This window comes from Silurus meridionalis, chromosome 6, assembly GCF_014805685.1.
Source record: "Silurus meridionalis isolate SWU-2019-XX chromosome 6, ASM1480568v1, whole genome shotgun sequence".
Lineage (NCBI taxonomy): Eukaryota > Metazoa > Chordata > Actinopteri > Siluriformes > Siluridae > Silurus > Silurus meridionalis.
The window spans coordinates 16,260,898-16,405,076 of record NC_060889.1 but is presented as its reverse complement, the minus strand read 5'-3'; the positions used below and the strand labels follow the sequence as shown (position 1 = coordinate 16,405,076).

Below are 144,179 nucleotides of genomic sequence, written 5' to 3'. Positions count from 1 at the left end.
TGATTGTGTCAGCATCATGCTGTGGGGGTGTTTTTTTTCAGCAGGGACATGACAACTGGTCAGGGATTAGGGAAAGCTGAATGGAGCAAAGGAGCAAAGTAGAGAGGCCTCAGACTGGACAAAAAGGTTCACCTTCTTACATGACAACAATTGTAAGCACAGAGTTAGGTACAACTCTGTGATTGTCCAAGAGTGGCCCAGCCAAAGCCCTGACTTGAACCCTAATGAACTTCTCTGGAGAGACCTGAAATTGGTTGTCCACCGTAGGTTCCCATCCAACCCTACCCACCGTAGGATGATTTGCCATAAAGAATGGCAAAAAAAATCCAATCCAGGTGTGGAAAACACCAAAGGACTCAAGGCTGTAACTGTTGCCAAAGGTTCTTCAACTAAGTACTAAATATAGGGCCTGAATTACTTATGAACAGGTTATATTTTAGTTTTTAGTATTGTAAAATATTTACACACATTTCTAGAATTCTGTATTCACAATATGTCAATATGGGGTACTGAGTGTAGATTAATGAGAAATAAATAAATAAATTTGAACAATTGTAGTATCAGGCTGCAACAGAACATAACTGAATAAAGTGTCTGGAAACTTTCCGAATGCACTGACAAACCATCCAGACCAAAGAAATTCTATGATAAAATGCAGTGCAGGGTCTAGCATTTCTAGTTTTGCAGAAGTAAGATGGATAGAAAAAGAGAAAAGCTCTCAGCAGTTCACACAGGAGAAGGCCAAACTATCTACAACGTCTCATCATCTATGCCTCGCTATCATTAAAGCTGCATGTTCGTTATAGCAGTGGGGTAATATTTATTTTACAATAATTCTTACACAAGAGCGAACACAGCTCTTTGGGTCATAAATAATCAAATCCACACAGCTGAAATCACCTAAAATATTTAAACTGCTACCACTTTGTTGATGCCACAAATGAATCACTGTTGCATGGTAGTTTCAGAGAGGAAAAAGAAGTGAGGTTTTGTGATGTGCTGTTTTACATCCTAACATCGAAGTTTAGATAAAATGTCCTGCTGATTTGTGCACACAGCCCATGATGATCTAAAGGCAGTGTGGTGTATTAGTGCTATAATATAATGCACTGGTGCATTAGAAGGAAGGATTTTGCTGCTTGTGATGGCTGCAGCTGTATAAGCACTGTGAGTTATGCATCTAAGTTTTCTGAAAACATGGACCACACGTGACAGTGTTAGAAAATTAAAACATCATAGCGTTGCTCAATCTCCTCCAAAAGATGTTCTGTTATTTATAATGCCTAGATTTGTGGAAACCATACAGTGAATTCAGAACATAAGACCCCTATATATATATATATATATATATATATATATATATATATATATATATATATATATATATATATATATATATATTTATTTATTTTTTACACAAGCCTTATGCAAAAAAAAAAAGGTTTTAATAATTTACATTTTTACAACAATCTGCACTTCATAATTATAAAGAAACAACCAGATTTGTGATTATTTAATAAAAATAAGTATTCAGACCGCTTGCTATGTGCAAGTACATCTAATTTTTTTGGATAATCAATGAGAGTTTTGCACTCTAGACTCAAGCCTGTGCAAATTCAGTTGATTGGACATGAGTTGAAAAAGTCTATATCTATATCTATACAAATCTGTCTATATAGTGTCTAAAAAATCTGAAAATGAATATGAATGTGAAAGAAAACAAGTCATGGGGTGGCTGTAAAATCGAGAGGCAGGGTTGTGTATAGGTATGGATCTGGGGAAGTCTACAGTAAAAAGCTCTGCTGCACGAAAGGTCTTCCAAAACACAGTAGCCTCCAGGGCTCTTTTCAGAGGTAAGGAACAACCAGGGCTCTTTCCAGAGCTGAGGAAATTGAGCAATCTAGGGAGAAAGGACATGATGAGAGAACTGATCAAGAAAGCTGATGAAGAACAGTCTCCAGAGGTCATTTATAGAGATGGAAAAAACATGTAGAAGATCACTGCAAGACACATAAAACCCTGCTTGAAATAAAAAAAAAAAATATTATATATATATATATATATATATATATATATATATATATATATAAACTTCAGAACACTCCACAGATCTCCATTATATATATATATATATATATATATATATATATATATATATATATATATATATATATATATATATAATGGAGATCTGTGGAGTGTTCTGAAGCTCCCACATATGACCTCTGGAGCTCAACTACTGGTAAGTATCAGATTCTTAGGCTTTTTCTAAATGTACTCTATAGTTCACATATATATATATATATATATATATATATATATATATATATATATATATATATATATATATATATATATACAGGAGTGCAGAATTATTAGGCAAGTTGTATTTTTGAGGATTAATTTTATTTGAGGATTAATTTGAACAACAACCATGTTCTCAATGAACACAAAAACTCATTAATATCAAAGCTGAATATTTTTGGAAGTAGTTTTAGTTTTAGCTATTTTAGGGGATATCTGTGTGTGCAGGTGACTATTACTGTGCATAATTATTAGGCAACTTAACAAAAACAAATTCATACCCATTTCAATTATTTATTTTACCAGTGAAACCAATATAACATCTCAACATTCACAAATATACATTTCTGACATTCAAAACCAAACAAAACAAATCAGTGACCAATATAGCCACCTTTCTTTGCAAGGACACTCAAAAGCCTGCCATCCATGGATTCTGTCAGTGTTTTGATCTGTTCACCATCAACATTGCATGCAGCAGCAACCACAGCCTCCCAGACACTGTTCAGAGAGGTGTACTGTTTTCCTCCTTGTAAATCGCACATTTGATGATGGACCACAGGTTCTCAATGGGGTTCAGATCAGGTGAACAAGGAGGCCATATCATTAGATTTTCTTCTTTATACCCTTTCTTGCCAGCCACGCTGTGGAGTACTTGGACGTGTGTGATGGAGCATTGTCCTGCATGAAAATCATGTTTTTCTTGAAGGATGCAGACTTCTTCCTGTACCACTGCTTGAAGAAGGTGTCTTCCAGAAACTGGCAGTAGGACTGGGAGTTCAGCTTGACTCCATCCTCAACCCGAAAAGGCCCCACAAGCTCATCTTTGATGATACCAGCCCAAACCAGTACTCCACCTCCACCTTGCTGGCGCCTGAGTCGGACTGGAGCTCTCTGCCCTTTACCAATCCAGCCACGGGCCCATCCATCTGGCCCATCAAGACTCACTCTCATTTCATCAGTCCATAAAACCTTAGAAAATCAGTCTTGAGATATTTCTTGGCCCAGTCTTGACGTTTCAGCTTGTGTGTCTTGTTCAGTGGTGGTCGACTTTCTGCCTTTCTTACCTTGGCCATGTCTCTGAGTATTGCACACCTTGTGCTTTTGGGCACCCAGTGATGTTGCAGCTCTGAAATATGGCCAAACTGGTGGCAAGTGGCATCTTGGCAGCTGCACGCTTGACTTTTCTCAGTTCACGGGCAGTTATTTTGCGCCTTGGTTTTTCCACACGCTTCTTGTGACCCTGTCGACTATTTTGAATGAAACGCTTGATTGTTCGATGATCACGCTTCAGAAGCTTGGCTATTTTAAGACTGCTGCATCCTCTGCAATATATCTCACTATTTTTGACTTTTCTGAGCCTGTCAAGTCCTTCTTTGACCCATTTTGCCAAAGGAAAGGAAGTTGCCTAATAATTATGCACACCTGATATAGGGTGTTGATGTCATTAGACCACACCCTTCTCATTACAGAGATGCACATCACCTAATATGCTTAATTGGTAGTAGGCTTTCCAGCCTATACAGCTTGGAGTAAGACAACATGCATAACGAGGATGATGTGGTCAAAATACTCATTTGCCTAATAATTCTGCACTCCTGTATATATATATATATATATATATATATATATATATATATATATATATATATATATATATATAAGGACCTCTGGACCTTATAAAAAAAAAAAAATAAAATAAAATAAATAAATATATATATATATATATATATATATATATATATATATATATATATATATATATATATATATATATATATATATATATATATTTTTTTTATAAGGTCAGCCAGGGATAATGTTATAATTTTACACACTGCATGCTTTACTCACTCTAATATTCTTATTTATGGCTGCAGAATTTGAATGCATTAATGAAAGTGTTTTGAGCATCTAGAAATGTGTTTCATTTTAGCCTTGTCGAGGATTTAACATGCATGAAATTTTGTGTAATACAGGCCTGTGAAGTTTTCATGCAAATTTTAAATCATCTTTATATATTTTGAAAAGTCATATTTACCGAAAAGTCGGATTTATAAACCCTATTATTTTCTTGAAATATGCCGACATGCATTTTTGTTTGATTGTCTAGTTTTATTTCATATATCTAAAGCAAAGCTGTTTGTATTTTACTGATGGTTTTATATGAGATATTAAAAATGACTATATAAAAGTAAAACGGAAGGCGTTAAAAGGAGGTATTGTTTACCTTCATGTTTATTACTGCATTATCAAGATGCAAATAAGGCTTAATGTAAAGCAGAAATTAAAGAAAAATAAACAGAAAAAACATTGGCAGAAGAATACTTTTAGAAATTGGTTTATGAATGTATTAGTTTCAGGGTCATGTGTCATTAAAAAGTACTAACATATATATATATATATATATATATATATATATATATATATATATATATATATATATATATATATATATATATAGCCACATGTGGTTCTTCCTCAAGCTGTTGGATACAGTGGCATTAGATTCTCCGCTCACATGAACTAGGAACCAAACCATGCTCCAGTGTGACAATGCCCCTATGCACAAAGCAAGCTCCATCAAGGTTTACATGCTTTGAAGTGAAAGATTTTTAGTTGCCTACTATAGAGCTCTGACCACCAACCCTAATAAACACATTTGGACGTTACTCACATCCTTCTGGCTGAATGAGCACAAATTTCAACACAAGTACACTACAAAATCTAGTGGAACATCTTCCCAGATGAGTGGAGGTATAGTGGTATAGCATTTAAATGAAAGTTTTTGTTGTTTGTTTTTGTTGTCTTTGTTGTTTTTCTGTGTGACTGAAATGTTTTTTTTGTACACGCTGTTCTGCAAAACTCAGTATAGCTGCGCTAGCAAGCACATTCTCTCAATAGAATGGAATTATTTTAATGTATTAATCCAAATCAATATATATTGTAGTCTGCTGGAATGCTTAGGTTTTCTTTTCATAGTGCAGATGTTACTTTAAGTTCTTGAGCTTCTTGTAGAACCTTTTTTCTAATCATAAATGTAGAAGTGTTTTAGTTAAACAACTCAGCACAGTAACAATTTTTAAAAAGAGACTCAGTCTTACACAGTAGCACTTAATGAACAGTCCACGCACATATGGCACCATAATTTTGTAGCAAAACAGACTCTAAATCTGCTTCCTATTAGCCGCGGATGGTAGATGTTAGCATATGTGAATGTTGAAGTGTTTTAAGGACTTTAAAAGGGATTAAGGAAAAGATTTTGAGGCAGCTTGTCTGCCTGTATGGCTTAATGGGAACATCAATATCTCATAAATTAATCATCATAAAGCTTAGCAGATGCTTGGTGGTGATTCAGAATTTTGGCTTCTTTTAGTAGATGCTACTAATATGTCTGCAAAAACTCTTATTATGATATAGGAAATTCAGCCCAACATTCAAGAATGTTACCATTTCATTTAAATATGTGTTTTATGTCATTAAGCATAGATTGTGGGTACACATGAACCTGCTGCCAAATGACAAGACTTTTGATAAACAGAACAGTAACTAAATAGTTTGACTCTTTTTGGATTCTAAACTATCAAGCACTTTAGTGAATTTTCCATTGTGATTTGTGGCACAGATTTCGTTGACAAATTCAAATTAATATACGTCTAAATGGCAAATCATTTCTAAATTCTTAAGCAATATGCAAGACGTGTTTTATTTTCACGGCACGGCCGAAATCATAGATTTCCCCCAAATCAAACTTGCTGTTCTTGAGTTATGTTGTAAAAGAAGCTATGTGATGATATGACCCTGTGCTGGGATCAAATCTAGGTGAGAAATGCCTTAAGCCCCCACTAAGCTTTAATGTGCCTCTATCAACTGTGTGAGTGTGTGTGAATGTGTGTGTCTGTGTGCGTGTGTGTGTGTGTGAGAGAAAGAGCGAGAGAGAGAACGAGATGGAGTGCTGTGGGCCACAGGCCCTCTCTGCACCTAGCAGCAGCAGATAAGCGAGGTGGAGCGATGTGCAGCCCCCCAGGCACTCATGTTTTAGAGGCGCCTTTCTGAAATGCCACGGGCCACACACATGCACATTCACATATATACACACATATACACACATTTAGTTGCTTATCAGGGCCTCATGCACTCACACACAAAAACTTTTTAACCTACAACTCGGTCGCCTGATGTCTCACATGCACCACACACACACACACACACACACACACACACACACACACACACACACACACACACCTTGTTGTGGACCCTCACATAAGCACCCAGTTTTGTGGATGTTGAGAAAAGTGAATTCCCCCTCCCCTGTGGCTTTTAGCTAATCCTTTCCCAGGTTAATAGAGCACTGACCTCCTGCAGGCCCTCCTGCTTTGATTTTATCTTTGCTTTCTTACAGGCTACTGTGCACTTCAGTAGATTTCAAAGTCTCAGGCAATAATAAAGCCCAGCGATGACCCAGCGCACAGCAAGGTCAATCTGATAACTGAATCGAAGGCCATTTGGCTTGTCTTCTGAACCTCCGTCTGAGCCAATCAGGAAACTGTTTTTGTTTTGTGCGTGTGTGGGATACATTTATCAATTGGATAAAACAGAGACGGTTTCACACAGTGTGGCAAGTTCATAATGCTGCAGAAAGCACAACTGAGAATTTTAAACTAAAGAATATCAGAGAAAATAAATGAATGAATAAACGGCAACAAAGTTATGACAGGTGAAATATCGTAATTATAAATGAGATCCATTTACATTTTACATTTACATTTGTGGCAACTAGCAGATGCCCTTGTCCAGGGCAACGTACAAAAGTGCTTTGAGTCTCTATCTACACTGGTATGCTACATTTCAAACTTTTTAAACAGTTTGAGCCCACAGCTCTGTTGAGGGTTATTTTTTTATTTATTTATTTATTTATTTTTTTAATAAAGCGAACTTGGAAAGTATTAGTTAAAGTATAATTAATCAAAAATTGATCTAATGCATTTTTATAAGATATTTTAAAACAAAATATGAGCTTGTCTGATTTTTTTCTGTGTAGAAATATTATTGCTTTATCATAACTTTATACGAGATATTTGATCAATTTTAGACCTCTATAATCCAGATATTTGCACTTGCGAAGATTTCGCTTCTGAAGTGTATTAAGTATTAAATGCAGTCTTGCTGCATGTGTTTTGCATAATGATTCAAAAAAGAATGCATAAACATATGTCACCATTATGTCATACCCTCCTGAGAGATCTGTTATTATTCATATCTAATATTGACCCCCAGGCAGACAGCAGGCAGGAAGGCACGTGGAGCTGAAGGTGCTGCGGATGACTGCAGAGCTGCCTCGAGTGCTACAGTATGTGTGTGGTGCTATTTCCCAGACAAAGCGTATTATGATGAGTACCACAGGCTAACCGGTGTGGGTCTGTTGGGCTCATGTGCTCCGCCTGTGCCACTCATCTCTTCAGTCTGCATTCCAGTCCATGTGGCAGTGACATCGCTGTTGACATGTGCGCTGGTGCCATTTCTTGTTAAGTAGCCACTCCTTTAGCATAAGACAAGGCCAGAGGTCTGAGTGCAAATGGCTAATGAGTGCTCCGGCACAGCTTTAGACATTGTCCCAATTCCCAACCGCTACAAGGTTTTTTTTTTAAGTCTGTCCATGCCATTTGCAATGTCTCTAATCACAGAAACACTTCTAACCTTTTCAGACCCTCTGAATCTGCCTATAGTGGCAGTATGACAGCGATGTATTATATAAGCTGAATTTCTACCCAGCTCAGATCAAATACTATTACATAATATGTATGACCTACAGTATACCTACCTACAGTGTATTTACTGTAATCTATGGTACTGAGCTGCATGTTGATAACCACGGATGAGTTATGGATGAAACTTTTTTCTCCATCCTATAGGCTAACCTTGACCAATGGCAGGCTGTTGTCCAAACATATTTGTGATTGCTCTTTGTACAAGTGCTTGGAAGTTCGCCATTTTTAGTGTCAAAGTGGACACTGCCATGGCAGCTGCAGTGGCTGTAAAACTTGCTGTAGCATTGGCCTTGCTCGAGTGTGGGGTCATTGGATGATTTTAGCTGAGACACTTTAGCTCTAAGTTATGGCCTTTTGTTTACTTGTCTAAGCTGAAATAAAGAGTAGATATTTGGGATCGTTTGATCTAACACTAAAATGTTAATCTTGTCTAATCGTTTCTGTCTCACATACAAGTCTTGGAAGAAATGACAATTATGCACTTCTGAATGCCATGACATTTGAAATTGAACCCCCAGTATCATCGATAGTCATAACTATGTTCTTGACGCTTTCTTTTTTCAACCCTGTTTGATGTACCCTAACCTCCACACATGTGCACAGCTGTCGAAATGAAGCTCAGAATGTGTGTGTGTGTGGGGAGAGGGGTGTTTGGAAGAAAAGTGTGTTAAAGGGTACATGTGCCATGTTGCCATGTTGGTGTGAACATTGCTAATTGCTTCATGCATTATAGATCATAAAGGTATAATGGGGACAGGCTACTTTACACATTGACAAGTTTTTTCACATATATATATAAAAAAGTGTTACAAGAGGGATGAAATCCCTGGGGGTCAAGAGGCTACTCACTTCTTTTGCTCACTTTATTTGCACTCACTTCCTTCATTTCTCTGTAGACTTTTCTTCATTTGGTCTGGACCCTGGCCTGCACTGAAGTGGACACACTTTTCTGTATTCATACACTGAGTCTTTCAATGCTCAGTGATCATTTGTCTATGTTTGATGCTAGTATTGATAGTGTATGTGGTAGAAAATTCTGTGTATGAACCTTTTGAACAGAATGCCAATTTTTTGCATTTGTGGCCATGCATTTCACTTACTCTAGGGACAGAATGTTCAATAAAGGGAACAAAAGAGAATTTTTTTTTCTTTCAGCATTAAAGTATTTTTTTTTTTAAACTTTTTACTTAAGTTTAAAAGATAAAAAACAGTTGACATTCTGATGATAATGATGATGATGATGATGATGATGATGATGATGATGATCAAGATTATTATTATTACATACTGAAGTGGTTAGGCGTAGGATGAATTTGTTATGGTGTGTAACTATCTCACAACTTGATCCAAAGTGTGACATTTACTGTGTGAGGAAATCACACTTAGCTAGTGAGGATTTAAACATCTTTATGTGAACTGACTATTTTTAACACTATTTGTTAAACTGGATTCTTCCTCAACGAGATCTTTGCATAAAAATGAAAAACATTTTAACATTGTTTTGGTGTAATAGATGATAGATAGCTGATCGGTTTAAAATGAAGATGCCAAATGAATGTTATAGGTAGAATTGACATCTGACACATTTCCCCAAACCATTACACTAAGTAGAGGGTTAGGTGTAACATACTATTATCTACCTAAGGTAATACACATAAATAACAAATCTACTCAAAATGTACCTCACCTATAACTCAGAAATAGGGAATTGAGTAGCTTGACCGATAGGAAAGTTCAGAACACTGACATGCGCAATTATGCCACCATTATGCTATTTACACTTAGCTTAAACAAATGCCCCCACTTAGCATCTATTATTGTCCATCCAATATTGACCTTACTGCAGCAGCTTTAATTTTTAGCCAGAAGGTGCTACAGTTCATGTGTGAACCTAATTTTTCCCTACTGTACAAAATCTGATACAGAAATGTTTGGCCTTGTTTTGCACCTGCATGTACTCTAATTATAAAAGGTGGTTATGACCACCCGTTAGCAACCCTGAATAACAGTCTTTCTTGAATCTTGTTAATGCTTACCTTGACCAATGGCCTACTGTTGTACATCTATGTTTTTTGATGATTGCTGTTTGTAAAAATAGTTGACTATTCTCTGTGTCAAGGTAGACACACTATTAGCAGCTGCAGAGGCAGTAAAACTTCTTGCTACACACTATGGTGTAGCGTTGGCCTTGCTTGTGTTTAGAGTCCTTGGACAAATTTAGCTATGAGTTTGGCTATGAGTTATGGCCTGCTTGGTTATCAACACTTTTGTTCATTGAATTTCCAAAAGTTTAATTTTTTATTTTTAATTCTTAGTAGGAACAAGAAATGGAACTGTGACTAACACAAGCCTATTCTGCCTTCTGTATATATCTTTAATATTGAATCTTGATATGGATTAGCATGTGTGTGCTGGTAACTCAGTGTATATATGTAATTAACATGGGTTGGAGTGAAAGAGCTTGTGTGGCCTGCTATATGAGTTCTAAACCTCAACCCTACTGAACACCTTGGGGATGAATTGGAATGCTGACTGAACCCCAGGTCTCCTCACCATACATCAGTACCTGACTTTACTAACACCCTTGTATGAGCACAAATCTCCATTCTGTACATTGTATTTATTTGTATTATACTCAAGCACACATATTTTACACATTGTGCTTTACACATGCTGCTTTGATCTAGCCATGTTTGTGCTATTACCAAAAAGCCAGGAAGTCTTTGGCTGTCATTTCAGATATGAGTTTTGTGTTCCGCCCTCTAATTAATCTCTACACATTCTTCTTTTTCACTCTTGATTTGTTTAATCACAGAATATGCTGTACCATTGTTTTAAAACTTGTTCTTAATACTGAAAAGGTCATTTGTGCATGAATTCTAGTCTAGCTATCTAGTAGCAAACCACAATGAAGTAAGTTGATTGATGTGTATTGCGTTTTTTTGAACAGTCTTTTTCACTAGGCAACTGCAAATTAAAAAAAAACAACAACACATTTAGATGACAGTTGCTTATGCTTCTGCTCCTGACTTCATAATTGTCACATTATTCATTTAGTGGTCACTATAAGCTTTTTGGGTGGGTTCTTACATTTATTATGAACAACCGTGGCTCCAAAGCTTGCTTATACACTGAATGTGTCTCTTTGCAATCTTTTGCTAGCAGAAAGCTTGCCAGCTAAGTGCTCACAGTGACATCCATTTTCTTCCTCAAAACAGCAAACTGAAATCAATGTTATAGATTGAACAATTTAACAATTTTATAGATTAAACTCATTTAAAGGTAAGAAGTGTGACTGTGTTTTCTTAAGATGCCATGTGAGTTCCAGAGTAGGAATTCAAGTAAGTGTGTGTGTGTGTGTGTGTGTGTGTGTGTGTGTGTGTGTGTGTTTTTATGGCTTTACTGGGTCGATGGTTAGGGATTACCAGTTACAACCTAAATGTATTCATCCCAAGAGACACACAAATCCTTATGCAACTATTATTTAAGTATTGTTCTTTCTTTTCTTTTGCTGTTTACAGCGCAGACACACATGAGGAATTGCATTAGCACTCTGGAGAGAGAGACATGAAAGGGAGTGTTGCAATAAAAATATGTAATAATGGACATCTGGAAGTGCAAATTGAGGCAAAGGTATTTTTCAAATGTGCATGATCAGTTCAGTGTATCGTTAACCACAATCCCATGTAAATATGCAACAGAGGAACTGTAATTGGTTTCTTTTCCCTGCATAAAATAAGCTGGTATTTTTAAACCAAAATTTTCTTTGGTATGTGTGTGACCGATTCTGAACAATTTCTGTGTGCATATGTGTGTGTATATGTGTGTGTTTGTGTATGTGTGTGTGAGAGAGAGAGAGAGAGAGAGAGAGAGAGAGAAAGAGATACATATTTGTAGTTGACATTCAATCATTCAATATGCAGCTTATTAACAGCAACAGTTTCAATTCAATAAACCCAACTGCAAAGTGAACAGACCTGGCACACTGATAAAGTACTGTGTGTGTGAAAAACAAAACATCTCTTTTTCTATCTGTCACCCCCTCACCCCTACACACACACACACACACACACACACACACACACACACACACACACACACACAAGCACACACAAGCACACACTGCACATCTGATGTGTTGCAGTAATCAAAGACTGGGGAGCTTCTGCTAGTGTTGGATTAAGTGTTAGCGGCACAGACATCCATCAGGTGGATCAGACATCAGGCACAATACACACTGGGTGTGTGAATGTTTGTGTATGAGTGTGTGTGTCTGTGTGTGTTGCCAGCTGGTCACTCTGTCTCCGGGGCAGATTATTGCTGCTGCCACAGTCTGCTGGAGAAATGGACTGAGCAAGACCCAGTGTTTGAGAAATGTTCACCCCAGGTGGTGTAGGAAAAGATGTATATTTGAAAACACCTGTAGCATATTTGCCGCCATGTGCATGTGTGTGTATGTTTGCATGTGTATTGTGGGTATGCTTGTTTGTTTGATTTGTCACTTACGTTAAAAACTAATTCCTCTGTGAGAGCGGTTGCTTCTGTAACTATTGGTCTTTACTCTTGAGGCTGATAAGTTACCTAAAGTGTGACAAACATTGTGCTTTCACCTGGTCATCTCTATGGTTTGCCTCAAAGCTGCTCTTGGGTGACAAAGTGTATTCTGTCATGCTTTTCTACACATCATCAATTATTTTTGCTTTTGATTTCCGTGATTTTTGTTTACTTGCTAAAGGTTTGTTTATGCTAAAACATACTGTCACTGTTAACTCGTGCTCTTTTGCTTTGCTGTTTCTATCTTATACATACATACACATACACATATACACATACACTTCCTTTGGCTGAATCATGTTCTTTCAGCCTTTGCAGATTGCGTTGTGTCCCAGAGCACGTTCTTCCTCGCTTTTTACAATTTCCCTCTCTTCTTTCATTCTCCGTTTCTATATTCAAACCGAAAAAGCGCTCGCCGTAACCAAACTCATCTCAATACAACAGCGACTCGTATGTCCTTATCTCTTCCTGCTTTCGGTCACTTCAGAACAGCAGCGTGTAGGACGAGGACAGGAGAGGAAGATAGAAAAGCCTGTGTTAAAGGCCAAGCACGACATTGGCATGTGAACATCGCTTTACGCTTCATGCATTATGGATTGTATAGGTATAGCTGGAGACAGGCAGTTCTACACACTGCCTTGTTTCTCTCGTAATGAAAAAAAAACACACAGAGGAATAGAGAGGAACATAGAGAAGAAGCCCCCAGAGGTCAAGAGGCTGTTCACTTCTTTTACTTTCACTCACTACATTTATACACTTCATGCATTTACTCTCTTCTCTTCAGGTGCCGGTGCAGCAGACCTTGGCACACATTCAAGAGAGCACACATCTCTGTATTCATATGAAGATTTAATCATCATGAGTTTGTATTTATTGTGTAATCAGGGTTGTGTAGAGAGGGTGTAGGAGACATTTCTATTTATGTGTATCTTCTATCAGGATTTATGTTTATTTCTGACAAAATAATGCCAGACAATATGAAATATATATGCAGCTCAAACCAGAATAACCTAGTATGTTGAACACACAGTTCAGAGGTGTCAAATTTGAGTAAATTAAATAGAAGTACAGATATTTGTGTTTTAAAAGACTCTGGTAAAGGTTAGAAGAGGTACAGACTACACGTACTGACTAGACTTTTTTACTCAAAAAACAAACAAAACAAAAAAAACGCCCAACAATCTGACATGTATTTAAGTAAAAAGTATGCATAACTACTACCTGTTGGTAACTACTACTACCACGCTGGTAACTGGACCTCACATCATATAAATATTAGGGCTGTCAATCAATTAATCGCAACTTAATCGCACATTTTTCTTTTACTTTCTAAATGTACTTTCAATTAATAATTTTTAAGTTTTTAATACTCAAATCAACATGGACAAATATTGATGATTAATGCAAATGTATGTTTATTATTGGTAAAACCAAACTCAATATAGAGCATGTTTTAAAGTAATTATGGTGTTTTATATTACGTAAATCATCAGGACACCAAACGGAACCTTTACTATGTTTCCACACGGACGGTTAATGAGGTGTTACCAGAGACGTTTTTACAAAAGCACAGTGTTTTGTTGTTACAAGTGTATACAAATAAAATTTGACCCTTTACAGATTTGAATTATGTATTGTTCTTATCTGTATGATTAGAAAAGACAAGAGTCATTTCAGTTCGTTTTGCCGTTATGAGGGAAAAAAGGGGAAAATGCCACAATACGCGCTGGTGCGTTTGTCGACCCCAGAGGGTTTATTGTCAGATGTTGTTTATTGCGCATCATGGTGGATTTTGGTGCTGATTTGAGACTTGTCGCATGATTAAAATTATCTTTCGGTGGAGTTTTAGATATTTAGGAAAAAAAATCATATTGAGGATGTCATCAAATAGATTAAAACTAAAGTAACGAGCCAGTTTTGAAAATGTATGAAGTAGAAAGTACAGACATTTCTGCCAAAAATTTTATGAGTAAAAGTAAAAAGTTATCTGAAAAAATTGTGAAGTAATCTAGAAATCTACTTAAGTAATGAAGAAATCTACATAAGTACAGTTATGAAGTATTTGTACTTCGTTACTTCTCACCTCTGACACAACAAAAGTATTGCACTGTTCATACAAGCGCAGCAGAACCGATGTGAACTTGATGACTTCTTCTCCAAACCCTTGCGGAACAACTGAAATCAGAGAAAATGTATTCAGATAGAGAACTCAGAAGTGGTTTCATTTGTACCAACATGGTTAGAAAAAAAAAAACATTTAGATACACATTGTGCACTGATACTATTGACATGTTCAGTGCCTTATATGCAAGTATTCACCACAAATTTTTACACAGTTTTTGAGTGCCATGAGTTATAAATGAAATATAATTCATTTGGATAATGTTTCATAATTTTAAACAAAATAAACCAGAATACTGAATTATTTACAATAAATCTATCAGTGTGCAATGCCAATTTTACATATTCTCAGTATAGAGACCCCTTTTTCTGGAAGCCCAATGTTTCTTAAAGAACATGCTTTAAAGAATAATCAAAATAAGTCCAAGACGAAATTATAGAAAAATGATTATTTCAAGTTTGGTTAAGTATTTTTCAACCATCATAGATAGCACTAATAAAATGGCAGGAGTATGAGAATAAATGAAAATATAGCACCATTACAACACTATTACTGTAAAGGAGCTAAAGAGCTCCCCAGCTCAGGTGTCAGAAAATACTCAGAGGACAACCATAGTATGTACACTGCAAAAGCTGAGTGGCAAGAAAAAAAATTACTTTTGACACAAAGTGCTACATTTGGCATAAACCCCAAACAGTTCATCATTCTGGGTACATCATTCACATGGTAAAGCATGATGGTGGTAGCATAAACAAACATCTGTTTAAGCTTTCAGAGTTTAAGCAGTATTGCCAAAAAGAATGACTGAATGAATGAGTTGCAGGTTATATCACAATAATACAAAATACAACATGGAGAAGGAGGAATACTTATGCAAGGCAGCGTATGCCTTTATATAGATACACTTGCCTATCCATGTATAAATGAATAGCTGAATGCATTACCAGAGAGTCTGATCAGAGCACTAATCTAGCTATAAATCATCATTGGGGCACGTCTTAAAAGCTCATCATGTGAAAGAATTGAAGCTTGCACATAAACACAGCCTGCATTTATTTAAAAAAAAAGCTGTACCATAGATGAGCTGTATCATAACCTCTTATGCTTTGTGCCATTAAATATACATTTTCTGTTCCGTCTGTAAGGGCTCGTACATTCCTAGAATTTAGATCAGGCATCTCATTTAGTCTGGGAGGATTAAATACGTATAAAATATCCCAGATAAAAAAAAAAATGCAAAATGAAGAAACACTTCTCAGAAGAGGTTAAAAGCCTCTTTCAATGAGCCGGGTTCTATGAATAGATAAAAAAATGCTTGGACCAAACATGCATGTGTTTTATCTATTCATAGAAATGGTCAATGGAATACAGCGTTATTAATTTTTTATATATGAGTGTCTTGGTCTTGCCGGTTCATTTTATTGAGCATCTTGTAAACCGTCGACTGAATATCTTATCATGCTGGAATAGAGCCATACCTAAGATGTAAATAGTGCTCCATATTGTTTTTTTTTTTTTTTCTTTTCAAAAATGCATTTATTTAACCTAAACAAACAAAAACAAAAAGAGTTTCAGCTAAATAGTTTATATATATATATATATATATATATATATATATATATATATATATATATATATATATATATATATAGAACTATTGGTAGACGATTTAAACATCCAGCTACTTTGGTAAAGTGTATTTTTTTGCAATTGCCTTTAGGCACACCCAGGGACTGAAATGTATCTCAAGCATCTAAATAGAAAAAGTTGAAACTACAGGGTTTTTTTTTGGAAGATTGCAGGCAAAAGTGACAATACTTTGAAGAGTCGATCTAAGGGATACTCTGGGATCTACCAACTCAAACAAATACAAAAAACTGCACATAGCATATTCAGTACGCATATTCAAATGAGCAGTTGTTATTTAGTGATATTGTGTGGTTTTATGATGATATTGCTTCACGTTATCTAATTTGTTAATGCACAAACATGAATTTGAACCATATAATGGGAAATCAAAGCCAGAGCCTTGACCTGCTCCATCTCTGTCCAACACAGGCATTCAGAGATCAAGGGCAGCCAGGCCACCTCATTGCGCTATTGGTGGAAGTCAACCCAGGCTCTTTAGTGTGGAATGAGCTCTCCATGGTTCATCTCTTTGAAATGCCCAGCAGCTCTGTATGTGAGAATCCATAGAAGGAAGTTCCAGCTACACTCTAACCAGGCCAGCATGCATTCCACTACAGCTCACAGGGGGACTTGAATAATCCGATAGGACAAGTTTAGTTTCCAGAACTGAATATGCGCACGTAGTAAACTTGTGTGTACATGTGTGAGTGTGCAGGATTACATGCCTAGCAGAAAACTGTATTGTTATGGCTAGTTGATATTGTATTAGGAGCTACATTACTTTGGATGGTCAATATCTGAAGGTGTATTTTGTGTTTAAAACTGTTTTATAATCTCTTTTAGGCAATTTTTTCTAGTACACCCTTACAATATTTTCTAACAAATTCATTTGGTTTTATTTCCTAAATTCTAAACAGTCTAGAAGACTACACCAGAGCAACTCTGACCAGGCGGTTACTAATATTAAATAAATGAGCAATAAATGATTCACATTTATATTAATAAATGCTTCTTAGTCTTACTGTGTCCTTATTCTATGAGATTTATATCTGACTGACCTCCTTTATAAAAGTATAAACCATTTCCCACTCTCCTGTTTGATATTAAAAAAAAAATACTCCTACTTTGTATCTGTACATTATAAGTAAATCCCTGAATAAGTACATATCTTTACAGATATGCCTCTTTGTGTGTGTCTAGTAGTGTGTACTAAACAATGCATATTTGAATACATCCTGTTTCAATGTTTGTTGGATGTATCAGTCACTGTTCCAAACATGTGCAGCCTTTTATTTATAGTGCACTGTCTCTGTCTCACTCTACTCACTGTCAGGTGTAAGTGTGTATGTGATTGCATGTGTGATGTGTGGAATTCTGGGAATGAGAAAGAAAGAAATGCTGAAGTGGTAATAATAGCTATGCTGTATGCCAATCTACTGGAGTTTGCTGTGTACCTTGAAAAAGCTTATAGCAATGATATGAATAGGTACTATTATTCTCTATTCTTTGTTGTAAATTATCAGTAATGATAGGTGTCTATTTTAGTGTAAAGTGTAAAACTTTAATGCTAAAAATATAAGGCTAATTTTTATTAACATAACTTCAACATCAGCAAATATTACTCATTTATATTATCCCATTAGGACCATGAGATGATTATTGTATTGTATTGTATTGTATTGTATTGTATTCATCTCACTAGTTCTGTGTTTTTGCATCAAAGAAGGTATACACATCTTCAATCTTTTTAAACTGGATGAAATATTTCAGTATTTGGAATCATTAAGTAAGCGAGCAATTAACACCAGACACGTAATACATGCAGCAGATAACCATCCATTTTGAACCGATTTCATTCCAAAAGCACTCCATGAGGCACTTGGAGTGTCACATGAACTCATGCACCCTGTTGCTTTTGGTAATGATGCTACTTGTAATATACAACAGCATATACTGTCCACATTCTTAGTTCACAGGCACTCTTATGTATGCTAGTTTCATCCAAAATAATAATAATAATAATAATAATAATAATAATAATAATAATAATAATAATAATAATAACAATAATAATAATAATAATAATAATAATGCCTTGATCTTCTCAACCCAACTCATTCACTATTTCAATTTTATTATTTCTTAAACTGTTTCACTGTACTACTTCTGTTCTACCTTGCCCCTAAACCTGAGCTACAGTACTTCAGCAGTTTATTTCTAAGGCCGTTTTCCTGGTTGGCTCATGCTTGCAAAGTTCCCCAGCATTACTACTTCAAGTTAGACAAAGTTCAGCTGAAGGGCAAAAACTGTGCTTCTCCTTGGAGTCATGTGTTTAGCCTGCGTCCTTGCACAGCTCCACACTGGGCTTCTTTATCTGATTCTACTACACAGAAGCTGCTGTTGACAGCACAGTGTTGAAGAACAGCACTCTCTTTCTTTCAGAGACAGAGACAGAGAGAGAGAGACTTAACACCACCTGTTCCATTCACCATTTAGTGTCTATTTAACCCGATCCATGTCTATTGATTTTACTGTAAATGAAAAATTAAATCTTCTAGTACAATACTATGTTGCTAATTTAGTTTGGCATGGTCAGAATAGTCAGATGGTCAGAAACACCAAGTAACAATGATAATGCATTTTTTTTATATTCCTCTCTTTATCAGGTTACTGTTTGTGTTGCTTGCTTATCAATAAAATAAAATAAAAAATTCATTGTTCCATCAAATATCTTTCACTTACACTGGAATTCATTTTATTTTCTGGACTCACATATTTGAGTGTTTGATCAAGGGCAAGTGGTACACTTGTTTGGTGAAGTTGTCACTGTAATACTACAATAAACTCACATGACCACTTTCTTCTGTTGATTTTCTAAATTTTAATAATTTAATATGTTGCCATTTCTATAGTTTTTAACAAACGTTTTAGCACAGAAGGTTCAAACACTTTTAATTGGCACCATATCCTTAACAATTGTGTCCTATCTAACATATCTCATAATGTTAAGTAGACATGCATATCATAAAGTATCATTTGATTTGTTTTTTAACACTTCTGTTTTACTCACAGGTCAAAATGTAAGTAAACAAAGAAATCTCTGTAATATAATTATGATAAACTGAAAAAGTTTGAAGACAGAAAGATAGCAGCTAATATGTGGAATGCTGTGTCTCTTAGCTTTCTATACAAATGGAAAGCAGTCTTTCCAAGCATCTTTCTGCAGATAAGTGTGTGTCAGTGAGGGACCATCACGCTACACTCAACAGAGAGTCAGAGAGATGAAAGGGTTTCAGTTAAATACATTCTCCATTTTCAACACATATTAACACTTACACACTTAGAAACAAACCTTACTAAATGCTGTCATATTGTCTTCTCTTTTTCAACCATTTAAACATTTATACACTTAATATCAAAACTGAACATCCTTAATCACATGGCACATCTATGGTAATAATGCCGTTTGAAACTAGTGACATTAAAAGAAATTGCAAGTCTTGCTGATGTCATCGTAGCAAGCAGGTTGTGTATTGAATATTTTGCATTGTTAATCTGGCAACCCACATATGCAAGCGGAGAGGGAAGGTCTTTGTTCGAGCTTCACCATGGAGCTTATGTTCCCTTGATGGGGAGTCTGTAGTCTCCGGCTGTGCACTCTGACTCATCAGCACCATGGCCCTGGCCAATAACTCTGCCCGTAGCCTTCGATGCCCCTACAGCACATTACAGAGTGACACACTCCCTCCGTGCCCCTGTAGAGTCCTTTTGGAAAAATTTATGTGGGACAGGAATTTATGTAACAGCACCCGTGTAGCCAGAGGAAAGGTGAACCAGGCAATCTATGATGACTTGAGATATAATATACTTCTCGATATAGCAGTGAGGCTGTATTATGTAATTTTGCATTTAGAAAAATGACCATCATTATCTTCTGTGTATGTTTAGGTTCTTCTTGGATTTTGGTTTATTTTAGACAGTCACAGAGATTTCACAGAACATGAACATGGCAGTGTCACAAGAAAAGATCATTATTATCCAGACAGTAACTATTATTCACAAAAGATGCTTCCACACATGTTAAGCCCCATCTAAATATCTGAATGGAAGAAACTTGTATTTGCTTTTGAAATGTAATGCAACTGTCAGGGAACCACTGGCCACGCCCCCTCGGCACTCAGCACACTCGCAGCACCTCGCCTGCATACTAATCACCTTCACCTGCAAGAACGGCAAGGTGGATGCCCTGTCCCGGATCCTAAAGCCCTTCACACCCCCTACTACCGAGCACCCTGGAGTCACCCTAGAGCCTCCTCCGCCGGAAATGCTGGACCAGCCATCATTGTACTCCATCTCCCCAGGCGCCGAGCTAGAGCGTCGAGAGCTGCCCCTGAAGGAGAGGAGCACTTAACACATTTGAAGTGCCCCGCCTGCAAACTAATCACCTTCACCTGTCTGCAATCTACACCCTCCCTTTGTAAGGCCCTGTTTGCACTCACTCACCACCCGATCAACGGTTCATTCTGGCGATCATCCCTGGACTACCTGTGTTTCAAAATATACCCGTTTTCTGGTACACGCTGCTTCCTAGCTTCTGTTTGTTTCTCAAGGCTAATAAACGTCCTATTCTTATTCTGGTTTCCGACTCTTGATCAAAGCATGACAGCAACATTTTGTGTACTAATTAGTTATTAAAAACTCCAAAAAAACAAACAAAAAAACATTCCATCCACTACTGCATATTTAGAGGGGTATATTTACACTTCAATATCAATCTGATCAGTGTATTATACTGTAAAGTGTAATGATTGACCCTCCTCCTCCAGCAGGCTTCATCCTGCCTCTACAGTTCATTCACCCTGATTATGTGGTGTCACCAATGTCACACTGATTAAATCTCTAGCCCAAGCACTTTTTGGCACTCTTTATGAGGGTGGGATCACTTTGTACATAATACATAAAAATAAGTTTCAAAGACTTTCACTAGATGCAGCATTGGTGATGAACTATAACATTTTTAGATATTTAGATATAAAATGACTTAAAATATAAAATATATATTAATAAATTAAAAATATAAATTACCATAGATGGTTTAAAATTTGTTTGGATATCTCTTGCTTGCAATAACTATAGCTGATGACCCAGTGGCATTACTAAACTGGGGGATTCTTCCTTTAGTCTACTCTTCAGAAGTTTAAATGATTGGGCTAAGATCTGGTAACTGACATGACCAATCTAAAACCTTCTCCATTCCCATTATTATGTCCATACGTCTATTCTAACTAGATTGGATACACTTCTCTGTAAATTGCCGAAATATCCTGTATATTAGGCAATTATATATTAATTGTATATAATACAATTAATAATATATATATATATATATATATATATATATATATATATATATATATATATATATATATATATATATACATAATATATATTATAATATCAATAAATATTAGTAAACCCGTTAAAAAAGCAGCCATGCAAGTCCAACCCATGACTGTATGATCTCATGTGCTTTGCATCATGAGCAGATCCTTTCATTCCTTACATGTTTACCTTTCCATCACTTTGAGGTTAATCTTTTTTTCTAGAACTGTTGTGGCTCATCTCTGTATTTGTAAATTCCAATCTCGTCTCCTGATTCTTACTGCTGATGAGTGGTTTTCCTTTGTCAACCTGTTAGATGTTTTATTTTTAGTACACCAGTGTTTTATTTCTTTTTTAGGACATTTCAAGTTGTATGGGTAAATCCCAATTCTTGTGAAATTTCTCTGATTGTTCTTTCTTCTTTTCTCAGTTTCAAAATGGCTTGCTTTTATCCCATATGACTGGTCATTACTTTGGTTTTTACTTTTTAGCAACAAATGCATTTTTCACAAGTGCATACACTAAGATGAACTTTCATATGAGCATATTATAGGTACTACCATAAAGGGATGTACCTAGTATTTATTGCCATCATGTACTATATAATTATAGTTCCCTGGTGGTCTAGTTAGGATGCGGCGCTCTCATCGCTGCGGCCCGGGTTCGATACCCGGTCAGGAAACGAACCCCAGCCATTAGGGTTGTACAAGCCTTAGTGCCGGTCCCAAGCCCGGATAAATGGGGAGGGTTGTGTTAGGAAGGGCATCCAGCGTAAAAACATGTGCCAAATCAAACATGCGGATGGTCTGCTGTGGCGACCCCTAACGGGAGAAGCCAAAAGAAAGTTTATGTACTTTATATATTAAAAAAGCTGTATCAGACTATCATACTTTCTTTTTACATTTATGTGTATTCATCTATTACACATTGGATGCTTAAAATGTTGAACAATCATGTAGAAAAAAAACAATATTACAAAATTAGGAAATATAAGCAATACAACTACATTGGGTTACTTTACATTGTACAAGTGTTACGATCATGTGATGAGTTTAATGGTATGATGATAGACAAAAAAATATATATAAATCTGTATTATAGCAACACCCCGAAAAAATAATCTGCTATTGATATTTTTGCACACTCATAATTCACTAATTTAATAGTCAAAGTATCAGATACATTTACCTAAACGTCCTTGTAATCCAATGGGAATCACATTGTTTGGTGCTGGGTAATGGGGTTATTTGCATGAGGTCCTATTAGCCTTCTCTAGTGATTGACTCGTGCCACTCACATCATGGTGTGCAGCTGCATGATCATGCAAATACCTCCAGCACTTATTTGAATAAATAAAGAGAGAGAGAGAGAGAGAGAGAGAGAGAGAGAGAGAGAGAGAGAGAGAGAGCAATAGCTTCTTCACTGGGCAAGGAAATAGGTAGGGAGGTTCTCATAAATCACCTTACATTCAGATACACACAATACTGTGATGAGATCCAAACAGTCAAACAGCTGCTCCAATAAACATTATTGATTTTCCCCTCTCTCATGTCTTTCTTTGATATACAGCTTTATAGCTTATAGAGACCTTTCATGAGATGATCCATACTGCAATTTACACTACTCATCCTTGTGTCCCTGGTAATAGCAGGTTCATATCGCTACCTGATCGGTATATGTCAGGTCAGCTCTGTGTGAACAATACACTTTCAAACATGAATTTTGGCTTTAAATTAAACCACGCGTTCCTTGTGTTTTCTTTTCTTTCTCTTTTTCTTTTGCTCAATTGTATGGTTTGTGCATCATTTAGCCAGCAATCCAGGTGAAAAGCTTCCATCTGCTCTTTGAGACAGGTTTATCCTGAATTACATGGGACTATTCAATGTGAGTCCACATTGGGCCTTTATACAGTTCTTTATGCCTCTACACACACATTCATACTGTTGTATATTCTGTTTGTAATCCATGATATCAGAATAAAAGCTCTTGTTCCTGACCTCTGTATATAAATTAATGAATCTGTTCGGCTTGTGGAGGTTTAAGAGGCTTCACATTCACAGATCGTTATACAGAAAAAAGTATAATACTTGAAAGATGAGTATCACACAGTACGGAAACAATACTGCATAATATTCATGAAATCTGATATATATTCTGTTTTTCTGTGTTTTGTTTTCTTTTGCAAAAACCAAAAAAACCCACAACATCTCAAGTTTATGCCTTTCTATTTTGGATGTTTAGCAAGATAAAAAAAGAAAAAGAGTGGTTATATTAATGACTAATGTCTCGTCCACAGACTCTCCCGTCTTTATTAGATCTTCAATAAGACCGCAGTTTAGGCAACATTTTTCTAAAATTGCTAAAGTTAACAAAAAATAAATAAATAAAATAAACTTCCTGAGCCAGACGCTATTGACTTTTACAGCATAATGGCAACACTTTAGACAATACAGGCCACAGTAATGGCTCAATGTCTTGTTATCCAGTTAAACACACAGCAGGATCAGAGAAAATTGCATCAGAGTGCTTTAGTAAGGTTTTTTGATATGTATGTTTAATAACTTAAAAATAAATCCAAAGTTCAGTTTGTAAGTTTGGAGTTTTGGCTCATACCGTATCTCCCATGTGTTAATAATTTTTTTTATGTTGGAAGTGCAGTTAGTTAGTTAGTTTTCCAGTTTGGGCCTCCCAAAATGGTCTTAGATTGATCACATCTCAGTGCTCAATCGTAGCTTATCTCCTCAGCCTATAAAGAGCTTTGTCACTTCTAGATGTCTAATTCTGATCAAGAACTCCCTCTCCTTTTATTCCCCCCCCCAAACAATCAATAGTCCGCAGTTTAGCCCTTTATAGGAAAGATTACAGAGAAATAGCTATTAAGGCTTTAGTGCTATCAATTCTGATATCGTAAAAAGCCACTTAAAGGCTTGAGCAGATCTGGTTAGGATTCTGGATCCAACTCGCTGCAGTGCTGAGAGACAGAGAGTGACATAAAATATAAAAAAGATTGGCTCCGCATTGCCCTACTGAAATCGGTCCTCTGATTCTCAGTATTGAACCACTTACTTGGAAAAACATGTAAAAAAAAAAAAAACCACACAGTGGGGAAATGAACATAAATTCCCATTTTGTTCAGAAAGCCACAAAATTGAGCGAGCTTTAGCATGGCCCTTCCCATTGTTAGTGTTGATAGCACTATCGCTATATCGAGGAAATTATTAGGAAATGAAAGAGCTGCACATCAGGAAGTCCAAAATTTCTATAAAAATAAAAATAGCTCTAGAATTCAAAAAGCATGTAACACAAATGAGCTTCACTGTGGCTCGCTTCCCTTTTTTCCACTCTCCAATGAGTGCTGGGCAGCGTGCGGACATATGACCCAGAGTGTTACCTCACTAATGCTAGCGCAATGGAATCAGTTGTGGCACAGAGTATGCAGACTAATGCCCAGCTATGTTTCAGTCAGCCATGTGACCGGCTTTCATCTCTCAGCAAGTGTCTCCGAATTATGACCTATTGAGGTACTTCATATGACACAGCAAAGAGAAGGGTAATGGACTGAAATGGAAAGCAAGGCACCTGATCGTGATGATGCAAAGGCTCGCACCATGCTTTACAGTAGCTTTGCACAATATAAAGATATTTATAAGAACATGTCAAGAACATTTACTCTGCGTTTGCATGGTAACAAGAGCCAGTGGTAAACAGCTGTCATTGGCCAGTGGCCCATGAAGATAAGTGTGAAGTACTCTTCTAAATTAAGAGCTGTTACAATCAGGTATGATGGTCTGGAACAGTGTCACTTTATATGTGGAAGGCATTCACTGGCAGTGGATATTGACACTTACACTGTTGTGGCTGCTTTTTTTTTATCAGTCACTGTGTGTTCTTTGAGCTTAATCATTCTTAGTAGGTTTTGGGTCTGAGGTTTCACTGTATGCTAATCAGAGAAGGCCTGAATGCCTGAAGGCCTGAATAAGCTAATAAAAATATGCACTACAGCACACGCTTAAGCCCAGTTTTCTCAGCATCGCCGACCAACCTAACCCTCAGCTCTCTGATTCGGTCTACTTTGGCGTCTGCTTTTGCTTACTACCTCTTGTATAGCAACGCACCTGCATATTTTTACCTAACTATGTAAAAACACTGTACTAAGCCAGACAATAAAAAATGGCCCCAGTCAGTGGAAAATCACACTAGTCAATGGAAAACTGCATGTTACTGGCACTGATTCAACTGCATTATTTTTCTATGGAAAGTATGAGCAACGTGAGTAATGTGAGAATGTATATACACACGAGTAAGACTGACTGTCTTGTGTACATTTACATGTTTTATACACAATATATACATATAAACCAGTTTTTATGTCATTTGGCAGTGTAACATGAGGATTCTCTGGCATCCCAGCTTGCCATAAAGCACTGTGAAAGAAAATATTCGGTGCGTTTGTGTACATTGTGTACATTATGCACCACTGTCATGTTATTTCTGCACAAAACAAGATACTAGGCATCCAAATCATCCCTGTAATAACCCACAGATTTGCCGCTGTTTTGATATGTGGCACCTTCAAACCCGCTTTCACTGAGAGGGTCTGAGTGTTTCGGGCAAGCCTCCAGCTGGCCTCCGACAGCAGGCCTTAGGAACTTGGGGATGTGATAAGGACAGCTGGACCCACAGCTTTTTTGGACTTGAGAGGGTGTGAAAGCATGGATACCTTTCAAAGCATATTAGATTTACTTCTGGGGATGGAGACACCAGACAAACAGATGAGGACATTTTTTATGAGGGGCAAATCCAACACTTGTAGGTGATGTCCAACACTGTAGATGACATTTATTTCATGTATTAATATTATGTTCGTTTTATTTTGAAAGTTACAAAGATTGGCACCAAGCAAAATAAAAGCAGACCTTGTAGATGATGAAATACAGTATACTGCTTATTGGAAACTTTTTACACATATCAAATTGAATTTTTCCACCAAAGACATACATATAACTTGGACTTGGTCTGTCAAACTAACCACCATACTCTCTCGGCTATGTGCAATGTCTCCAGTATGCCAAGATACGATAAACTCCAAATATTTGCACACGTTAATTACAGGGCTTGTCCACTAGAGTCATCTTCTTGTCAATAGATTAGCATAATTAAATTGCAAAAGGATGGAAGTGACACAAATCCCTGGATCAGAGCGATAAGCATTAGCAGTATCGTCGAAGGTGTTATCAGGGCACCAGTGAAGCCGTTATCCTTTTCAATTTAGATGATGGTTTAAATCCCCCTGGATGATCTGTTCATCAACAAGAAGTGCCACTTTATGTTAAAACTTTGTGCAAAACTGTCAAACAGCTTTGTTCTAATGAATCTCAAAAGCCTTTGTGTGTTTTATTCCGTTTTTTTTCCACGCCCATCAAAGCATAACCATGGAGTCTGTTCTGTTTAGTTAGATCACCTCAGAAAGCAGCACTGAACAGTGAGCTCAGCAAAATGACAAACAAAATTAGAAATTAGCCAAAATTACAGAAATGGTGCTGCACTGAGTCTGAAGACAGACGCTACACTAACTGAAAGTTCTGAGCTGATGGAAGTTTCTATTTTGGCATTTTCAGCTCTAATCAGCCAAATCTAAATGACGCGCTAATGCTAGCACCCAGTGTGTCGTAAAAAGTGACAGTTTGCCTGTCTGTAGTATGAGACTTCTTTTGATTAGCCAGCTAAAGCCAGTGCTGCTCTTGAGCATTGATGAGAGCATGTGCTCTTTTAAACACAGCCCTCTTTTTAGTGGGCGTTTCTGTCAGCACACACTCACTACAAACCCAGATCACTGTTTATTGAATAATTTTGCAAATGAGAAATGATAATTGCCAGGACTTGGGAGTGCAAGAACTGCTGCTTCATGGCTTTTCAGAAAAATACAGGCACCCTTATTAAAGCCGACCACTTCCCTTTTAATCTAATTCCAGCATTTCCGAAGTTTCAGCAATCCAGGGATTAGGAAGAGTATTTTTATTTTTTTTTTGCCTCTATGCCTTGCAGATTTAGCCTCTGACTGATGCTCTCCTTGCTCCCCGATGGAGCTGGCCTGTTTGCATCTGCAGTTTTTTCAGTCATGCTGTTGTTTGTTGTTTGCATGCATTTTAGGTGTGTTTGGGATTAGGAGGCTCTGCTTGTAAACAGTAAAATATACAGTAATCCCTAGAGTATATAAAAGCAATTAAAAGATTTAGGGCTTCATGGACTAAGAAACACTTTTCTGTGACAGTTCCCTACAGATACTAAACAGAACTATACGTCAATCCTAAAGCAAGTTTTAATCTCTATCTCAAATGGTAGGCTGTGTTTTTTTCTCAAAATTTTCCTTATAGTGTTCCTTGTTTACGTCTGTGTTTTCATGATAAACTATGCCTGTACATATCCCGTCCAGTCGTGTGTGAGTGTTGTTCTTTTTGGATAATGTCGTCTCTGAGCACATGTATGAGTCTTCGAGTGTCACTGTAGCACGTTTTTCATCCATGCTCATGCTCCAGGCACCTGTTTGGGCCTTGGGTCACCTGTCCTCTTACTCCCACACCCTTTTCTCATGATCTTCCTATTTCCTTATAAAAGCCTCATCCTGTCCGATTCAAATCCTTCCCTTTGTGAGTGGAGCTCTGGCAAAACCACATGCTAATAATATCTAGTAGGGATGGGCTCGCTCTATTGATGGGCACAAAATGACATGGTTTAAAACGGAAACAATATTAGGATCGACCCAAAGCTTTTTAGAGCTTTCAACATGGCCACATTTGCTGTAAATATACCTGTGCTAGCTTTGCTAATCAATTCTTAAATATAGTAATTAATAATCGCTATTTCAGGCTTCAGTGGTGGCTGAGGATCTGATGTACTGGTGAAAATGTATCCTACATTGTGCTTTGTCAAACTGCCGCAGAAATCAAACAATATTGTGTACACAGGAACTGTTTTTATATTTTTTTTATCTGAAGGCTAAACACATAAGGGCCAGACAAGGGGGCTTTTAATGTGTTAAAGGGCAACAGCTCCTGACAGTGTGTGTGTGTGTGTGTGTGTGTGTGTGTGTGTGTGTGTGTGTGTGTGTGTGTGTCAGCCTTTGTACTGTCTCTGATTAGTAACCCTGTTCTAATTCCCAACACACACACACACACACACACACACACACACACACACACACAATTCCTATTTATTTATTTAGCACAACATTAAAAATGTATTTATTTAAAATATAATTTAAAATATTTTTGATATATATATATATAGATAGATATATATATAGATAGATAGATAGATAGATAGATAGATAGATAGATAGATAGATAGATAGATAGATAGATAGATAGCAAAATATTTTAAATTATATTTTAAATAAACATTTATATATATATATATATATATATATATATATATATATATATATATATATATATATATATATATATATATATATCAGTGGCGCCCATGCATTTGGTACCTGGGCCTTCAGTGGGGACTTGCCTGACTTAATCCTTAGACTTAAACCTCTTAATACCCCCATCACGTCCCAATTAGATAAACCATCAAAACTATACAAAAACTCAGTATAGCAAAACATGGCATTACAGAGAGAGAGGCATTTCACATATGGAGGGTGAATACCATTTTACTAAAGCAAGCTCCAAACCTCTACACTACAACCGCAACTGTGCACCTACATCATCTGGAGCAGTTCAGAATCAATATTTGTCTAAATCAATATTAATAACATGTCAAAAGCATACAAATTTCAATAAAATACAACCTACTCACCAGAGATGCATACTCATAAAATGCACCACTACTCAGTGGCTGTAAGCCAGTGGTACCGCTCGTATTTACTGGTCTGGAAGTGGCGAACAAACCCTTTCCTCTCCCCACGATGTCTAGCTTTTCTTGAAAATAGATTTTTAAATATGTCCAAGACCAAATCTATTTCTCTTTTTCTGTAGGCATAAAAAAGTCTAACTCTTATGTATTAATCAGAGCGCTACAGACGTGTTTTGCCAGTTGAACTTGTATGTAACAGTTTACCTCTGACCAACCAATCAGAGGACGGGAAAATGCTGACACTATTCTGGGTGAGCTAGCTGGCCTTGTGAGGCGAATATGAAATCTGATTGGTTAAAGAAACAAATTTATTTTTTATAGAGACTAAGATATATCTTATCTTAATCTTATCTTATATATATATATATATATATATATATATATATATATATATATATATATATATATATATATATTTATAGATATATCTTATCTTATAAGGCCAGTAGTACTGACTTTAAAGGCCCTGGGCAGATTAGATTGGCATGGCAGCACATAGGGGCTGAAATCTGATTGGACAAAAAATCTTATATCCGCATACATGTACTGGAAGCAGTGCAGCCAAGAGAAACACTACGGAATGAAGAGAATAAACTGTTGGGACTAAATTAATACAATTTAATAGAACAAATATTAGAATTTATTTTGTAAATGTAGGTCAGTGCTTCTGATAGAGTTTAGGCCAGCAGAGAAGGCTTTAGCAACCATTTTATGATATCAACACTATAGAAATGAAACTTGGATATTTTTGCAGTTTGTATAGCAGTACAGATTTACTGTCCTCTAAAAAATAACAACATACAGCCATTATAGTCTAAATAGCAGGAAACAAAAGTAAGTACACCAGTACTTGTGAACATTTAAAAACTGTGTCCAAAGTATAAAAAATGTATGGGAGCACCATTGTTATCCAGCACTGCCTTAATCCTCCTGTGCATGGTGTTCACCAGAGCTGCACAGGTTGTTGCAGGATCATCTTCCACATTTCATACATTATGACATCACAAACACATGTCACTTCTCTACCTTCCGCTTGAGGATGCCCCACATGTACTTAATAGGGTTCAGGTCTGGAGACATACTTGGCCATCACCTTTAACTTCAGCTTTTTCAGCAAAAACTTGGAAAACTTTTGTTCTGCCCTGTTTCTGAAAAGAGGGCATCATGTTTAAGAACAGTACATGTTGGAATCCATGTTTCCCTCTATGAACCGCAGTTCCCCAGTACCAGCAGCACTCATGCAGCCCTAGACCATGATGTTACCACCACCATGCATAACTGTAGGCAAAACACAATTTTCTTGGTACTCCTCACCAGGGTGTCTCCAAACATGCTGGACACCATCTGAGCCGAACAAGTTTATCTAATCAGACCACAGGACATTGTTCCAATAATTCATGCTTTTGGACAGGTTGTCTTCAGCAAACCATTTGCGACCAGATGAGGTTTTGTTTTGGGATGATGGCCATGCAAACAAAATGTTGCAGTGTGCAGCATATGGTCTGAGTGGACCTTCCACTTCTGCTTCTAAACCTCTAAAGCAATGCTGGCAGCACTCATGGGTCTGATTTATTAAGTCAGCCTCTGCACCTGATGCACGGCTCAGCTTCTTTGATTGACCCTTGTGAGGCCTGTTCAGACTGGAACCCATCTTGGGACACCTCTGTATGACCCTAGTCACTGTACTGTAACTCAGTTTTAGGGTGTTACCGATCTTCATATAAGCCTAGACCATCTTTGTGGAGAGCAACAATTGTAATTCTTAAATCCACAAAGTCTTCACTGCCATTATGTGCTATGTTGCATATCCAGTGGTCAGTATGAAAGAATTGTACTCAAAGCACCACTTTTTAACTGCTCTGATACAAGATACACAAATTTGTATGGTCCAGTCAAGCAGACAAAAACATGAACATGATGACTAGAACATGTGGCATGGTTACATGACTTACATGACAGCCGTAATCACTTAGGGTTTACTCACTTTTGTTGCCATTTATTCTGACAACAATGGCTGTATGGTGAGTTATTTTCAGAGGACAGTAAATCTGTACTGCTATACAAACTGCACAGTGACTACAGTAAAATGTGAGGGGTGTACTTACTTTTGTGAGATATTGTGTATTTGTATACTGTATGTATATTAAAATCATATCAAATCAAATAGATAGATAGATAGATAGATAGATGTTCACAAAAAATTTAATGATTATATTTTTTTATGTGTGTACATAAATATATTTTTAATGTTGTGCTAAATAAATAAATAAATAAATAAATAAATAAATAAATAGGATGTGTGTGTGTGTGTGTGTGTGTGTGTGTGTGTGTGTGTGTGTGTGTGTGTGTGTGTGTGTGTGTGTGTGTGTGTGTGTGTGTCTTCAGGCAAATGTCTAGATTCTTCTTCATTTCTGTGAGGTTTCACACTCCTGTCAGCAAGGACAGGGTATTCAAAATGTTATTTAAACCCATCCCTGAAGATATCCTCATCCTCAGTCGCTCAGCCTTTTGGTCACATTGCTTGACCCTGGTTTGTCATGTGTTTGGCCCTGCTGTGTTGTAAAAGCTTCCAAAGCTGAAGACTTCTGAACTGTCAGTGTAGCAATGGAATAGGATTTTCTTCTACTGGTGGCTAAGCCAGACAGGTGGTGAGCTGCTAATTCAGCTGCTTATTCATGCTACTTAAAGCTCCAAAGACAACTGAAATCTCTGACACATGTCTTATATATGCTTGCATGTAGCTCCAAGGCTAGTAAGCAAGGGGTTAAATTGACTTAACGTACAATATTGTTACACAAATGCCCTACAAATTAGCATGAAGTTTAACAACAATGCTCATTAGCATTCAATACTAATAGCCAAAAGCATCAGTGTTGTAGAATTATAATGAACATTTCCCATTTCATGATACAGTTGGAGAGAATAAATGTCCCAGATTTGTCTTTGTTCATCCCAATCTCCCTACTCCACACTAAGCTGGGAAAAAAAAGGCAGCTTAAACCGAAGCAGAAAGGCTTTTAGTGATCGTCGATGAGAATTAAAGTAAGATTTGGACAATGTGCTGTGATTAAAAGAGGAGACCCAGCATTATGTAGCAAATCCCCTACAAACATTTTGCCAATATTTGCTTGCATTTGTAAGCTATGAAATTAAACTCTGGTTAAAAGCTTCTGGCAAATAATTGGAGTAACTTTATGCATGAACCACCAATTTTACTCAGCTTATATGAATCATAAGCAATACAAATATATACGTATGATGGAATTTTTTTTTTTTGTGGGGGTTTCATAACAATAAATTTCTGATATCTCATGATAAAAAATAAATAAGTAAGAATATATATATATATATATATATATATATATATATATATATATATATATATATATTGTATGGTGGGCATGACTGCATTACCTCAAAGGTCCTTGTTTGATCCAGAGCTCAGGTTACTGTCAGTGTGGTGTTTCATATATTCTATCTATGTCTGCCAGGGTTTCCACAGGGTCCTCAAGCCTCCCTTTACCTCTCGATACAATGCAGATGGGACAATAAGTGGATTTGTGTTCTTTGTGACAAACTAGCCTCCTGTGTCTAAAGATGAACAACTAATGAAAGAACGAATGAATAAAACACTCACACAAAATGTGCAGTCGTGCAATGGTTTTAATATTACGTCCATGAGTTATTGAGTCTGCAGGTCTTTCTGGGTGAACTATAATTTGTAACTTTAATCGTGTGTCCATTTAAAGAGTCTCTTGCCCACCTTGACTGCCTTTTCTCAGTAAAAGCCTTTGTATGTATTGACATTGGTCTCTTTTTTCTCTCGCTGCACATTGTGTTTCCTTATTGCTACTTTATCATTGAGGAGATGCTCCATTCACATGCCAATCACAACAAGCTACATTTGATTACTAAGCAGAGCACTGACCTTCCACCCACCTCACACACACACACACACACACACACACACACACACACACACACACACACACACACACACACACACACACACACTGCTTTCTCTCTCTCTCTCTCTCTCTCTCTCTCTCTCTTTCTTATACAGATGGTTCTTGAGGGTTGCCTTGTGGCAGATTTGGCTAATTAACCGCCCTTGTGTTAAGTGGTGATAGCCGGTCACGAGTACTCTTCAGCCACTATGTTGCGTGTCTTTCCTTTGTTTCTTGCATTCAAGACTATAAACATTCAGAGGTCAGTCACATGCACATGTTACAAAGAAAAAAAGCACTCATCCATATTGTTCTGTGGAATTCACAAGACTTGCATGCAGGACATTAAAAAAGGACCTTTCGTAGAAAGTGGAGAGTCGTCTGCTTCTATAATGAGCCAGGTTACATTTTTGGTAGTTAGCTAAAAAGGGTCAATGAGCTGGACTAATAAATATGTTATTGAGAAGGTAATGTTTGACTTGTGCTAAAAGCTAGTTCATGCAAATCCAGATGATCGAGTCCAAGTGAAAAATGCAACTAGGACTCGACAATTATACTAAATTACAGCTTGTAGGTGAAATTTCACTCCGTGGAGATTCCAAAGCACGATACAGTTTAATTGGTAATCATATCCCTCATATGAGAGTGTAATGAAGCTATAAATGGCTTTAGGGGTTAAGTGCAAAGTGATTTTAGACCTGGAGATAATCAGAGTTGCTTTCAACTGAGAATCAGCATGTGTTAAAAGTTCAAGCACGTGTGTTAACTTTCACCAAAAGCACTTAGAAGCAAGTGAATAATGTTTAACTTTGCTGAATGAATTATAAGTGGACTGAAGTTTCTGATCTTTCTGTACGTGTTGGAGTCAGCACTTGACAGGGTTTCAGTAATGCATGCAAGTTTGTGTGTGTGTGTGTGTGTGTGTGTGTGTGTGTGTGTGTGTGTGTGTGTGTGTGTGTGTGTGTGCGTTTGCTACTGGGGGTTGTCCTCAGGAGAAGGATGTCACACCCAAGGCGTCGGTTCTGAATACAGCATACAGCAGCTGAAGTCATCTTTGTAAGGGGTGGTCTGCGACAGATGGGGCTTTCAACCTCTTTTTAACTCTTATGTTCTTTTCCTGTTCTCCCCATCTCAGTCTCAAGTGTAAGATCCTCACGGGACAGCTAAATGAGAAATGTCACATATGTCTGACCTGTACTGAACAATAGCTTTACACTGCTTCTTGTAGGGCTTTAATGTAAAGAAGCTTAAAATAGTTGCATGTTAGCTGCTAATATTATGTGACACACATATATGTTCTGTATGATACGTCTGTGCTGATGCTAAAAAAAAGAAAAACAAAAAAATCAAAGCCTTTTGCCATCCAGCTGGCTTTAACTCAAGAGTATCACAATACCAAGTGTGATATACAATGTTATATTTGGTTACCACATATATTCGGTATGTTTGCAGGTCTTTGTTCTTCCTTGAAATGGAATAATTGGAATGCATTACAACAGCAGCTGCATATTAAGTAACAAAAGACGTATAATGTGCACAGAATCTTTACAGTGATACAGTAATATTTTATGTAGAATAAAACATTTGTTTTTAACATAATAATACACTAATGTGTCATTTTATGGTTTACTAACATATTAAATGCTTAATAGCCCCCAGCCCTCAGTCCGCACTGCATTAAAAACAGGCATAATTTTGTAATGGAAATTACGGAATAGTGTCAGACACCCCTTGTATGTGAACAGGGCAAAGTAGAAACTTGTTCTTTTTGGAAATATTCTTACTGGAAACCATGGACTAAAGAGGAGAGGGACCAGGGTTGTTATCAGTGCTCATTTCAAATGCCTTAATTTGGGATTGTATGAGGTGCATTAATGCATATGGAATGGGCAGCTTGCACATATAGCTGATAGCTATATACAGGCAAAAGAGCAACATATGCTTTAATTCAGATGGCTTTTTCACAGAAGGCATGCAAATTTCGGCAGGACAATACTAAAATATATACATATTGCATCCATTACAAAAGCATGGCTTCATAGTAGAAAAGTCCTGAACTCTCCACCTTCAGTTCAGACCATTCACCAATGAAAACATTTGGCGCATCATGAAATGCATATTACAACAAAGACAACCCTTGACTGTCAGAATCTTGTATCAAAAGCAAATGGTACAGCATTCCTCTCCTGAAACTCCAGCAACTTGTCTCCTCAGTTCCCAGACATGTACAGCATTTGGCAGACACCCTTATCCAGAACAACTTATTACAATTACATCATTCATACAACTGAGCAATTTTAGGGGCATGGGTCTTGCTCAAGGGCCCAGCAGTGGTGGTGGGATTTTAACTCATGACATTCTGATCAAAAGTCCAACATCTTAACCACATAGCTACCTGCTCCCTTAGACGTATGCAAACTGTTGTTAAAAGTAAAGGAGATGTTACACAGTGGTAAACATGGCCCTGTCACAAGTTCTTTTTTAGTGTAACTACTTATTCATGGTCTCTTTTATCTTCTTTTGTATTTATACATTGTGTTGTGTATATACTGTATTATGTTTTTTTTTTCACATATTTGCATTTTACATATTTATTTTTCTTTGCTGCTGTGGGGCAAATAAAGGTATATCTTATCTTAGCTTAGCTTATATTTTGTATGATTTATGAGATTTGCAAATCAATATTATGCATGCATGTTCTTTTTGTTTATATGTTACAAACTAGGTCATTTAAAGGAATGACGATATATATTGAGCAAAACAAATATATAAATGTACAGATGTTAAACTTGATTTTCACTGAAAAATCCTTCCTTAGCATGAATAACAGCTTTAAACAGTCTTGGCATCTGGACAGTAGGTTTCTCCAAACATTCAACTGAAATACTTTGTCATTGCTCTTGTCAAACTTGCCAGTGGTGTTTTTGTATAGTTTGTTATTTCTTTCTGACCTTGTAATCCAGTCTATTCCAGTCTAGTTTAATAGGTCTGGTGACTGAGCAGGCCATTTCATGATAGATAACACCTACAGAGCTTAGATGTATACTCAATGTCTTATTGTATGATGAATTAATTTGGTTTCAATTAGTCACGGCCAGAAAGGTTTGGATAGTGCTGAATTATGGAATGGTAGCCATGTTGGTTCAGTCCTTTAACCCAGAATAATTCTCCAACCTTCCCTGCTTTAAAACAAACCTAAACTATTAAGCTTTCACCTCCATGTTTGACTGTGTGAGACAGACTGCTAACATCTCACCTGTTCTTTGTCTTAAATAAGTTCTTCTGTCAAAGCCAAACCTTTCAAATGTGTCCAAAGATCGTTCTTCTAGTCATTCACTGTCCAATTCTTGTGTTTTTGCCTATTATCTAGTTTGTTGTATATATCTGTATGTACTAGGTGTGTCCATTCATTTAACATGAATATTTCCATTGTGCATCATTTGGATTTACCTACAGTATTGCTACTCAAAACAGGAACTCCTTTCTGAATTATAATCAATTGATTTTGACTGATTTTACTCCTGAGATGTTTTCTCATAAAAGTTGACTTTGTTTTCTCCAAGCAATTACAAGATTTCTAATTATGGTCAAATGGCCATTATGGACATATAACATTCAGATGTTAATATGGATATATTTTTTGGACACAACATCCTTTGCAGTGGTTATCTGTTGTAAATGCTGTTGGTGTAAAGGTGCACATGTGGCTGTGAGCTTTATTAATGTGAAGCTTGCCGGTCATATTTGTGGAAAATATTGTATGATTTTTTGACATGATCTTATGTACTAAATGGTGTGAAATGTGTGCTATCCAGTAAGTGAAGTGGAAGCACAGCAGACATAAACCATGCTTGACACAGGTTGATCATGTGGAAGCTGAGAGTGAAAGAGCACATGCTGGCACCTCCTGCCTTTTTTTTTTTAACCGTATTTACACATGGCTCAAAAAGGCCAATTAGATGCTCCCAAGGTGAAGTGGCAGGGGTTAGTGGTGGTGATAAAGTGTGTTGGGGGTTGCTTGGTTGACTATTCACCAAAAACCTGCCCCCTGGCTATAATTCCTCTAAGGAATTCGAGGAAAGTCATGCATTGAAACTACTCCATAATGTTGGAGTTTGGCTCTGTTCAATGAGGAGTGGTGCCCTTCTGGAGCTCGAAATGTCAGCGACTCACTTTACCTTCTGCGAAGAAGAACATGAAGACAGAACGAAAACAGTCTTTTGATACAAACAAGCTTGTTAGAACATTGTACTCAATTTACTTGAAAAAAAAAGGAACAGGTTTATTGTGAGTTACAGTGTTTGGGGATGGCATGGTAATTTGCATGTCAGAACAGTGCACTTAATAAGGAGCGTAAATGAGGTTACAGGATATTGGACAAGTCTGCAAATCTGGTTTCCTAGCAATCTCACATGAAAAAGCATGCACTACTTAAAATAGCAAGCAGAGAGCCAATCATAATACTTTATTTTGAGAATGTAATTTTCTCAAGCCTCGCCAGTAATTAACCTCGCTACAAAAAAGGTATTGGAAGCACAGCAGTTCCAGCTATACTGTGCTAAAAGACTGGATACTGAGTATGATAGGCTAAGACGAGGATGGATCAGGAGGGAGGGGTTGGTGGTGGGGAGACTGGATTCAACTTTATCTGTGAGCGAAAGGAAGGCTTTTTCTTTCCTAATTCTCTCTTACTGCCATTTCTATACAAAACCACTGCTTTTTTTTTTTTTTTTTTTTTACTTTTGATGAATTGGGGTTTTATTCAGAATTCATTTAACACCGGCTCATCAGAAGCCTTTTATAAGCCAGCAGTATCGCTTACAATGATGGCTGTCAAACACCTTGGTTGATAATTGACTGCAAGTGGTTTAACTAGTTTTGTGCATAACAATAGAGACAATGAAAAGAGAAGCTGCACAAAAGAGAAACCCGAATCTCAGACCTCATCATATAGAAGCATAGAGAGTCCATCTGGGCTAACGTGCTTTAGCTCATTTACTGCCAACCAGCAGAAATATAGAAATATTTCATATCATCTTCATCTTTTTACACAATGAATCAAAAAGGAACAGCAAAGATCTGGAACACATTACCATTTAACAATCAGTTAAAACATTTGAACTTCTATTGTTTTCCTTATTATTTATTTTATTTTTTATTCAATATTATTTATTCCTATTTTTTTTTTAGATTATTTCACTATTTATTTTAGGGTAAATATATTTTTTACTTATTTATAAACTACAGTTTAAATGATTGCCTATAAGTATTAAAACAAGTTAACAACAACAACTATAATACTTGTATTTACTACTAATACTTAAATCATATTTAAATATATAAAATGTTATAATAATTGTATGCTGATGGCTTTTATTATTATCATTCTTATTATTATTGTTAATTATTGCAAGAAGAGTGCTAAGAGTAATAATAATCATAATAGCCCTTTTCTATGCGGAAAAAAAAAAATCACCTACGAAAAGGGAGAATTTTTGTTAGAATATTATTTACTCAAGCACGATTCTCTGAATCAATCAGCAGACATTAGCAAAATATTACGCTAGTTATCTGTGAGAAAGGAATTTGATTTAACAATTGTAGAGGATGTTTTTGGAAAGACGTTGACTAGACACAGCAACAGACATAACATATTAGCTGTATGGCAGGTTAATGAGTCATTAAGGAACATTGTCAAGTTAATAACAACACCCTGCCAAGAAGATTCCTCTTAAATTAGATGCCAGAAAAAAAGCCTCTGTGCTCTTTTCATGCAGTCCTTTAAATAATAAGCTGCACAGTTTGAAGCTGAGCATTGCAGCATTTCGCTGTGGGTCTTTTCATCTGTGTGATAAGTTGAAATTGACAAGTTCAGATGTAGTGCATGTGGATGCTCAGATGAAGAGCCTGATCTGTGAGTAGAAAAGGGAAGAGGAGGAGGGGTGTGTGTGTATGTGTGTGTGTGTGTGTGTGTGTGTGTGTGTGTGTGTGTGTGTGTGTGTGTGTGTGTTTTGAGTCGGTGTGTGGCAGGGGGTGTTGGGGGGAGGTTGCTGAGGTTGATGTTAAGTAATGCAGGCAAAATGTCACGATGGAAGAACTGAGAGCGGCTAGCCTTCGGCCCAGCTGGCACCCTCACCCAGTGCTTATTATATACAGAAAGTTATTTATAAAGGCTAACATGTGTCACTAGCTCCTGATGTGCTACCACGCTCTCCATTTTAGCTCACTGTTTCTTACAGCTCTACCCTGTTTACTTGCCAGTCTAAATTGAGGGCAATCTGAGGGCAAGTGTGAAGGTACAGGGTGAATGGCATGTACCACATGCTGCTAAGCACACACATCTGCCCTGACAGACATATTGTGTACACACACTGTGCATGCTAAGCTGTGGCATACATACACATTTGTCTCTTTCTGTTTCACTGTACCTTGCTCTCTCACACACACACACACACACACACACACACACACACACACACACACACACACACACACACACACACACACTGGTCAAAATATTGAATTGGAAGGCTAAAAATGTTCTACAAGCTATGAGTACATCAGAGTTACTATTATGAAACCATTATGGTTGAGCCTTAATGGCTCTTTCTCACACAGACAAACAACCATTTAGTTGACTACTTTTTACTTCTAGACATCTTATCTGAACACAGTGTTTAATGCCCCATTTTAATTCCCTCAACCTGTTCCATCAAACTGCCTTGTGGTAATCATTATTTTTTTCATACTGATGTCCATTCGGACTGCTCAATGGTGCACGGTTGCAGTTTATCGTGGACATACTAAAGAAATGCTTGCCAGTGCAGCTCGTACATACCACTGCCCCCTTCTCATTACTGGCATCCATACAACTATACCACATGCACCTGACACCAGGAGACTTTTGATTCACGATGAGTGTAAAAGTGTGACAGGAGTCTGATAGATGTTTGGAACCATCCTGATAACTCCAGGTTATGGTTCCAACAGGTGGCTTACTCAGGATTTGTGACTGATTTCTTTTGCATTTCAATATGACGAATCCGAGGAGTTTAATAAACAGGTTAATATACACATGGACGTTTTGAAGAATACATGTCCCACTGCTTTTCTCAATCTGCTTTACTTAAAAATAGCTGCTGGATGTCATTGGTTATAAAAAAAAAGGTTGATTTGATGTATGGGTTATACAACACCTTTGTCGATTGTATTTGCATGCTAATAACGAAGGTATTTGCATACTAATATTTTTCTAATTCTCTACTATCATTGCAGTAATATGTAATGTTATATTTCACTGTTGGTTGATTTTGGAAGACATATGACCTAACTTCCTAAACACAATTAAAGTAATTTAGTAACATAATATTACATATTTCCCCCCTTCTCATTCACGTCCCTAACACTTTTTCCAAACTATATAATGTATATATATATATATATATATATATATATATATATATATATATATATATATATATATATACAGTGGAACCCGGTTATGTCGATGTCCTAGGGGGTCGCCAAAAAGCATCGAGATAACCGATGATCGAGATAAACGAAAATCAATATGGCGGCAATATATTAACGTGCTTGAAATTTCTTTATGTACATGATGTGCGTTAATAAATGAGAATGTGCATGCACGTGTTTTTAAAGGGTTTTTTTACACAACAGCGTTGCCGCGATTTGTTTGATGAAGGCATGCTACAAAAATACATACAGTACATGTTTATCTGTCAGGAATCCACCTGCCACGCCCCCTTCGGTGCTTTCTCAGCCGCTTTCTCTGAAGCTCCAGGCTTCAATCGCGTACATATGTTGCTCGTTTATCATCATCACCAGCTCCTATTTAAACTTCCACACTCTCACCGTCCGTTATTGTTGGTATATGTTGGTTCACGGCGGTCGTTGTTATCGCTCATGCGTATTCCGGTACGTGCCTTCCCACCGGCACTCTCTCAACGGCTGCGCTTTTCTTCCCAAAACGCATCGCGGATTCCCCCGATCCTGCCGGTGTTCATTCTATGCTTTTGCTGCTCATCCCACGTTCTCCCGTGTCGTGTTCAGCGCCGCGCTTCTACTTTCGCCTCCCGTTCATCGCATAACATTTAACAACAAAAGGCATATGTGCACTAACTAACAGCAGAGATTCACCAGTATACAATACAACACCTGTAGCAGCTGTAATCCTTGATTTTTCCGCCACTTTCGCAAGTTCTTCTGCGGCTGCACCGAGATAACCGACGTTAAATGGCAAATTCCCCTTGTGCTTGAGATATTAGGGTTCGGCGACATAAAAAAGTCGACATAACCGATAAAAAATGCTTAGACAAAGCGAGAATTTGGCAGTTCCACTTCAAAAACGTCGACTTAATAGGGTTGTCGAGTTAACCGAGGGCGAGATAAGTGGGTTCCACTGTATATATATATATATATATATATATATATATATATATATATATATATATATATATATATATATACATGATATAACATTTTATCCACCATGAGAGCCCAAAGGCCTGGTATAATTGCATCCGTTTATAGACTGTATGCTAGGCCAAGGTCAGCAATACAGGCACTCAACACTATAACATATTTTTAATGGGGTTCAAAGCTGGCAGGCAACATTTATATAGGATGAGACACGGGCATCGAATGAGATGCCAGCTGGCTGCCATATGAGGACAAGCAACTGCAGTACTAGCGAAAGGATGTTTGCTGCTATACAGTCACATGTGTTATATATGTGAGTGTCAGCATTCTAGAGATGAGTTGAACTGAACATGAATATGTTTTACATGCACTTTTAACAAATACAAATATAAATAGGGACATTTTGTGCACTGTTCTTTTTTTTTTACTTAAAATGTGTCAGAAATGTTCAAAGGTTATAAAGGTGTGGCTAGAAATAGAAGGCAACAAATACAAGGTTGCATGTGTGGAAGGCCATGTTGTGCAACATATTAACAGCATTTATTAATGAGATTATGATAGAGCTAGCATTTTTACCATTTCTTTCCCAAGTGTTTCCAGAGGGAAATAACCCAGGCCAAAATTCAACCCGGTTAAGGGCATGCCCACTTCAGGTTTAATATGAATAATTCGAGCACTAAACTGAAACAGATACAAGGAGTGGCAGTACGTTATACTTTTACGACAGAGAAAGGCTACAGTGCAGCACTGGCTGTTTATTCCTGTGCAAATTAGTCAACATTCACATGTGCAAACAGTGCGATAGCTCAGCAAGGTTTAAAGCAGAGTTTTTGCCTTTTTCTGTCTTATCACCATCCGCCGCTTTAGGACTGTCCTCTGTAACGATTCTGCTGATCTACTGTTTTCTTTTTATATCGAAATGACTTTGTATAAAAGATCATGTTAGAAAGCTATTCTGTTTTGACTATGGTCCTGACTTTTAAATATAGATATGGTAATCCTGCAAAAGATAACAATCTGCAAAATAAGAATCAGTTTTAGTATTTTTTAACAGGCATTTGCATTCTAAATTATTTGAAAAACTGTCAGTGTTCTGTCATGGTAAGCCATTCCATAAAAAAACTCAAAAGTACATCTATTGCTAGCAAATTGCTGCGTACTTGCAGAGAGTAATAAAAATGCTATTAGGTAAAATACCTGTCATTAACCTAACTGGGTTAATATAGAAATCAGCAGGGTTTTATAAACAAAAGCAGTGGTTCCTGCTACATGCAGGGCTAATTTAAAATGTGCCGTTGTTAATTACATAAACTGCCTTTACTAAAATAGGGTTCTTATAGAAAAAAATTTAAATAATACTTTTATGTCTCTGCAGGAATATAACAGTGTTTGAAGACGTGTCAGAAATCTTCACTTTTGTGAATGATTGAGTTGGTGTGTATATTTTTGAGCCTGCTTAAATACACATCCCTTATCATTTAGTTAAACAAAGAATCTGCAAGACCTGAATTATATGACTATTGGCTGTAACTCCCAAGGCAGTGATATTTGTACTTTTGTTCTATGGTCCATAAGTGCAGGCTATAACTCAGCTGAGGCTGCTTTAAAAGGGCCAGAGACACTCATAAATCAGCAACAAATCTCCACAAACCAATCAACGGTTTTATTTGTAAAAATCTGTTTTCCTAGAAATGCATTTTGATTACTGTCTACAGAATGTGTGTCAAGCAATAGTCAAAAGCATAAAAATCACAAAAGTTACACATTAACAGCCCCCATAACCATGCATAAATTGGCCTCGTCCGATTTTCAAAGTGGCAGTGGGCTTAAATAGACTGGGTTTAAATGATGATCTCATGTCAGGGATGTTAGGTAAGGAAAAATTTAGGCTCTGAGAATCTTCCAGTCATATGAGACTTACATTCCACTATGCTAGCACAGCCTGGCATTTCAGATACTGTGCAAGATAATAATGCCTGGCCATTTATAGATAACCAGGATTCAAGGGAAAATGTCCCTCATGGATGGTATTTGTTTTTCCATGCTGTTAAGGAAGGATGGCACCTTTTCCATATACGAAAAAAAAAAAAAGAAACAACTTCCCAGAATATTTAAAATATATTTAAAATATATGCCTGATAGTAGTAAAACCTATGACCTAGTTAGGTCTTTTTCATATATGCTAACATGAACAAACAAAAAACCATTAAAACCCTATTATGATTCTAGTCTTAATGAAGTGATAAAACCTCTATTCTATTCTATTCATCCCTGTCAGCTGTCAATAATTGTAATACACATCATTGTTGCCGCTGCTCAGCTCTCCCATTCTCTGTTTCTCTGCCTCTGTTTGTTGTGGCTCGTGGGCGGAGGGCCATTGACGGGAGCATGAAACTGATGTGATGAAAAACAACTGGGCTATCTCTCTGAGCCATTGGCTGGTCTATTAAAATTCCCTGTCCTGTATCACAGTGTGTCCTCCTGCAGAATGCTGCGATTGGGGGTGCAAGGCAAATTACTCAGCTACTATCATGAGTTATCAGTCTATATTGGAAATATATTCTGTAATTACAAGAACCCCGTACAATTACTCAGATTTTCTTTTACATTCTGGTTCCTGAGCTATTTAAATCAACTGCCAGTATAGCATAATATAAGTAGAGCTCAGGCAGAATGGTGCATTGTGCTTTGTGAACATTTGTGAAGAAAACCAACAGCCACGCAACATCCGTTACTTTTTTGAAGCAATAAACACGTGAGTGAGTAACGTCAATCTGACATTAGCAGCACCTCTGGATCCAAAAAAATAAAAAAGAGGGAAACTTCAGTGATCTATTGTAAGAATGTATTTCTTAAAATGTTGTGCTGTGCTGTTGGGTGTCAGGTAAAAAAAAAAAAAAGGATTCATGAACACATTTATTTTTACCACATACCAGCGGATTTGACACCTTGGCAAGCCAAGAGACTGTTAAGGTTACAGGTAATTAGGAGGGATAATTGGTCTGAGAAGATCCATCTTTGCTGTCTTCATAGGTAAGTGGGTAATTATCACATCAGTAAAGTTGGCATGCCAAGTAAGAATTTACCAGGTTTAGCTTGCAAGTTTGCTGCTACCATGTCTAATTTAATGTTGTTGAAAAAACTCACATAGCCTGCCTAAAATGAAGCTATTTAATGCTGGGTGTCTAGGTTTTTACTAAGTTGTTTATGATGGAAATGGTATGGCTAGCTAACTATACAGCAAACAGTTACATTTATAGCAACCCAAGGCACCCTAGCGTCCATGTTCTAGAGTTACACCATTTGAATGTGTTAGTTTTGGGCAATATCTAGCAAATCCATCCCTGTTTTTAAAGGCATTCCCTAATAACAACTGGATAATATTTTACCTAATGTCAGTTCAATGAATAAATACTATTCTTGATTCATGTCTCACAAGGAGTTTATTAGAACAAAATAAACATCTCACACTATACTAAAAATTAAACATTTACATTTATGTTATATGGCAGATGAGCGGCTTATATTTATCTAATTTTATACAACTTAACAGTTGAGGTTTAAAAATCTTGCTTAAGAGCCCAGCAGTGGCAGCTTGGTTGTGTTCGGATTTGAACTTTCAGACCAAAATCCAACATCCCAACCACTAAACTATCACTTCCCCATACAAAGATAAACATGACTTAAATATAAAAAGAAATCCAGCTCAAATATTTGCTTTAACATTGTCATCATCTCCAGCAGTGCCATGTTTACATATTCTGAAAACCTAATAGGCTTACTGTCATATGCATATTCACAAACTCACCCGCTGCCCTCAAATCTGAGCCATCTGGGACCCTAGCTAATGTAATATTATAGTTTGACTTGCCTAGAAATGAGGAAAAATAAGTAAGCCAGGAATTAAGAATGCCCAATGAGTTACCACAAGCTACAGTGTCATTTAGTATGTAAATGAGTGCATAAGTAAGTGACCAGGAGCATAAATGAATTAGAATGGAAATAGATGAAGAGGTAAATGAATAAGAATGTTACATAAGTGAGTTTGTATGTAAATTGGTGCATAAGAGAGTGAGGGAGGCAAGTCAATAAATGGCTTAGTATGTAAATAAATGAATAAATACATGACTTAAAACAACTGGGTATAATCTTTGAGAAGCAAAGGCAAAATGAGAGGCTATGTAACACTGCTTTATACTTCCTGAGGCAGCATGCATTTTAGTTTCCCCTCAGTCCCCTCCAAAAGTTACATCAAGACTAATTCTTCTTTAAAGCTTGCTTTACCAAGTAGAAATTTGGGTTTGAAATGAAAAGATGAGTATGAGATGATAGAGAAGCAAAATTTTGCCTTTAATTTATTGCTATTTGCATTTATGTGTTAAACAACCCATATTTCAAATGATCAAATATATTGGACAATGTGACTTGATATATGTTTCTTGTTGCCCATGTGTAATATTGACTGTTTAATCTCTTAATAGCTCCTAATGTTTACTCTGAAATGGGTTCAATAATCTATTGACAATGTAACATGATGAAGCAGAAATATTTTGTCTGCCAATACATATAATAATGAATCTAAACTAATTTGTAATCAGGGGGAAAAGTTGAGGTTTATCACCAGACCTTAACACAATTGGGCAGCATTTCATCTCCTGCAGACAAAACTGAGGGGAAGACTCCCTAGAAGAATTCAGAAGAATTCAACCATTTGCTTATGTTAGTATGTCGCCAGCTTGATGCAGTTACTGCTAGCAAGGGATATGCATCCTAATATTAAGTGCTATTTTTGCTCACTTACCAATTGTCAAATTCAAAGTTGTTTAACAGTTCTAGATGTAATCGTTAGTAAATGAAATCTGTCATCTCATATTCATCTTTGGATAAAAGGCTTAGCAAAATTTATCATTTAAAAAAATGCTTAAAAAAGTATTTTATCCACAGGCAAATCACTAATTCGGTTTGCAGTTTAGCTCACGTTTTATTTTGCTTTGAGCAAGCATTCTCTGCGTCTGCATATCTCTGCCTTACGTGGATCATCTTCTATCATGTCTAGATAATGTGGCAATTACTCCTTAATTACATGTGTCATTTGGATGAGAGGGGCTGACTGCAGCCTGATAAATCCTGTTCACCGCACTGGCAAGTCTCCTGGTGGGGAACTGAGACTGTGACAGAGTAATAGACCTAAGTGTGGAGAAGAGAAGGTGATAGTAATGATGGCTTACGAAATATACTCCTTATGATTGCAAGGACTAGTTCTTGTTTATATTCATTCATTCATCTTCAGTTACAGATTGGCCATAGTAATGCTTGATCCGGAGGCTCATATCCTGACCACTGGTTGGAGACATACCATGAATGGAATTGTACACGCAGGCTCATACATATCTAGGGGCAATTTATTATAGCCAATCCACCTCCATGCATATTTTTGGATTGTGGAAGGAAACCAGAGATCCGGGATGAAAACCCAAGTGAATACTGAGGAAATATTCAGAAATATTCACCTTTTTTTCTCCTCAATCTGGTTAGCTACAAATTTCCACCTACCAGTCAGCTCTCCACTATCGATAGGTGAAGACTAATACATGCTTCCTCTCATGCATGAAAAGCCAGCCAACTGCATCTGACGCTCTCGGAGCATCACAGGGCATCTTAACATAATCTGAGGAAAGTGCTATTTACCCTTTTTCAAATACATAAGCTCTCAGATGCACATGATTAGCTAATATCACTTTGAATGAGAGGGGAAAGAGAGCATGTCAACCTATTTCATCCAGAGAGCAAGGCCAAACATATACAATCTTAAATGGTGTCACTTCATGGAACAGCTTTATTGTCCTCATGGACCATTAATAGAATAATACAAACAATATTATGCTATGTTGTATTGTTACTGAAATGAACTGTAGTGCATTAAAACAGTCTAAATTATTCTCACATGCTAAAAACTTCCTAAAACTACTTCCAATAGAACCACCCAAACTTCCCAGCTCAATTATACCAGCACTGACACTTTAATGCATGTGAGCTGCAAACCCATTTAGGCTTCAATAGCTAACTCTATAGAGCATAAATGGAGGGAGACACTGACTATAGGTTTTCCTGAGACAGGATTGTAAAAGCTAAAAAAAAGCTTGATAATTGTTTAGAAAGGGCTATCAACACAAAGCCAGCATGCAAATCATTTTTGTGGTCAACAACTCATGAGAACAATCAACCAGCACTAGGAACAAATACTAAATGACTGCACATACTCCATAACTGTTTATATTGAGTTATTTTGTTTCTTTTTTTTTCTCTAAGCTAAAACGTGAAGGAAATGATAGCATTTACATATAGCATTACTTTTTTTACCTGAAAATTGCTAATAAAAATATTCTGATAATCCAAATCATCTGGTCAATATTCAAGTTAGCATATGGTTTGCTTGTAACTTGAAATGTGTGTTGTGTGTGTGTGTGTGTGTGTGTGTGTGTGTGTGTGTGTGTGTGTGTGTGTGTGTGTGTATAAAAAGCTTTTGGTAAAAATGGAAAAGGTATGTTGGCCTTCCTTTTTTCTTGCTTCATGGTACAGCCTTACAGAATTCAGTACAATGGGGTGGGAGGAGGAGAAAGTACTTCTGTAAGGGGAAAAAAAAGATGATGATACACTGATTTTTATGATGCCGTAAGGATTTTCAGCCTCACCATTCCACCCTGTATGCAGGCTAGTCAGAATTGCATCTCACGTGTATTTTTTCCTCAAAGCTCCTTGCATTTTTCTGAAAATAATTAGGCTGGTCATGGCCAGTGCACACCCTTTTTTTAATAATGTTTCTTGAATGTTCCACCTTTTGTTGCTGTCCTCTTCTTCCCTCACTACCTCATGAGGTGATTTTAACATAGAATTGCAGCTAGCTCAAAATTCAGACAGTGACCTAATTCATTACTGTCATGCACACACTGCTATAGGGGTACAGAAAAAGAAGTGATGTCTAATCATTGCAGTTTCTTAGAAGAGCAGTTGCTAATGTGCTGTTCACTTTTGTTGGTTAAGCATAGCTAACACGACACGCCGCTTTGATCTTATCACTGTGTAATTCCTTTCACTCTGATAGATTAGTGTAAAAAAAAAGTGAAACTTTTATGCACTTTTGCCATTCCATTGCAAAACATTGTGGCAGATTTACTCTGAGCAGGTTGAGGAGTCTTTACGTGACTGTGATATTTTCATAGAGAGTTTTAGCATTGCAAATCCTAACTAGAAAATAACCTAGGACTTCCCCACCAAGCCCATACTTCTCTCTTGAATGGTCTCCCGTTGTTGACATGTGGCTGTTTCGCACCATTGTTATTTCCAATTTCATAGTTGAGCCCTGGCTAGCACACCCCACGCTACGGCATTCAGTGCAGCAATACACGCCGGACTCTCTAAGGCGGCAATCAGCCACACTCCTAACCCTCTTGTGAAATGGCCGACTTTGTCAATAGAAATCCTATTGTTCTGCTAGAGTGGGGCTGAATGCTTTCCTTTCATTCTTCTCTGGAGATGACTTCCTTTCAGAAGTGTGGGCTTTCATTTGCTGTAATTATCCTTAGCGTTATTTGTAGACTTAAGATTGTATCCTGTGTACCGAGGTGGAAATGCATTTTATTTGAAAGTATATTTGGGGGTCCCACTCATTATATTTTAAAAGTACCTTTCATCTATTTTTTTCTTTTGGATTTTTGGTTGCAGGGCACATTTAATGATCAGATATGTCTTTCTGAACATCCAAAGCTGCTTGATGTTGGATTTCAGTTTGATCATATTACATATGTACATCATTCTATGCTGGCTTAATAATAATAGAGATTTGAATTAAACAGGAAATCAAACAGGTTCAATTTTCATATACATCATTTTCTGCCTGTCAGATTTTTCAGCAGATAGGCAGTAGACCCATACTGAAGGACATATGTCCTGTACAATATGTTAGCCATATATTTCACTTGGCTTGCTATGCCACAGCTACAGCATGATCCATGCATGATGCCAGTACTCACTATGATAGAATCTGCTATAATCCTATCTTGGTCACTCTGTAATATGCAAGATTTGCCAAAGGTATAAAACATAGCTGCTTGTTTTCTCTTGTCAGATGTATACATTCGAAGATTCTCTGCACAACCTTTGCCTGTTTCTTAGTGCTATGGTTTTCCCGCCACAAATAATGAAATATAGCCTAGAAAAGAAAAGAGTCAGCTTAAGCAAACATGAGCACAGATGCTTTCAAACTGCAAGGTAAGCTCCTTGGGCTTTGCCCCAAATCTGCTTCCAAGCCCACATTAATAAATGTTTTAGTGGAGCTGCATGTCCAAGTCTTCAGTAGTCAGAGCAATTCTTTGGGCAAGCAACCTTAAATATACTGTAAATATACAGACTAACGAATATTCAATGCATGTTTGTCAAGCAAATGCCTCAACTACATGACTTGAGTGAATACAGTACTGCGAAAAGAGTGGATGATACTCTGATGGCTTGGGCAGGAGATTAGTGCTTCTGCTTTGTGTTAGATAATCAGGCAACCCACTTAAGAATTTTACAAAGAAGGTGGTGAGTTGAAATAGAAAAATAAATTCATTTTCTATATTTTTTTCTATATACTATATATTATTCATATTTATTTCACTTCATTTAAATAACAATCCATTTGTCACGGTGATGTACAATATTTTTCTTATATACATACGGAGTACCACTGTGCATCACATGCCGGTGGAACGGTTTTCTTTAGAACATACTATCTGCTTTCTTTGAAGACTACATCTTTTCTTCATCTTGTCAGTACAACACAGTAAACCAAATTAAAAGGCATTTGAAAGAAAATTACAACAGAGACAAGTCTATTTATAGCCTACGATTTCTTAATTGGCATGGTGAGTACAATCAGATAAGGTTTTGTGTGTGTGTGTGTGTGTGTGTGTGTGTGTGTGTGTGTGTGCACCACATGCCTCTGCTATGCAATATGCAGCCATCCATTTCGATTCCTTATGCTCCTTCCGGGAATCACTGCATTGTTGGGTTGCAGATTAATTTCTTTTTCATTGATATTCTATATAATATCTTTAAGTGGTATGTGTTCATGTCAGTGGTGAATGTGTTTGTGGGACCCACAATTTGGATATAGCTTTCATTTGCTTTTGCTCACTAGGAAATCGGCTTAATGTGTATGTGTATGGTTAATCATCAGTGCATTAGCGTTGTAGAGTTGAAGAAATGATTTTGTGAAAAGATTTTCCACTGGCTATAAAAGGAGTTGATCAGCCAAGACATGTTTGCTGGATTTCCTTCATTATTTCGTTTTGTAATGTACTATAGCTATGAACCTGACAAATATTGGAAGCATATGGCCACTAATTATCATCATGCAAAATGCATGTCAGGACAATCATATCCATTATGCAAACTGTTACAATTAATATGGAATATACCTGCATTTGAGATTTCTGACACTGTATGCTATACTCATGTTTATAAAACATACCATTTACATGTCATGAGCATTGCATAGATAATGAGCAAGTCTGGATCTTATTTTGATGTGCAGTCAAATTTTCCATAGCAGTGATTCCATGCACCAGGTATTACTTATCCTGCAATGTTTGCATTCTTTAAAAAATGTTAGTAGTTGATTCATATGAAAGGTAGTTTAGGGCTAAGGAAAGAGTTGGTATTTGTACCATTTCTTCCATTCACACAGCTTCATATGCTGTTTGGAATAATAATAAAAAAGCATTAATGTTTTGATTTAATTAATATTGTTATATTTCTTTATTATGTAAACTATTATTAATTTATAATAAATGCCTGACTCTATGGTAAAAAAACAACAAAACATGCATATGATAATTAGTTTTTTCTGATATATGTAGATATGCAGAATATACATGGCAGACATCTTCAGTAGGAATAGGTGGAATATTTTTTACATTTATATTGCCTCAAGACATGAAGATAATTCCTTGTTGGCTATGTTAGACGTCTAGCATAAATGGACCGAGAGGAAACTATTTGGAAATGAGTCATGTAGGAAAGTAGGAAATGTTGCCCAACTATTCATTCTAAGCTTTCATGCACTTGCTGTACTGTCATTATAATATAGAATATTATGAACTGCTCCCTGTGAATAGTCCACAAGCTGGCACATGTCATTGTGTCAGTTTTTACATGCCATGCAAAGTCACCTAGTAGTGAAGATACATTATATGGCCCAAAGTATGTGGACACCCAACCATGACATCCATATGCTGCTGCCAAAAAAGTTATATACAACGTATGTTGTATGGTGTAGCATTATGATTTTTTCTTTCATGGCACATAAGGTCCCCAAACCTGTTCCAGTCCCTCTGTGCACAAAATGAGCGCCATAGAGACAAGGTTGTTGTGAGAGAGCTTGTGTGCAAGACATTGCCTTGCCATCAACCCCACTGAACACCTTTGGAATGAATTGGGACGTGAACTGCACAGGAGCTGAATAGGCAAATTCTCACAACCATATTAAAAGCTTTCCATGTCTATACATTTGACATATCGTTTTTTTAGGAGAGCAAAGGGACAAGCTCTGGAATGGGGTGTTTAACACGTGAACATCTATATGTATGGCAGTGAGGTGTCTACATTTGTATGTACCACATGTTTAAAAGTATGTTGTATATCCTCCTATTAAAGATGAACATCTTTATTTGTCTTATCGCAAGGCAGAGGCAGCCGTTAGGCGGTGCTTTTTGTCTTACGCTTTGTTTGGACTGTCTACAGACCTTTTGTTTTTGTTTTCCGCGACAGTGTTTCATATACACGAAATGTTGACAGTGTACACCGTGTCACCTGCTGCTGCTGGACGTTGGGAAGAGGAAAAACCCCGTCATGAGCACGAGCATGTGATGATTTTCCATTGAGACCGAGTCTGAGACTGGAGAGACAGAGAGACAGACACACACAGAGAGAGAGAGAGAGAGAGAGAGAGAGAGAGAGAGAGCGCGCTCTGACAAGCTGCATCGCGGCTCCTGCGCCCTAAAACCGGCATTACAGCCAACTCCAGCACTACATCAACACCTGGCCAGCTGTGCCTAGAAATGACCCATAACGCATCTCGAATCGGAACAAAACGCCACCGATGAAACCTTGCGGCGCGCCTCTCAGAGCACATGAGACCGAAATATCCGACAAAACCTGTTTACTTTTTTTTTGCAGAGCGTGTCTGGAGATTTGTGATAAAGATTTGCTTAATACAGCGGTTCGGTATCTGTTTACTTTGCTGCGCGGAACCTAATTAAGGATTAAGCGGATTTTTTTTTCTCTCTTCCGTTTGCAGCACCGAAATAGCAATTAATGCATCAAAAAGCAAGCTGAGAAAAAGAAAAAGAAAGAAACCGTGCGCAACCTTAATTTTTTTCTGTAATAGACTAGTGACCTGATTATTCATTTTTTTTATTTTTGCATTGCAATTCCGAGCGATAATCTAAGTTGAAGCCGTGCACCGGTGGTGAGTCGTGCCGGCGGCCGGGAGCTGCGCTGGCAGGCGAGTAGAGCTTTGTGCCTATAAGCGGAAGTAGGAGCCCGCCTGCTGGAGCGGCGCGTCATCGGCGGAGCGGCGGTCGCGCGCCAGTCACTCCTCCCTGCCTACTTTTAATAGCTGCGTCATGTGACGGAGAGCAGTTGTAAGGCAGGTGCCCCTCGGTTCATTCTCAGTGAGGGGGCACTTCCCTGCACGACAACACAATCTGGAACGCGTGGATTTTCACGTTTCTTATTGATTTTTTTTTTTGTATTGATTTTTTTAAAATTATTATTTATATTTATATTATTATTAGATTTTTTTTTTCTCGTACCGTCATTCAGTGGCTGGATGGCGTGGGACAGGTGCAACCAGGAGTCGGTGTGGACGGAACTAGAGGTGAGAATTAAACCCGAAACTTCATTTCCCCGGCGTCGGAAAGTGAACCGTTTCGGTGCGTAACGCTCCGCTCCGCGCGCGCGCTCTGTGTGTGTATGTGTGTGTATGATTGTAAAGCCGTTATCCGGTAACCTGAGCGGAGGACATGGAGCGCCGGAACGCACGGGAATGTGTCCGAGCACTAGAGAGATATCCTGGCTGTATGGGTTGTGTATGTTCTGTGCGCCAGGCTGGGAGTGTGTGTGGCTCTGACAGTCCGAATCCAGCCTCCGGGCTGCTGCTCTCTCACCAGGTATCGTGCATGGAAACTTTCTTTTCTCTCTCTTTCTCAGAGATTGACATTCGAAATCCAAGAAGATCCTGCGTGGTTATTTATTTATTTTTTTTAATGTGTGCTGTCACTTCATGTGCGCGGACGCGCGCGCGCGCGCGTGTGTGTGTGATTGCAGTAAGAGCGTCTTAACACATCCCACAATGGTATAAAGTCGGTTAGGAGAGAGGATTTTTTGCTTCGGGATGAGGACGGCAGGATAAAAATGGATCACTTTGGCCATGGATTTTTTCAGAGTGTGGATTTCAGCTGTTTAGACGCCTTTCTTTCCTTCATGGTAAAATTAGACTGCGAATGCGTGATTGCGCCTCTTTCGTATGGAGAGCACTGATACAGTGCTGGAGAGTCTGCATGATGCTCTCACGACTCGTGTGAGATGTTCCGAGTGCCTGAGGTGGTTTGTGGTTTGAGCGTCACCTATGGCTCCAAAGAGAATCCAGAACGTTTACTGAACTGATCATGATCCTGCGCTGTTTGTCCATCCCTCTGTCCGTCTGTCTGTCTGTCTGTTTATCTCTCTGTGTGTCTAACCTCTGCCGGCTTGATTTCCTCACTGCTCTAGTAAAATGTACACCACGGAAACAGTCTGTAACACCTCAATAATTCATGTTAGAGAATTCAAGTCTGAGGATGGATATCGACTTTTATCCTGCTCATGTATGTCCTCTTCATCGTGCACGACTCTGTCTAGTGCATAATTTAAATATTTATTTATTTAGTTGAGTTTTTTTTTTTTTTTTTTTTTGGTGTTTCATTAAAGGTTCCTGGAGAACAGCCTGGTCAAAGGAGCAGCCATATAAAATCCTAACTAAAATCCAAGACTAGGGTCACTAGAAACATCACCTGAAAACCCCCTTCTTCACACAAGCTATCTTCACTGCTCAGAAATCCAGACCTCTATAGTAGTAGCGCAGGAGGTGTGCTGCCTGTCTTTTTCCTCTGTCTTGCTACACTACATGGATACTGAAGGATAATTTAGCTTGTAGGGCTCATGTTTCAATCTGGCTCCTCGTCTTATTAAAATATGATTCCTGTTTAATATGAAACAATGTGTGTGTGTGTGTGTGTGTGTGTGTGTGTGTGTGTGTGTGTGATGAATCTGCACACTCCTGCAGACAGAGTGAAAGGATTTGCATGATAAATTAAAAACTGTCATGTTATGCACGGAGCTGTAGTGATTATCAAATGCGGCACATTCTTCAGGAGTAAAACTCTGTCCTGGTGGATATGTATCTAGGCAATATTCCGGATCAAACCTGTGCATCGTGCTCTCACACTCTAGCTCTTCTGGGGAGAGAAACTTATCTCTGGGAACAAGGTGCTCTAACAGAGTGACTGCATGGCAGCCAGACCTCTATTTCAACTCTCTCTGTTCTCCTGTTCTCTCTCTCTCTTACTCTGTTTCTCTCTCTGTCTCTCGTTCTCTCTCTCACACACACTCACTTATTCACATATGCACAATATGGGTGTGTGTGTGTGTATGTATATGTATATATATATATATATATATATATATATATATATATATATATATATATATATATATATATGCATCTTTTTATTTTTTTACATACATTTTTTTATCAGACAGCCTTCCTCAGTGTTTTCCTCAGCACATGATGCTGTGACACTTTATACCTAGCCTAATATAAACATGGATGCTGAAATAATGCTGGAGAAAACAAACTACAACAAAAACCCATTATTCATTTGCTTACAGAGACATCACGAGGCATTCCAAGGCCTGTATTGTTCCAAAGCTTTGACTAAAATTGAAGGTTGGCAGTTTTAAAGTCTGTTGATCTCGGTGTTAGCAGTTCAGTGAAGCCTATAATTTGCGTGTGAGGAGCCACCAAGCAGCTGTCGTTGTGCTGCTGTTGTGAGGCATGCATCGAAAAGATGAAAATATTAATCTGAATTTCTGCACAAGCCAAATGAGGAAATGTGTTCCAGCAGGAAAAATTTAGTAAAGTCCTGTTTGTACAAGAGCTTCCTAAACAGTAGATTAATTTAGGGTATGGATGCAGTTCAGGTCTTGATAGTGCATGAAGAACTGCACTGAGGATTAGAACATAAAGAAATAGTCACTATATAAAGAGAAGGGATGATGCAGCATGATGCTATGGTGCAATGATGCTAATTATTTGCTGTCCTTTTGCAGTGTGCTGCCTTGGTTGGGGAAGACCAACCCCTTTGCCCTGACTTACCTGAACTGGATCTCTCCGAGCTGGACGTCAGTGATCTGGATGCAGATAGCTTTCTGGGTGGGCTCAAGTGGTACAGCGACCAATCAGAAATCATTTCCAGTCAATATGGCAACGAGTCATCAAATCTGTTTGAGGTAAGCAAGGCCTTGTTTTGTTAGTTGATGCGCATTACATTTTTGAAGCTGGTGATATTGGCAAGTGTGTATTGGATGTATCTGTCCCATTAGTGCACCAGACATAGGCTCTGGGTTGAGACAGTGGAAACTTGATCTAAAAGGGCACAGGAGTGTATGGTGCTAGACTACCAGTTAATACTGCATGCTGCAACTTTTGTAAAGCTATGGTCATTGGTTAAAATCAGTCAACAACAGCTGTGCAGATTGTCAAGTAGTCGCAATGTACAAAGTGAAAGCGATGAGAAATCAAAGAGGTATTGCGATAAGTCATTAACCTTTATCTTGGTTTTGCAAATGGTTGTTCCAGTTGTTCTGTAGGGTTGTTGCTTTGAAGTGAGAACACGTAGATCTCTAGGGGATCTAAGATTTATTTATTTTTTGTTACAGTGGTGGTCATTACAAGCGACCATACAAATAAATCCTAAATGTATCATTCATAGGTTAAACACAATGTGTATTGGGAAAATGTATTCAGGGCATTTTTTGTTTTTGTCCCCGATTGTGTATTAAGTAATTGATAATAATATCATCTACACCCCGAGTGACCCACACATTAAATGGCACCCTGAAGCCGTACAGATCCTTAAACGCCGATCTCATGCTCAGTTTTTTCCACATGGTTTGAAATCACATTTCCAGCAGCCCCAGCTGGTAAATCACACATGACAGCGTCTAAACCAGGCTGGCCCATTTCAACGCTGTCATGTCATTTCAGAGGAGGAGGTGGTTAAAGCTTTACGCGTGCTATTCTACAGCCTTTCCATCACTCACACAGAAAGCAAAGTCCAGAGGCAAAGAAACGTGGCAGTTAAAACAAAGCGGCCGAGGCACAGGCCAACGGGCTAGTTCATAACGTTCTTATCTGTGGAGATAGACAGAAAAAAACGATAATGCTGCCATGCTCTTCGTTATTGTGCTCAGACTCATTGATGATTAGGTGTGAGAATCTCTGGGGTCTAGGGGAAAAGTGTACTTCAGAAAGGAGAAAGTGTTTGTTCTGGTGATTCGCAAGTTCCAAGAGAAAAGCAGAACGATCCGGAGTGTGGGAGGGGGAGAGGGTGGTGTATAATCTCTCTCTCTCTCTCTCTCTCTCTCTCTCGCGCACTCTCTCGCTCTCTCTGTGTGTGTGCTGTGTAGAGATATGCAGTATCAGTTTAGGGGTCATGGAGGGACTAAAAATGTGTGTAAGCACTGCTGACCGCACTATCACAGGTCAGAAAGAATAATAGTATCACTGCAACAAGATTAGATGTCATTGAAATTGTGACCATTTGCAACTCGCCGCTTGCTTTTGATATCCGGTGGGACTCTAAGACTTTTAATAATGTTGTCGGGTTGCCCAACTCAGGCCTCTTATTGAGAAACAGCGATGAACAGGCCCTGTGGAAGGATTTTAGGGCATTACCGCCAGCCCTGATGCATGTGCACTGCCGATATTGGCCTGCGTGGGTCACTACAGCACTCGATAGGAACATCAAGACAGGTTAATAAATGGCCAGCTCTTGTGTAAAGCGACTTGGCAGAACTTTTTCATCCTTCCCCCTGCTCCCATTCAAACCCCAGGCAATGTTTTCTTAACCCGCGTGACTGCAGTGTAGTTAATGGGTGGCCTGGCTAGTCTTCTGAACTCACACAATCTCTCTCTCTCTCCTTCGCTCTCTCTCTCTCTCTCGCTCTCACTCACTCATTTTCTCACTCTCTCAGAATCACACCACACGCACTCGTTCCCAAATTCCTCCGTGTGCCTTATGCACAAAGCGGATTTAGAGAAATCATTTATTTCATGTCTTGATCTCTGCTGACATTTTTACATCGTGCCTCGTTATTGCTGGCCTTTGTGCAGGCAGATGAGGGAGAGAGATAGCAGGCCACAGCTGGCTAGTGAATGTGGGAGCGATGTGTGGACCACTTGCCTTCAGTGATGGTTATGGCCCCCATTTATCAGGGGCATATCTGCAACTAAAATGCCCCTAAAATGTGTCAGTCAGAAGCCTTTATACCTTGGGCAAGGGTGCAAAGCAAATCTTTGTCAGTGAAGGTGTTTTTCCAGCAGCCCCTTCCCTATGATGGGATTTTTTCCCCTTTTTGGTTAGGTTTTGCATTATTGTATTTTTACGCATGTATTGCTCAAATGCATTTGATGTTTTTTGCATTATCTCAATCATTTTATATCTTTGTTAATTTTATATGTTTATGCAAGTTTTTTTTTCCCCAGACGGTGGACTTGTCTATTCAGATTTTTCTTTTCTATATTTGTTCAAACATATTTAGTAGCTAATGTATAAAGGAATGGTAACTAAGTACCACATTTTCACCAAAATGAAAGAATGTGCAGTTGAGCACACTTGCAGCTTGATGGTTAACTGAGGTTTGGTTGTTTATGTTCGAGTCGTTTTTTTTGACGTGTGTGCTGAACATCTGTGTTGCTATCACTCACTGGCACAAAGGATGAAACTGCAATCTGACCACGCAAAACACGATGGCATATAAACCATGTCTTCAACACTGCCATAAACCAAACACTGTCACTTTCTTCTTTTTTTTAACTACTTCACTCTATTCGTATTTGTTTGTCAGTTTGTTCTCGTTATCATTTTTAAGACATATTTTTTGTACACACCAAAAATCAATCACTTCTCAAACGTAGCTGAGCTACGTGACGAAAAAAATCTTTGTATAGTCCATAACAGCACTGAGCTTGCAGAGATCTGTCCTGTGGAAGTGACTACAAACAGTAGTATGTCCTGCATGCAGGTATGATGGCTAGTTATAGTAAACAGCTCTGTTTAGGGCGATTAAACGGCACTAAAAGCCGTCAAAGTTGCCTCTGTTTTAGAATCATGTGACAATCCAGACAGTGGGCAGCGCTTCTGTGTGGACACAAATTTTAAACAAATCATAATGCATTTATATTAAAATTCATTTACACAGTAGCCAAGTCAAGGCTCAGCTCCATACGTGCGTACAGTTAGCAAAGCATTCTATCTGACATTTAAGTCAAGGCTGAGAAGTTGAAACCGAGTAGTTCTGTATGTTGTTCTAGAGCAGATGAATTATTGTCCCAGCTGTGTGCCCTGATGTACTTTTATGACTGATGTGTTGGCTCTTGGGTGGCCCCTGCTACTGTAGCCAAGCCAAAGCCCGTTCATTGTGGACAGAAAGAAACACTGCTGGGCTCAGTGATATTGCAGCAGCCTTTTTTTATATTAAGGGCACTTGACACCCTATCAAAATAACTACCTGGCAACTGCCCTACTGTATTAGGTCATCCAATCAGCACTTATTGCCTAGATTTACACTGCCTGTCCAGTTTGGGAACACCTTTGTTAAAAAGAAAATACAGTGATGTCTTTAACAGAACAGATCACACGCTGACCTTAAACCCAATCAAGCGTTTTAAAAAAGCAGTTTGATCGAAAGGTTCAGAAAACTTTTAAGACATTGAACTCCCTTATTAGAGCAGACAAATACCCAAAGTAAAACTAGGTGCCTCCGACCTTCTCTCAGGTGGCGTATAAACAGAAACGAACGTGCTGCCAGCGAATGTGCGGCATCGTGACTCGATCGCAATGAAAAGGCGCCGCATTTTGACTCGTTACTCAGCTGTTCATAGGACGTTGCTGTCAAGGAGAATGTGCGTGCATGTTTGTGTGCCCAGGCACCGCTCCAGATTAGTCATTAAAGTGGTAGAGCCGGAGGAATATCAGATCTCACACACAGACACACACTTGCACACACACACACACACGTACCAAGAAACCAAATCAGCCAGACGGTGGCAAATTTACTTCCTGCTTGTCTTGTCTTTTGTTGATCCATCATATCGACTCTTGTGCTCAATCATACATCAAATAATGGAAGAGAGGATGATTGATTAGAGCATATTTCTGCTGTATACACATACACACACATACACAAACACACACGCACATGCACACTTTAACAGTGACTGCTGATGGCTTTGCATGTTTAATTTGCAAATTTATGCTGACATTTGAAGGCACAACACAACTTGAGCTGTAGCAGTTCAGCCGGGCAGAGCACATTATCATATTGTGCTGTATAATATGATTTCCTCAAGTGAACACTTATGACACACACACACACACACACACACACACACACACGTCAGGGTCCCTGCTTTCCTTCTCGAAGCAAATGCATTTGTAAGTGTCTCAGTGTCATGCGACTCAAACATTTTTAACAACAGTAAAATGTCTGGCTATGTTGTTGCTCTTTAGCAATGTCTGTAGTAACCATCATGTTGTTGCTGTTGTTTGTTTTATTTCTAACATCCCACAACCAAGCAACCATTGCCAGGAGGTCTACTTTGATCATTCGTGTTGTAATGAATTTGTAATGAATGTGCAATCTAAAGCACACTATTTGTGGCATAATTGTTTTTCTCTTTGAAAACATTTTATGCCAGATGCCCTGGCACATTCACTAAGATTATTATTATTTTCTTTACCTCATTTTCTCTGCAGTTTAGTCCCTGCCAATTTCCAGCCTTCAGCTCGCTCTCACAACGTTAGCTCGTTGTAATATTAGACAGCAAAAATCTAAGATCCATCAAAAACCTGACAACAGATCTGTTACTTTTCAGTAATGCAGTAATGCTGCCATAAACGCTCACATTTAGGAGGTAAATAGGTGCTATATTTGTAACTTCTATTTATATATTTTTTTGTTTTGAAGCTATAATTTTGTATCGGGTTCATGCTGAGTTTCCTCAGATTAATAATTAATTAATTGTAAACCTTTCCTTCAAAGAGAAAAAAACGACCTGTAATTGGTCCTTTTGTGTAATTTGTACTTCGGACAGTGAGTGTTGTCATTTTAGAGGAAAAGAAAACATGAAAGACTAAAAAACACTTTGTGTGCATTACACAATTGTATTTTTGCTTACGTTTAACCAGTCACCTATATGATGACGTTACTGTTGCATCAGTTTAGAGGGGTGAAAAACATATCAGTGCAAATAGAGAGCAAAAAAAAAAGCTAGAATTAATGCTGGGACTCACGCTGTCTCACGATCTGGACTAGAAAGAAATCAGCCTCAGCCTCACTTTTTCATTGTGCATTTTGTATATGGTACTTTGTTTTACAAAAATTGATAAAAAAGATACAAATATCTAATACCAAACAAAATACAAATATAAAATGTTTTAATTATTACATTTAATTGCACCTTAACACAACAGGTACTGACTACAGAGGCTAAAGTCACAGACTTCCTCTAAAACACATGGAGGCATTTGAGGCATCTCTTAAAACAGCTGCAACCAGACAGAGAGCAAACTGCCCTCCTGTATACCTGAGCAAACAGAAGACCAAATTGTGACAAGGGAGAGAACAGCCTTCTTCCCACCCATACAGGAGAGGGCTAATTATGTTCTTCCTGAATATTCAATTATTTTCTCGGAATTGTAGGAACAAAGTGTTAAGCCCTAGACAGAGTTCTACAATTTGTACTAATGGACATTAAAGCTCATGCATTTTAAATTATCCCAAATTAGTCTGCTTTCAGTGTGTTAGTCCACATTTTTATAAGAGTGTATCAGTGTCTTGTTGTCTCTACCGGAGCCTCTGAGGCTAGGTAACAGCTGGGGTAGACACACTGGAGGCACACCAAATGTACACACCCATAGCCACTTCAGCATGGAGGAGATGGGTGAAAAGTATGTGGAGGGGAGGAGTGGATAGAGAGAGAGAGAGAGAGAGAGAGAGAGATATGGAGATGCATCACTTGTAGTTGGAAAATTGTCCCTGTAGGGCACGTTTGGATAAGAGCAAGTTAACATCTTGTGGTAGTTGGCTCTCTGTACTCTTCACCCACCCCTCCCCCATCTCTCCCCCTCCTTCTTCCGTCTTTTCCACATTTCTTGTATTCCTCAATCTTGTTCTTGCCTTTACTGCCTCAGTTCCATTTTGCACCTCGGAGCCATGAAGTGTAAAATGCAGAGCTGGTGATTGGGAAACGAAAAACTGAATCCTGATTTCACTTTAGGCTCCGGAGCCCCAGCTGAGCCCCGTGCCCGGGTCCCCGATGCTCTCTTAGAGCTTGTTTTACACTGCTGCAGAGGATGGGAGCAGTAGGAGGGATAACAGGGGTGTGTATATGTATGTGTGTGTCTGTGTGCAAGGAATAAGGAGAGACTTTAATAAAAAATAAATTTGATATCCACAATGAGGTATTTGGTGGTGAGAATGTTTTCCGAGTAGGAACTGTTTTTGTCAGGTTAGGGTGTTAAAGTTTACGTATGAAATCCTTCACTATCATACCCGTGATGCAGCACATGCCTTGCCATGGCATATCTGCTTATAAAAAGCTTTGGCTGCTGTCACCCAAGGACAAACTGTACCGTGTTTGCTGAATGGTGAAAGTATCAGCTGACTGGTGTACTATTTGAGGTCAGGACCGAAAGCAAGGTAGAGTCACATACATGACCCTGTGTCCCTGGCACTTCCATTCAAGTACAGAGCTTTACGTGACATGGAGATCAACCTATTCAATCATTTTATGGGGTAACTTAAGGTGCTCAACAGCTGCCCTATGACACAGATTTCACATGCCCCTTTTTTATTCACCTCTACTCACAGCTGTACTGAGTGAACTACTAAAGCTTGAAAACATCACTGAATGCATAAATAAAACCTTCAAACTGGAATCCAAAAAATGCTAAATATACCTGCAAATGCTTATTAACACATTCCTTTATCATTTTATGTTTGTGAATTATGCATTTGCTTTATATGTTATGTTAGCGCATGAGCTGCATTGAAAGTAGTACGGGCAATCCAGCTGGGCTATTATTAGACAGCGTGGGTAATCTCTTCTAAGAGCCCTTCGGGCCCTGCTTCTCTCAAACATGGCCGGAAATGCTAAGCCAATAAGCTTCGGGCGTCTGGCTTGCCTGACAGAGACAGGGAAAGAAAAAAAAAGATGCTTCCTGGATTATTTAATAGTCCACCCCTCACTGATGGAAGAGTTTGGATTTATGGAATCCTGGAATGACAATTTAAAATCATAGTGCTTTTGAGCCAAATGCTATTGGACATAGTCGTGATGTGAATTTTAGTTTGCTTGATCTTACGTGTCACAAACATGAAGTATTTCATTGAGGCTTAGAAGACACTTCAGGGCTTATATCTGCACGAGTTCTCGAAAAAAAGTGTTCTTTAATGTATGCAGGGTCTGACTGTGAAAGCGTATAGCCCCCAAACTATCTTAATATAAGATTAATTGTCCATATGTAGTAAACCATCATCTAGTCCTAATGGAGTCACTGTTGATAGATTGGCTAATGAAGTGTGCACATCTGTTGGAGTGGTTTATCCTTGTCACTGAGAATACTAAAGTTTAGGATTTAGGCGATTCTGCATTCTGCAGATCCACGTGCTAGTCAAATCTGATTTGTCCGATTTCTGCTCACTGAGGCCCGAAAGCTCTGATTTCCTCTGAAGATTAACTACATCTCTCCTGTTTATTTCAGTAGATACTAAATAATTCAGAATAGTTGCTGAATAATGTGTGTTAAGATGAATAACAAAACTAATGAGCAGTACACACACACCTACACACACACACACGCACACACACACACACACATTTGCTGTATGTTTCGAGGATAAAACCCAAGAATAATCCAATGGCGAAATTAAAAAAAGAATACCTTCACAACACCTGGGGCTCAACATGAGCACGATAGACAGCGAGAGAAAGAGAGTGAGAGAGAGAGATCAAGCTAGAGATCAAGATAACACATTTATTTTGTAATTTATTTCACTTTTTGTGCAGTGGGTGAGGGGGACTAGCAGCCAACTCTGATAAAATCATTTGCTTTCAGGTGTTTTGCTGGCTACTGTACTCAGCATCGAGTGTAAATTGAATAGTGTGACCTTCTGCGGCTGAATCAAATTGACTGCATTTCCACAAAGATTCTGCGGTTTCAATTACCATTGGCTCATGATATGGGGAATGTAACCCCCTTCTCCCACCACACACATACACACAAGGACTCGGGCAGAGTGGCTGAAGGTGTGAAGAGTTTTGCTTCTTTAGCCCGCTTAGCATGCTGTTGTGCTGGCGTGTCCTCTCCTGCTGATATCAGTGATAAATGACAGGCTGCCATGCTTCAGTGCTGCTGATGAGTACACCCGTATCCCGAAAGGTCAGAGGAAGAGCCCGAGGGTAACAAAGTAATCATAACAAAGACACATGCACAAACACGTTGTATACATACAAACCATTGGTGTAGTAAGGGCATTATGCACTGTTGATATACTCTGTACACCCTGGTATTTATTTTCCTTAAAATAATTTAACCACCGAAGAGAATAAAACATTGTTCATTCAGTCAGTATAGACACAGACCAGAACATTTGATTATCATAAAACAAATAATTAGATGATTAACTAGCTAGAAAACAGTGTGTGGTTACCAAATATTTTGGAGCCTGGGAACTAAACTCCATTTCAGTTATGACAATAGAGCAGTGTTTAATAGTTTAAGTGGTATTCCAACAAAATTTTAGTTGGAAAATGAGAAAATCATCCAGTTTGTAAAAGCAAAGGGATAATTCAAGCTCATGTATTGCCACCAGACGTTTACAATTAGCATTTCAACATGTGAACACACTTCGCCTAGCTCCAATAAACCTGCGTATGTTGTGCAAAAGGCACACATAGAAATATAATGAAATGTTTCTGTTTAAAAGCTTTATAAAGAACATTAAACTGTAATAAACCTAATGAAGTTGTTTAATGTCAGCAAGCTTTTACTTATAATTATATCAGTTCCCTTCAGTACTTGTGTAGATAGTGTAGGTCAGGTTTCTGTACTTCAGTGCATTTCTTTATATTAAGAATGGTGGTGCTGTCAGGGGGTGATCTTTAATAGTAAATGCAAAAGTTGTGCTTTTCAGAATCCAGAAATATTTCAGGCAAACTTTGTATAGACAGAGAACAGCATAAAGCTCCATTGGATACTTTCAATCCCTCTAAAAGATGCAGCAGTGCCCTTATCACATCTACAAAAACTGCTGCTATTTGTTTTCTTTCCCTGAATCAATTAATGTGCCCTTTTTCAACAAAAGCCTTTCTTTTGCTCCATGTCAGGGATTCTGTGCAAAGTAAAAATAAATAAATAAATAAAAGTGGCAATATGTCTGAATTTCCAAACACTTTATTAAAATGCTGCATAGGTTTTATTTGCCCTGTGTGTGTACTTTTTTAATTTCGTTGGTTTATTTGCTCTCTCTCTCTCTCTCTCTCTCTCTCTCTCTCTCTCTAGTAGGTGGGCAGAAGACTGCGGTTGCCCCTAATGGCTTAAGTACTGTGTCTTACACACACACACATATATAGATAAATATATATATATATATATATATATATATATATATATATATATATATATATATATATATATACACACACACATACAAACCCAGACACACATACACACAAACATGTGAAATTCACATGTTTTCCTCTACCTGTTAGTGTTTATAGTATCACATGGTTCAGATGTGCCACTCATATTGACAGTGAGTGAGAAGAGCAGGTAAATCGACACCTCTGGCTGTTTGTCTTTTTAGTTGTACTGCTTAAAAGTGCTATTGACACTAATGGAGTGGTCCAATAAACAGTTGGCCTGCTCGTCAATATGTTTGACTGGTGAGAATTACTCCACAGCTCGCTGCCTGGGCCTATCTTCACTTTTAAGTTCATTCAAATGAGAAATCTGCACCATGCTGATTTTGGGCAATGTGTCCTTTTTTTTCAGGGGTGAAAAGAGAATCACATTAGGGCTCGTGTCCAGCAAAAGGAATGAAGGGCTTGGGCTGTTAATGCTGTGAGCGTTATGAAAAGTTAATCCATGAGATAGCCTGTCGTGATCATTGCCTCTGGAGCTTGCATGCATCAGTGGCCGGCTTGCAGGATCATTTGCAGGGGAAATGAGGTCTGAAATAGTGCGAGTGATTCCACTGGCCGAATCCTATTTTTGCAGTTGACAGATGAATGCTATGCCATTTCTGTTGTATGTGCTGTGACATTATCTGCAAGATGCATCAGAATGTGACAAAAATGAACAGGACCTGCTCTTTTTTCGAGATCTAGATTGCGTTCCACTTGCAGTTAGTCTTTGTTTTTGTACATTTTTGGTTCAGTCTGAGATGCCTCTTTTTATATCAGATTTTCTTCTCTCCTAATCTGTCCCGGTCTCCCACGCATGCGGCGCTTAAGTGACGGTGCTATGACCAAGCATAGTTCTGTGAGCAGTTCACATATTGCTTCCAGTGACTTTGATTTATTTGCTTTGAAAACAGGAGGCAGGCTAATAAAACAGAATGAAATTATTTGTTTATCAGATGTAATGTACTTTCTGAAACACTGCGACTCAATCCCCTTCACACACAAATATTTCTGCTTGTGATTAGCTGGCGTGTCAAATTAGTTAACCTCATGTGCTTTTGATGTGTGTGTGTGTGTGTGTGTGTGTGTGTGTGTGTGTGTGTGTGTGTGTGTGTGTGTGAGAGAGAGAGAGAGAGCGAGTGAGAAAGCCAGAGATAGTCTGTTAGAGATAAGACGTATCTCTTATGAAAACCTATAATCATTCAGAGCCTTTTATAAAGCCACAGCAAAAGGGTTTTGGTTGTAAAGCTCTTGAGTAATATCACCAAAGTTTTATTACCTTTCCAATCCACCATGTGTGCGGCTGTAGACATGCATAATACAATCGAGAGCAGGGCTTACCATGACAGCTTACTTAAATTTTCTGTGTTTGTCATGGGGTGCAGGAGCTTATTTAGGAGAGCGAAAAAAAAAAAAAAAAACATTGCCTATTATCAGTGGCATGAATTGTATCTTGGCACACAACAATGGCTCGGGTGGAACTCAATAAAAGAGTTAAAGCAAGGACGATTTCAAAGACAGCCTGTCCGATAACAAAAGGGCTCACCTGATAATGAACGTCTCATAAGCGCTGCCTCGCCTCCGAGGCAAAGGCGCAGGGAGGAAGTGGAGATAGAGGCGAAAGCGCCTGCTGCTTGCCAGCATCTTTTATGGCTAATTGAAGCGTTTGGAGTAAAAGTGCCAATGCCTTTAGAATTGAAGCAGGTTAATATATTGTGATCCTACAGTTAGCCCAGACTCGCAAAGATCCTTTTAAATCAGTCAAGGTTATTAAAAAGAAAAGGAAAAGCAATGTTTTCTTCGATTTTTTTTTATTCCTCCCACCCGGATTTACGACATCCTCACTGGGAGATGGATTGAAGTATATATAGTTACTCTGAGCAATTCTGTAGTCAAGATATCCTTTTAATTTAGCCTGTCATTTAAAACTCTCCAAATGAAAGCTGTTTGAAACCAGAGGTAGTGATGAACAACGAGAAATAGAATGACCGTTCAGCTTTTGCAACTTTATGGCATGATTCAACAGTTTTGCGCTGTTCGGTTTTTGATTACACCGTGTCCCCTGCTGTGACTTCTTAGACACAATATTACCTGCAAAGGATACTTTTGATCCAGCTGTGTCGCAATGCTAATTATGACGGATATTTTTCAGAAGTCCTGATAGTACACCTCTGTCAGCATTAAATTATGATCTCCCTTTTCTGTCTGTAAACACAGACACGTTTCATGTTACTCTTAGGCCTCAGAGTGCTGGGATTTGTCATATCTGAAGGAGAATAGGCCAAAGTATGGCCTAGATTTCCCAGATGAAGTTCTTAACATGAGAACATCTCTTTTATTAGCTTGACTGAATCACCATTTGAAAACTTTGAACCAAACCTAAACTAGAAACTAAGCAATATTTTATATAATCCTGAAGGTTTTATGATAGAATTAATATGCTCTGATCTATTTTTTTTTAATTCTGGCTTTTTTGGAATGAAATGCTGAATAATGGCATTGGAAAAAAGCATGTTTGCAAACAAAAATTTTCCTTAAAGCAGTTTTATCTCCAGACCTTAGAGGATCCATTGTATGTTTGATTATCTGTTAAATTTGTCATCGTTTTGTGAATTGAATAAGGATAAGGCCAGAGCGGTGCTATCTTCTCAGTGAAGCTGCACTTTGTATCGAAGACATGCCTGTCAGTGGTTCACCAAATTCTACTGCTATCAACTCCTGGGCTCATCAAAATAGGAGGAGACAAGTAAAATGTTTTGATTTCTCAGAAGCTCTTCCCATGAGGATGGTGTCACGCTTGCCCTGTAATCTATTCAGCTATGAATAAAAAGAGAATCAAATAGGGTGATGGTTGCACGCGGGATAGCTGCTGTTGGCGAGCGATGGTAATCCCATGGTGTACATAAAAAGATTTGTTCTTGTTGGGATGCATGCACTGTGACCTGTGGCAGTTGGGGTGTTTATCTTCCATGGTAGTTAAGTCCCATGGGTTTTTGCAAGTGGAACTTTCAGTGCCTGTCACAACTCCTCCTCCTCCCCTGGTGCAATCTCCTGTAGTGATTGCCTCCCATGTTACCATGACCACTACCCGAGGAAATTGCCTCAGCAGCACAGATTTGACGTAATTGGGCATTTTCATTTAGGAGTTTTTGGCAGTGGTCGCCCATATTGTCACTTTGCTAGCATTGCTTAAAAATATCACATTCATTTAGCATTAGTGGATTATCTCAAATTCGATGTATTGTTTAGCTCGAGTCAGCTCCCTACTGTGGAGACAGAGTTAAAGACTAATGCAACTTCACGTTTCTTTACAATATTTCCCCTCCCTCTCCTTTTCTTTCCCTGGGTAGTTGCTGTGTGTCAGCCCAGTTAATAGGTTTCTTTTGGGAGATTTTATTTTGGTCCAGTAAGCTGCATGCTTAATGTATGACTGACAGCACTGACTCATGTGGATAAGGCAATTTGTAGTTGAAAGAAATTTCGGTGCACACTTTTTATAACACTGTAGCAATAAAAAAGGCCTCTCCATATTATACTAACAACAGCAGAGTAGCGCCCCTCCCTTTTGTGGTCATGCGAGCACAAAAGCGAGGCAGAAATCGACTTTTCCAAACTAAACTGTTCTATTTTCTCTCTCTGTTCTTTTTCTTGCCCCTTTCCTTTGCCACTTTCTAAGAAGATAGATGAAGAAAATGAGGCCAACTTGCTGGCAGTGCTCACAGAAACCCTGGACAGTATCCCTGTGGACGAGGACGGATTGCCTTCGTTTGAAGCCCTGGCAGATGGGGACGTGACCAACGCCAGCGATCAGAGCTGTCCCTCCACCCCCGATGGCTCGCCACGCACCCCTGAGCCAGAGGAGCCCTCCTTGGTAAGGCTTCCTCTTTCCCTATGCTTCTGCTTGCTTCATAATCCCCTCCTACAACAAACCATGTCCATCCATCTCATTCTTTCTGCCTTTCGTTTGGCATACTCTGTGTTTCTCTCACTCCCCCCTGCCTGGCCTTTACATACACCAGATAAGGAGATGCTGCAGGACTGTGACCAAAAACGGATAGGAGCTCTGCAGGCAGCCCCTCTGGCAGGCTGTACTCCATGGCTGTGTTCAGAACTAAGCCATGCAGCACAAAAGAAATAGCAAATTAAAGTGGATCTGTGTTCCTGTTGTTAATCGCATTTTGTATATTATTTCAGAAAGCCTGCCATTATGGGCTGAGACACCATACTAAAGGTCATGTAAAGAGGAAAACTTTTGTTTGTATTACAAAATATTTCCAAGAGTTAAAGAAATAAACTAAAGACGTTTAATGGAGATATTTTGTGATACTGAGAATGTTCCAGTTAGCATACTTTGGGCTACCAGACCTAAGCTTGCAACATTTTCGTAGCTTATTTTAATTGGCCATATGTTTCATGTATGTCTCATGGTTGCTTACTACCATTGTCCACCACAGCAAATCTGTATTTAACAGATACTAAGGACTTCACTTACTAAGGTACTAGGGTACATTAGAATATTATGATGCATTGTATTATGACCAAACAAAAAAATAATTGTATCTGATGATCGACAAATACTTTAGAACAAAATATCTCAATGCCTTTCTTATTCATCTTACATGATTTTCATCATGTGGTACATCCGATTATTTTTCAAACCTTATTATTTTTGTTAATGCCTATTTCTTAACTGTTTCTTTGCTTTTTTTGCAGCTAAAGAAACTCCTTTTGGCTCCACCTAACTCTCAGCTCAGCTATAATCAATACCCAGTCACTAAGGCGCAGAACCATGCAGCCAACAACCACAGGATACGACCAACACCTGCTGTTAACAAGGTATCTGTATGCAACATTTGTTATCAATGTCCCGTTCTTATTAGTCTACTAGTGTTCCTATTTCCACATTATTCTCACCTCCTCTTCCTAGGTCCTATTTTGTTCACTCATTTTACTCTTAATCTATGCAAATGAACAGACTTGGGCAATATATTTTGAAGAAACTGAATGGGAGTAAATCTTTTTCACAATTTCAAACATGTTGGAATATACAATCTTTTTATTTTGACATATCATCTTTAGGTTAGTGCTTTATATTAAAACAAAATACGTCATGTGTAAATTATTGTATTATTGACCTTTGCTTGTTTTATCTCAGTCATCTGCATACATTACATGCTGCCCTCCCACATACATTCACACAGCTCACTTTGAGGGAGTTAATTTTCTTTAATGACTCTTCTGTTTCTGGAGCACATAGTGGACTCTCAGAGGACACTGTGCTGTTTTTTTGCTTCTACCACCAGCATGCACAACTCACAGGAGCTATTCCGAGACCTCGTAATTAAGATGATGGGCAATATACGCTCATGTTGCTGTGTGCAGAGTCATCAATGCACTGACTCCCGATTTCTTTTTCCTCCCCTCATGCTTTCTGTGTGCATCTCTCTCTTTAACTTGTATTCTTTAGACAGACAACCCCTGGAACAGCAAACAAAGAGGGGTCTGCCCCCAGCCAAACCGGCTGGTGAGACGCCCGTGCACTGAATTGCTCAAGTACCTCACTGCCAGCGATGATGCCTTCCAGACAAGACCCAGTGAAGCCAAGAGTACCTGGTCAGGCTGTGACAAGGACAGGGGCGGGCCTGGTACTGCTTCCTGCTCGTCGTCTTCCTCTCCATCTTCTTCATCCACTTCCTCCTTCTCCTCCTTGTCCTCCTGTTCCTCCTCTACCGCCTCAAAGAAGAAGCCCACCTCTGCCTCCCTGTCAACACAACAGCAGCAGCAGCAGCAGCAGCTGGCAGTGCAGGCGCAGAGAGGTGAGAGCCAGGCAGCTGGGGCGTATTGTGTGGCTGGTGAGGGGGCAGGGCAGTGGCAGCGGTGTACACATGGGGAGCAGTCCACCCCTGTTGTGCCATCCTGTGGAAGTGGCTGTAGCCACGCCTGCTCCAGTGAAGAGGGGAGGCCACTGCAGGGTGCGGACACAGGCAGCCTGGCTGCCGCCCGCTTCATTAGGTACATGCACTCTTACTCTCTCCCGCCTAGAGAGATGGGTCGCGCAGGCAGCTGTGGCCATTGTCTTGAGGCGGGCGGCTGGACTGGGGCCAGCCGTGCTGACAGACACATGACAATAACTATTAGGAAGAGGAGGCAAGAGCAAGAGCATCCTATGCTCAGCCAGCTGCTGACCTCCAAACCCAGACCAGCCCGTTATCGGGCCCACCTGCAAATGCCCAATGTGTCCCAGACAGACAAGAAAGATCCACCCAAAATACATCCTAGAGACAAAGGGTGGGATGGGCATAAAGTGAAAGATAGTCAGGAACATCAGGTCATAAACCCAAATCCAGACTTTCAGGAACCTAGACAATCTAATTCATTAGATCTTGAGCTTTCAACTCTGGTTGACTTGGACCTAGAAAGATTGTTATTAAAATTTGAGCATGATATAGAAGAGTCTAAAATTAAAGTGGGGCAAAATGGGGTGGATGTTCATGATGATGTCCTAGGCAGTCCCCTTTCATTTTTAGGGGACTTGCCAAGTCCACTTTTCCAAGACTCTTTAGTTCCAGAGCACACCCCTTCCACCATACAAGAGCAGAACCCACACAGACAGGCAGACTGCAGGCACCCCGATGACCAGGTTCCATCACCGTTAGGTAATCATTGCTGCATCCCTGCCCTCTGTCTCTCTTCTGCCTTTCCTCCTCTAACTGCTTCCCTGTTTGACTACAGACTAACCCTGATGCTAACAAACTAGGTTTTCCCTGAAATACAAAATATGCAGCCAGTTGCATAATTCATTCCAAAGGGCATTTTTGTAAATAGGTTAAAGGCAAAAGAAGTGTGATGATTTAGCATTGAACAAGAAAAGTATGCTCAATTTCTGTGCAGTCTTGGGCAAACATGGCTGCTTTGACATAGTTATCTAATTGAGAGACATTCCCCTAGCTGCAGTCGAAGACAGTCGCAGCCTCAGGCAACTGCACATGCTTTCTCGACTCTTCTTTCTTCTCCTGCTTTGGTTTAAAATGCATGCCAAATCTTACTCCATATTTGGGTTTCCAGCAATGGCATTTGTAATATATGTGTGCTATTTATTTTCCTTTTTTCTCATTTACTTTAATTTATTTACGTTTTGCTTTCTGTCATTCTGTGTTGTGGGCAATTATTTACATGGTTTGGATATGTGGACACATGCCATCATTTCATCTTGCCTCAAAAAAAAGAAAAAAATAACAAAAGTCAAAACAAATAATTAACAAAACTATCAAACAATGGGGTCAAGTTAGAAATTAGCTTTATTTTAAAAATTGACGGCTGAATTATAAATCTAGCTGCTTCGTATTGGGTTGGGAAAGCCACATCATCGCTGTTAATGATCAAAATCGAAATCTTATTTGTAGATGTGGACCTGATATCTTTTAGGCGCAATGTGACCTAGTTAATTAATTACCCATGCTCCTTTGTGTTCTACAGCCAAACCAACCACCTTGCCACTTCCTTTGACCCCAGAGTCTCCAAAGTAAGTGAGAGTTTTTCCACCATTCTTATAGACAAAATCTGAACTAAAACACCAAACAAAAAAAAAGGCAATTCTCAATGAGGCAAAAACGATTTCATTTTCATCTTTAAGATCACACAATCATTTAAAAGGCATCTGTCACTGGCATTATATCAGTTCCTTATTTTTGTGTTGCAGTGACCACAGGGGATCTCCATTTGAGAACAAGACCATTGAACGCACACTGAGTGTGGAGATCTCTGGAACCCCAGGTAGGCAAAGGAAATTTTTCCCATAATATCTTACAGCATCCTGTGGCAATTAATAGACAGTCTCTCATGCTTATATTTAGCCAAAGTGAAGCAAAACTGGTTTTTAATTCTTTTGTCATACAGTTTGGTTTACTGGCATCCCATATATTGTTGCAGTCTGGTAAATACATTAGAGACACTGCCACAATTTTCAGTATTGTGTCCAGTATTTATGGGATAAATGGGGTTAATGGATAGGGATTTTAGTATTCCTACTGGCATAATTTCTGTCCACTATTTATTTATTAATAAAGAGTGTTGGTGGGAGCTATAAGCGAAAAAGTAATTAAAGCCAAATTAAGTGAATGTCAGTTGAGGCTAAAACACAGGGCTTCAGCAGTTCTCTTCCTTTTCTCTCTCTTTTTTCTTCTCAGTGTAAATCATGCAGGTAATTATTCCAGTAGCCCCCATGCAGAGATTAATCATTGCTGGTCAATAAAAACAAAATGGCTGCCCTTTTCTTCTCCCAGTGTGTCAGAATGAATGGGCCATTTGATATTCATTTACCATGTACTACTGAGTAATGGCCGCTCAGTAATTTGCAGAGATTTGACCTACCCAGTGAAATTCAAGGTAACACTTTTGTGTTTGGTAGTTGACACAGACTGAGAGGTCCTGGATGGATTTTTCAGTAGGGTTTTGGGGAATTTATAGTTGTTATAGGTATAGGCTAGCTTGTATTTGATCTTGTAGAGAATCCAACTCTGGTCTTTTTCACATAATACAATTAAGCATACCAAGTTTATAGGTTACACTTTGGTTTCATAAAATTAGGTTTAGAAGTCACCAGGAGCTGCTGAGATTTGTCTTAGTTTATTTATGGGTGCACATGGGTGTTTTTCCTAGCCTAAAGTGAACTCCAAATCCATTTATCACCAAATAGAGATATACTACATACATTCTCACACTCAACTCCATCTTGTGCAACCCAGATTTGTGATTAGATATTAGATAAATGCAGTTATCAAGGCAAGAACTTCAATCCACTTAAAGATTAGTTCTGTCCTGTTGCACATTCCTAAGCCCTACTTTGAGCTCTCCGTGCTGAGATAATGTGAAGAATAATTGCTACATCAGCTGGATAATATTTAATATGTTCTAAGCATGTCTTGTAGAGTTGTTTTAGTCAAACTAAATCTCATTCTAGCCAGCAAAATATTGACTACCTGACATTCTGTAGCAGTGACTCTTCCAGCGTTTTAGGTAAACACCTGCAGAGTATGTCGAGTGTGGGTGTTTTAATACTGCTCCCTAATCCCCCCCTCTTTAATAGATTTGCTGTGGGCTGCTGGTGCTGTAATTATAGTAGCAATGGCACCCAGAACAGTCAGTATGTTGCTCCTTGCATGGCTTTTTTAGACTACTGTAAGGACCAGCTATGTAAGTTTTAAGTAATAATTTGTTTAAATGTGCATGTAGAAACATGTTACATCTATTACAGATTGAGTAGGATACATTTATTTTTAACTTATTTCAAAGGCAGAAAATAATAATAATAATAATTATTATTATTATTATTATTGTTATTATTATTATTATTATTTTGTCCTGATTGTGTTTTCTTCATGCATGAAAAGATCTTTAGGAATGAAAAGCATGTCTGTCTTTAAGTTGTAGTCTCAGATTTGCCTCAACAAATCCATAAAGCCATGCCATTAAAATAAGATTTTAAAGTAGTGTCAAATACAGAAGACTGAACAAATATTAAACACATATTCAGATCATTTTCAGACAGGAAAGTTGTAGAGTTGAGTTAAGAGGGAGTACAGAGAAGGTTCGGTTGTTTGTGCAAGTGCATTAACAATGTCATAAAATGGCACATCTCGGGATTTCTCATATAACTGCCATCTGGTGCCACATAAATCTGTTGGGACTGCCATGGGGGGGTGAGGTAGCAGATCCAAGGAGAATGATAATACATTCCCCAGGAGCCACTACTCTATGATTTCAGATTCAAAGCCATGCAGTTCATATAGATACGAGAATGAGACACCATCATTCAAGTTACTTGAGAACGTGGATATTTTAAGATTATTCTCAGTGAACTTGCATAATAAATTTCTATTAAATAGAAACCTTTCATTTACACATTGCTCTTTTTTGCAGTATGCACAATATGAACCATTTATTCAAAATCAAGAGTGTTTTTTGCACATTTGATGGGTCATCTATGGTTTAATTTATAAGTCAATATTTCATTAAAACAAGTGATGTGAAACTGTACTACACCATATGCCTGTCTTAAAAAATTAAATCCTTTATTTATTTTCTTGTGCACAGGTCTGACACCACCTACCACACCTCCTCATAAAGCCAGTCAAGAGAACCTTTTCAAAGTATCACTCAAAACCAAGCTGTCTTTAGCTTCTTCAGCCCTGACGAGCAAGAAGGCCAAGCTGAGCAATGGAAGCCCTAGCTCTCTTCCAGTCAGTAGCTCCAGCAGGAAGGCCCAGGAGAAGTCTGAGCTTTATGCCCAGCTGAGCAAGGCATCCTCTGCCCTGCCTCTGGGAAACTTAGAAGAGTGCCGGGGCAAGCGGCCTACGCCCCGTGTGTTTGGCGATCATGATTATTGCCAGGCCTCAAGCACAAAACGAGATAACGGCACATCAGCTGCCACAATCACCGGGCCTGTCGAAGGCCGGCATGTAGAACCTAAAGACTCAACCATGCCAGCCTTTTCTTATCTCACATCCTCTTTGTCTTCCACCAGTCCCTTATCTTCCTCTCTGGCAAGGCAGCTGCAGGATCTTTGCCCATTGGTTCAGGAGGCTTGTCCAGACAAGGAAGCTCAGGGGAAGAACCACAGTCCTGCACTGGGTGCCAAAACTTCTAAAGAGTGCATCGCTGCTGGCAGGAAGCTGCTGCGAGACCAGGAGATACGGGAAGAGCTCAATAAGCACTTTGGTAACCCCCAGCAAGCCTTTTTTAGTGAGACTGAGCAGGGTGAGTTCCAGCCACTAGATGAAAGTGACTCTGGGGATGAGAACTTTTACTCTTTTGAGGCCTACATGGACACAGGCCTGCCTGATTTTAAGGACCTAGAAGTGGGCCGTGAGCGTCTTCTTTGCTCTTGGGAAGGGACTCCACTGGAGATGCTCTTTGAAGGTTCGCCACCCTGTTCCCCATCAAGTAGCTTGCCTTCCCAGAGTTCGGTCTCACCACCCTCAACTCTGCTCTCTCCACGGCACTTCTACCACTCTGAGTCCGGATCCCGCTCTAGATCCCGCTCCAGGTCTTCCTCTCGCAACAGATACAGATCTCTCTCCAGGTCTCCTTATTCCCGTTCCCAGTCCCCAGAAAACTACTCCCCCTCTTGGTAAGCACCAGCAAGGATTATCAAAATCCCTAAAGTGGTCCTCATAGCATAGCATAGCATAGTACAAAGAATAGTTATTGCATTTTGGGAAAATCTCTTGTCTATGATTTCATAGGGTGAGCTTGAGTCTCAGTATTTTCAGTTATTCAGGTACATTGTTTTAGTACACACATCCTATAACCTTATTGAATTCATTTTTACATATTGAATAACCAATATATTGCAATGCTTGCATAAAATGACAAATGTATTATTATTATTTTTTTAAGGCTTCCATGAGGTTCTTATTCTAAAAAAATATATAAAATGGTACAATGACACAGGACTATGTACTGAGCTGTTACATTTTCACAAGCATTAGTAATATGCCCATTTATGGTTGATGAAATGTGTCCTTAAATCCAGGCCCACTTCTGCAATGTATTTGATTGAACTATTATAATCAATGACATGGAAGCAATTTTCAGTTCATGGCAGTATATTTTAAAAGCAATTTTCGATGAATTACCTATGAGAACTAAGCTATTGCTTTTGCATTTGTAATGTTTCTTGCTTGTCTGATTGCAGGTCATATCATTCTGTTGATAAGAGCACTTTCAAATCCAGGACTATCAGAAGTCCTCAGTCGGACTCTCGCTCTGGTCTTGGTCAGAGGCCCAGGTAAATCTCTCTCTCTCTCTCTCTCTCTCTCTCTCTCTCTCTCTCTCTCTCTCTCTCTCTCTATCTCTCTTTCTTTAAAGATTGTAATTTTTTGTTGCTAAGGGAGGCAGCCATTTGTGGATCAAAAAGTTCCACTTTTTTGACACAAAGCTCAAACTAAGCAGAAAGTAATGGCATGTGAAGATGTGCTGACAGAAGCAGCTGCTCAATTCTTGACATGTTCCCTCAAGAGTCCGTCCTATGAGAGCTGTAACCTTTCGCAATGTGAGAAGACATCTTATTAATGCATTTGTTTGTCTTCTTCTCTCAGGAAAAAAAATGGATCTTAGTCCTTTCTGATCTAGCTATATCCTGACACCACTCAAGGGATCTAATGCTATAACATATAAGTGCATGATTGCATTTGTGAAAGAAAATCATGTTTTTTTCTTCCTTTTTTAATGCAGGTATGACAGCTATGAAGAATACCAGCATGAACAGCTGAAGAGAGAGGAGTACCAGCGGGACTATGAGAAACGTGAGGTAGAGAGGTCTGAACAGAGGGAGAAACAACGAAAGAGAGCAATAGTAAGTGATCATGACATTTTATTAGTGTCATTTATTATTAGTAGTAGTAGTAATAGTAGTAGTTGTTGTTGTTGTAGTAACAGTAGTAACTGTAGAATTAACTAACCTTCAACCTTCTTCCAGTTTTTCTCATTCATGCATTGCTGTTTCTCCCTCCCTGCTTTGCCTACAGTCTGCTCCGAGCTCCATCTCCCTGCTGTCTCCCAGTAAGGGAGTTCATGCAAAGCTAGAATTCTGAATCATACAGACTACATGCATTTTCACGTTATCCCTGAGTTGTGTATTTTTTTAAATCTTTGCAAAGTCTCTGAATGGTGTCAGATGCTATTAATCTCACCACAGGCTAAATGTTATGAACTAGGCTCTTGTGTGTGTGTGTGTGTGTGTGTGTGTGTGTGTGTGTGTGTGTGTGTGTGTGTGTGTGTATGTGTGCATGGGTGTTAAATATAACCTTCTTAAACGCAATCATTTCTGTTTGAACAATTTGTTACATTTCTATCTTAGTTCGGCCCTTCACTGACAAATTCACACATCACGTGAGGCACATGTGGTATAGTCTCACCGTTTGCCTTTTCTCCTGCTTTAGTGGCAGAAAGGCAATTATGGGGAGCGTAAACCGAGCTGTCAGGAAAGATTTGGGGAAGGGGGAGCAAGGGATGTGAGAGATTTATACGAATCATCAGCCTCAAGGTGTCATCTTTAAAACCCTGCTGCATTTATCAGCTGTCAGCAACTAAACCACCAATTCAGCAAACACGTTTGTCTGATACACTAATGTGCTGGTGGGGAGGAGGGGCTGGAAATGGAAACCGGAAACAAATCTGGTTGAACTTCTTTGTCTAATTCAAAGTACAGTACAATGAAGTGCTAATGTCTACTATTACTATATGGACATTAACATGTGCATGTCTATGAATATGACATGAAAATAAAGGTGGTTTTACTTACACACACAAACACACACATACACACACACACACAAATGGCAGAATAACAGAATTATACACATACATGTTTTAGTTATTATTTTCATGCATTGTTTCATTTAAATTGTGCATAAAAGAGAATTAAAAAGTTAAAGTATACTTCTGTTTTTTTTTTTCTGCAACAAATTCTGTTAAAATTTAGTGTAACAATGAAAAAAACAGAATTATGGTCTGTATGAAGCAAAGAAGATTCACCTGTTTTTGTGGGTTTTTTTGCCATGATGGAGACCAGATTTAACAATGAAGTTCTAAAGCAGCATCTGGATTAAATGAACCAGTCATCATTATTCGCTAAACGATTCACAGCAACACTGTACATTTAGACTGATAGTCTATAATCTTCTAATGATGCATCTCTGGTCAATCCTTAGCTGCCGTGAACTGGAACATTCTACATCAGTGGGCCGTTGAAGGCTCCAACAAACTCGCACATCAGATAAGAAACAGGATTTAGCAGGAGTGCATACACACCCAAGATGAAAGAGCAAGGAAAAAGCAATGCCTTTCAGTGTCTCTCTCTCTCTTTCTCCCTGTACTGTTCTTAGCTTTCCCACAGTGTTTAATGATAATTGCCCTCATGGAGTGAAAGTTAAGGGCAGAAAGAGAAAAAAGACTGAATCGCAATACTTCTTTAATCCCTGTCTCTGTCTTGTCTTTAATGACCAGGAGGAGAGGCGGGTTTTGTACGTTGGACGTCTCCGGGCTGACAGCACACGCTCCGAACTCAAACGGCGCTTTGAAGTTTTCGGCGAGATCGAGGAGTGTGCCATCAACTTGAGACATAATGGGTAAGAGTTTCAGCAAGTGTGTGTGTGTGTGTGTGTGTGTGTGTGTGTGTGTGTGTGTGTGTGTGTGTGTGTTCACACCGGAGTCAGGAAATGATGATATAATATTGATATCATATTATATTGTCAATATACACTTTCCTGTGAAGTCAAACCTATATAATACAAAATATGGACAATAGTATTGAGACATCTGACTTCTTTAGCCATAAGTGATTCTTCCCCAAATTGTTACCCCAAAGTTGGAGGCACAAAATTGTATAGGATGTGTTTCCTTCACTTAAACTAGGAGATCCAAAACTGTTCTGATATGACCAAAGATATAGTTTACATGGTTTGGAGTAAAGAGAAGATTTTGTTATAGAGCTCTGTCCTCAACCCTCATGAACACATTTAGGATGAATAGGAACGCTGATTGCGCCCCAGGCCTCCTCACTCCAAAATAGTAGCTGACTTTACTCACACACTTGGTTAAATTAGCACTAATGTCCACACCCACACTACACTAAAAAAATCTAGTGGAAAATCGTCCCAGGAGAGCGAAGATTATAACAACAAATGGGGAATAAATGTGTAATAGGATGCTCAGAAAGCACAACAAATTATATGGTGAGCTGTCCACAAATTTGTTTCCATGTAGTGTATAGCATTTTAGTGCACACTGTTTGTCAGGTGCCACAAGGAGTCAATTAAATCTATTTCAGTCTACAAAAAAATATTTTAATTATGTATTTGTTCCCACTGGCAGTTGAATTAGAGGACACGCATAAATCCCACAGCTGAATTGAAAAATGAGTTATATTAGACAAAAATAGTCTGGCTTGAATAGAAATAGGGCATTGCTTCTTGGACATCAGAAACCAAAAGGAAAAAAACGAACGATGTCTCAACTGTATTGATCACATTACTGTGCTTCTATGGTGGGTCGAATTGGTCTATCTGATATCTTCAGTGTACTTTATGCTTCATTTTTTTCTGTTCCCGCTCCAGGGACAATTTTGGCTTTATCACCTACCGCTACACTTGTGATGCCTTCGCTGCCCTTGAGAATGGACACACCTTGCGCAGGCCGAACGAGCCTCAGTTCGAGCTTTGCTTTGGTGGACAAAAGCAGTTCTGCAAATCCAATTACACAGACTTGGGTAAGTATGTCTGCTTGGCTTCAGCCATCCATTAGTACCTGAACTCACAATTGGCAAAGTGCTGCTTTTTGCTGCACAAAAGAAAAGCTGGGAAACAAACAACTTGAATGATGTCTTAACATTAGAGTTGTTTTTTTTTTTTGTTTGTTTTTTTTTGCTATATCCACTGAAATGAATATATAGAACTCAGCAGGCACTCTCATTTTGAACCAGGGACTGAACCGTATCCTTTCACAATAGTGTTTTGAAGATTTTCAATGGTGCACAGTTACCACCAGTATAGTTGTGATGGGGTGCAATAAGGTACTCAGCATAGTAGAAAATCAGCATAGTAGCGGTTCGGTGGCTTTAAAGCTCCCTGTGGTATTTTGATGCCGTACATGGAGCATGTATATTTCATGCGCTGGCTCCTCATGCAGTTCAGAAATGAAGGGGTGTAAAAATGGAGGGAAAATTGAGGAAGGCAAGGTCAAGTCCAATCAGCTCACTTCCCCAGTGGATGTCTGTCTTGTGCCAGCTGTTGGGATGTTCAACTGAGGCAAGATCAGGTTGACATTAAGTTACATGCAGGGGGGGAGGGAGAAAGAGAGAAGAGACGAGAGAGAGTGTGTGTGTGTGTGTGCGTGTGCGCATGTGGGAGAGAGATTGAATAGATTCATTCCTATCTCGTTATATTGGGTTCATTTTTTCCATTTTCTATTCCTATCTGGTCTTTTATTCTACCTTTTATATGATGGAAGCGTTTCTTGTCTACCTCCTGCCCCACATTCCTTCCTGTTTCTTACTTGTGTCATGCTTTTAGAAACCTTAACATTGTTAGGGCCTTAGTTTTCATGTGGTTTGGGTGGTGGTCTAGTGGCAGCTTTTATAGTTAGTCGATTCTCCACTTCTCATTTGTTTTGCGCAAAATGTGAGTTAAGAGACGCATCGATGGTGGAGGATGCGTTCGGGAGGCATTTGTCTCTGTGTCACTGATGGCTATACAGGTCAATGGAAGAGAACAAGTGCACTTACCTTCAAATAATGGGAACATTGAAGTGTTTTTCAAAGGCTAAGAGTAAGGCCAAAGAAATTTAGATGGTGGCTGTAATGCATCTTGTAGAAAAGAGGTGGGTTTAGGTGGCTGTATTTATATTTAAGCACACAGATGTGAGACCTTGATTTGGTCACTGAGGCTCTTTTATTTACAATAGAAGTCATGCATGCAGACATGCAGGAAAATCTGGGCTAACGTGAATAATATAATGCATAAACGATACCTCCTTTCGCTCTTTTTTTAAAGGGGCATTTGACAATTTACAACTGCCCTTTCCATGCTTGCCATGGTCATTCCCAATTCTCTCTCACCCCAACCATGCTGCTGTCCGTTTAGTGTATTTGTGAAGCTGCCTGCAATAAATAATGTAACAGCTACAAATAATAATATCCGTTTTTTATTTCTTCCCCCTAATTGGCTTTGATATTATTTCTATTTTCAGCTTGATTTGATTTTTTTTATGTCAGTTTAATTACTTTTAAATGCTGGTTAAACATGCAAGCTACAGATAGGGAAAAGGTTTGTAAGATTACATCGCATCCCTGAGGGGAAACAAAAAAGTCAAATACAAGTCATGCGCTTTGAATAGGGGGCATTTCCATCCCAAACAAATCTAAAATTGGTATTAAATTGTTGGGCTTAACAAGATTTTAATAACTCGTTTGTAAAATTCGACGAAAGGTGGCGAGGCGGGTTCACGTTTCTTGCCGTCGACATCTGATCCTGTCAATATCTCTCCCGCTTCTTTCAGACTCTCATTCTGAAGACTTTGATCTGACTTCAACTAAAAGCAAATATGACTCGATGGATTTCGACAGCTTGTTGCGCGAGGCCCAGTGTAGCCTGAGGAGGTAACGAGCTCCACCACATCTGCTGGCTGCAAGCAAGGCGAGGGATTTGTGATACCTCACTGCTGTATCGCTCCTCTGAATATGAGACTACTACAAGTTTTACACTCAATATAGAGAGAAGAAATATTATGTGTGTGTGTATATATATATATATATATATATATATATATATATATATATATATATATATATATATATATATATATATGTGTGTGTGTATATAGAAGGAACATATATGTATATCTAAAAGCAAAGTTTACATGGACATAGCTGCTGCAAAGACTTTACCTTTGGGGATTAGCCAATAAACCTTTAGAGGAGTGCACAGATATGTGCCTGTGCTGTGCTGCTGTATGAGACAGTGCTCTCAATGGGATTGTTTTCTTCATGCACTGCTCCAATCTCAGCGCTTTGAGGGGTGAAAACATGCAGCCTTTTCAGTTGTTTTTTATTCGATTGATTTTTACCTGTTCTGACTTTTCCTTTTTTTTTTCTTTTTTTTTTATTCTACCTGGTATTTGGACGTAGCGTTACACTATTGTTAAGTGCATATGGGATTAATATGTTCTTCAAGGTAATATTGTCTACATTTTGTTCGGGGGGGGGAGGAAATGCTATAAACAGATATTTACAGATATTAAATGGAATATTTTTATTTTGTGTACATATCAAGGCAAAGTTCTTTATTTGTTACAGCTATGCACTGTAAAACGCAGCCTTTATAAGACGGAGTTTTTTCCTAATCGAGAATGTCAATCTGTAGTCATTACAGTGACACATAACTAACATGGTGGTTATGTGGAGTGATATGATTGTAAAAAATAAATAAAAAATAAAAATATAAAAATAATTGTCTATGGAGATAGGGTGCTCTTCAGGGGGAGCATGTGAACAGATTTTTTTTAAAGACTTTTGTTTTAAAATGTCATTGATCATGTATAGTTTTATCTTTAAGCTTCCTCAGTGTTTTCCTTATACAACCCATGTATGATACGTTTGAATATTTTTTATGTCCATAACTGTACAAGCGTGAGTTGGGTTTTTTTTTTCTGTCTCAAGGAAACACTGTCTTTTTAATTGTTACTTTTCTGCACACAAATAATTTTTATTATTACTCTTTTTTTTATAATTCACTATTACTAATATATGATTGTTCTTCTTCAGAGGAAAATTCATGGATCATGTTCATGAGGAAGAAATGTATTTATTTCAGTATTTTGATCAAAATATTTATGGTTGACATCTACTATGATGCGCCTTACAAATTTTTGCTATTTATATTGTTATTTGACTTATTTAACATTCATATATTGAACGATGCACAAGTTCTACACAGACATCAGTTTCTCAGCCTTTTTAGAGACAGTTACGATCACCAAAAAAAATTTTCTCTACACTTTGCAGAAATTTTTCCTTCTTATTTTGTCATTTTCTTTTTCTAAAGCACATAAAGCAATAAAAACTAATTTTGCAGGTATGTCATCACACCACAGTAAATCTGTCTCATTGCTCCTCATACACTTGGTTATGTGAATGCCAAAATAAAGTTTACAGTTTTCTTTCCAGAATTAAAAAAAAACTTTACTTGATGTAAAAAAAAAAAAAAAAAAAAAACTATAACATTAATCTTCACGTTATTCACAGTAATAATTATAAACAGATGAATAGTAATAATAAAAGTCGAAATGTGTATTAAAAATATTTAAGAAAAAAAAGCAATAAATTATTTTTCACAGTTACCTTTTAGCTGAAGCTGTTGTATAGTTTGACCTGACCCAGTACCCAGACTCTGTCCTTTAAATAAGGAACTCATCGTATTCATTTCATCGCACTACACCTGAGAATCATACCATCTGTACAGGGAAAACTCAAAGAAATGTGAAGGAAATTTTATATATATATATATATATATATATATATATATATACATATTACTACTGACAGACAGGCAACACTTCCGAATACCACATGCTTGCTTCTGGCTGAGTGTGTGATGGAGATTATGGCTTTGCTTTGAACATTGTAAATGAGAAACAGCCTTTTTCTACTAGTCTTTTTAAAAACCCAGAATAATATCAAAGAACTGAATTTAAACTGTGGGAGTCTGTCTGCATATCACACTACCTTCCCTCTGACACTAAAGGTTACCTTGCGGTCTCTAGTTCAATTAATATCTCGTTTCTTTTCAAAAGAGCCCTGACGTCTTTGTATTAATGCAGTATCACCAGATCACATGACACCTTTTGCGAAATATGACTGCATAGATGAGAGTACAAAAAGAGGCAATATCACAAGGGATGAAAGAAAATGGTTTAAAAAAAATTACAGAGATAAAGAGAGAAATGAAAACCCTTTCTTGTCCTGTCTAGTAAGTTCTTTCTATACAGAGCTTGGGTAATGGAGTCATGTCTCATTTGATATGTGGCTTTAATCATTGTGATATTTGGATGAAAAAATTAAAATAAAACAAAAACAATGCTTTGTAAATCGCTAAAGTAGCAATATATTGCGATCCCCAGTGGTTTTTTTCTTTGACTGTGTGGCTTTTTACCAATGTGAACTACTGAGGGATTTCCCACTGCTGTACAAATCTGTTTATTGCTGATCATTTCGATTTTGGAAGGACAGGATTTGTTTGTGTGTTTGTGTGTGTGTGTGTGTGTGTGTGTGTGTGTGTGTGTGTGAGTGAATGCAAGTGTATGTGTGATTATATTGATTATGTTCTTGGGGTAGGGGTTGGAGTTGGGGGTGGATGTGGGGCTGGGATTGAGGTGTGGTAGGGGGTAGAGGGAAAGGGTGTTTGGTTGTTACCTTTCTTTTTTCCCCTACCCATGTTGCCTTCTGCTGAGTCCTTACCAATGCCTTTTGTGGTTTTACCTATTGTACAATTTTCTTGTAAACATTCTTTTTTTAATGTGCAATTCTCATCCGTCTCACCATGCCAATAAAGGGAAATGTGTTTCAAAGAAATGCACTGGATACCCCTAACTTGTTCCATTCATTTCTCCCATTTTCTTGTTTCTTTTGTCAGCTTGTTTGATGGAAGAATTAACAAACAAACAAAAAACTTCAAATTGATTAAGCAATCAAGCTAGAATATAAATAAATGAATAGATAAATCATTTAATTACAAGCATGTTTATTTTTTGCATTAAAGCTATCCATTGTATTAAGCAGAAGCAGAAAATATGTAAATAATTGAACTTATTTTTTCATGTTATCTACACACTGACTATATTATTATATTTGGCTTATGTTTATGTTCAAACTCCGCAAGAACATGGGACATGAATACTGATAATCCAGCAGCATCTGTTTCCTAACATACATAAATTGTTCTGTCAGGCCCTCATATATAAATGAAAACAAAAAGTAAAAAAAACACCAATTTCTTTATAAAGATCTGCACAGTTTAAGCAGCATGTCAGGCTGAAATGTAATCTGTCTACCGTTCTATTATTCAACCTGTAAGCAAATCTCAGTGTCAGTGAACGACCCTTTTTTCCTCTTAAAAATATGGCAGGAGTAGGCATTAAATTTTAAAAGCAAAAGAATCCAATTGTATTTTTTTTTTTCATTAACGCTACAGTTGAGCCCCAGAGAAAAGCTGTTTCTTTCATTTTGTCTGGGCAGCCATGCACAGGCAGGAGGTCTCCCTCAGTATGCCCTTTTGCACATAATAGAAGAACCCCACATCCCTGCAATCTAACTGGATGATAAAGGGGACCTACAGTGTCTGAGGGTTCACCTTGTGTCTCTTATGTGAGTTAGCCAATATTTGGTAGCTGCTCAGGCTGCATATCAATCTTAACAGCTTTTGGGGGAAAAAAAGTTTCCATTTGACAGAAATCCATAAAACACTAAAGAATTGATAGACTGGAGATGGATGTAGTTAAACACCATCACAAATCGTTGTACATATAAAAGTATATTAACTATTACAACCTGAAATCATGAAGGCTCCATTAAATGCTGCTCAGCGTTCGAGCAATACTTGTGAGCTGCACTGCATAACTCCAGGTCCCTAATCGGCTATTTCAAGTTGCTCGTTGCTGCTAAAACATCTCTGTAGAAGGTATTTTTTCAGTTCCATGTACATTACCAAATGCTTAAAGAAGAACCTTAAAAAGTATTTGATATTTTTGTGTTTATCTACTAGGAACTATTGACAAAACTGGGGACGTTTTTGTCTAACAGATAGTAGTGTTCTGCCTGTGGGAAGTAAATAACCTTTAGGAGATTAATTACCTAATCGTGTGCAAAACATTGTTAAATGTGTTGCCTTTAAAAACTTATCTTTATTTGCCAATAAATATGAGATATTAGCAGTTGTTTTATTCAGGGTCAAATGGTCAGTTTCCATAGCTTTTCCAATGCCATGTTGCCTCACAGCTCCAGGCTCCTGAGTTAGATCCTGAGCTCAGGTTGCTGTCCTTACAGCAAAGTGAAATTCTTATCTTCACATATTCCAGCTTGTTAGGAAGTTGAGGTCAGAGCACAGGATCAGATACAGCACCCCTGGAGCAGAGAGTTAAGGGCCCCGTTTAAGCCCCAGCCATGGCAGCTTGATGTTGTTTTGATCCACTGTACTTCTGTTCAATAACATGAAGTCTTAACCATTAGGACACGAAGCAGGATGTACTTCCTCCTTGGTCCTGCCTGAGCTCCAGTTACTGTCTATGTGGAGGTTCTCTGCATGTTCTCTTAATGTCTGTGTGGGTTTCCTGCATGATTTGCCCTGTAATGGACTAAAATATTCATCCAGGGTGTTTTCCTGGTTCATAAGTTCTGGATCCATGTTGATCCTGAAGAACAGTTACTGAAAGTAAAAGGATGTCAAGAAGTTTACTTGCCATCTTAAGAGCTACTAATTAAAAGTTATTGAAGGCCTACATATATTTTCTCACTTAAAATTTACTGTCAAATCAGAAAAAGGAAAACATAGGTTTCACTTTTTAAATTAAAATCAATGATTAATGGTGCAGTGAAATTAGTTTCCTTTTACAAAAGTTTTATATACTTTTTAATATGCAATGGCAGATTTATCTTTGTGTTGCAGTCTGGGGTTTGTTGTCCAGGAGAAATGAAAGAAGGAAATTTGATTGTCAAATTACATACTGGCTATGCTCTGTACCTGAAAAGGTACACATGTACATACTGTAATTGTCAATTGCATGTTTTTCATATCCAAATAAGTTAAAAACACAAATATAAGACATGGATCTCTTCAGAGTTCTTATTTATCAAGTTAATTGCCTTTATAATTAACTGCAGGTTATTGTTCTTCATTAGTAAGGTCCACATAATATCAATTACAGCTTAACACACAGTGAATAGCTACAGGGTCATAAATACTACCAAATCAATGTTTCGTTCATCTGCAGCAGCTTGGTTTGGGTTGGAGCATAAGAAAATAGACTGTGTGCATCTTAAACCAGCACAGCAGCTGTGAACAATTCATCTGTATAATACCTTTTGATATTCATTTATTGATTTCTAATATTTCTCTATTTTACTGCGTGCTTTTCGAAGCATCATTTGCATTTCATGTCAAGAAACTGCCAATTAAGATAATTGTAATAACAACAATTTATTACATTTTCAACTTTTCATTTAAAATAGCACTTCGTTTAAACTGCGGAGGATTCTCTAAATTTCCAAGGTGTGAAAAGAAATAATTATGCTTGAAATCAGCAATTCAAGAGCATATGTCATTTCTAGCCAAGCTCCTGGCAGCTGTTAGTGCTTGAACCACAACAATAGAGCTTCCTTCATCCCTACTTTGCTCTGCCATTTTAGGCTTTAAGGAGTAATGAGTAACAGAAGGCACAATATTATTCTTTTCCCAAAGTATCAGCTTTTGGGAGCAGAACATATACTTCGCTTGATAATTAATGACACCAGACAAATAGCAGCTGATTGAGCAACGCACTTCCATTCTAATTCACCATCTGGTCCTCCGGCAAAACACATCGCTAATTACCTCAAGTGCACCAAAGATAAGTTTATTAATTAGACAGAGAGAGAGAGAAAAAAAGCTTTTTGGAAAGGATAAAAAAAAAAAAAAAAGTGCGGTCAGCTGTGTCAGGAGTGGGTGTGAGACGGCGTGGATGGGAGGTGGTTGGAGGATTTGAATAGCTTTGAGAGGAAAGAGATGCACTTTGTGTCCTCAGGCCGACACAGGCCTTTCAGAGTGCTGTGCTGGGCAAGTTTGCTTGAGCCCCATGGGACGTCAGCAGAAAGTCAGGTGACCATGGGGACGTCCTGCTGACAGAGATGGTTAGGACAGAAAGAAGTAGACGTGATGCTCTTTTGTCAGTGCCTTTCTTATCCTGAGTGGGAGAGAGAGAGGGAACTGATGTAAAGTGTAATATGTTTAGATTAAGAGATGTGCAGTGTGGTGGGGGATTGACAGAAGGGTGGAGGAGGCTGGGGGTTAAATATTAACATGAACTGACATCAGGGCTCAGTGGTTAATCAGTGGAGCAATGTAGCATTTTAATGGCATAATTAGTGGAAGCTTGTTGCACTCATATTAAATAAAATATGCAAATGTACCGAAGCAAAAGCAATTCCATATCATCAGTAATTTGGTAATCATCAACTGTCATGAGCAAGTCATAATGGACATTTGCCATGTCTGTAACGACAAGGCGTTGACAAGGCAAATGAGTTCACTTATACATTTTTACGTACAAGTTCACTGAATATTTCCACCCTAACGTGCTGTCATGTTCTCTTCAAACTGTCAACACTAAAAATTTCCATGATTATTCACAGATTGGAAAAAAAAAAGAGAAGTAAATGCTTGTCAAACAATTTTGAAGATTGCTTGACATGATCTTCCTTTTAGTGCGGGAAAACCGATAACCTGAAGAAAAAAAACAACAACTTAACAACATGTATTGATGTTTCTTGAAATTTTTTTGAATGAGTTTGCTGGCTACATGCTTCACTTTAGGTTGCAGTTGGCTAAACTCTAGGACTTTTTAATTCGTTGCTATTTTATGGTTTTACAAATGGTTACCCAGGAAGGTCTCTGGCTGCCTGGTCATTGTGAAAAGTCTTTAAAAAAAAAAGATTAAAACTAAAGTTCACTACAAAATCCATAAAATATTCTAGTTAGAAGTGAACTTTGTCTCATGCTTCAATGTCCATCGATCTGGCAAGGTGGTTGGGTTTTTCTATTGTTTTCACATTGAGGTAACATTAATGGCTTTCTGCAGCTCCATTATGTTTATAGCTAAAATATCCTTGCAGTAATAACACTGGAGAATGAAATCGGTCATCAAATTTATATTATATTTAACAGACAGTCTTAATTAAATGAAAATAAAAACGTTTTAATCCATGTGTTAATAACAACTGAAATGGTGCTACGTGCGTGTGGTAATCGGTGGTAATCTTCCACAGCTAAAATTCAATTAAAGCAATTTAAAACTTATCATTTTAACTTCGAATATAGGCTCATTTACTTTTGATTTAAACAGAACAAATGCAACTTGGACTGGAAACTAATTTTAGTTGATATCGGTAGGGTTTGTTTATCGCCTCACCACACATTCCTTTTGCATTCAATCGTATAGCATAACAAAACTGCTCTGAAGCTGTGGGCTTAAATACAAAGTAATGGTGAAAAAATAGAACTAAAAATAGAGCCATCTTTCCACTTTTATCAACTAATGTCGTCACGTACTTCCTTAAGAAAGTACAATATTAAAATGATCGTAGCGTCTTGTCTTCCTTTATCACAATAATTTGTGGCATATTGAGTGAAGTTTTTACGTGTTCTTGCAGAGAAGGTCGTCGTGGCAGACCAAATCTATCCACCTGAAAGCAAGCCAAGTGTTTCACCGGTGCCGTTCAAATTAGCGAACGTGAATGCCGTTCCCAAGCAGATCAGACAGTGTGAAGGACAGAGCTGTCTCCTGTTCAAGCACAACACTCCCCCACTGTGACAGGAGCACTGCTAGGCCTTGCAGTTTCCACACTTTATCATTGAAATTAATAGCCCTCACACCGGTTTTATCACACGCACGCTCCCTCGCCGAGCTTTATTAAAACGTCTTGTCGGCGCTAGGAACGTTGCTGTTGCTATGCAAAATCAAGATCGAGGACTTGCTGAAAGGGAAAACAACACCAAGCTGCTGTTTGTTTATTTATTTATTTCGAATTTTGTACTTGTCATTTATGGATAAATCTACATTGTTGCCTTTTGTTCAAAAACAGTCAGGGAATTGATTGGGAATTTGAAAGCCAAAATAATCATTAAAACAAGCTCCAATTGGTGGCGTCGCAAAGTCACTTTTTTTTGTTGAATTCTCTGAAATTGCATACTGCAAAAAAAAAACATCGATCTCCTAAATCACTTGGTTCCTTTCTTTGCTCAGTAAAAAAAAAAATCAATCATGATCTAACATAAGAGAAGAAATAATGTGTCTCTGTGCCCACATCAGAGCAGAACAAAAGCAAGCACAAAGGTTAGCGCTGAGCTATTTTTATTGCGACCCAAGAGTGTTTTGGGCAGGAGGAAAGGGGAGGGAATTTTGGGGGGGCCGTTCGGGAGCGTGAAACGGCCCGCGTTAATCATCCAGACAGCAGAGACATTAACTGTGCATGAAGCTAGGTCTCTGGACATCCCACCGCAATGTACACTCCTCATATAGAGGGGAAGCCAGGGCAGCATCACTGGGATTCACACATTGCTGCTGCTAGACTGAGTGCTATTGTAGCTTGCAGCGAAGAATCTCAAGCCACTTTTGCTTCTGTGATGTTTTGAGGAAACATGTTCACATGCAGCACGTAAAAGATTCTACAATTCTACGTTTAAAACGGCATTGCTTTTAAATGACCAAAGCAGCATTAGTGGATATGTGCTTCCTGTACTGTGCTCAGTAAAAATATAGATGTTGATATGTATGAAAGCAACACAATTTTTTCAATAGCTAAGTGTTAATCAATTCAAGTTGTAGAGACCTGGGTAATAACTTCTGGCAAGTATTTTCAGCATCACTGAATTCCATGACCTACATTGGAAAGGTGGAAAGCAGAGGCCATGTGCACGGCTGAGTACTGTGGCGCTGCTGTCACTCCTGAAGTGCTTCATCATACTAAAGATGGATCTGTACTGCTCAATAATGTTGATTTACTTAAACATCTTGACTCAGAATCGGTGTCTAAAAAACGGAGCTCCCTAAATAAGTGCATGCATGTTGTTGCATTCCATTCAGCGCATTAGCAGAGCTTTATGGTGCTGGCAGGTAGCTGTCAGTCTGACGGCATGTGTAAAATAAGCGAATGCTTGGTGATGGATGTCTCACCTGTCATGGCATCACCTTTGGGGCGCCTTTTTCAGCTCATCGTCTCATCTCCCTGCAGTGACATTGCAAGAGGGGTTCAGGTACAACACCCTGCACTGAAAATTCATCAGAAGCTAAATGACTTACAAAGCTGCTGTGCTGTTTTCGCTAGTGAGTTAACCATTCCCGATATGCTGATGTTAGTCAATCATTCACACTCTTTCCTTTTCATCTGGGTCACAGTGATTTTCCCGTATGCAGAGTTCAATTTCTTTGCTAGATGTGTAGGCCGAGGGTTTTCATTTGCGTCGGAGGAGGGTGTACGTGCAGATGTGATTTAGCCGTAGCGCCTCGGCTCTTACAGGGAGGACGAGGCGGAGGTATGATCGTGTTGGCAGATTTGTTTTGGGACTCAGATAATAGACTCGGCAAGCAGATTCTGTAAAAAAGGATCGTGGAGCCCTGTTATTGTCTCTTCGCCGCAGCCCTGCACTCAAATTCAGGTATTGAACTTTGCACATGGTGGAAAATGAATAATTCTTCAACTCAAAGGAATGTACAGATACTTCCTTATTCAGGGGGTTAAGAAATGTCAGGAATGTGAGCAGTTTATGCTGTCGTAGCACAGTCAGGAAAATTACATTCTCACAGTTCCTGCATGATGCTTATTTTTCTGGGTAGCTATGAGTTTTTTATTATTATTAAAAGAAAAATCTCCTCTACATTCACCCAAAGTATTATACAAACAAAACACCTCATTATTATAAATGCATGTCATATTTTCTTGCTGCTTTCATGTTAACAGCAATTTGCCATGATCAGACTTACAGACCGGAGAGAAAAGAAAAAAAAAACCTGTATCAGATCACAAGGAGCGGGAATGACGGTGTTACGTGGCTTTTATGCTTCCTAATGAGTCCCAAAGGTGCTAAAACATTACAACCCGCCATTTTACAACTGGCGATTGCCTGAACACAGTGATTCCGCCGGGGATTTAAGGCGCAGGAATATCATTATGTGGCATTAACATTTGCCTTTATATCTGATGCTAAGTTGTTCTTTTTCAGATTCCTTACCAAGATCATTTGTCTGATAAATAGCAAATGTTCCTTTGGTGCACAGGATGGAGTATGACTGGCATCCTAATGAGACTCTCAGTGCGTTAAGAGTGCGTTATCACCTGCTCCATCTCTGATGAGCTCATGTCTTAATCATGGCAGCCAAGGGTGAGAGATCTGTTCTAAACACACAGGCTATCTATAATCTATTCGCTTAGGAGTGTACAGATCAGGTGTGGGTGATGGATTCTCCTGGAGAACAGCTTCAGGTTACAGCTGAATTACTACATTGATCTCTAAACATCGTTTCACAACCAGTATTTTTAATCATAGTAACAGTGCTGCATGGAAGTCTCTTTTGTTAAATAACTACAGTAAAAAAAGAAGTTTTCAAAGTGTCTTGTGACTGCAAACACTCCTGGGTAAAACCATTCTAACCACTCAGATCTTTTATACTCCAAGAGTGTATTCCGTGTCACTCGACACACATACCCACTGTGTTTGTGGATAGAAAAAGCACAAAGAACACATCTCAGACATGTAGGCAGCCAGGCGTAGTCATTGATTGGTTGCTCTTCCATGCTGGTAAATGTACCCTTTAAGCTGATCTGAAATGTGTTTTTCTTTTCTTTTCTTGGTTTTTTTTTTTTTTTTGGAGAGTAGCACAGGCTGAGTTTATATTTAATAGCTTTCCTTATAAGAAACCAGCACCTTGAAACACACAAAATAACCTTAGATTAAAATATCTGGGATTTGCTTAAGTGATTGTAATGCTGTTTTGTTGGTTGGGAATATATTTAAATCATGAGAAGTAATTGTACGTAACAAAAAGCGAAGAAATGATGAAAAAGAAAAGAAGCTTTACTTTTTTCAGGAAAAAGAAACCTGTGTCTTTCTCTTTTTTTTTTTTATTAAACACCTCTGTAATTGTGCTTGCAATGTCTAATGCCCTTTTAATCAAGAATTCAATTAAGAAATAGAGGAGACAGCAAACATTAGACTGGACAAGTTCCAGAATGCAGTGCAGCTCAGTACAACACAATACACCAGAGAATCTGCTTAGCTAGTTAGCAATCTATGAGATGACAAGTATGACAGTGTTGATAGAGGAAATTCGTATTATCATTCCGGGCAAAGCATTGGAAGTCTTTGTGTGAGAAGTGGACAGGGTAAAGAACTGAAGCGCTGCTGCATCAGCCTTTAGACAGTAATACATTTCCACTGGCACCACTGTCGATGGGCAGTCATAAAATAATCATTTGCACCATTGTAGATTACATATTGATTCTAAATATTGACATACACGTCAATTAGGGTTGGGTTTTCCTTTACAGACAAAATTTGAAGGTGAAATAGGTCCATTCTGAAGTCACTATGAATGTGTATCCACACTTATTTCCATTCATACTGTTGCTTTTCCACCTTACAGCATCATATAACAAAATTACATTCTTTAATAAAATAAACATTGCATAAAATTGTAAAAATTAAATACCTTTGATCATGTTCATAAGCTATTATACACATTACTAAGTCTCAGAATTAAAAAACAAATAAAATGTTTTTAATACAAAACAGATAGAGGCCAGTGTTGATCAGGAAATAAAAGTCAGGTAAATATTTCACATGAACTAAACAAACCAATAAACATGATTGTGCAAATAATTGTAATAAATATCTGAATATTTGACAGGACACATCCTGCATTTAAATGATCTTAAATGTTCTGTATTGACACGTGGGCTAAGCTCTATATATTCTCTGAATGTGACTTTACAGAAAGAGGGTCACTAATGCTATTCTCCCCATCTTAAAAGCTAAACCTTTGACATTTAACTTTGAAGTTGCTGATCATTTTCAAACTAGTGTATTAGAGAAAATAAATGAATAAATTATTACTGTCTGTGATTATGCCCCTTGAATTACCATTTATATTTTAATAGTGATGTGTGTAATTTTTCCTATTAACTTGTCAAAATAATTAAATAAAGATTTTTTTAGTATAGTTTAAACACATATATTGTCAAGTATCATACAATCTAACATTTCAGAGAAATTAATTTGTCTTAGAGTTAAAGACTGTCTTATTGTATCACTGCGAAGGTGACAAGTTGTTCTTTGAAATCATTGTCATCATAGCCATTGCTCACCGACAGACTTGAGAAAAATTAATTTTCAGCACTTCACCAACCAGAGGAATTAATATCTGAGCAGATGCATATCAGCAAAGTGTTATCAACTATATCGGCATCAATTATTTGGACAAGGATTATAACAGAGACTAAACACTTTAATTGGGCTTCAGCTTCACCAAAAACACAGAATGAATTCAACATGACAATCCCTTATTTATGCATTTGAATGCTGACTAATTCAAATTTATCATAGTTTTATTTTATGGTTGAGAAAAATCAATTTCTTGAAACATTAATCTGCACCAGTTTAATATGTACCGTTTTAAGAAAGCTATTTGTGGCTTCCTTACAAATATAGTTCAGAGATTGTTCAGTTGTTGTCTGATAAATGAATCTCTATAACTGCTTATCTGACTCCAGATCAGCATTAATTTCTGTCTTCAGATCTAATTTTCACATTAAGATCCCTATCTTTTAGTATAATTTAGTATCATCCTCAGTCATTTGCACATTTGAATTGAATGTGGTAACCTTTAAGAAATATACAGTGCACAGTATTGTGTAAGATATATTGTTCCAGCTGGACAAAGCATTGGGGATCTATGGGGATTCAAGATGTTTGGATTGATGAACAACAATAATGATATAATGACACATAAAAATCCCTAAACACATTGTTATCACCTATGCTCGCTAAAGAACAGTTGATGCCAACATGCTACTTAAATACATAATGGTATTTAAAAAAAATACTGCAATGAAATTTGACTAGTCAGAATGTGTTGATTAATTTTCTGTAAAAACCATATCTCTGTCTTAGCACCAAAATCTTAACACCATTTAACTTGCTGGAAAGAGATTAGCAGACAGAAGAAAGTCTTCTCTTCTCTTTAGATATATGCGTGTGCTTGCGCAGCACTGACTGTCATGCTTTTCTATACGTGCATGCTCTCCTTACTGGAGAAATCAAAGACCATCTACATTTACAGCTATGTCATTTAGAAAATGTCCTCATCCAGAGCAACATATAAAATTGCTTTGAAGTCTCTGTCAATGAGTACATCAAATCTGGTTCACTAGGTTGCAGACTTAGGACACCATCTAAGACCATCTAAGCATCTAAAACTCTTTTGGGAGGAATACTTGAAACAAACAGGGATAAGACCTTATGTATTTTAGCTGGGTTTTACAGTTTTTCTCAAATGCTAAAACACAAAAGCCAATCCTCTAAACCAAATGACCAGTTGTCTAAACACATTTACTAAATCTAGCCATTTTCCAATATCATAAACACATTTCACATGAAGACACAATTCACAAAACACAATCCTCCGTTCTCATAAATCTTAACACATTTTTCTTTGCTAAAACACAAGTTGCAAAAGAACTCTGCTCACATTTTCAAATGAAAGCTCATGTGATACAAAATGCTTGCCACAGTCAGCAATATTTGAACACAATGAACACACCCGGCGTCATTCATTACACACGACTCAAAATTGAAGACACTTGTTGCTAATGCTGTGACCACATGTACAAAAGCAAGTTCAGAGTGCACAGTTTGCTGAAGATTCCAAACAAACACAATGGATGAAGGCAGAGTCAGGGGAAGAGGAATTCGAGTCAGAGGAGGGAGAAGAGCTGGCCATGGAAGAAGAGGAGCAGGCCAACGAGGAAGAGGAGTTCAAATCAGTGGAGGAAGAGGAGCAGGCCAACGAGGAAGAGGAGTTCAAATCAGTGGAGGAAGAGGTTTAGGCCAACGAGGAAGAGGAGTTCAATTCAGTGGAGGAAGAGGAGCAGGCCAACAAGGGAGAGGAGAAGGTCCAGGAGCGAGAGCAAGACAACCTCGCACCATCATTACGGACGAGATGCGAGCAACAGTCATTGACCATGTCACTGTCCATGGCATGACAATGGCTGAAGCAGGACTACGAGTCCGTCCAAACCTGAGTAGGTTCACCATGGCCACCATTATCAGGGAATTCAGACAACGCAACAGGTATTGTACTCTATTGCTTTCTTTGTCACAATACAATTTTACAAGCCTGTGAAAGTAGTCTATTGGTTTCAAATCAGTTGTTACTATATTGTAAAACTGACAACACATGTTTCTTTCTTTAGAGTTGAAAGAATGCCACATAGAGGTGGGAGGGTTGCCATATTGACAGCGGCACAAGAAACCCTCATTGTGGATATGGTTCGTGAGAACAACCTCATCAGACTCCTGGAGATCAGAGACAAAGTCATTGCCGATAATGTCAACTTTGAGAGCATTGATGATGTCAGCTTGGCCACAATAGTCTGAGTTCTCCGGCCCCAAAAGATGCGGATGAAACAGGTCTATAGGGTTCCCTTTGAGCGCAACTCTGCGCGACACAAAGACCTACGTTACAAGTATGTGCAAGTAAGTATACATTCATGTTCACAGTACGGTTAGTGGACATACTGTGTTGCTCAGTGGCCTACATTACTTCTGGACAATACTGTGCTACCTGATTGACTGTTGTTCTGAACACCTGTGCACTTTCACATTTTCACAGAGGATATTACAGTTGGACACGATGGCCAGACCTCATAAGTACCTCTTCCTGGATGAGGCTGGCTTCAACCTGCAGAAACGAAGGCAAAGAGGCCGTAACATCATTGGCCAAAGAGCCATCACAGAGGTTCCTGGCCAACGGGGGGTAATATTACTCTTTGTGCGGCCATGGGTTTGGAGGGGATTGTCCACCGGCATGCTGTCCTTGGGTCTTACAACACCCAACGTCTCCTCACCTTCCTAGAGGAGCTAAAAGACATCCTCCTGGACCGCCAACAACACCATCCTGGGCCCGCACATCAAATTTATGTGATCATTTGGGACAATGAACGCTTCCACAAAACAAACCAAATCAGAGAGTGGTTCACCACCAACAGTAACCACTTTTTAAACGTCTGTCTGCCACCCTACTCCCCTTTCCTGAACCCTATAGAGGAGTTCTTCTCATCATGGAGATGGAAGGTTTATGACAGACAACCATACACTAGAGAGGACCTCCTAAGGCCTGTGTTGACATCCTAGTGGAGGCCTTCCAAGGATGGAATCGCCATTCCAGGGCGTTTTTCCCGCGGTGCCTGGCAAGAGACAATATAGCCTGCGATGTGGATGAGGTGATGTGGCCCGATGCAGCTCAGCGACATGATGCCGCACAGTGATTGTGGTGTGTGTGTGTGGTGTGAATAAAGTAAATAAAAAAACTTCACACCCTGATCATGTTTTCAAGAGTACTGTTGTGTGCAATAGATTCTGGTTTTGCATTGAGTTGTGTTACAGTAGTGTACATGCAGAATTTACTATAGATTTATACTCTTCATATGAAACTCTTAAATCTAAATGCCTAATCCTCTGCAGAGATCTAAGAACATCCATTACTGTAAAGTTTCAAAAATATGCATTGGCAGTTATGAAACAAAAGAACCTTCTCACAAATTGAGCATTGTGTTTTCAATTGTTTTGCTGTAGTGTGTAATGATGTGTATAGTGTTTACATTTTTGAAAGCTTCGAGCTGCTCTTTTGGTGTGAAAGTTTGAGTTTTGAAGTGAGAAGGTGTGGTTGTGTTTATGTAGCTTTAGAAAAGGGTGTTGTGTTTAGACATTGGGGAACATGGAGGAAACGTTTGTGAAATGTGTTTTAGCATTTGAGAAAAACTGTAATAAATGGAAAAATTTAACTAAATAGTTTACATTTGTTAGACCCCATTTGGGTAATACAGAGGTGTATGTAAGTTTAAATGTGTGTGTGTGTTTTACATTTAATATTAAATTTTCTAAAGACATGTTATACTTATTTCAGGATACTTCAACAAATGTCTTGATATATGAAATTGTCAGGATTTTCTCCTTTTAAAAGAAATTCTTGAAGCTTGACATAAAACGCTAAAAAATCGAGTCCATAGTGGCTAACGCTGGCGCTATGGCTTCTTTAGCGTTTTCATGTGCAAAACAAATCCTATTTCCAGTATTTCCAGTAGCCACACTATATATACCCTTGGAATTGTTGTGTATGTTTCTAAGTTAAACAAACTTGCAGTCCGCCACTTAATAAGTTCATGAGGGAAGGCAGATTATATATGTTCCACACGGCAAAAGCCATGTACCAAAAAACTCCGGTACGAATATGTGTACCGTTACATATACTGTATATGTGTACCGTTACACACACATATATATATATATATATATATATATATATATATATATATATATATATATATATATATATATAGTACAGACCAAAAGTTTGGACACACCTTCTCATTCAAAAAGTTTTCTTAATTTTCATGACTATGAAAATTGTAGAGTCACACTGAAGGCATCAAGGGCTATTTGACCAAGAAGGAGAGTGATGGGGTGCTGCGCCAGATGACCTGGCCTCCACAGTCACCGGACCTGAACCCAATTGAGATGGTTTAGGGGTGAGCTGGACCGCAGAGTGAAGGCAAAAGGGCAAACAAGTGCCAAGCATCTCTCTAGGAACTCCTTCAAGACTGTTGAACGAGAAGGTGTGTCCAAACTTTTGGTATGTACTGTATATTAAAACCATCTGTAGCTAAATCTTTGTTTGGTGTCCTTATGATTTACGTCACACTTTAAACACTAACCTCATGTGGTAACAGTTGTGTATCAGAAAACCAGCCAGTAGCAGTCTTGTGTTGTGCTGGTTTATGCTTTGTGCATTAGCATCTCTGAGTCAAGGTCATTGTGTGGTCTTCAAACCTGCACATAACATGAGATTGTCCTCCTGAATGCACTGCCACAATGACCACAACAGAATTTACTGAATTACAAACCTAAAAAGAGCTGAAAAACAACATGAGTTCTATATGTCACTGCAGGGATAATGACTAGAGAAGAACACAGACATCATTTTGAAAAAGAAACCTTGCATGATTAATTAAAAAGCAAGTGAATTCTGAAGTGTTTTATTCAACAGTTGCTTTGTATCAAAACACTTCAATTAAACTAGTGTTCAAATCCACAATTCTATAATTTACTCAAAAAAAGTGCTTTATATTGTCAGAGAATGTATTGTGTGAGACCTATTGCATAAAAACTGGCCATTATATTTAGTTTACCTATAGCTGGTATAAAGCCTTGAACTTTATACAGTTTATTTATATGAAGTTCATGACTGTAGTTCTTTGTAAATCGATTCATTATAAAGTAAGGTCATCATATCACCATGCTTATAGCAAACATGAGACTTGTGTTTATTTATACTTGCTGTTAGTGTGTGAGTTTTTTTTTAACCTGTGAACGAAACATACAATGTAGATATACAATATTCAGGGTTTGCAACCAGACAACAAATTATGTGGCATTGCATCAAATACCATCAATTACATAGTAAGCTTGTAGAAGGACTGTGAGCGCATATTTACAATTAAATATTTACAATGTAAATGTAAATATGTACATGCTTGCAGGTCTCTGATTCTTTATGTGCCATGTTTAACCATGATTCCTTTCTCCATGTTGTGATTCCAAGGTACAAATATGTAAATCTTTAGAATTGTGGTGTGTTTCGGATTTAGAGTGGTGTGCTTTTCTTTTTTTTGAATCCTACAGTCTTTAAATCTGACTAACTAAATCTGTAATCAACATCTCACTATATAAACTGTACAGTATGTTTATTGCTCATTGTACAAACAGTTCTGCATTTTTTCAACTCTTTAAGATGAATGTCATTATTACTCCATATTGGAGTAGGGTTAGGGTTAGGGTTAGGATTAGGGTGTTATGTGTCTGTGGTTAGTGTGACCATTTTGTGCATTTTCTTACAGAACGGCTTGACAGAAAATCTATAAAATCTAAGACAAGTAACAAACATCTTGAACTAATACTAAAAATGGTTGTGTTAATATTGTGAAGTTTTGTTCATAATGAAAATATTTTGTGGTCATTATTATCACTGGATCAATAATGTGATTTACCCTATCTATCTATCTATCTATCTATCTATCTATCTATCTATCTATCTATCTATCTATCTATCTATCTATCTATCTATCTATCTATCCATCCATCCATCCATCCATCCATCCATCCATCCATCCATTCATCCATCTAATGTTTTCAGAAGGAGTAAAAGTCAGGCATTCATATAGGCTCATAAAGCGTTTATATCTGCTAGAATTCAAATGGTAACAATACTATAGTATAAGAGGAATAAAGCACTATGGCATGTGGGTTTTTAGAAAACTATACAACATGGTTTCATCTCAGTACACCATCATTAATTATTTTTCTAAAACAGCGCACTCGGTCATGTCTTATTCCTTTATAACATAGGAATTGCAGGAATTTTGCTCATGGTTAATCTCACAGCATGTGTCTGTGGTTCTGTAGCACAAAATATAGAGTGCATTCTCTGATCTCAATGAATGGCAGTGCTATTACAAATCATAAAAAAAAGATTACACTTAATGACTAATAAGAATAATCGAAAAAGGCAAAAGTCCTTTTATTTTTAAATCCCACTTGACTCCAACAGAGAGGTTTTATTGGCGCCTAAATGGTCAAAGTTTTTTGAATGTCCATACCACCTTCTTTCTTTCACTTGAGCAAACGTTCACATGCATACGCACACACACTTCTGTTTTAGTTCTTCTCGGAATACACTACACCATAAAATCAATTCTCTAAAAATATGTGGACATTGTGGATCAATGGGAGAGATCACTCACATGCCTTTGTGCTCTGCATTTAAAAAAATAGGCATGTGATTGAATCTGCATCGTGCTGGTGTTTAGCATTTCTGTATTTAACAATTTAAATTCTGAATTTCTGATCCGGCAGGAATCCAAAAACCCTGATCTGGCAAATCATATGATGACCTTCTCAAAGACAGCAGTTTTTCATTTAGGTTTTTGTTTGTGATTCTTAATCCACATCTTTTTAATGCTGTGATCTGATCCAACAAAAATAAGACGAAGGAAAGTCGTCATTTGCCCTGATGGCTAAATACAATGATATGCATTAGTGTTTGGATCAAAATTCTATAATGGCTTTTCTCAGTACTTTTTGTAGGAAAAATACATTATATGGGGAGATTAGAAGAGTTAATAATGTACAAAACAATCTCCACAGATTGGACTCCACAGATCATATTGACATTAAAAATTATGTGATACCCAAAACTTTATCCACATATCCAACAAGTTAACTATGCTAATGCGAATGATGATTTTTTTTTTCCTCTGTAATGTATCTCTTAGGGGTCATTAAAGACCAAGATGGTGGTGTGTACGCAGCCTGATGCTCAGAGTCTCCCCAGATTTGCTGTATTTGTGATTATTTACGCAGTATTCTTCTGCGTGCTGAAATGATTCAGTTATGTAAGTATAAAATTCAACAGACAGTCACTTTTGGATATTGGTCACATCTGCACAAACATTTTTTGGACTTCACTGCATTTCATTGGCTCTGTACATGTACCTTGCACAATGACAATACATTTCAATCTAATCTAATCTAATCTAATCTAATTTAACACTTTTTCTCTTCTATATTTTTGAACTATAAACCCTAAGAAAACACATAGGAACATGAGTTCATATGTTTATATGTGCTATTTGCAACCTCCGTGTGTATTAAATTAATAAAACTATTTTTTTTTTCATGTTTCATGATTCTGTCCCTATTGTGTTCCACTCATATTTGGCTCATATTTGCCACTTGTCACTTTTGGCCTTCCATTTTCCTTATATGGTCTGTACTTTTAGTTGCCTTTGCAGTTAATGAATCTCTCCTTTTCTTGGTTATTTATTAATTAGTTTGTTTCATTGTGTCATGTTTTTCACACAGTTGTGGAGTCTCAGTTGTACATACTAATCATTGCTTTTTGACCCTCTTTATTAAACACTGTGAAGTATGCACTTGCATCCTATGCATAAATCTTATCTTTGAGACTATCTAAAGGGATATAGTGAGAACTTTGAGGATGGATTTGGACTTAATTAATATCAACAGTGAACAACAATGGCTCAGACCACAGGTTGCATGAACAGATCTGCATTTAAGCACATATCACTGTACTGCACAACAGTGAGAGAACTATAAAGAATAGATATTTGGTACCACCCAGATGAGGATGGTTTCCGTTTTTGAGTCTGGTTCTCCTTCATTCCATCTCATTCAATTTTTCCCTGCCATGTTTGCCACCGAATTGCTTATTAGGGATAAACTTGAAATTTTTAAGAACAAACTTATATAGTTTGTTACTTACATAATTTTTTTGTCTATTGTTAAAAGCACAAAAAAATAATTCAACTAAGTGGATACTGATGGCTTCTGAATTTATTGACCACTGGCCTGTTTAAACATAATTTTTTCATACATTTTACTCTTACAAATGATTGTCAATAACCTATAAAAGCAAACTTACTTCAGTGCAACTAGTGGTATTCTAAACCAGGATAAAAAATATATAAATATTCACCCACATAACTATTCTTAGTTCATGCCTAGGCTACAGTTCAACAACTGCTTTATTTAACAAGGCTTACTCTGGCTGATTATTCTTTGGCCTACCCTTGTCTAAACCTTAAACGTTTTGCTTAAACGAGTTTTATATGGTAAAGCTTTTTATAAATGTTTTCATTTATATGAAATAACTATCTGAATAAATCTTTTTAAACTAAAAAGAATGCCAGTAGAACATGGAGTGGCTTCAAGTTCCATATTTATGTATATTCTTTTCATGTACATGTCATAAAAAAAACTGTAATGATGACAATAGGCCATTATGTCATACTGAGGTTTGTATCATAATATCTTGTCATTACGACATGCTCTACTATACCCTTAGTACTCATTTGTGATCTCTGAAGCCCTGCAGAAAGCTTGATGCTTAAAATGGTTATTTTGAGGTGGCCACTATGTGATGCTTGGTGTTTAGACATTTTTCTTCCACCTCTAGTTTCACAACTGCATAAACCAGCAATTTGGCTTCAAAGGGCACCAATCCGGTGTGAGCGATAGGGAGTGCGAGCGCAATGCTGTAGGGATTAGTACATGGAGAGTTGACCATTTCTGGGAGCAGGGATTTACTTAAGGCCTGCTGGGTGGATAGACTTCAGTATATTGCACCTAAAGGTCACATGGAGCGACAGCTGAAAAACACAATCCCCAGTTCCCAGATCCTGTGTGTATGTGGTTTGGTTACTTCATGATAAATGCAATTACAGGGCAATTACAGGCAAAGCCATTAATGTGAAGTTACTTAATGTTGTTTCCAATAAGTGAGCTGACTGCACAGCTCGAGCAAAAGATATTACAGTAAAAAGGCTAACGGAGGAGGCAGAGATGGAAAAAGCAGGAAGCAAGCAAGTCATGCCCTTCTCTGGTCCTCCCAATATGATAAACAGACAATTAGATGGTCAATTCAACTCATGTACATGTGGCCAAAACCAATGAGCCATATGCCCTGTCTGAGGACGGTCATTCAGATCACACACAGTGCCTAACTCTCTCACAGGCTCCATTCTCTCAGTGCGTGACTGCATCTTGGCATCCTCCATTATTAAAAGCCTTTTAAACAAGCCAGCTCATTGGCAGTCTGCTTACACAGAGAGGTGACCAGCCACTAAAACTGACTGGCTCACCTACTGAACACAGGAGCAGTTTGGGATTTGTTGCATTTTATTTTGAGAAAAGAGTAAAGCTTGCAAGTTAATGTGACATCAGGGATAAAATATCTTAAATCAAAAGGCTTTATAATATGAAGAATCTTAAATAGCCAACTCACATGTTTTGGTAATCACTCAGCATAACGGTACACAAAAAAGAACACGTTCTGTAATTGGATACTTTAAGCGTTTGGACATTTACTGTGAGTGAGGGCAAAAAGCTTAATTTTTTAGAAACTCAAATCTTTGGACATCTTTGCAACTCTAAAAGAAAACAAAAGAAGACATATTTTACAGCATTAAATCCCTATTGGAATTATGAGCTAGCTAACACTTTATTTGCAGACTATTGATCCGGCATTACTGACCCTACATTTACACCAGTCTTAAATAAATCTTGCGCAATTTGTGTTTTCAGAGGGAAAATGTGTGAAAGTGTGTCATGCTCACTGAACGACTACACTGCGTAAAATCTGCTGATTCTTAGCACAACAGCAGAACATAATCTGTGGGGAGGAAACGAAAGAACCCTGAGAAACCTCACACAAACACAAGGAGGTCATGCAGAACTCAGTGTAGACTGTAACCTGAGTAACCATCCAAAAGAAATTTAGGTTGCCGGTCTAAAAGTGTTCCAAACCTGTGCACTTCAGCTGAAATTGAGATATGGCTAAAACCCTTACTGTTTAAGAATTAAATCACAATTCAGATGACGATGTCTAAAGACCTTCATGAATGCTGTATATAAAGATATTAGTTGATCGAGCATCCCAGTTCAAGGCCAGCTACCTGACACTGGTCCTGCTGGGAGCCATTAGTGAAAGGTGCCTCCTCAGCAGCTGATAAACTGTTCAGCCCTGCTTATTCACAGCATCGCTCAGGGATTAAACTAATGAATAAATGAAGTGCTTTTAAGCAACTCACAGTTTTTTAGCACCGATTTAGAACAAGCATTCTCAAACTTTTTATAGCCACAGAAACCTTTTAATTGTAAAAAAATATAAACAATAAAATAAAAATCCCCCAATCTCCTCAGAATAGAGTTATGCCATGAACATGATTTGATTGTGTACAGTTTATTAGAGACAAAGTGCTTTTTCTTCCTAAACTTTCTTCCATTCCACATTATATTCAGGTTCACTACATTTTGAGAACCATTAAAGAACCATTGAGTGCTTTAAAAAAAAAAAAACATTGTGTACAAATGCCTAATATAAGTTGTCCACATTAGATGATAAGATGCATCCTGCACTGTATGCTAGAATTTTCCTTTCTTTTAAGCCGTGTTAAAACAATTCGCTCCATGAAGTAAGCCATATATCTATTTTTATTGTTGTTTCTCTAACCACATAAAAGTCTTCTGATATTCAGGCTCCCTCAGGCAGTCTAATTGTAATTTGACCTAAAGCACAGTGTGTTCTTCTAACGTCCAGGATATCGTGTTGTTTTTAGCTAGAACTAAAACTACAGGATAATGAAAATGGGGGAAACAAGCTGTAGGACATATACTCGACATAATACCTTACATAAGAAAAAACACAGCCCCAGTGTCGATTATAGACTGTTTTATTATGAGTGGACAGCATCGTGTGTCTCCTTAGCAACAGCACAAAATCATTGTTCCAGTTCTGAGCAAAGTAGGAACATGTTTAACATATCAATCGGTTATTTTCTTGTAGCGAGTCAAATATTGCTGAGACACAACAAGGTGAAATTTATTGCTGTGAGTCATAGCTTCTGCTTTGCAATTGGTCACGGTTCACGCAGCCAATCATACTTACTCTGCTCAAATCCACAGTGAAATTGCACCTAATCCAGAAATCAGGGCAGTACTCAAGACGAAGGCAGACCGTTTATTGTTCAATTAAAGAGGCTCCATAACCAGACCTACTAGGGGGAGGGGGTTCATCATCATTTGATATTCAACACATGTAATGCTTGAGATAATTATAGATAATTCATCACAGAGAATATTGGCCTCTGAATCAGTGTGCAGAGAGAGTAAGAGAGGGTCCTTGCACCACAAGTCCTCTACTGTTGTCTCTGGGAAAAAAAAAGAAAAAGTAAACTCTTTGATTGGCTGGTACACTCCATTGCTCTCTCTGCTCTCCCTCATCAAATCCACTCAAATTCACTCATGTAAGACATGAGTTCTAATTGCTATATTTAATGTGTTAATGATTTAATTATTCTTTTAATTAATTTGTTATGACTAAATGATTGACTTAATTCAAGGGCTTTTGGCTTTTCTGGGGGGTGATGGAGGACTGACTAGCAAGTGTCTGTGTGCATGTGTGTGTAACATTCATATTACCTTATTGCTTTGCAGTTGTATGCAAAACACCTCATAAACCCTAAGTATATGGCTTAGTAATATTAGCTTACATAATGCCTTATAAAACCTGTCCATGCATAACTACACTGTTGTAATGTACTATAACACAGGGTCTGGCAACAAAATGTCAGATAACACGCTATTACTGTGTACAGTGGGATATTATATTGCGTCATGTCAACTTTAGTGCAATGTATGCACAAGTACTAAATGTATAATGTAATTTCTAATTCATTATGCACACTGAATACATAGGAAGTGTCACTGCCATAATCTTCACTAGATTTTCTGATATAATTCTTGTCAAATATATTACAAGTGGCTTTCTTTTCACAGAATTTCCTCCTAATTTTCATAAATGTTTGCATTGTTCGATTGCACTGTTTATCAGCTAAAAGCTAGGCTTTTACTTTTGGCTGTTTTCATCCCTGTTAGGGACTGTCTGTTGTCCTTTTTTCTTCCTTCCTTCAATCCTACCTACTTTCTATTTTTTATTAATTTATTTTATTTCTAGAAAGTTGTGCATTGGAAAAGAGCTGCAATTTATATCGAAAACAAAGTTGCTGTGGCACTTATGTATTTCTAATGTACAATATTATTCCCAATATATAATTAATCTTTTCTCTTACCCCTTTTGTAATATAGCTTTATAATCTATTATACAATAGTCACTTAGACTTTCATTAAATGACCTGTCTGCTGTTATTAATTTGTGTGAGAATGGTGAAGTGTGATTGCTGCCACAGTGAGCCTCTAATAGCACTTGTTGTAGTTCCCAATTTTAAGCAATGAGTGCAATAATAAATATTTGGATCTGAACAATTGTTCAAAGAGCAACAAAAGAAGATGTATCTACTTTTCATACAGTATCTCACAAAATTTAGTACACCTCTTACATTTTAGCATCCATTTTATTATATGTTCTCAAGGGACAATACTATAGAAAATAAATTTTGACATATTTTAGAGTAGTCAATTTGTAGCTTGTATAGTAGTATAGATTTACTGTCCTCTAAAACTAACTCCTCATACAGCCATTATTGTCAAAATAACTGGCAACAAAAGTGAGTACACCCTAAGTGAACATGCCAAAACTGTGTCCAAAGTGTCAATATATTTTGTGTGAGCACCATTGTTATCCAGCACTGCCTTAATCCCACACTATAATGCTACCAACACTATGCTTGACTGTAGGCAAAACACAATTTTCTTGGTCCTCCTCACCAGGGCATCACCACACATGCTGGACATCATCTGAGCCAAACAAGTTAATCTCGTCAGACCACAGGACATGGTTCCAGTAATTTATGCGTTTGGACACGTCGTCTTCAGCAAACTGTTTGTGGGCTTTCTTGTGGGGTAGCTTCAGAAGAGGCTTCCTTCTGGGACGACAGCCATGCAAACTGACTTGTTGCAGTGTGCAGCGTATGTTCTGAGCACTGACAAGCGAACCTTCCGCTTCTGCAACTTCTAAAGCAATGAGGGCAGCACTCATGCGTCTGTGTTTGAAGCCAACATCTGCACCTGATGCATAATACGAGGATTTAACTTCTTTGATCGACCCGTGCAAGGCCCGTAACGAGTGGAACTGATCTTGGAAAACATCTGTATGACCCTGGCCACTGTACTGTAACTCATTTTCAGGGTATTACTGATTTTCTTATAGCCCCGGCCATCTTTGTGGAGAAAATTGTACTTAAAGCACCAAATATTAACTGCTCTAATTAAAGATACACAAATTTGTATGGTCCTGTCAAGCAGACAAAACAATTAACATGATGAATAGGACATGTGGCTTTGCATGGTTACATGATGTACAGCTGTGAGTACACATAGGGGGTACTCACTTTTGTTGGCAGCTACTTTGACAATAATAGCTGTATGTTGAGTTATTTTCAGAGGACAGTAAATCTGTACTGCAATACAAACTGCACATGGATTACGCTGAAATACATCTAAGATTCATTTCTATAATATTCTTGAGAAGAACTACTAAAAAGATTGCAAAAATGTGAGGGGTGTACTTATTTTTGTGAGATACTGTATATAGTATCGTAAGGCCTTGCAAACAAATATTTATAAACATGAAAATGTAACTGTATAAAATGTAATTATGTGCACTAAAGTCAAGTGAAGTGAAGTCAATTTTATTTGTATGGTGCTTTTCACAACAGACACTGTCTCAAAGCAGCTTTACAGAAATCAACAGTTAAGGTGAATGGTGTGCATTTATCCCTGATGAGCAGCCGTGGTGACTGTGGCAAGGAAAAACTCCCTTAGATGTCATGAGGAAGAAACATTAAGAGAAACCAGACTCAAAAGGGGAACCCATCCTCATTTGGGTGATATCAAGAGTGTGATCATAAGTCTTTAAACAATACAGAACACTGGAGAGTGAGAACTAACATGAGCACGGAAGTGTGGGATAAGTAATGTTCTTTCTACAGTCTTATACAGTCATTATAGTTATAAAACTAGGAGTTACTGAGCAACTCATAAAATAGCTCAACTTTTGTGATCATCACAGATCCAACATCAGCTTTTCCATGCCAGAGCCTTTAAAAACTCCAGGAGGTCCAATGTCAAAACTCCACACATGTAGTGGGATCCAATTGGCACTGGTAGATCTAGATCTAGATGGTATGGGATGTTTGCGAGTTATGGGATGTTTGCGAGTTCGGGATCTACTTCTTTGAAGGACCATAATCATCATGAGGTGGGAAGTGACTGAAGCTGGCCAAACCTCAGGATGCATCGGGATGGGGAGAGAAGAGAAGCAGTGGAGAGGAATTAGCGTAGTAAGTTTTATTGAGCATCTTGGAGAATCAGCCACGGTTTAACTGTAGCCTTTCTATTTTTTGCATGCAAAACCCAGGAGTCTTTTCTGATATACAAACATTTTTCTCAAACACTATATTTTGTGGAAAAGTACATTTTTGGTAATCTGATTTTTGTTTCTTCTACTGACTCAATAATGCAAATTTCTGAAACAAATGTATATAATCAAATTGGCAACAAAATATATAGGGTCCCTAATCTCGCTTATTTATGCCACAGTCTAAATAGTGTGTAAAATGTCATTGTAGCTTAATATTTAGAGCATACTCAGTATTAAAAAACAGGTAATACACATATAGTGACATCATAGAAGGAAATAATGATGCCATAGTTGTGTAAAGCAATACCATGCATTATTACTAGATTCCTATATTTTTTTTTTTTTAGGAGCTTACTGTAAGTATATTCCAGCCTACACCTAGTCTGTAGAGGATGATGTTTTTATGTGATAACTGACAGGATGGAAAGTAATAGGAGATTAATTATTGGAATCCACCATGCCTGGTTTAGTGTGCTCGGTGGCATCTGTTGCTGCAGTGTGCTAATCTGGATGAATGTGGATTTGGGGGAAGGATGAATTCGCAGGTGTCAATACCCTATTTCACCTGCTTACATGCTATCTGGAACACAATTACACCAAAAAAATACTTGGCCTGTTAAGATTAGTGTTGGAAAAGTGTGGTGGGGTGGGGGTGGGGTTTAGGCTTAGCCAATGTATAATAAAATCTGTATTTGCCTTGTAGCAATTCAAAGCACCAATCAAGTCATTAGTTCTTAGCTATATATGAAACCATCACTTAAACCCTTGATGTCGGAATACAAATATTGAAGTCAGCAAAAGATAAGTGAGGTCATTGAACAATGGGCCACCAGAGGCAATAGGGTACAAATGCTAATTAGTTTTATTCTGGCTTTTCCACAAAGCATCAGTGTTCTAGTCGGACAGGCTCATAAATCCAATACACGAAGCAATACATTCTTGTAATCACACAAACACACTAAGAAGGTCAATGCACAAAAACAGGGCACACTAGGGAAGAAAAACACAAAACAACAAGCATGGCTTGCTGCTGCAAAACAACAAACAAATCTTTGCGAACAAATTAAGGAAGATGAGGGCTATACATAAGGCCAATGTTCACAACAAACTATAGTTTGGTGAAAGCAAAGTAAGTAGGGGCGGAGCACAAGTGAGTCAATTGGTAGTTGAGGAGCAGTCAAGAACATTGTGAAGGCTTCTAAAGTAGAGCCTAACTAGGATTTTACATTTAGAATAGTATAGGATGTTAGCTATTCTATTACTTTTATATGTATACTGTTAGTCATTACTCTAGCATCCAACAACCTTAGACAAATGTATGCTTAAATCATTTACATAAGCTTGTTTATTTTTTAATTGCAAAGAAACTGTCATACTTAATATTAATGAAACATGATCAAATAAAGCCTGAACCATCCCATAAATCAGGATGATAATGTGGACCAAAACTATGGCACCCAATAAAAAGAGAAAGAGTTAGTGGTAGCAGACCCTCTGTAATGGATCATCTTCATAATCTGGTGTAGTTTTTAGATTTAGGGGCGTGTCTAATGGGGGGCATGGGGTGGCAACACACACACACACACACACACACACACACACACACACACACACACACTAATACGCTGATGTAATATGCTAAATGGCAGCATGGCCCCGCTTGAAGTAGAACACACTACTTACTGTCTTTTTCACTGGCAATTATTTCCCATATATTAAAGACACTATAGGATTAGATTGCTGTCAATTTCACAATCCTTAAGACCATTGGATAAGAATGCTGTCAATTTTAAACCTCAAACAGGATACACCTGAGGCATTTCTGATCACCTGTTCATCATTATCCTTACTCTGCTTGTGTTCTAAATGGTGGATGCTCAGCCTCGATACATTCATTAGATAACAAAATTAGAAATTTGTTCTGTATTAATATTTTAATTATGGCTGCCAAAATGCAAATTCATTTTTACGACACTAATTTCATGAACACGTGATTAATGCAGCACACATTTCTGTTTGACCATTTTTTATTACAAATATAAACAAATATAAAAGAGGCAAAATTAAAACCTTTAGCGCAACACGTTGATTCACAATGTCCTTTTTTTACTCGGATATAAAAAAAGAAATAAACTTCACCGAAAATAGATTTTTAATCAGTAAACATTTGTGAAGTCTCAAATCAGTGCTAAATTTTATTTTATTCTATTCTATTCTATTCTATTCTATTCTATTCTATTCTATTCTATTCTTTTCTATTCTGTTCTGTAAAATCCGCCATGATGCACAAAATTAACTCTCTGGAGTCAACTCTGGAGTTGACAAACCTGCCGACGCGTTTTGTGGCATTTTTCCCTCATAACGCCGAAACAAACTTAAATTAAAGACGTTAAAAGACGTGTAGATGCAATACCGTGCAGTTGAGAGCAATTATCGTCAGATGCGACAAATGCGTTGTCCAGGCACTTGTGCAGTGGCATTTTTATGTCATCCCACTTGTGTTTCGGCACATGACTGGTTCTTGGTCCCCTTGTGCCACGCCATAAAAAAAATCTTAGAATCGCCCCTGGTGCTTAGGAGGGACTTTTTCCCCGCTTATTGTATAACATTTATTCTTGACATTTGGCAGACGCACTAATCCAGAGTGAATTACATTTATTTTATTCATACAGCTGAGCAGCTATGGGGTTAAGGAGCTTGCTCAGGGGCCCTGGAGTGGCAACATGGTGTAGCTGGGATTTGAACGTATAACCTTCAGTTCTAAAATCTAATGACTTAACCACTAAGCCACCTCACCAGCGTTTGGCATTTTTCAGTTGTCACTGAAGTGTCTTTTTTATAAAATGTTTCTGGACACTGCTGAAGGTAAATCAGCTGTATTGTGAAAGTGCTTTTGTCAATATTATGGACAGGGGCTAAATTCCCCACAAGTCATTTCAAATGACTTTCTGCAACTGATTCACATTCACGATCATTAGCACCTGTGTATATATACCTAACCGTTCAATGCACCACTTGTCTGTCACTTGTTGTCTTTCATGGCTGTCGTTGTAATCCTTGTAGCATGGGCATTGTTTCTTTGTCTAATCGTTTTGTCTTTGTTTGTGTGTATGTTTGCACTTTACAATGAATAAACTGCACATGCTTTTGCTTTCACCCTCATTACAGGACAGCTTTTCACCTTACAGGTAATTTTTATTTATCAGCATACACCTGCGAGTACACAGAAGAAACAGTGTTTTCAAAACATTGCAGGAATTTTTGGCATGGTGTGGCTTACAAAAACATTTAGACACATAAAGCCCAAAGCTGTTGTTATATAGTATTTAATATTGTATATACAGGTGTATTATTTCATATATATTTTCATATTTTTTCAATAGAGTTTTTATGCGATATGGGCTGCGTGAGGAAGCCTGTTAAACATCACATGACTAGCATGATTTTGGGAGTGACTGCTGCAGCAGTAATTATCAAGTTACCCTGCTGTCTCTAAACCCATATATATGAAACTGTCTACCTTGTCTGAGCCAAGCTAGCTCCTGGGTTCCCATAGTGATGGCTTTTGGCACTGTGGGGGGGCAGCTAGTGTTGGAAGCTCTAGACTTAGCCTATGAGCCCCTCCTGTGCCTAGCGATGAGCTAAATTATTTTTAATGGATCTTCATAAAACCATCTGTAACTGTGCACCTGCACACTAAAGGGTCTATCGACAGAATGATTAGGGCTGTAGGACCTGGAGATTGTTCCAAAAATGTGTAATCATTTTGTTTTCATATTTACCACAAGCTTGCTTTTAGACATCATGTTTTCTTTTTTCTTTTTTTTTAAAATAAAGACTACTTCTATATTTTCAACAAAATTGAGATGCCATTTTGGGGGCTTTCTTTGATTAAAGCTAGTAAGTTCATTTATTCTCCTCATGCGAAACTACCATTATCATAAGTCTTCTAAAAGTCCTTTGAGACAATCATCTTAAATGGGCTATTTGACCTGGCTGGAGGTGCTGTATCCTTGATGAATAAAGGTTAATTGTATAAGGCACTCTTGACCACTTTCCAAAGTAAATGAAGCACCCAAGGCATTCTGGCTTTATTCTAACACGCACACTACTTCTACATACAGCCTGCATTCGGTAGCCGGTTCCGTTAATCTCCATTTAGCATTCTGCACACACCTCATGTTATTAGTCTGAGGTGGATTATCACAATGGAGCACACCGTGTAGGACCGGAGGAGAATACTGAGTGATTTTTCTGTTCTTTTTGTGCTAACAACCACTTCAAAGATAATCATATGACTCGTCATTTAGCTATTTGACTCCACTTTTTTTATATCAACACAATTGCTATCATTGTTTAAACAGCTTTAATATATGCTTAATGAATTAATTATCAATCAATTAGTATACAGTGTGTCTGACATACCATACTGAATATTCTGATATGGTGTGCTGTTTTAACTCTCTTTTTATTTATCTAGACTTATTTATTTATACCCCCCACCCCTTCTACAACCCCTAGGTGCCCTTTAAGACTATGATTTATATAAGAAAGCCATTGTCCTTGCATGCTTGGCAGATAGTTTAACAAAATTGAATGAGATCAAATTTAGTGCAACCTCCATTGGGGCTGGCCACATTATTTTGAAGTGCTTCATTACAGTGGCAGTGGGGGCTGGATATCTTCATTTGGGATGCTGCGTGCCCTCATTCATCATGCTAGATAAAGAAACAGAGAAAACGCCACAACAAACAGGAGCCACAACAAGCAAGCACGGTCGCGACACTTCACCCCAAGCTTTCGTTACATTAGCCAGACTAACAAGGGGGGGTTCTAAATCAGATACCATGCTCTGAATGCAATAGGCCGTGTGTAGTGGTGTCAAAAAAGAAGCCCTTTAATAGATTATGTACAGAAAAAAAGTGAGATGTGAATAAAAGTACACATTATTTTGCATCAGAGTGCCTATGGAGTTGCATGATTTATGACATGCTTTTAAAAACCAACTGCCCCGCTAATATTCTGCTCCCTATTTACCACTTAAATATTTGGAGCATATGGAGCTCAAAGCAAACAATGAAATCGTGGTGAAAATAATATACAGTATCAAATAAGCCTTAAGCAGATGCTGGAATTGACAAGGATCTCGTTAATTAGAATGCGATCGTTGTTTTGTTGCCGAGAGGAAAAAAGTTACAATGCACATGTGGAATCTGAACAATAACATTTCACAGATTTGCTTAATTTGCACACTGCTTCAATTAAACCAAGCTCAGTCGAGCTCTGTTGCATTGAGACCGAAACTGCAGAAGAGCTGGATGAAGCATTTGGTCTGACCACATGTGTCCCTCAAAAAGGCGCCATTTTGTTCCTGAGCCAGATGTGCCTGTGATGCCAGCTCAGGGACTCGTAGCCCATCTTTCTCTATATTTTTATTCCTTCTCTTCAGTCATTTCTCTCTCTCTCTCTCTCTCTCTCTCTCTCTCTCTCGTCCATTTTTTTTTTGCTGCTCTTTCTTTTGCTATTCTTTCATTCTTTCTTCCTCTCATTACAAGCAATCTGGCTTGAACTAAACCCACTTCAATCATGTTCTTTTTTCCTTTGTTTTCATCCACTCCAATTAGACCTCTCTACTTTGCTCTTATCCTTTTTATCTAATACTGCAGGCAGATGTGCGAATACCTCAGAGAGAGTGTGTGTGTGTCTGTAAAATGAAAACCTTAATGAATCATAACAAATGCTTAGGAGTTCAGAGCCAAGTGACACATCTGTATGTCCCTTAGTGGCCCAAACTCAATCTTCATCCCAAAGGGCTGTATTAAGTAAATGTTTCTTGAATAGAAGTGTCTGAGTCTGGTTTTCTTTTTTAATATATATAGACTAATGCATTTAAATGCAAACACCACACAACAAATTTAATAGGCATGTATATTGCCTGTACTTTGCTGCATGGATATATTCGTTTGCATGTCACTGCAAATTTGATTGGTTTGATTTAACCATTTCATTCTTGGTATTCAGCAGCCAATAAAGCATTGAATCCAACAAATTTGTGTTTCGTTTTATTTCACATTGTACTTGATGTCACAAGACATGATGTCAAGCTGTGTAATTAATAAAAAAAAAATTAATTAATTTAAATGGTACATTTGTCCATTGAGAGCTAAATAAAATTGAATTAAGAATTTTATTCATGCAAACTTCTATACTGGCAACATTCAGTGCTGTCTTTTCTGAAATACTCTAGTTACATGTAATATCTGAATACCAATATGCAAATGTTTATATATAAAATCCTCACTTTGTAGGCTTAACTTTAAAAGCAACACAAAGAGTATAACAGCATTCACTTAAATGAATGTGTTTTTTTTTTTAGAGATAAACAAGAAATCCTTCATTATATCTTATTCGTGATCCTGTACTGCACAGAAAAGAGACTATAACATAATGCTTTATTTAGACAATTTTGTCTCTTTCTATACATGCTAATTTCTGGCATAAAAAAGGCTCGCAACAGTAAAGTAGCCACAGGCTAATTAGTAATTAATGCATATGCTTTATGTGTTCTCAAACAGTAAAGGAAGAAAACCATTACGATTTATTGGCTTGGTGATTGATGGTTTCTCCAAGGAATTCCGTGCTGCTGTGTTTTGGTATTTATTTCATTACATTAAGTGCAGTTATGGGTGTAACATAAGAAACAGGTGATGAACTTAATTAGTCATTAGTGAAAACTCTTAGGTCTCAAATGACAAGTACACGCTTTACAAGGTCATAATTTGATTAAAGCACCTGCCAGTGATTGGACAGAGTTTGTAGACATGATTAACTTGGCTCTCTTGTCTCCTTATACACAGTGTTATACACAGCTTATAGTAGCTTTTGTGCTCAGCAACATGTCTTTGTCAACATGCATTACTTTACAAGTGATTGACTTACGTACACAGGAACAACACGTTAAATGAGAATATGACACCACATTTCTGTCCATCATGACTACAGAGCTTTGAAATTCTGCTTGGTATGTATAGTGATGTATATGTACACTGTATGCATAGGGTTTTATTTAATAGTTTTTTTGTTTTCTTTAATAAGACCATGTGCTAATACTGATCAAAGACCATCAATTATTCTTTGGTGTCAGGGATATAAAGTGGCCTTCAAGTGGCCCACATACCTTCGATGTCAGTGACTGCTTTAGAGCTTTTGACATGCCAAAGCATCTGCCAACACTGTGAACCACTGTTTTTTGACACACAGAGGCGCTGGGAGTGGATGCAGAGAAATGAGATGGCAGAGAAGACAGTGCGCTTTGCTAAAAGAGAGAGAGCGGTGATGTATGACTCGCACCCAATCAACAAACAGCTGCAGCCAGGCTCTATTCTCTCTTGACCTCCCCTCACTTCTCTCCTGCCATCCTTACAACACCAAACTTGTGACTGTCAGAGTGCCTGGTTTAGATTTATGTTTTGGGAAAGTGGGAAAAACTGGATGATTTAAACCACAGGTGACACATGTGTCCAAGAACCAGCAGAAGAATTATAATATAAAGTCTCATAGAGCAAAAGTACTAATCATTTTCTCCTTAAAGCAGTATTAGGCTGCATTATTGCATTACGCGCCAAGTAATTGCTAACGTGTAATTCCTCAATTAGAAATTCCTAAATTTGGTAGTAAAGTCAATTACGAGTTTCCTGTTTACCCAAAAACAACATGGCATTAAAAAGTAGCAATTCTTATATTAAAAATGAGGTACTGAATTCTGTATAGACAAGTAAATGCCTTGGCTAAAACGTAAAAATGCTCACCAGTGTTGTAAACATGGGCAACAGTTCTCACACCAGTGTACAGTGTCACAATCACTCACTTTCAGGAACTATATTACTAGTCAGGGTCATATCAGCTCAGAAGCCTCATCAAAAAACCCAGAAAGGGTCAATAGTTTATTGTGAGGCACCATGCACACACACAAACACATACACACACACTTAGGGACAATTTATTTCAGCCAATCCACAAAATGGCATGTGTTTGGATAGTGGGAGGAAACTGGAGAACATGAGAAACCTGACACAGACATTAAGCAGAGCTCAGGATTGAATTGGGGACCCTGAAGCTGTGAGGCGGCAACGCTACCCACTGTGGCCACCCACTAGTTTATCTGCCTTGAGAAGAAAAAAAACGGAAATGGAGAGAAAGGAGAGTTTGAAGGCTGATAAAACACTGAGTGCATAGTTTTAGTGAAGATGAATTGGTGTGATTTCAGTGCCGGCTATGAAACAATACAGTATACACTACTGTTATGGCACAAGTGGAAGTATGGTAACCTGATTCATGACCAGACATTGCTTTATGTATGAGAATTTTAAAATGGCATTTATACCTAGCAGGGTGTGTTTATACTGTAGCAGCACAAGAATCAGACAGGAGTGTGTGCAAGTTTTGTTTTTCATTCCAAACAGATGTATGGATAGAGCACAGTGTATATTTTAAAAGTGGTATATGGGATCTAGTTGTAATCATTCGATCATATTTAGTAACTGCTTTCTGAAGTAACCAGTGGACGGACAGTAAGGGCAATTTAGTCCCAGCATGATTATAGGAAATGTGAGGAAAGATAAACAGGGAGAAGATGAGAAACTGAGCAATGTTAACCTGAGCTTCAGATCGCACCCTGGAGCTAGGAGATGGCAATGCTACCCCCTGTACCACTGCAACCCTGGAGCTCTGAGGCAGCAACATATCCTGATGTTCCCCCATGAGTTTTTTATGTTTAATATTTTTCTTATTTAGAAGACATACTATATTTTTCTATTTTCTATTTTCAATATTATTGGCATACTAACTCATCATATCAGCCTGTCTCATTCCTAGAAATGCACTATATTGTGAAGAAGAGCTTATTGATGTAACTCATGCAAATGCAAAAAATATTGTAGATGCACTGAAAATCCGTAAAAGAAATGATTTGCTGAATTTATGGTTCTTTAAGGGAATATAGAGATTGACGTCCTTTGTCCAAATAGTTTCCAGAGTAACATCTGTGTAAGATTTATTGGAATGCACTATAGCCACCAGGTATATTCATTTGTATGTGCACCCACAAAAAGGAAAAAACTGTGTTTAATCTTTTGAAAAAGTGCAGTATCTGACAATCTCGGGTATTTCATGTAAGCCGAACACACATTATGTTCATAGATTTATGAGCACTACTGAGTGAATCCTGGTATTACTTGCATAGTAAATCTAGATGGGCCACTCTCTCAGGTGTTTTCTCTCCTTTGCTGTGTTTCAGATTTTCCACTTCACACAAGCGTGCACAAATACATGCAAATAATAAACAGCAATGGAGTCAAATACGTCTGTATTTCTTTGCCTCTTCAGGATCAGTGGCTCAAAAAAGGAGAAAAGATGCCTATGCCTTTCCTCTTGTGTGACATGCAAATTTTAGCTCCTCAAATTTGCAAATTGCCCCTCTCTTGTGATTGTGGGTAATTTAAGGAAACCTGGCAATCGATCTAAAAGGAGCCTTTTTAGGAGCTTGGAGTCCCACTGAAGAACAGGGGTCTCTCTTTTTATTTCCCTCTTTTCCCTCACTCCTGCTCCTCCTTTTTCTCCTCAGGCAGCCTCCTCGTTTATATTCATGCTTCTCCACAGGACGTAACGGCTCCTTGAGGATGTCACTCCGTGCCACTTTAACAGATGAACATATCTAGAATGAGCTATGGTGGCGAAGCACTCAAACAGATGTGAAGTTGGCATTTTAATTTCTACACACACACACACACACACACACACACACACACACACACACACACACACACACACACACACACACACACACACACACACACACACAAACACACCTTGCAACTTGACTATGACTCTAAACACATGAGGAAACCATTCAGATAAATTGTATGAGGGCATATGCACACCACAAGAGTTCCACTACTGCTCACAAACAAACTGATTTATGTCCAGGTGGAATCACAACATGTCTGGTATTTTGTATCTTTTTAATTCTACAGACAAACTGTCACAAATTGTTGTCATTCCCTAATGTGCTGGCCAACGGAATCATTGTCAAAGAACATTAAGAAGAAATCTTGAAAAGGACCATGCTCATTAATAAGTATTGATGATTACAGCAATAATTCTTAGGCACAAGTCACCAGTAACCAGGCTGCAAAGTGCAAATCTTAAGGGTAACATTGTGGGTGATGTTCAAAAAATAAATAAACGAATTAATGTCTATAATTTGTCTAATAGACACTATAGTGATCATCTTTTCATGTGGTTCAGCCACGTGAAACTGGGCTTAAGCATGCTGTGTCTGTTGAACATATTTTATGTATCACCTGACACAAGCTTGCTTGAAGCCATAACAGCATATTTTTATTCACTGCCTTTCCTCTTTTCATATTATTCACATCGAAGCTATGCGATTTGTATACAAATGTTCTCAGGTCTCAAGCAGCAGCTTGTGGCTTCAAGGGCATCGGCTTATGGATTGGTCATTTTAGGCTGCAGTCTCCTTCACTAATTAAAATCCCTTATTCAGCAGGAGACACTACAGACTTTTGGAATATGTGACCGAGATTGGCCAGTGCCACTCAGACATGATGGCTGTAGAGCTTAGCTTAATCCTGGCAGCAATTAATATTCAACAGCCCAGCATCATCCTCACAGCCTTTGAATGCAGATAATTAAGTGGCAAAACTGCACACCTTCAGCAGAAGTTGCTGCTCATGTGCATATCTGCTGAAAATTATCCTGAGTTGCAATTATCGTAAGTTATTAACTGTCCTGAGTGTTTTATTTTTAATAGCTTTGCTGCATGGCAAACTTTGTACTTGGATGTAAACTGCTTTTGACTTTGATGCAGAGATAAAGGACTATGTTTTTATAATGTTAACAAATGTGATGCTAAGTTATTCATAAATAAGCAATGCAAATTAATAGAATTCTACCTAGCTCCATAAGGTATATAAACCACAAATACGTTTAAATGCTTTCGATTGTTAGCTCACTAGGTATCTAGATAACTGATGTATTTGTAAAAATGCCCAACTTTTAATTATGAATTTTTGATGGTGTTCAGTTGCGTTTACCTTTTTACTACAACGTTATTGAAAGCGACCATTGTTTTTGAACTGTTCTCCTATTGGTGTTTGAACTGATCATTTTAATTGTGTTTCTTAAACAGAGCATGAGAACCATGGAAAATGGTTAAAAGAGAAAAACAACAGATATATCTCAGATAAACAAAAGTCCCAGGTGTAAGGAATAGAGAGAAATGTTCAAAACTAGTCTTATTACAAAAGGTCAGACTGCGTAGTATTGGGGAAAAAAATGAAAAGGAAAAGAAAACAATTTCTATCCATTTGACCAGCCAAAGAAGCATCAACTATTTTCCCTCACCCCTGAACACAATCATTTCAGAATTGATTTTCATGGCTGAAGGAGAAATAATGGGAACTCTTCTAATGTAGAAAATGTATGTGTTCATTTTGGTTAACCAGGATAGACCATATTTCAGGCTTGTCAGAGAGGGTAGTTGAGAAATCTCTCATCCCAGCCATCACCTGCCCAAATCAATCATACACATTTCACAGTTTGACCAGCAAAAGAGCTGAGAAGAGAACAGATCATACAAAAACTTATTTAATTTCATTTTATTTTAGTTAACATTTTTATCTCCATGGCATTCCAGCCTCTGTGCAAAACAAAGCATATATTATGTTCCCAAAGAACTGTAACTTCATATGCAAATAATCTTCTACAGTTTATTTTTTTTACTTTCTTTGTAAGCATACACAGAATTATCTCTCCCATTTTTGCCACAATGTCGGGTTGATGTGTTTGTCATGTTTTCAGTTAAAGTCCACCACCACCTGCAACTTAATGATCCGGCTTAGTCTGAAAAATGTTGGACATTTTGCTAAAAAAAAAGTTCCATATTTCTCTATGCATAAAAACCTTTGTTTGTGCTAAACATTGTGAAAGGAGTAGACTTGACTGAGACTAAATAATTAATGTGTTAAGTACCACAGTACTGATGACTTACCAGTCATCTACTGCTACATTACTAAATCAACTTTTACGTTGTTACATTACAACTATAAATCCATCTTTGTCATGTTCATTGTATTTGTTACACACAGTGTTCCTACATGTGTTTGCAACAAAGTTTTGTCTGTGTCACTACTGCACTATAAAAGCCCAGATTCTTCAGCTTATTATCATCACAGACATGTCATGTGTTATTAATGATATCAGCCTTTAGAGAGAATGAAAATATTGATTGATGATAGATGCTATGGTATAGGATTGAGTCTTGGGGTCCAATTACACTGCATGTGATTGGAAATAGAAAAGTAGAACAGAATTCCAATGTTTAGTGCTATCTCAGGTGGCTGGCAGGAACCTTTCTTACAAACCTTTATAAGGGATTTCATAGGAGTAAGGTTTCATTGTTAACATTTTCTCCCAGAATGTTTGAGTACATGTTTTTGGGCCAATACCGATACAAGATTAGTAATTAGACAGTTTACTATAAATCAGTCAGGGAACCCAGCCATTATGGATGCACAAGCCAGTGCACTCTTAGTGCCGGTCCCAAGCCTGGGTAAATGGGGAGGGTTGCGTTAGGAAGGGCATCCAGCGTAAAAACATGTACCAAATCAAATATGCGGATCAAAAATGAGAATTTCATACTGGATCGGTCGAGGCCAGGGTTAACAACGACCGCCACAGGTATCGTTAGCCGACAGGGTACCGGTGGAAATTGGGCTACTGTTGGCGAAGGAGGAGAAGGAGAGGAGGAAGGCGTCTACAGAGGCGGCAGGAAAGGAGCAGTGTAGGAGAGTGGAGGTTCGGGTTGGTACTTTAAATGTTGGTACTATGACGGGTAAAGGGAGAGAGGTAGCTGATATGATGGAGAGGAGAAAGGTAGATATGCTGTGTGTTCAGGAAACCAAGTGGAAAGGAGTAAGGCCAGGAACATTGGAGGTGGATTTAAACTGTTTTATCATGGTGTGGATGGAAGAGAAATGGTGTAGGGGTGATTCTGAAGGAAGAGTACAGTAAGAGTGTAGTGGAGGTGAAGAGTTTCTGATAGGGTGATGATCGTGAAGGTGGAAGTTGAAGGATGATGATAAATGTCATCAGTGCCTATGCTCCACAAGTTGGCTGTGAGATGGAGGAGAAGGAAAGATTCTGGAGTGAATTAGATGAAGTGGTAGATGGTGTACCTAGGAAAGAACGATTGGTGATTGGGGCAGACTTTAATGGGCATGTAGGTGAAGGAACAGAGGTGATGAGGAGGTGATGGGTAGGTATGGTTTTAAGGAGAGGAATGTGGAAGGGCAGATGGTGGTAGATTTTGCTAAAAGGATGGAAATGGCAGTGGTGAACACTTATTTTAAGAAGAAGGAGGATCATAGGGTGGCGTATAAGAGTGGAGGAAGGTGCACACAGGTGGACTATGTGCTATGCAGGAGATGCAACCTGAAGGAGATTGGAGACTGTAAGGTGTTGGCAGGGGACAGTGTAGCTAGACAGCATCGGATGGTGGTCTGTAGGATGGTTTTGGAGGCGAAGAAGAAGAGGAGGAGAGTGAGGACTGAAGAAGAATAAGATGGTGGAAACTGAAGGAGGAAGAGTGTAGTGTGAGGTTCAGGAAGAGGTCAGACAGAGGCTCAGTGGTGTTAAGGAGGTGTTGGATGATTGGGCAACTACTGCAGGAGTGATGAGGGAGGCAGCTAGAAAAGTACTTGGTGTGACATCTGGAAATAGAAAGGAAGACAAGGAGACGTGGTGGTGGAATGAGGAAGTGCAGGAGAGCATAAGGAGAAAGAGGTTGGCAAAACAGAAGTGGGATAGACAGGTGATGAGAAAAGTAGGCAGGAGTACAAGGAGATGCGGCAGCAGGTTAAGAGGATGTGGCGAAAGCCAAGGAAAAGGCATATGAGGAGCTGTATGAGAGGTTGGACACTAAGGAAGGAGAAAAGGATTTATACCGATGGCAGTGGAGTTTTTGACCAGTTTGTGTAACAGGATTTTGGAAGGTGAGAAGATGCCTGAGGAATAGAGAAGAAGTGTGCTGGTACCGATCTTTAAGCATAAAGGAGATGTGCAGTCTTGCAGTAACTACAGGGGAATTAAGTTGATCAGTCACACCATGAAGTTATGGGAAAGAGTAGTGGAAGCCAGGCTGAGAGAAGAGGTGACCATCTGTGAGCAACAGTATGGTTTCATGCCGAGGAAGAGCACCACAGACGCATTATTTGCTTTGAGAATGTTGATGGAGAAGTATAGAGAAGGACCGAAGGAATTGTATTGTGTTTTTGTGGATTTAGAGAAGGCGTATGACAGGGTGCCAAGAGAGGAGTTGTGTTATTGTATGAGGAAGTCAGGTGTGTCAGAGAAGTATGTGAGGGTGGTGCAGGACATGTATGAGGACAATGTGACTGCAGTGAAGTGTGCAGTAGGTACGACAGACTGGTTTGTGGAATTTTTTGATTGACATCATAACAGTCAGCATATATCTGTTAATCAATGTATAATTATTCTATGTACCTGAAGTAATGAATAATTAATGTTTAATCACCTTTAGAGTATAAGATTTAATTAGCTTGCCTGCTTATCAGGTCAAGACCTTAAACCTAGTTTAAACTAGCTTATTTAGCTTGCTTAAAAAATAACCACAACAGGAGACCAGTTAGAAAAGACCACCATGTTTATTCATTAGACCCAGAAGAGCTTATGTGGGTACAGGCACTCAGAGGGAAACACTCACAGATAGGGAGATAAGAGCCAGAAGGCTCAAGAAACCTGTAAGGAAAAGGAGTTTCAAAGGGAAGGTCAACAGAAGGTACTTGGTCAGGCTCAATCATGATGACACTGGCAGGTGAAGAAGGCGCAGGGGAAGGACTGCGAGGAGAAGTAGGAGAATAGGCCAGATGGATAAGGAGTTGGAGGACGAGGTGGAGTGTCAGGCGCAGTATCAGTGTCAGAATCGTCATGAGCAGAACCAGCAGGAAGGATCACCACAGGGTCAGTCTGAGTGCCCACATCCATGGTAGAAGGAGAGGTGTGAGAAGCAGAGGAAGTATCAGGAAGGACAGGGCCATCAATAGGATTGACCAAATAATTGTCCAAATCATCAAGCAGGCGACCAATCTGGAAGTGGCGGTAGGAAATAGAAGGACCCTAGGGTAGGGCTTCCAACGTAAGGTTTGCCCTTGGTAACCTTATAACGAGCTACAACACAACACAAGAAAGAGAGCACAGGGCAAGGGTCAATGGATAGCCTGGTGGCAAATAAGTAGAAAGGAACCAGTACAACACAGTAGGTGTTGAACTAGTGCACAGCTAAGCATAAAGGGCAAAACAGCAGTATAATCAAGTATAATCATAATATTAGCAAAAGTGCATAAGAGCATAAGGATAGAAGGTTTAAGGAAACATATAAACCATAGAAATAAGAATAAAATGAGAAGAGACTTACGCATAATCAAAGAAGAAGAAAATAAGAAATAATCCAAGTGAGTTAAAGAGCAAAAACCAAAATGAAGTGGCTGCAACGAAAGTTGAGACCAGAATGAGGTAGACAAAGTGAGTTTTAAAAAATAAAGCCCTCAAAAGGCCCGGAAATAATGGGAAATAAGAAAGAGAAATCACGTGGGGGAAATGACGACAGGAAAGGGAAGAACCAGGAAGAACCAGAAATAATGGGATTTGAAACAAACCACGTGATGACTATTAATTAGTGGGAAGGGCCTAAAAACCAGGCAGTAGAAACATAATGGGATTTGACCCAAAATTATGTAAATCAAGGAAGGAGGCACCTAAAGGCGCCTGCACATAAATAGGAGACGAGTTCAGCAGTCTAGGCACTTGTTCGTTGGTGTGCAGTTCGTGCTACAGCAGGAGCAACGTCGAGACCAGTCTGAAGACTTCTCATACAGGATTTTAGTTGTTACATTCATTTTTGGGTGAGCTCTACTTTTGGAAACTACCTAAGTCTTTTGGTGGAAATTACCTTAGGTGATTTACCCATTGGGGTTTTTGGGACTTTCCTTTTTGAAGCGCTTGCAAGCATCTATTATTCTGTGAAGAGGTTTTTGTTTGGTGTTTGATCTTCTCTGCAGAGAAAAAGAAATACACTTGTATTTGCTGTCCTTCTCATCCAAGCCTCTGGGCCTTTTTATTGGGAGTTCTAACCGAGTTTTGTGGAAGCTAATTGGTAATAAGGGAAACTTGGAGCACTCCTGAGGTGTTTGGTCTCAGAGGGGATTCTGAGATCCGACAGGTTCAGGGTGAAGGTTGGACTGCATCAAGGATCGGCCCTGAGCCCTTTCCTGTTTGCAGTGGTGATGGACAGGTTGATGGATGAGGTCAGACAGGAGTCTCCCTGGACTATGATGTTTGCAGATGATATTGTGATTTGTGGTGAGAGTAGGGAGCAGGTTGAGAAGAGCCTGGAGAGGTGGAGATATGCGCTGGAGAGAAGGGGAATGAAACTCAGTAGGAGTAAGACAGAATACATGTGTGTGAATGAAAGGGAGGGCAGTGGAGTGGTGCGGTTGCAGGGAGAAGAGCTGGAGAAGGTGGAGGAATTCAGGTACCTGGGGTCAACAGTGCAAAGTAATGGAGAGTGTGTTAGAGAAGTGAAGAAAAGAGTGCAGGCAGGTTGGAGTGGGTGGAGAAGAGTGACAGGAGTAATTTGTGATACTAGGGTATCCATAAAACTGAAAGGAAAGTTTATAGGTCTGTGGTGAGACCTCCGATGTTGTATGGATTAGAGACAGTGGCATTGAGTAAAAGACAGGAGGTGAAGCTGGAGGTAACAGAGCTGAAGATGTTGAGGTTTTTGTTGGGTGTGACGAGGATGGATAAGATTAGAAATGAGTTTATTAGAGACAGCATGTAGGATGTTTTGGTGACAAGGTGAGGAGGCGAGATTGAGATGGTTTGGACATGTGCAGAGGAGGGAAATGAATTATATTGGTAGAAGAATGCTGAGGATGGAGCCACCAGGTAGGAGGAAAGAGGAAGGCCAAGGAGGAGGTTCATGGATGTGGTGAGGGAAGACATGCAGGTAGTTGGTGTAAAAGAGGCAGATGTAGAGGACAGGGTGGTATGGAGACGGATGATCCGCTGTGGCAACCCCTAATGGGAGCAGCCGAAAGAAGAAAACTATAAATCAGTCAGGGATAGCATGGTTTACAGTGGCATTGTTAGCATGGTATGTCAGGATCTCCTGGGCACACCGTGCGCACTTCCGGTTTCGCAGCATGCACTTCCGGTTTCGTGGCGCGCACTTCCGGTTCCGCGGTGAGCACTTCCGGGTCGGCAGCCATCTTGCCATTTTTTCCCGCGCCTCCCGGTGTATATAAGGACAATCAAGACTTTAGTTCCGGGCCAGATTATCTTACCGGTTTCCTAGCCCCTGAGATCAGTCTCGCCATCCTGCCTGCTCTGTATCCTGATCCTGATCCTGATCCTGATCCCTGTCCCTGTTCTTCTCTGCCACCCTAGTTTCCTGGTTTTGGACTTTGGACTGTTTTTCGGTTTGTCTTTTGCTCTGCCCTGTTTTGCCTAGTTTGACAGTTTATGGATTTTTGCACTGTTTTGTTTTTTTTGGTTTTGCTTCCCTGTATTGCCCTCTGCTTTACTATATATATTAAATTAAGTTTTTTTTTTTCATAACCTTGTGTGCATCCTGCATTTGGGTCCTCCCATCCAGTCACTCTGCACCTACCGTTGCACCCGTGCTTGCTGACAGAATAATCTGGCCAAATTATGGACCCAGCAGATGCACTGAAGCGTTGGGCTAGCTCCACTGTAGACCAAAGATTCAGGGACCCTACCAAGACGGTGGAGATTCTAAAGCTCAGCCCTCAGCAAAGAGATGAGTATTTCCGGGTGCGTCACGAACAATCAGTGGCAAACCAATTGCTATTAAATGACCTCCTGAAACGGCTGTCTCTCCGGCCCCCGAGCTCTGCAGGGAGGGCTGCCCAACCTCAGCCTTCCTGCCTGACTGGAAACGTCTCCCAGCTCTTCTGCCCTGCCGAGCATGCCCCCAATCCGCTCCAGAGTCCCGCCGAGGCCGCCGCTCCGCTCCAGAGTCCCGCCGAGGCCGCCGCAATCTTGCCTGACTACGTCGCTTCACCCACGGGTTTTGCTGACGACGTGGTTCAGACCTCCGCCGAGGCCGCCGCTCCGCTCCAGAGTCCCGCCGAGGCCGCCGCTCCGCTCCAGAGTCCCGCCGAGGCCGCCGCTCCGCTCCAGAGTCCCGCCGAGGCCGCCGCTCCGCTCAGAGTCCCGCCGAGGCCGCCGCTCCGCTCCAGAGTCCCGCCGAGGCCGCCGCTCCGCTCAGAGTCCCGCCGAGGCCGCGCAATCTTGCCTGACTACGTCGCTTCACCCAAGGGTTTTGCTGACGACGTGGTTCAGACCTCCGCAGAGGGCGTCGCTCCGCCTCAGACCTCCGCAGAGGGTGTCGCTCCGCCTCAGACCTCCGCAGAGGGCGTCGCTCCGCCTCAGACCTCCGCAGAGGGTGGCGCTCCGCCTCAGACCTCCGCAGAGGGCGTCGCTCCGCCTCATCACATCGGCCGGAAAGTGCTTGGGGCAGCCACCTGGAGGCTCGCTCCACGCTTTGTTCAGCCTTTCCTGACCTTCAATGCATTGTACCCCGTAGCAGTTCGCCTCAAGCCCCCCTGTGTCCGCCGTTGGCACTTCACTTACCCCGTGCCACAGGATTATTGTGCCTTTCCAGCATTTCCCTCCTCCGGACCCCCACCCTGGGCGGATTGCGAGGCCTTGCCTCTATTGTCTGCTGCCTTTTACTACCGCGGCGTTGGTCGGAGCGAGGCCGTCTGGAGACGGTCGTGGAGGGGGGGTACTGTCAGGATCTCCTGGGCACACCGCGCGCACTTCCGGTTTCGCAGCATGCACTTCCGCTTTCGCGGTGCGCACTTCCGGTTCCGAGGTGAGCACTTCCGGGTTGGCGGCCATCTTGCCATTTTTTCCCGCGCCTCCCGGTGTATATAGGGACAATCAAGACTTTAGTTCCGGGCCAGATTATCTTACCGGTTTCCTAGCCCCTGAGATCAGTCTCGCCATCCTGCCTGCTCTGTATCCTGATCCTGATCCTGATCCTGATCCTGATCCCTGTCCCTGTTCTTCTCTGCCACCCTAGTTTCCTGGTTTTGGACTTTGGACTGTTTTTCGGTTTGTCTTTTGCTCTGCCCTGTTTTGCCTAGTTTGACAGTTTATGGATTTTTGCACTGTTTTGGTTTTTTTGGTTTTGCTTCCCTGTATTGCCCTCTGCTTTACTATATATATTAAATTCAGTTTTATTTTTTCATAACCTTGTGTGCATCCTGCATTTGGGTCCTCCCATCCGGTCACTCTGCACCTACCGTTGCACCCGTGCTTGCTGACATGGTATTGTTAGGATGTCATGCTTAGGTTACCTGGCCCATTACATTAGATTAAATCAAAGCAAATTTTGCAGGTTGCTTTTGCCATTGTTATACACTAACATACACTAGATCCAAATTGCTGTCTTTTGTCATATATTAAGTAGCATTGTGACAAACACCAGGTTTCACATAGCACTGCATGGTAATGGAAGATGTAATCAGAGCAATTTTTTGTAGAATTGAGTTTGGTATCTTGCCAAAACTAATAACTGATCAACTCACTTCACTAAGCTTATTAGTTTATTGAATGTGTTTGCTTTGGCTACATCTTGCAGATAGCTAAGTCTGTGATGTAGGATGTATACAAAGTATGAAACAAAGCACATTTTATATCTGGGAAAATGAAAACTAACACATGATAATTTGTTCATTCCTCTATCCACTATACTGCTTATTTTACACAAGACTGTGTGGGAATCAAGAATCGAATATATATAATTAAATATAATTTAAAACTGCATTTAAATCAAATAAAATTATATATATAAAAAAAAGAAATAGAAAATGGAATATACATATGCAGCATTGTTTACATACTGGGGAGGTAAAATTAAAGCAGCATGATTTATTCTGTTACCCTAATAAGGTAATTGCATTGTGTGTGTGTGTGTAGGGTGAGGTAATGGTATAGTACATGTGAGTCTGGGCTCTTGTAATTGCTGTTCTCCTGGCTGGGGACCCGAATTGCCTGCTGGAAGAAGCTTCTCCTCATTCTCTCTGTGTTGGCCATCAGGGAGCTGAAGCGTTCCTCTGACAAGCAGGGGACATTCTGGATAGGGTGCCAGCACAGGGCACAATGCACACACAGACACACACAAATGTCAAACAGCCTACAACGCACAGCCCATGTCTTGTACTGGTGGAGAAACCCAAAGTAGTCAGAGTGCTGACCACCAAGCCACAGACATTAGTATTCAAAAAAATATTATTTTTATGCAAAAAAGTTTCTTTCTCATTCTTTCTTTTATTCATAATAACACGCCCATACAGAAATCTGATAAAAGTAATGTATGCAAAGTCTGGTGTAGAGCCAACAACCCGTCTCTAAACGTTGACAAAACTAAAGAGATGGTTGTTGATTTTAAAAGAGAGCGGAGCGGCTATTCTCCACTGACCATTTAAAGATCCTCTGTGGAGATCATCAGGAGAACCAAATTTCTCGGTGGTTATCTGGCAGAGAACTTCACCTGGTCACTCAACACCAGCTCCATCATCAAGAAAAAGCCCAGCAGTGCTTCTACTTCCTGAGAAGGTTAAGGAAAGCCCATCTCCCTCCCGCTATCCTGACCACATTCTACAGGGGACCATTGAGAGCATCCCGAGCAGCTGCATCACTGCCTGGTTTGGAAATTGCACCGTCTCGGACCGCAAGACCCTACAGAGGGTAGTGAGAAGATCAGTGGAGTCTCTCTCCCCTCAATCACAGACATTTACACCACACGCTGCATCCACAAAGCCAATTGTGTCCCCTGTAGTATTGCTAACATCAGGAAAGAGGTTATGAACTCAGGTCCTCACATCCAGACTATGCAACAGTTTTTTTCCCTCACGCCCCTCAACACACAGAACTGTACTGAAACTGAAACTCACATGCAGACACTCACTCACTCACTCACTCACTCACTCACTCACTCACTCACTCACTCAACTGTGTGTCACTAAACTGCTACAAATCTAAACTTAAACACACACTTTATACAGACATATCCATGTCTTCAGCCATTTTATATTATTTTATTATAACTATATAACTGTTTACATGCTGTTTTGCACATCTACTTGATCGCTGCTGTTGCTGTTGCACAACCTTTTGTGTTTATATTATATCTGTCATACACTGTTGCACTTAATGTGGCTAGGACAACTACAACATCAGTCCTAGCTCTGTGTCCTGTTATCTAGCTATATGTTGTGTGATGTAGCTCTGTCATTTTATTTAACACCAGGGTTCTGGAGAAATGTTGTCTCATTTCACTGCCAGATATATATTGTTGAAATGACAATAAAAGTTTCTTGACTTGCCTTGAAAGTACATATATTGCAAACATGAACAATACATATATTTTAAAATATTACAAAAATGTACAAACATGTTTTTCCAAATACACATATATATGACACATATATGAGTATAGAATACATGTTAATATATGGGTAAAGGATTTTTAAAGATATTTATAATACACACCTACATCTATCACAGAAATTACACAAGTAAAGTTAAGTGCAATTTAGCGAATGTCCCAAACCAGAGTTAAAAATGCAAAAATGTGGAATGATGTTACACTGGTGAGGTCTCTGAATTAGTAAAAATGTAATAATACTATTTTTTTTTGTATTAAAGTTAAAACCCAGCATTAAAAAATGCATGTTTCACTTTATGTACACATGAAATCAAACGTTTAAATGTAGATAACTTTCATATACAATCGACTAAGTGTGTTTGTGCAACGTTTTTGCATATTTGTGAAGGATTTTTCTAGCAAAATGAGAGTTGAGATGACAAATTGTACACACAAAATTTGCTTAAATATGATGGTTAAAGGTGACCATATATCTTACTCAACTTACAAACATTTGCTTACAGATGAGAAATGCTATAAACGTTTACATTTAGACAACATTCATATGTTTGTTTTAGAATTAGCATGACAAAATGACAAAGCTGTTTGAAAAACCACAAACATGTCATCTGTAAAACATGATGCATGTAGTCATTCTACATACAATACATCTTGAAATTATCAAAGTTACTCTAAATATATAAAAAGTTACTGTAAAGTTTTAGAGTCACTATGTTCATACATATATATATAAATATATGATAAAAGTTACTCAATATACAGTATATATATATATATATATATATATATATATATATATATATATATATATATATATATATATATATATATATATATTTTTTTTTTTTTTTTAATTTTTTTTTTTTATAGAAGGCAGGAAATAACTGCATAACTGCAGTCATGGCAAAACTAAGATATTTATTAAATCAAGTCCAATTAAATCATAAAAGTTGTTGATGTTTAAGTTCATTTATGATAATGAATTATTTAAAATCATTAATAATTATTTATAACATTTTATATATTTATTTATTATAAATATTATGTATATTATTATATTTAAAATGTCATTTATAAATATAGAAAATATCTTAATTTTATCTCCACATTTTTTCATCAAAATTTTTAACTTGCCTCCTTTAAGGTATTTATTTTTGCCGACTGTAAGGCGCATGCACAACATCTACATTTGTTCCTTACGGCAGCAAATCATGTATAGTAAATGTAATTTGATCAGGTTGGTTTCGGATCCATTACATCCATGTTATGAAAGAGTAATTTGGAGCAATATTTGTTATCTTATAGCATTTTTAATATATCTTATTTGAATTGTTTTCCTCTATTCAATTAAGAGCCTGAGTAATTTAATTCCCCTGCATTTACATTTATGCATTTGGCAGATTTACATCCAACAGCAAGATGTGTAACATAAGCAAAAGACTGATGTTTCACACCACTCTCTAGAAGTGTAGTTTTGCATAGTCCCAAGAGCAAATTCTACATTAACATCTATGTGACATTAGTTTCACATAGTCACTAATTCCATAACATTGGGAATATCATATATTATGTTGTATTTAATGTAATATGAATGGTGTTACCCAATATATTAAAGTATATGTATCTTACATGTACAGTATAGAAACATTATAGAATAAGTAAAGAAAAATTATATATACTTTATTATATATGTCTCAAGCAACCAATACAACTAATATATATATATATATATATATATATATATATATATATATATATATATATATATATATATATATATATATATATATATTAGAGATTTTCATTGGGAGTGACGAGGATGGACAGGATTATAAATGAGTTTACTAGAGGGAACGCGCATGTAGGACGCTTTGGAGACAAGGTGAGGGAGGCTAGATTAGGATGGTTTGGACGTGTGCAGAAGAGGGACATGGGGTATATCAGTAGAAGAAGGCTAAAGATGGAGCCGCCAGAAAGGAGTAAAAGAGGAAAAAGAGGAAGGCCAAGGAAGAGTTTTATGAATGTGGTGAGGGAAGACCTGCAGGTGGTTAATTTAAAAGTGGCTGATATAGAGGATAGAGTAGTATGGAGACAGATGATCCGCTGTGGTGACCCCTAACAGCCGAAAGCAGTAGAAGATGTTTATATATTTTAAGTATCATTTTATATATATGTTCATATATCAGATTACTGTATAGGCATTTAAAACACATTTTGAAACGATTCAAAATGTGTTAGAAAACAATAAAAAATATAGTTTGCAAGTGAAGAATGTAAAGTGTGTTTTCTAACTATTATATTGGCTATATTATATCATATATTATATCAAAAATACCACTGAGCTCTACAGAATAATATAACAGATTTACAAAATCTGTGGTATTCTATAATATTACATGACAACTTGCTTGAATGCAGGCGGACAATAAAGCAAGTAGACAACTTTGCACTTTCTTGTCACTCCGAAAGGTCATTCTGTTTCTGTGGTACAGATTTAGGAAGATGATGGTGGTGTCTGAAAAGGAGTGTCATAAAGAGATTTTGTCCACATCAAAGCAAGAAGTTGGATGACAACCGTGCCATTTTAACTTTTCTATGGAACGGATGCAGTGATCAATTTGTAAGGAGTCATAAACGGAAATCTCAAGCATGCAAGCTGCTAAAAGAAAAGAACTGTTAGGCCCTTTCTGATTCATATCATATCCCCCTTTTCATTTTTTACTTTTTGGAAGTATCAAAACAGTACAGTGCCGTAAGCCTAAAAGGTTACTTCAACAGATATATATATATATATATATATATATATATATATATATATATATATATATATATATATATAATTTTTTTTTTTTTTAAGTATCCTGTCAAACTTGTGAAATGCATTCACTTAGTTGCATAGCTCCATATCAGAATTGACAAGTTGAAGTCACCGTAATTGCATGTCTTCTCTGAGAATGCTCCTTGAGCCAGGGTATTTCAGGGACAGTCTTATCTCCACCAGGGTGCTTTTTAAGGAGGATGATGGTGCTTACAGTGTTGCAGTGTTCGAGCTGTCAGAGTTAAGTTCATTTCTGGAACTCAAAAGTGCTACGAATGTATGGAACATAATACAGCCATATGTTGCAATTAAATAATGGTCAAATAAAATGGTGCAAGAGATGTACACTCTTGCACTTTTCATGGGAATATCAAATTATACCACCAGCAATCAAACAACACATCATAAATATTTCAATATAAACATATCTAATGTGGTTTAATGTGGAATTCTCATTTCGAAATAAACATTGCCTGTTTTTTAAAAACTAATGCTCAGAAAATTCACAAAGTGTGAATGAAAATACACAAATTGATGAGGTCACACAAAGGTGGAACATTGCTCATGTTGCTACCGAAACATACATTTTCACCTGACAGGCCTTTTCTCTTATGCACCAACACATCAGGCACAGTTTGAGAACCTACTGCAGGTTCATTTAAAATTTAAATGGGTATCAATTATTCACTTATGAGTAATACTGTCTAATTTTCTTTTTTTTTTTTTTTCGGCCAAGGTTGGCAGACGAGAAAATATAGAAAAGCCAGGACTGAGCAAATTGAGCTTTGAGCAGTTTATATATATATATATATATATATATATATATATATATAATATGAGACAATACAGACAATATATATATATATATATATATATATATATATATATATATATATATATATATATATATATATATATATATATATATATATATATATATATATATAAAAGGATATTTGGAAAATGTTAACCGGTACACTTTATAAATTGTTAAATCATTCATAAATTTTTCTGTAATGATAACACATAAAATATCTTTCTCTGTGAAGGTTTTGCTCACATCTTGACCTAATGTATTTCTAATGCATATTGTGATGTACTGGTACTTAAATTTATATTGGGAAACTCTGATACATTCATTGAGTTGAAGTGACTCTAGCTTACATGAATTTGGGAAAAGTGGGCCACAATATAACACTCTCTCAGATCAAGCAGATGGTCCTAGGTGTTGAGAGTGATGTGTTGTCATCAAACGGTCAACCTTAAGAGAGTGAGAGAAAAGAAAGAAAGTGAGACTGGGTACATGAGGAGCTTGAAAAACGAGTGGCGTCTGGACGATCTGCTCTCCTGCGCCTCCCTTAATTGCACTTCTCTCTCCAAGGACAGAAATTCATCCTTCTTTTTCTCTGCTTGAGGAAATGTAACATAGAGATAGTGCCCAGAGGCCCTGTACTGTGTCATCTTTAAATCATATAACTGTGTGTGTGTGTGTGTGTGTGTGTGTGTGTGTGTGTGTGTCCTCTGGCACTACAAGATGCCAAATATTATGTACTGTGTATAGCACATAGCGATGCCTTATTTACCTGGGTATAACATTAGTATTTTGTATAGAAATAACTATTAATATGTGCATATGCTCTTGTGCTCATTATATATATAGGGGCATTACAGCTTTGTCTCCAAAGACATAATATATACAATAGTATGTACTATAGTAATATGTGAAATACACTGTATGGCCAAATGTTTGTAAACACCTAAACATCACATCATATATAGTTCTTCTCCAAGCGATTGTCATAAACTTGGAAGCACATATTTTTCCAGAATGCCTTGTAGCTTTACAGTTTCAGTTCAGTGGAACTAATGGTCCCAAACCTTTTCCAACCTGTTCAAGCCCCTGTGCACAAAGCGAGCTCAACAAAGACATGCTTTGCCAAGGTTAGAGTGGAATAACTGGAATGGAGCCCTGCACAAAGCCCTGACCTTAACCCCACCGAACATGTTTGGGATGAATTGGAATGCCAATTGCACCCCAAGCGTCCTCACCTTACAACCATGCCTGACCTCACTAATGCTCTTGTGGCTAAATGAGCAAATATCCACTGTGCTCCTAAATCAGTGGAAACCTTTTTCCAGCGTAATGAAGGTTATTGTAACAGTAATGATGGACTTCATCTATAATTGGATGTTTAACAAGAACATATGGGTATGATGATCAGATTTACACTAACCTTTGTCCAAGGAGTGTATGTAAAAAACTGCAAACTACTAACGATACTATATAAACTCAAAATATATTACACTACACTATGCAGTCTAGGGTTAGGGTTAGGGTTAGTTTATAACCGTACTACATGTACGTAGTTTGTATTCATGTGCACAAAATGTATTATAATATTATGTTCAATGGATTGCTACAATACTAGATGTAGCCTTGTCTACATTATATAGGAGCATTTCAATAAATTAAAATATCATTAAAATACAGATTTTTGTTTTCTTTTTATCAAATGCCATAAATCTACATTTAAATACAAATGTACTAAATCCACTCAATCTCAATTTCTATCTTACTTCCCTGTGAACATATTACTATTAAAATGTGCCGATGCAATACTTTACTATACATTATAAAGCTTTATATAATATATAATGTACATAAGCACCATGAAATTAAAAGTTATATACAGTGGAACCTCACAGTTATATACCTCATCCATCACAGATGTACCATCCACATCAATATTAATCTCAAAAAATGATTTTCTGAGCCTTTTATTTTTCCTTGGGGATTGAAACTAAGGCAAATTGTAGGTTGTTTTTATGTGAAAGAAAATTCTAAAGTATAAATGGTTCATTAAAAAGCTTAACAACTGTTTTGAACTGGGTTTTTTCGGACCTTTTCTCGCAATGTCCAGCTTTTCTTGGAAAATCCATTTTGAAAAGGTGCTTTTAAATATATCTGCGACCAAATCAATTTCTTGAGGATCTGGAGGACAAAATATATTTGAGTTTGGTAGTTTGCAGCAGATTAGAGATCTGCACTCCCGCAGGACACGAGACAAACGAGTGCGACACGGGACAAGATTTGCAGGTGTGGGCGGTAAAATACTCATGTTTGTGTGTGTGTGTGTGTGTGTGTGTGTGTGTGTGTGTGTGTGTGTGTGTGTGTGTGTGTGTGTGTGTGTGTGTGTGTGTGTGTGTGTGTAAGTGTGTGTGTGTGTGTGTGTGTGTGTGTGTGTGTGTGTGTGTGTGTGTGGCTTACCAAAGAATAATATCATTCTCATTCTTTAGTGGACTTCCACAAAAGCATCTTAAATACATGTGTAAAAACACAGAGAACACACAGAGAAAAACTAAAAAAACATGTTTATTTTCCCTTCTTTTTTAATACACATTCAAAAGCGGAACAAATACAACTACTTATCTATTTTACCTGCGGGCTTTTGCGGGCTGGAGCAAAAGTTTTTTTTGTTTTGTTTGTTTGTTTTTGCGGGAGCAGGACTGAACAATTCATCCCGTGCAGATCTCTACAACAGATGCAGTTTGATCATCCAATTAAAGGATGTAAAAATTGCAATGTTTTTGAACACCTATGAGAGGGCCTTGGAGTAAGCAAATCCCAATCTTATTGGTTAAAGCATTAGCTTTAAGTAACATTGAGTTTATGCACACACAAAAAAGACTGCAGTGCTCACAGTGCTGGCGATACAGCAACACGTGTGTGAAGGCTAAAATCTGATTGGATACAAAATCTAACTTATAAAGACAGTCGGTGCGCATCCAAGAGAAACGAAATATGAAATGAAGAGAATGGACTATACGTATTCACTGACAAAAACAAAACCTTTGCCAGTTTATATATATATATATATATATATATATATATATATATATATATATATATATATATATATATATATTCTAGAGGTTTGGAATTGTCTTAACTGGGTTTTTTGCTTTAGTAAAATGGTATTTTATATACATACAGTGTTGTGCTAGTTACTAAAATATAGTAAGTAGTTACAGTTACTCGTTACTTCATTCAAAAAGTAACTCCGTTACTTTGTTAATTACTTACACCAAAAAGTAATGCGTTACTGTTAAAAGTAACTTATTAGTTACTTTTTTTAAATAACCTTCTTTAATGTTCCCATTAATGCCCTTTTATGCGTTGTCTATACAAACACAAAGTCATTTTTAAACACTATTTTATTAACGTCAGACCAGCACAAACTGAATATATCACAAGGATTTCTGAAATAAATAACAAAAAAAGCTGAATGATATATTCACAATCAAAAACTAAAGTGTCTTCTGCTGTTGTGTTGAGCTCTTAAAAATGTTCAGAACAGAACATCGGGTTAGCTTCTAGCTTCTAGCATGAGGTTCCTGGAGGAGCTTTAACAGATTGGAGTTGCTGTTTATCGCAGTAGATTCGAGCTTCGAACCAGAAAGACACAGCTTACATTTGACTTAAAAGTTTTTGTCTTTATACTCAACTAAAGTGAAATAATGAGCATATTTCCACTTTGAGAAACTCGTCTTGCTCTCGCCTCGACTCGCCATTACTGCTGCACAGACCTGAATAAACAGAGACACGCCCACAGTGCGTCATCTTCGTGTATACAGAGGGTTATCTGGTAATCCACCAATCCCACAATGCGTCTCTGCTGTAAGCGGGTTAGACTGTAGTCTACACTTCAGCCCAAATTCATTCATTTAAAAAAGTAACGGGTAACGCACCATACGGTAACGGTAACGGAGTTACTTTATTTTTAAAAGTAACGCGTTTCAGTATTAGTTACTGTCAAAAGTAAAAAAGTAACGCGTTACTGCCCAACACTGCATATATATATATATATATATATATATATATATATATATATATATATATATATATATATATATATATAGTACAGACCAAAAGTTTGGACACACCTTGTGTGTCAAACTTTTGGTCTGTACTTACATATATATATATATTATATATACAGTACAGACCAAAAGTTTATATATATATATTATATATACAGTACAGACCAAAAGTTTGGACACACCTGCTCATTCAAAGAGTTTTCTTTATTTTCATGGCTATGAAAATTGTAGATTCACACTGAAGGCATCAAAACTATGAATTAACACATGGAATTATATACATAACAAAATGTGAACTGAAAATATGTCATATTGTAGGTTCTTCAAAGTAGGCATCAGGAGAATGCCAAGTGTGCAAAGCAGTAATCTAAGCAAAGGTGGCTACTTTGAAGAACCTACAATATGACATATTTTCAGTTGTTTCACACTCTTTGTTATGTATATAATTCCATATATAATTCCACATGTGTTAATTCATAGTTTTGATGCCTTCAGTGTGACTTCTACAATTTTCATAGTCATGAAAATAAAGAAAACTCAGGTGTGTCCAAACTTTTGGTCTGTACTTACATATATATATATATATATATATATATATATATATATATATATATATATATATATATATATATATATATATATACAGGGAGTGCAGAATTATTAGGCAAATGAGTATTTTGACCACATCATCCTCGTTATGCATGTTGTCTTACTCCAAGCTGTATAGGCTGGAAAGCCTACTACCAATTAAGCATATTAGGTGATGTGCATCTCTGTAATGAGAAGGGTGTGGTCTAATGACATCAACACCCTATATCAGGTGTGCATAATTATTAGGCAACTTCCTTTCCTTTGGCAAAATGGGTCAAAAGAAGGACTTGACAGGCTCAGAAAAGTCAAAAATAGTGAGATATATTGCAGAGGATGCAGCAGTCTTAAAATAGCCAAGCTTCTGAGCGTGATCATCGAACAATCAAGCGTTTCATTCAAAATAGTCGACAGGGTCGCAAGAAGCGTGTGGAAAAACCAAGGCGCAAAATAACTGCCCGTGAACTGAGAAAAGTCAAGCGTGCAGCTGCCAAGATGCCACTTGCCACCAGTTTGGCCATATTTCAGAGCTGCAACATCACTGGGTGCCCAAAAGCACAAGGTGTGCAATACTCAGAGACATGGCCAAGGTAAGAAAGGCAGAAAGTCGACCACCACTGAACAAGACACACAAGCTGAAACGTCAAGACTGGGCCAAGAAATATCTCAAGACTGATTTTCTAAGGTTTTATGGACTGATGAAATGAGAGTGAGTCTTGATGGGCCAGATGGATGGGCCCGTGGCTGGATTGGTAAAGGGCAGAGAGCTCCAGTCCGACTCAGGCGCCAGCAAGGTGGAGGTGGAGTACTGGTTTGGGCTGGTATCATCAAAGATGAGCTTGTGGGGCCTTTTCGGGTTGAGGATGGAGTCAAGCTGAACTCCCAGTCCTACTGCCAGTTTCTGGAAGACACCTTCTTCAAGCAGTGGTACAGGAAGAAGTCTGCATCCTTCAAGAAAAACATGATTTTCATGCAGGACAATGCTCCATCACACACGTCCAAGTACTCCACAGCGTGGCTGGCAAGAAAGGGTATAAAGAAGAAAATCTAATGATATGGCCTCCTTGTTCACCTGATCTGAACCCCATTGAGAACCTGTGGTCCATCATCAAATGTGCGATTTACAAGGAGGAAAACAGTACACCTCTCTGAACAGTGTCTGGGAGGCTGTGGTTGCTGCTGCACGCAATGTTGATGGTGAACAGATCAAAACACTGACAGAATCCATGGATGGCAGGCTTTTGAGTGTCCTTGCAAAGAAAGGTGGCTATATTGGTCACTGATTTGTTTTGTTTGGTTTTGAATGTCAGAAATGTATATTTGTGAATGTTGAGATGTTATATTGGTTTCACTGGTAAAATAAATAATTGAAATGGGTATGAATTTGTTTTTGTTAAGTTGCCTAATAATTATGCACAGTAATAGTCACCTGCACACACAGATATCCCCTAAAATAGCTAAAACTAAAACTACTTCCAAAAATATTCAGCTTTGATATTAATGAGTTTTTGTGTTCATTGAGAACATGGTTGTTGTTCAAATTAAATCCTCAAATAAAATTAATCCTCAAAAATACAACTTGCCTAATAATTCTGCACTCCCTGTATATATGCATAGAGAGAGAGAGAGAGAGAGAGAGAGAGAGAGAGAGAGAGAGAGAGAGAGAGAGAAAGAGATTTTTCATTCTATATGATTGATTTGCAGTGTAATACATCAGTTAAAAAAAATAAATAAAAATTGTGTTACATACTGGAGCTAAATGCAGATGTAAGCGTAACATTTATAATGATGAAGAGTGCAGAAAAAATCCAAACAATGAGGCAAAACATGGAACATGTTACAGGAATCGGAATAGCATGAACTGAATGAAAGACCATGTGTCATGTGAAATATAATTATGTGTCAAAGTCTCATTTCGGCATCACTGACAGATCGGTATCTTCTAAAGACAATAACCCTTTGAAATGGATAGCATATTAGAGAGTAAGATAATATATAAACAATCAAACCTCTATTTTTACAGAAATAAATGAAAATAGTCTTTAGAATAACAGCCTTTTTAAAAATTCAATTCACAACAAAAAATAAACAGCATTATCCTATGACATATTTATGTAAAAATCAAAAAGAAAATATGTATAACATTTATTACTATTTTTATTAAAAAAAAACTTTAAGTATGATTACGTTTTGCTGTTTTTAATACATATTTGCAATAATGATATTATATTAGGAAACCTTTTTATTGTGACCAGGACACTTGGGCCAGTGAGTGTTTTTAATGCTGTTAATGCTTCTAAAGCACATCTATAAACCATTAGTTTTACTGTCAGTCCTGAACAGAGAGGATCAGAAACAGTGTACTCACATCGGAAAATTAGAACTGATTGAGTCTGATGCTGCTGCAGTCCCCACGAAGCACTCTGATATTCTGTTAATGCTTGCTAGATGAATACTAATCACTCTGACTGTTTAATGACCTCTAGAATCACGCTCTATTTTGATATCCATTTTTAAAACAGACCTTTTCCCTGCTTAAACCCTCGTCTGCACATCGTTAATAGATTGACTTTACAATATGGTCATAGAGAATAGTGATGTATGGAGTGTATCTTGATCTCAGTTAGAAAACAGCACTAGCAGAGTGAGTTATAGAAAGTGCAAAAATGCCACATTTCCCTCTAAGCTATAGATTTGAGCCTACAGATGCTTTACAGTCATATGTTATCACCATGTCAGATCTGATTAGCAATGCTGAAGGAACTAGCTAGTCACTCAATCTAGCTTGATTTGGGAAGGCATCTTTCATATCAAACATATTGCTAGCATTTATATTTCATATCAAAATGTCAAATCAGTTCAGTCTGGTGTTGCAGAGAGGGGGAAAAAAGGTGCCCCCATTACATGCAGTAGTTTGTACAGTATGTGCAAAGTGAAGTGTCAGGGTGGTTTGATTTTTCTAGATACAAAACTTTTAACTTCTATTAAAAATCATTTCTGATGCCAGATGTTGAGAAAAGTGTCTGTTGCCAAAATGCCATCTACACTCCATCATCTTAGCAGTGACACATAAAGTGAGAAGCCTCTGATGTGTTGCTGGGTTCCATCACTTTTTGAGCCCTTTTCAGTTTCCACATGCGTGTTGTTTTTCACTTTTGCCATTATGACCTACCATTGTTCTATTGCTTATGCAAACAGGCTAGTTTATTTGTTTGTGTGACATGTAAATAGTCATTAAATGTGGATGAACATGCTGAGCAAACAGACTCTAAGTGCTCCTGTAAATACTAATCAGCTCCTTATTTTCCTGTGGAGTAGATATGATGCTGTTGTAAAACATTAACCTCAAACTAATCCAGGTTACACAGATCAAGCACAGTGGAATTGGCCTTTCTTTCTCTGGCAATCACAGCTAGATAAGATGTGGATTCCAATAAATCTATTCATGTTGAGTTTGGTAAACAGGTCTTCAAAAATGAGCAAGAACCCCAATTTCCATCCTTACTATTTTACCTTATGATTTGCTATTTGTTATAGTTTATACATATAAATTAGAAGGTGCTTAACATTGTAGTTTGTCCTGTACCTCATGAAAATGTATTTTATTCGGCTTTTAGCATAGGTTTCGGCTAGTGTCTTTAAGACTACATTTCATAGATTTACACACTAGTCATGAATTCAGATGGGATTTTTTAGGTTGTGGCATATCTGTTT

General features: G+C 38.2%; 2 protein-coding genes across 4 annotated transcripts; both read left to right on the top strand.

Annotated features, from left to right (window-relative positions):
* Positions 1 to 53,007: 53,007 nt before the first annotated feature.
* On the top strand, positions 53,008 to 84,865 carry ppargc1a (peroxisome proliferator-activated receptor gamma, coactivator 1 alpha). 3 transcript variants are annotated; one of them, XM_046851483.1, is made up of 13 exons: positions 53,008 to 53,937; positions 56,430 to 56,609; positions 69,746 to 69,940; positions 70,783 to 70,905; positions 71,537 to 72,725; positions 73,546 to 73,591; positions 73,769 to 73,842; positions 76,162 to 77,197; positions 77,765 to 77,857; positions 78,304 to 78,424; positions 80,077 to 80,198; positions 81,186 to 81,337; positions 83,125 to 84,865. In XM_046851483.1, exons 1-13 carry the CDS (start codon positions 53,890 to 53,892, stop codon positions 83,226 to 83,228), a joined length of 3,483 nt encoding a protein of 1,160 aa, XP_046707439.1. In that variant the 5' UTR covers positions 53,008 to 53,889; the 3' UTR covers positions 83,229 to 84,865. The 3 variants fall into 3 exon arrangements, with proteins under 3 accessions (XP_046707439.1, XP_046707441.1, XP_046707440.1); XM_046851485.1 differs by having other exon boundaries at positions 53,013 to 53,937; positions 71,537 to 71,885; XM_046851484.1 differs by lacking the exon at positions 53,008 to 53,937 and adding an exon at positions 54,068 to 54,229 and having other exon boundaries at positions 71,537 to 71,885.
* A 12,105-nt stretch (positions 84,866 to 96,970) lies between these two features.
* Positions 96,971 to 98,966, top strand: LOC124386814 (protein argonaute 3-like). Its single transcript, XM_046850786.1, has 3 exons — positions 96,971 to 97,715; positions 97,838 to 98,120; positions 98,257 to 98,966. Exons 1-2 carry the CDS (start codon positions 97,303 to 97,305, stop codon positions 98,019 to 98,021), a joined length of 597 nt encoding a protein of 198 aa, XP_046706742.1. The 5' UTR covers positions 96,971 to 97,302; the 3' UTR covers positions 98,022 to 98,120; positions 98,257 to 98,966.
* The last annotated feature ends 45,213 nt before the right edge of the window (positions 98,967 to 144,179 follow it).

Excerpts from the sequence above, each read along its gene's own strand:
- ppargc1a (XM_046851483.1), top strand. The coding sequence starts at position 53,890 with ATGGCGTGGGACAGGTGCAACCAGGAGTCGGTGTGGACGGAACTAGAG. Across the intron at positions 69,941-70,782 it reads AGCCAGAGGAGCCCTCCTTG|CTAAAGAAACTCCTTTTGGC; the intron begins GTAAGGCTTCCT and ends CTTTTTTTGCAG. Across the intron at positions 73,592-73,768 it reads TTGACCCCAGAGTCTCCAAA|TGACCACAGGGGATCTCCAT; the intron begins GTAAGTGAGAGT and ends TTTGTGTTGCAG.
- LOC124386814 (XM_046850786.1), top strand. The coding sequence starts at position 97,303 with ATGGATGAAGGCAGAGTCAGGGGAAGAGGAATTCGAGTCAGAGGAGGG. Across the intron at positions 97,716-97,837 it reads GAATTCAGACAACGCAACAG|AGTTGAAAGAATGCCACATA; the intron begins GTATTGTACTCT and ends TTCTTTCTTTAG.